This window comes from Mytilus californianus, unplaced genomic scaffold, assembly GCF_021869535.1.
Source record: "Mytilus californianus isolate M0D057914Y unplaced genomic scaffold, xbMytCali1.0.p SCAF_7, whole genome shotgun sequence".
Lineage (NCBI taxonomy): Eukaryota > Metazoa > Mollusca > Bivalvia > Mytilida > Mytilidae > Mytilus > Mytilus californianus.
The window spans coordinates 94,830,949-94,943,255 of NW_026262723.1; the positions used below are offsets into that span (position 1 = coordinate 94,830,949).

Sequence of the window (112,307 nt, forward strand, 5' to 3'; positions counted from 1 at the left end):
TATCAACGAAGTGGTCATGAGAAAAAATCCACTGCCGAGTACTATCTTGTCGAGTGTCGTACGTTTGCAATCACATTATCCATCAGCTGTTTTTCTACCTTCTTTATTTCAATTTTTATTCAATGAATATAATAAATCTACCTTTAGTTTCCACCCTTTACCTACCGAATAGTAAAATTGATCGACTCGTGTAGGTAATAAAAATAAAACAAATCAGCTGAGTGATTACGCAACATCCTCAGATTAAAATCATCGTAAAACGATAACTTAAACAGGCGGTCAGTATTCCGTTTGAACAGTTTTGAAAGTTATATCCGAGGATGTTCAAAGTCGCCGTTGTATTTATCTAATTTGATCGTTTATAGTATTAGTCCTGGGTCGTTTAGAAAATCTCGATTTTCCTTGTCAGCTGCCATTTTTTTACCTGTGAGACTTGTCAATCACAAGTTGTCTCCCTTTTACCGATTTTGATAGCGATTTGACTTCGCTATGAAGTCAGTCGGCCGGCGAGATTTAGCGATTTTCAAAATTCTTTGGCGACTTAAATCGTCATTTCGCCGGCAAGATTATGGCCTGTTGTTATGTGGTATTTTCTTTTTGTTGTGTGTTAATGTTTAATTTTTACTTGATCCTGTTTGGGGGTCCAGATTTGCAAATATTTTTTACTTGATCCTGTTTGGGGGTCCAGATTTGCAAATATCATTTTCATTAGATAATAATCTATTTTTATTCTTCCTATAAAACTACACACAATTTGTATAATAGATTTTTACAATTAACTAAATATACACATTTGTACATGTATTTGGATTAGGACAATGTATTTAATATTAATTTATTCATACAATAATTTCTACCTTTTATCAAGATAACAAACATGTGGTAATTATCAACTAACAAAATTATAATTGGAGTGACAGATTTTTTTTTGATTTTGGGCCCAGTTTTCAAGTTGGTCCAAATCGGGTTTCCAAAATTAAACTGAGTTTCATTTCAACATAAATTGAATATATACATGTATATAGGGTTCTTTCAAATGCTGAATCTAAATCTGTATTTAAATTTTGGATTTTTGGGCCCAGTTTTCAAGTTGGTCCAAATCAGAGTCCAAAATTAAACTTTGTTTGATTTCAAATAAAATTGAATTTATAGGGTTCTTTGAAATGCTGAATCTAACCATGTATTTAGAGATTTTGGATTTTGGGCTCCTTTATCAAACTGGTCCACATTGAGGTCCAAAGGGTCCTAAATTAAACTTTTGTTTGATTTCATCTAAAATTGAATTCTTGGTGTTCTTTGATATGCTGATTTTAACAATGTACTTAGATTTTGGATATTGGACCATAAAGGTAAATGTCAAATTTCAAATTTTTCAGTTCTTTGACCACATTCATTTTGTGTCACAAACCTATGCTGTGTCAAATATTCAATCACAATCCAAATTCAGAGCTGTTTTAAGCTTAAATGTTGTGTCCATACTTGCTCAACTGTTCAGGGTTCAATTTTCCCATTAGAGGGTCCAAATGAATAGACGATATCCAACTTTCCCATTAGAGGGTGCAAACGAATAGACGATATCACACTTTCCCATTTAAGAGTTCAAATGAATCGTCGATATTCAACTTTCCCATTAGAGGGTTCAAATGAATCAACGATATCCAACTTTCCCATTAAACTATTGGTCAACATTAAAACAATATTCAATATCCAAATTCAGTATTTATTTATTTATACTGTATTATCAACAGGATATTACAATGTAAATAACTAGATCCCATATTCAATCATTAGAAAACATGTACATACATTTTAAAATATACGGTTTTCTCAATCAAGCATGGATGGTACCATTATTTCACTACACCACACTTATTTTACTTGATGAAACATATGATGTTATGATGTCTTTAATGAGTTAAGTTTTTAATAAACAAACTAAAAAAGTTGTAAAAGTTGCCAAATAATACAAAAATTCTGTCACATTAACTTACTTTTAATAGGCAGCTAATTTATTCCACTAAATATATCTGCATGTATGCTTATATTTCCATGCACCATGTAATACAGATGCTCACTAGGGTTTTTGAGAATATATATTCTGATTGGTTATAGTCAAAACAAAGAAAGGTGACCCTTTGTTGCAATTTGCATCAGTAACAAGAAACATAAAACTATAACTACAACAACACAACACAACACAACATATATTTTATATTTCAAACAACAACATAGATGTTTAATGAAATTATCATGCATGTATGAACAAGCATCCAATATCTTTCTAAAAATTTCACTACAAATTCCACTGTTTTAATGTACATGTTGGCATTTTATTTTTCCTACTGTAAATCTTGATTTCTTTCTTTTTAATTCCAACTACTTTTGCAAAAGTGGTAAAATTTGTTAAGCATTTTGCCTTTTAAATCAATAAACATTTCACAAACAAGATATTTATGATACAAACTCTCTGAACAGGGTTGTGACTTTACTTTTTTCCTTGCATTTCAGCTTGCATGTAATGCAGATGATTGTATCAATAACATAGCAAAAATAGACCATTTGTCATTGACACAAATAAAATTATTGCCCAGAGGTTGTCTCTTTTCATTAGTTGTTCACTCACAGAGTTAAAATTCCTTTATTCAGAATAACTCATCTCTATTGAATTATTACAAACTTTGTCATTTGTAAGGGCTAACTAGAGATAATAATATAAAGTAAATGCCTGATTAAGGGCATACGATACAGTTTTGATCCCACGGTGAATTTTTGACTAAAGTTTGCATACAAGCTGTTTTTCACCTAGTCAATTCAAATATGTTATAAAAATTATACCTTCATGTGCTACTTTTAGAGATAAATGGGGTCGAAATTTTAGACATTTACTGGAAATTTCGGTTTCTTTGAAATGTCTATCCTTTGGAAAGACATACCTAACTTTTTTGTTTCAAAAGATAAACGCAAGCAGACTTTTGTAAATACATCTGTAATATCTTCTCTACAGGATTGTGCTTTGGATTTGTGTAACACTTCTTTGGAAATAATCTATTTATTCATATTTTCATGATTTTAGTCAAAAAATGGCATTTTTTGCTGTATAGCTATCTAATTTTAAAAAAAATTCATCTGTGATTTGTTTATAAAAATTGGCAAAAATATTCTTTATACATAATCAAGCCAAATGTCATTTTTAAAAAGAGGGGTCCATAAACTCGTTTTCAAGTTAAATCAGTCTGAATGATAAAAATCAGTCGAAAAATGCATCTTTTCCCGATATGTCACAGTTTGATGTCGCGAAAAATAACATTTTACGTTAGCAACGTCATTACCTCCCCTGTAACTGTATCGTATGCCCTTAAAAGATGCCATCTGTATATTAATTTTATATAAAAATAAGAATATGTGGTATGATTGCCAATGAGACAACTCTCCACCCAGGACCAAATGACGAAGATGTTTATAGCTGTGTATAATGTCTCAATGGCATCTATCCCATACCCCTTTTTTATTCACATTATCATTTTCTGAAAACATATAATTTTAACAAAACTCATATATTTACATCAATAATCTCAAAGATTTATGGCAGGGTAACTTCTATCATTCAAAAAAAAATTATTTTCCAGCACATTGTATTAATTCAGCACTTTTATATTATAACTACACCAAATGTGCCAACAACTTAAATGATTTATGTCAAGAAGACATCATTAAAGCATAAATAACCATACAAACATTTTCAACAAAAGCTTTTATTTTATAAGCTTGAGTTTTAATTCTCAAAAATACAAAATATTCCAGAAAAGAATAAAGCTAAGTCAGGTGATTTTTGATAGAACTACAGCTTCTGGTAGTAAAGCTCTAAAAGACTTTTCTGTAAAGCTTAAAATATTCTTACATGATTTTGCTAATAAAAAAAAATCAACAGACTAACTGTCTGATGAAAACATATTCTACACTGATATTTGTAAAGACAACATGTATAACCCTATTCACCTTTAATAAAAGGTGTGACTAGCATCTCAAAAATCAATGCTTTTATTTTTGTGACAAAATCTAACAAGAAATGGTTAACTTGAATAAAAGTTATAGCTGGGAATCAAATTGTCTATAGACAGACAAAAAACACAGCACCATACAATATAATGAATGGTACAATGGAGCAGTAATTTTAAAGGGGAAGATTTGAACATACAGTTTTTGACTAGTAACCATAACATATTCATTGGAATATTATAGTAAACAAGTTAATTCTGTTTGACTTTCTTTGGTGTTGTTCTAGGAAGGCTGTATGATTGTGTCATAATCTGGAAAAACCAAAAAAATCCAAATGTACATACACCACAAATAACTGCAATATATTCAGCATGGTTAGGAAATTTTGTTCCACAAATTGTATAATAGTCTGTGCCAGGCTTTGGTAAATTCTTCACACAGTGAAAGTCAAAAATGGCTTCATCGTAGTGGTCCAAACATAAATATTTATTCTTTGCTAACACCTGAAATATATAATAGAATTTTAAGCATGTTCACTTTGAATAAAAATTCAAACAAACAAATATAGACCCTGCATTTCTAGTATTGTGCTTATCAAAGAGGCTCTGCCCTTTCACAATACCAATAGACCAAAACATTTTTTCAAGATGTATTTTGAATTCATTTTCTCAATCTTATCTACCAGGAAACATTTCAGCCATTGCTAGAGAAAAGTTGATGAATAATGAAAACCTTTTAACCATCTTATTTGAGTGATTGGCTTATCAAATGTCATTATGGCAGAACTTTTTAGCATAAAATTTTCCAATCACTTGAAATGTACTTTTTGATGGTTCATATGTTAAATGACCACAGTAACTGAAGACAAAGCCATTATAAAGCAATTATAAAGAATGTTGTTCTATCACCTACATGTATTCTACTCCTTCTCATAGTGTCAGAATATCTATACACTGAATTTATTCACACAAATTCATGCTATGGGATTTCAATAACTCTGTCTCAGAACAACGAGTTTGCTTTTTAATTGCAGTACTTACTTTACGAAATACACATGTAGCCAATTTAAAAAAAATACTTTGACATAGTTTATAATACATACATGTTTATAAGAGACATAAAACTTACATGACCAAATGCTGTATAGACGGGTACAGTTTCCTGACAAGCTCCTACAGGTTCATGGAGACCTGTGACTACATTATTTTCTGGTTTAGATATGAATACAAGAACGATGTAGAATCCGTAATGGAGGATTAAATGAAGCAGGATCTCACTTCTGTATTTATCTAAAATAAAACTCTCTAGGTTAATCAATTAACATTTGATATATTTATAGCATAGTCTATGTTGTTCATGACTTAAATGTTACCCAATAAAGTAATCAGAAATAATACACAAATGTAATTATATTTTTTATGCCATCATTAATCACGCCATCATATTATCAATACCATATGCAGTATTGAATCTATGCAATATCAAAGAATTCCACTCAAACCCATATTAGTAATACATGAATTTTATTCAATGTTTTAAAGTATGTTTAACTGTTTTGATTAGAGTGCCACTGATGATTCTTATGTAGATGAAACACTTGTATGGCATTCCATTTATAACCTGGTATCTGTAATGAGTTTTTCTCAATTATTGTTTAGTTTAACCCCTCTGGAGTAAATCACTTATGACCATCTGTACTTGTTACTTCAGACCAGATTTTCATACATTTTTTTGCTATATATATATACTACTTATCACACAATATACTTACTTTTCCTATCTGTTGGTTTGCTTTCAGATTTAGATCTGTCTGCAGACCATATAATCATAACATAGACAGCAAACAGCAGAGCAACACAAACTTCTGAGTGTAACTTGTTGGTATCATGGAGAGGATGGTAAATTGGTAAAAATTGTAAAACTCCTAATGGCATACCAAGAAGTCCAGTTAATACACATGTGAGAAGCTCCTTAGAAAAACTGAAATAAAAAATACTGTTGCTATTAATGGTATTTAGACTACAAGAATGACAGATTTTGCCTACCAGCTTTAACAATTCCAAGATGTGGATAATAAATGTTTAGTCTTTTTTAACTTAACCACAGACCCTGTACATTAACTAGTACCTCAAATATCCAAATAACACTGGGTGTGATAGTTTATAGTCCCTTGCTACCCTCCAAAATCCATTTTAATGAAATAGCAATTACCAAAATTTGAAGGGTCAATAAAGAAAACTTACAACCTCCCTCACCTTGATGAGACCCATTTTTCTGTTTGATTATCCAGAAGTTTTCTTATTCCATGGAATACAAATGTGAATCCACAAGCAAATGTTGCATGAAAGTAATAGCTTGTCCATGGTACCCAATAATGACGATCGTAAATGTTAGGATCAGTGTCATGCCAGGTCCACCATAATGACTTTATACCCATGATGTCATAAGGCAAGTCTATGAATACAACTGATACACCAACTGCAATATAAAATAAAACAAAGTCAGTACACAGATAGCTTAATATTTGGGTATGAGAAATAAATCTGATCAATGTTGTGTCAAATCTCAACAGTAGGGAAACTTAGTGATTCATGATTATGAGATTTAACATAATGACTGCACAGAGTTAAGAAAAATCAAAACATCTTTTGTTCAATCTAACAGTTTATGATAAAATAAATGTGGATAGTGTCCACATGTGGACACAGATGATGCTCCCGCTTGCATATCATATAGTTATAAAGGGACAAAACTGAAGAACGGTAGAAGTGACGCTACCCAAATATGAACTTGATCTGAGTTTTGTGGTAATAAGCATTGTGTGTAAGTCTCATAACATTTGGTTGAGGCTAACTTAAGTAGAGAACAGAAACTAAAAATTCAGCAATTTTTCTATTTGTAAACACGCATAACTCTAGACGGTTGTGTATAAGTTTTATAACATTTGGTTGAGACAAACTAAAAAATTCAGCAATTTTTATGTTTATAAAGGGACATAACTCAAGAATGGTAAAAGTTTCACCACCAAATTTCGTATTTAATCTGTATTTTGTAGTAATAAGCATTGTGTATAAGTTTCATAACATTTGGTTGAGGCAAACTAAAGTTAGAAAACGGAAACAAAAAATTTGTACTTGATCTTAGTTTTGTGGTAATGAATATTGTGTATAGATTTCATAATGTTTGGTTAGGGCAAACTTAAGTTACAGAATGGAAACTAAAAATTTTGCAATCTTTCAATTTATAAAGGGGCATAACTCAATAATGGTTAAAGTGACACTACCCAAATTCAACTTCATCTGTGTTTTATCATTGGAAGTCAAAATTACACATTGCATTGTATAAAGCATTGATTGAAGTTGATTCAACTATAATCATGGAAAAAGGAAGATAACTCCAATTTTAAAAATTACTTAATATTTAAAAGAAATTAAAATTTTGCAATTTTTCCATTTATAAAGGGGCATAACTCTAGAACTGTTTGATCTGTGTTTTGTGGTAATAAGCATTGTGTATAAGTTTCATAACATTCGGTTGAAGCAAACTTAAGTAAGAGAACGGAAACAAAAAAATTTTGCAATTTTTCCATTTATAAAGGGCATAACTCTAGAACAGTTAAAGTGACGCCACCAAAATTCATACTTGATCTGTGTTTTGTGGTAATAAGCATTGTGTATAAGTTTCATAACATTTGGTTGAGGCAAACTCAAGTTAGAGAATGGAAACCAATTTTGGGAAGTACGGACGGACATACATATGGACGTACGTACGTACGTACGTACAGAAGGACAAGGGTAAAACTTAATGCCCCCACCCCTACGGCGGAGGCATAACAAAATTGAACTCTGGAGACTTATGAAAGTAATGAACTTTAGTTTAAAATGTAAACAAAAATTTCTATTTACCGTATTTAGCTGTGTATAGTACGCAGTAGTGTATTATATGCACCCCTATTCATCCCTCCAAAAACGTGATAAAAAGTGTTAAAAAAAGTTTAAAAAAAAAAAAAAATTGAAAATGTAAAAAAGTAAAAAAAAAGACATAGAAAGTTAAAATTTAAATATAAATATTTTTTTTTTAAAGACTAGTTCACTGTAAAAAGCCTTTAATAGGGACCAATTGACCCATGTATTTAATCTGCATTTAAGTCTATTAAAAGATAAAAATAGTAAGATTGATTGTTCAATCAAATAATTTTAAAGCCACAAACAATTAAATGGTTTACCCTTTTATCCTGTAATTAACATTTATTAGTTTCATAAAAGTTATGGTTTACCCTTTTATCATGTAATTAACATTTATTAGTTTCATAAAAGTTAAGAAATTAATTAAGATCCCTTTTGAAATCAATGTTTGTCTAAGCTTGTCCAAGCTGATGCACTGTACAAATATTATAAGGAAATAATTAAAATGATATGGAACAAAAGAAATTAGACCCCAAACATTTTCAAATTTGATTAGCAGTAATTAAAATTAATGACTCTTTAAACCGATATTTCCTTTTCATTGATCATGTTGATTTAGAGCACTGCCTGAGGTTATTATATTGAACACCTGTCAAAAGTTGACATGATTATTCAATTGCTACATACCCATACTTAATCCTTAATTATATTTTAAGCTCACTCCAGTACTTGTGTATTTATTATAGAAGGAAAAAAACTTTTTTTTTAATTTCATATAAAGAAATAAAAGAAATAACGTCTTGAACATATACTATAATGAAGAAAACAAGAGGCTCATGAGAGCCTGATATCACTCACCTGTAATTTCAGTTTCAGGCAATTGACTTATTTGTAGACCTTACTTTGCTGAACAATTTTGTCATTTACACTTTCTCTCTTTCTATAATAATATTAAAGATAATACATAACCCAAAACTGTAAAATTTCCTAAAAATTTACTATTTCTGGACAGTAACCCAACAATAAGTTGTCCTATTGGTCTGAAGATTACTTGACAGGTACAGGTTTAACACTTTCACCTATATCAGTTTTGCTCTTACTGCTTTAGTTTTTGAGATGAAAGCCAAAACCATATTTGACCCCTATGTTCTATTTTTAGAAACAGCTGCCATGTTTTTGAATGGATCAAATCCCCGAATACAATCTATAAACTAGATACCCTAAGGAACATTCAATTAAATTTTTAAGTATTTGGCCAAGAAGTTTCAGAGAAGATTTTTGAAAAAGTAATTAAGACTCACAAAAATTGGAAAAAAAAATAACGATTTAAGGGCAATAACTCCTTAAGGGGTCAATTGGCTATTTTGATCATGTTGACTTATTTGTAGATCTTACTTAGCTGAACATTTAATGCCATTTATACTTTCTCTCTATCTATTATAATATTAAAGAAAATAACCAAAAACAGTAAAATTTAATAAAAATAAACTATTTCCAACAGTAACCCAACAATGGGTTGTCGAACTTGTCTGGAAATTTCATAACAGATAGATCATGACCCATTTATCACTTTAACTCCCTTTCACTTTTGCTCTAACTGCTGTAGTTTTTGAGATATAAGCCAAAAACTGGTTTTGTCCCCTATGTTCCATTTTTAGCCATGGCGGCAATGTTTGTTGATGGATCAAAACTTGGAATACAATTTACAAACTAAATACATTCAGTTAAAGTTTGGAAGTATTTGGCCAAGTAGTTTCAGAGAAGATGATTTTTGAAAAAGTAATAGACTTGCACGAAAAAATGTAACAAATAAACGTTTCAAGGGCAATAACTCCTTAAGGAGTCAATTGACTATTTTGATCATTTGACTTATTTTTAGATCCTACTTAGCAGAACATATTTTCCTTTTACACTTTCTCTCTATCTCTTACAATATTAAAGAAAATAACCAAAAACAGTAAAATTTCATAAAAATAAACTATTTCGGACAGTAACCCTACAATGGGTGGTCCAATTGGTCTGAAAATTTCATAGTAGATAGATTTTGACTTATTCATCACTTGTCACTTTTGCTCTAACTGCTATAGTTTTTGAGATAAAAGCCAAAAACTGCATTTGACCCCTATGTTCTATTTTTAGCCATGGCAGCCATGTTTGTTAATGGATCAAAACTTCAGATACAATTTATAAGCCAGTTACCCTAAGGAACATTCAGTTAAAGTTAAGAAGTATTAGCCCCTGTAGTTTCAGAGGAGAAGATTTTTAAATGTTAGCAAACATGATGAACAAATTGTGTAAAATTTTGGACATATAAACTTTTTTGTAGATCTTACTTGGCTCAACAATGGGTTGTTTGGTTCATCTGAAAATTTCAGGGCTGATAGATCTTGACCTATTGAACATTTTTACCTCTGTCAGATTTGCTCTAAATGCTTTAGTTTTTTGAGATATAAGCCAAAAACTGCATTTGACCCCTATGTTCTATTTTTAGCCATGGTGGCCATGTTTGGTGGATCATAACTTTGGATACAATTTAAAAACTAGATACCCTAAGGAACGTTCAGTTAAAGTTTGAAGGTATTTGGCCCAGTAGTTTCAGGGGAGAAGATTCTTGAAATAGTTTACGACAACGACAGAAGACGACAATCACAGACGATGACGGATGCCAAGTGATGGCATAAGCTCACATGGCCCTGTGGACAGGTGAGCTAAAAACGCTATTAATATATATATATAAAAAAAAAAAATCAAAAACTGTCTATAGCTGTGTATAATACGCACCACTCTACCAACTACTTTTTGGGGGTAAAAAAATGCATACATTACACAACTAAAGACGGTAATTCAAAACGACCTTAATATCCTTGCATAAATTGTTTCACATTAAGGTTGTCTTCTTTATAGTATTGTTAATGAGGAAATCAGTCATTTTCTGCTTTGATCAATTTGCCAATTTAAAAAGTGTGTTACCTTTGGGTATTGCATTATATCTTTCAATATATATAGAGTTACAGTGCAGTTCGGTGTATCCACGCACCTAATACTTTTGGTTTCACTTTGGTAATCTCATAAAACCAATAAGCAGATAATATTGTGTGAAAAAATTCATGACATACTTTAATTTCATGAAATCTTCTTTATGTATGGTTTCACCCTCAAGATTTTATGTAACCACTATTTTAACAGTTCTTCTAATATCTAGTGATTTCGTGCATGCCTTCTAAAAATAGCTTATTTTGAATACAGGAAATATTTTATGCTACAAAATATAGTTCAGTTTTAACCAAATAGAGTTCCAAGGATGCAGAGCAAAATTTATTTCTTTTTAATAAAAATTGGACTTTAAATGAAAACAATTTTATCTTTAATGGAAAATGGCTAAATATGGTTAATCATGGGATTGCAATTATGAATTTATGCTTGAAGTTATCAATTTTATTCTTTTTCGTCCCTTCGGAAGACAAAAACAATTACAGGAACGATTCTGTTTTGTTACATTGCCGATATGATGAAATTAGGTAATGCGCGATATCACCAGCCGAGCGGACACATGGGATTCCACTGTAAGCCTTCTTACACCAATCTTTATAACATTGAAAATTTCTCATGTTAAGAAATCATTACACCGTCAAATTACAGTTCACATAAATATGCTTAGATTTCAAAGATATTTACATTTATATCATAAAGCCTTAAACAATAATTTTTCAACATATTTTCAATTAAAACAAATGTATGAGAAGGTTGAAAGACATCTTTATTCCCACAACCACTTTCCATTCAAATTACATGTAAGTACATTTTTTAAAAATAGCAGACCATATCCTTAAATAATGAAAGTACAGGTTATAGTATCAGTCAATGTTATTCTAGTTTTAACAAACCTGCAAATGGTTCTCCCCACCAGGGTAACCTCATGTGTGATACTGCTACAGAGGCTGTATATATAAAGTATGGATCTGTAATTAAGGAAAAGTACACTAATGTATTACAATGTTACAAACATTATGATATTCACCCTTATCTCCCTTTTCCAGTTTTCCTGCAAAGAAATTGTATTTGTGCAGAATAATGACTGATTTACTTGAATTACTGGTAGATGGTAAACTGCTTAAGTATCCATGCACTTCAGTTCTGATTCTGCACACAAAAAAGGCAAATCATAAGACTACACTCCACAAAGACATGACGTAATTTCAGAGTAATCCATTTAGAAGCTTTAGCAGTTGATGACTGCATACTTAATAATGAAAGAACTGATAAAAAAAAATATTTACACAAAAATCTGCAAAGGGTTCTATGGAACCCTGCATCTCACCTTCAACTGCTGCTGTCAGTTTTAAGGTGTAGAGGTGATTGCAGAAGCTCAGTCCATTTTATGGCATTTATCAGAAAAATGAAAAAGAAAAAAGAACAAAATTTTGCTCAGAGTGCTACATGTATGTCTTGATTATGAAGATTATGTTCATAATATGGTTTGACAAAATTATTCAAATTTGAAAATCTTTAACCACAGATCATACCCAAATGTTGACAGTTAGACAGACTAGGAAAAAAAATTGAAAACCAAACAAACACATGAACATTAAGATTTTGTTTTTTGTTGTTGAAAGTTATTAAAACACTTACATATTAAAGCAATGTATAGTGGAAGCCTGAGTCCGAGGAAGGTTACCACACCTTGGGCATGCCAGAAATTATCAATATCTGGTATAAAATAAGAAACACATTCCACTGTTATTCCATGTAAAAGGGTTGCCAACCATAACCATCGAAATCTACCACCATTTCTTATAGCTGAAATAATTAAAATAAAAAGTTATTCCTTATAAATCTGCATTATGATTTAAGAACAGATTAAATACATTTCGGACATGTAAAATAAAGAAAATGGTCTTCAATTATACACAGCATTAGATCAATAAAAGCAAACCAACAAATTTGGGTATATATGTATATATATAATAGCTTTCACTTATATGATTGAAGCACTTTAATGTAAAGACACCTAAGATGTCAATGAATAACAAATCTAAATATATATTTAATTCACAATTGCCTTTTTCTAAGACTTCAGCGATTTATAGCTAGCTTTAATGTGTGTCTTTCCTTGAAGAAAGTATGGTTACCGCCACATGTTTTTTTCTTGTTTTATTTAAATGTTTTGGGGTTGCTAATATTTATCCAACATCTCTTTTGAAGGTTTTCATTCATATGTAGTATTCTAGAACTTTTTAATTATGCCAGTAAAGATTTACTGTTAAATATAGATTCTACTTATGCATAGGGTGAAATAAGAAAAGTCTCTTAAATTTAAAGTGTGAGGCTTTCTCATTTAATTTTCATCTCTGCAGAGACAGAAGAAACAATCATATCAAACAAGATACGGTGGTGAAATTTGTTTCTCTAATGATTATTTAACTATATGTTGTTAAGCTTTATATATCTATTTCAATGACCTGCAAAAAAGATCATGTTGTTTCTATGTGATGTCATCTGGCAGGATTGCTTTTTTGTGACATAACTATATCGAAATCGGAAGACAGCTAGGGAATTTGAATTCAAAATTCAACAATGAACATGATGAAGAACAGCGATAAAAAAAAACCAATATTGATTAAAGAAGAATATCAACAATCCAGGGAAAGTATAAATCATAAAAGAGCTAGAGAGGTATATTTATATACAAACTCTTACAAGTTTTCATTTAGAAACATGTTCATTTGTACAAATGATGAAATGTAAGCAAAGCTTCTGTAAATCAATCATATTTACACTAACCATATATGATCATATATGTAAGGGTAAGCAAAGCTTCTGTAAAACCAATCATATTTACACTTACCATGTATAAGGGTAAGCAGAGTTCCTGTAAAACCAACTATTTCTACTCCAAGGAAAGAGGCATGTTTCTCTATGGTATCATATGGATCTCTGAACTGCACCCACCAATCAAATCCCTAAAAAAAATCTTCAACCTTAATTGGGTTTTAAAGGTACATCTACAGCGAACTTTTAAAAAATCAAGTAATTGAATTTCTAAAAATGAAATCTCACCAAATACATTGTAAACTAAATCTTTATACAGGTATCTGATGTACCAAGCCTACAAATGAAAATGACTTTAACCATGTTAACTAGTTAAAATTTACAAAATTCAGACCTGAATATACTATAAACATGATATAAGAATTGTATAAAATAATAACTGGACGTTAATTATAAGTAACCAACAATCAATCAATATATAATAACCCTCTTAGCCAAAAACAGGACATACAGGTAATATAAAAATAAAGAGATGTGGTATGATTGCCAATGAGACAACTATCCACCAAAGTTCAAATAAAGTGGATGTAAGCAATTATAGGCAACCGTACGGCCTTCAACAATGAGAAAAACCCATACCGTATAGTTGTCTATAAAAGGCCCTGATATGAAAAATATGAAACAAGTCCGTTTTAACATTTACCATTTACCAAGGTCCCAGTTGGTCTTTGAGGCCACTATTATCATAGGCTAGGTTCCTAAACTAAAAAGAATGAAGGCACACATCTTACAATCATTAGACCGGAACAAAATTTGAACTTGATCTGTAACTTGTCATGATAAAACTATATACCAATCATCAAATCAATATCTTCAAGCATGACAAAAAAAAGTGCGGAAAACTGATTATTTGAGTGAATTTTCTAAGTTCAAGGACCATAACTCTGCACAAAATCATCAGACCGGAACAAAATACAAACTTGATCTGTAACCTACCATGATTAAACAATACACCAAATATCAATTCAAATTCTTCAAACACGAAGAAAAAAGTGTGGAAAACTGATTTGCCAGACTGACAGACAGACAGACAGATGGAGTGCAAACCTAAAGTCCCCTACCGACTTTGTCGGTAGAGGACTTAAAAAGGGCAAGCATATCACCCCAAAACCTCCTCTAGGAATCACTACATTCATATACATGTACATGTATTTCTCAGTTAATAACAATTTACATAAACAATTTTTTATTTTTACTTTTATTAAAAATAATAAAGATGAAAACAGCATATAGAGGCCTATAAAAATACAATGTATGTAATCGTAAGATGAAAATTGCTGACCCATTGACATGTTACCTTGGTGAAATTCCAAATAATTGATATATTTTACATATTAACCCTTACCATGCGGGGACCGTAATATTACGGTCTTACGCAAAATACCGTTATTTGCATCCAATGGCTCTCCATACTTTTAGAGGTCAACTGTAGGACATTAATTTCAAGTTTATGCATGTTCCCTCAACCTTACGCTATTTAATGTCATGTTTCTCAGGTATAATGTTCATTTTGAGCTCAAATACCAACTTAGGGAATTGAAATTGGATAAAACTTGGTTTTTTGAGGGGTGGGCTTCCCTTTGATGTCTGACACGCGAAGTTCTGAGGCGTAAAACTAAAACTTCCAAAAATAGTGTAAACCAGTGGGCATATAACTACTGCTTGTGTTTATTATTGAAATACACCTGGGAAACGACTACTTCCGGTTGCAGGTCCTGTTGAAGTCAAAAATTGAAAAAAATCGTGAAAGGAGTAGGCCTGGTTAGACCCCTTTTTGGCCCCATAAGATAGCTTTTTTACAAAGTTGTTAAAATGTAAACTTTTAGCTATTTATTGGGAAGTAAAATACATTTGTTACATAAATATGGGTTGTTTTTGACAATACAATGGACATGCGTCAGGTACTAGCATCATTCATTGTCTTTTTTTCATGCAAAATTATTGAAATTTTCACAGTTTTAGCATTTGTGCTAATTTTAAGACGGTTTTTGTCTAAAATGGATGTGGCCGCACTTGTGTTCATTCTTAATATTTAAATATGTTATATTTAACGATAATACATAATATATATAAATGTTGAAACTGAACACGAATGCGGCCACTTGATTTTTCATATTTAAGCTTGAATTTGACCGTCTCTAGTGACCAAATCTGTTCAAATCTTTAACATAAACTAATATTGAATCGATTGAAGAAGACATTTAAATGTTCAAAAATGTCAAAAATCATTCATCAGATGTACTTCGAAATTTAGGCCGAAATTAGCCCTTAACGGACCTTCTCCTTTAGGATTTTTTGTGCAAAATACAATTTCATACAGTATACTATCCACGTCCGTATAGTCATGATAGTGAACAATTGTATATACTGATATGGATAGTATTCTGCACATTGCTAGTAAACAAAAATCTTGGTGCCAACATTATTCATTTAATTAAACAAAAAGATAGGCGATACAAAAAAGGTTATTCAAATTACACGACTTATAGTGAGTGTATCCACTAACTGAGTCCCTGATGATAATTTAATCATGTCTGAAAATAAAGAGTAATAAAAGGCCAAAATGACTTACTTGCACCATTATCGAGTTAAATTTTTTTGAAAAAATATGGAAAACACAGATCATTTTACTTGCAAAACATCATGTTAACCATGGGTGCGGAAATAACTTCCTTGGGTGCCGATTTAACCATGTCTCGATTTGACTAGGTGCCGAATTTCACCGTTTCAGAATTTAATGCATTCTCAATTAAGGGTAATATTTTCAAAAGCGTATACCAAAACATTGCGATTGGTTTGAAACCTACTAAACAATGGAAGTTCAACCAATGATGTAACATTATTTTCATTTTGGTGTACAAACAATCACTATTTGGAAATCTGCGCTGATTGACCCGAGAATCTGCACCACTTGAACTATTGACGTCATACAACAATCACTTTTTCATTGTGGCGTCAGTTATTTTTTATTGTGACATCAAAATTTTACGGGAACCTTTGTGATGTCCAGTAATGGCGGACAAATAGCGATAAGGTGTATAAATTACCCTTAGTCCTTTAGATTCTAAAAAGATGAATTGACTACATCTTCACTATCGTCTCGTATTGTGTTTTCGACCGTCTTACGTTTTCGACCTAATTCTACATTCACTTCCCGTATGCTGCGCATGTCCGCGTGACGTCATATTCGGCTGCTAAAATTAGTAACAATATCAAATAATACCATGTGGTGGTTAAGATGTTCCAAGTAAAGTTAATGTAATTAAGTATTTACGTTTTATTATTTGATATCACATTTTTGTACGCTTTTACTAATACTATTTTTACCTTCAAAAAGAATCTATAAAAAATAAACAAATATTCTAAAAATATGGCAGGGGGACTTTTTGCACGTGAAGTTTACATCCAGGTCATTGAGTCACATGACTGTCAGGTGGTTAGTTGTAATACTTAAAGTTATTTTTAATACGGAAATCTGCATGATCCTTACAGCTTTTTACTAAAAAAATAAAATATCGATTAATTTTAATTTACAGAAACAACAGTCTGTCAGTGGAAATTACAGACAATACTCACTCCACAATGCCTTCACTAAAGTATTGAACAAAAAAATGACCGTATACAAGATCAAACTTGCTTCCAAAGTGCCTCATGTGAAATGTGTACAACTAGTCAAATAAAGATATCAAAATAATATTTTTTATCTTAAAGTTGTATATGTAACCATTTAATTCATTAAGTCATAAGTTTGATCGCCTCCTAGCAATTTAAATAATTTGATATAGACATTGGCATCGAATTTTAACCAATTCCGGCTTTGTACGACATGTCATTTCCGACTTTGGACCAGTTTCTTAGATAGGTCGAAAACACAAGACGCTAGTTTTTGTCAACAAACGTGCCATCGATCTAATGAACTCAAATAAAAAAATAATTTAAGATTGAATATATTTCAGATACAATTATTTTATGCACAAGTATACTAGTGACTCTCAAAATATTAGGCATGTCTATGTTCAAACATATAAAAGGGAAATTCGGAGAAATATGTTAGTAGGTCGAAAATACAATACACGAGGATACTTCAGGTGATAAACTGATATGTTTCCGTACTATATGCATGATTTTTCAATGGGAATTGTGACGTCACAATGCTTTCTAAATACCACGAAAACCCATAATACAAGGATACATAGTCGCGATTTGACCAGTGTGCCGATTTAACCAGGTGCCGAAGTGACTAGAATTAATCTTGTCAATGCATTCAAAATTTCATTACTAAAAGTAAAAATAGCATTTATAAAAATACATTTCATACAGGTTACAACTAATTTTCTTTTGCTTCTTTTGTCTCTCACCTTCAATTCTGACACATTAATGTGTTTTGCCATGATAATGTTATTAAGCAGCGGCCATATCAGATCCACAATAATATCGAACGAGAAAATGCGCAAAGTTCAAAGTTCACTAAATAGTGCGACTTGCTACGAACATAGTTTTCGAATTAATTGTTTCTCTGTTTAACCGACAATTGTTTTGAAATATCTTTAAGATGTACGTATTAATTTGATTTTTAAAATCTCACACATATTTAGAGCATTTTGAATATTTATATATTTTAATTCGAAAATACAAGTGATCACGTTTTGAAAGAAAACAACAAAAATGGCGGACAGTGCGAGCGAGCTCGAAAGTGATACGAGCTCTATTGATGGGGGCCCTACGCTTAAACCACCATCTCCGGCGACATTAGAACAACTCCAGAAAAGAATAGAATCATTACAGCAAGAAAACAGAGTATTAAAAATGGAGTTAGAAACATATAAACTGAAATGCAAGACGTTACAGGAGGAGAAAAAAGAACTCCAGAAAGCCAGTGTCAACATTGTTAGCATATATTTAAATGTTAATTTATTGGAAGAAAATCATTTTTGTCTCGTATATCTTTTTAAATATTCGTAAAATGTCTATTTTTAATCAAGGGTTGAGTTGTCATTTTCGTATATTGTCACTAACAGGACTTTCATGTCTCTTTGTCATTTCTAAATTTAAGATATGATTCATAGACTTTGGTACATGTATACAATGTTTTAGTCCGTTTGATTGGAGAAGTGACAAAATGAGGCATGATGTTAAAGTACAGTATTAAAATTCTGATTGATTCAAAACAAAATGTTTTTTATGAGGTTGGGGAAAACCCAGAAAATAAGGGATTGTACCAAATTAGACTTATTATGGGTTTGTACAAAAATGAGCAACACGACAGATGCCAATTGTGGAGCAGGATCTGCTTACCCTTCCAGAGTACCTGAGATCACCCCCAGTTTATGGTGGGGTTCTTGTTGCTCAGTCTTTATAGTTTCTATTTTGTGTTTTGCGTACTATTGTTTGTTTGTTGGTCTTTTTCCTTTTTAGCCATGGTGTTGTCAGTTTATTTTCGACTTATGAGTTTGAATGTCCCTTTGGTATCTTTCGCCTCTCTTCCCTTTGCAATTCTGTGTGAGGAGCAATTTTCTGATTTCCCTTATCAAGCCCCATCAAGTCTTTTTTGGGAAAATTTTTGCCACCTACATGTACCTCACCTCGAACTGGTGTCTATAACATTCTGTACACCTGAACCAGGTAAGAATTAAAATTGAATGTTTCATAGACACTTTTGAAGACCAGTGATCTTCCCAGACTGTTTTAGTGTCATGGCATTGCGAAGCTATAATTATTTTGAAGTTTCTATTTTTATACGCCCGTCAAAGATGAGCGGGAAATTTGAAAAAAAATAAAATAAAATCGAAAAAAATATAGCAACGCGATTGATTTAGATAGCGCTACGCTCAGTTCAATAAAACAGCGGAAAATTGCGATAGCGCTAAAACGGCCTTGGGAGAACACTGATCAATATCTTATTGTTTGAACTTTCATCTAATTACCGCTTATGATCATAAAAATTATATCACCGTTAAATTGTAATCTATTCAAGTCAGACAATAGAGGCAATTAAGATTAAATAAGTGTTAATTGCCCTTTGGGTGATAACTGTTCAGATATGAATACCACAAGCTGACACTTATGACATGACTAATAACACATGGTCCGAGCGTGATCTAAGCCAATGTGTAAATAAATATGGACATCAAGAAAATGGAAATCATCAACAATTCAAAATCAGCGTTTGCATCATGGCAGAACCGTCTCCCAAGAGAAGAAAAACTACACAGGGTACCTTGATGTTGCCCAAAATGGCTGACCAAACCAAGTTGTACAATTAGACAATTTTTATCAAGTCCATGAAACAGCAAATTTTTATTTATGAGGAAAGAAATTCAAAGACATAATATATTTATTTCTTTAGAAAAGTGGTGAAAGCATTGACTACAGATTGGTCGTATGTTATTTCAAACTAAGATTTCTATTTGTATCCATCTGATGAGTTAATAGATATAAGAAGATGTGGTATGAGTGCCAATGAGACAACTCTCCATCCAAGTCACAATTTTTAAAAATAAACCATTATAGGTAAAAAAAAAAATTTATTGGGGGGGTAAATTTTTTTTCTTCAAGATTTAAGAAATTGTCAAAATTCCAAAGAAAATTTGAGGGTCACAATTACTAATTCTTTGTAACTAGTCTGAAAACAGATTTACTAAGTATTGCGCAACAGCACAGTGAATTGCACAAAAGCAAGAAATCTTCAATTGAAGTTCTTTGACTACATTTATTCTGTGTCAGAAACCTATAATGTGTCAAATATTTAATTACAATCCAAATTCAGACATGTATCAAGCTTGAATATTGTGTCGATTTTTGTCCCAACTGTTCAGGGTTGGACCTCTGTGGTAGTATCCAGCTGCGCTTGGCGAAGCAGTTTATTATAGTTTGTTCTTATGTTGTACTGTTACACCATTGTCCCAGGTTAGGGGGAGGGTTGGTGCCTTCAAACTATTGTAACCCCACCACATTCTGTATGTGCCTGTCCCAAGTCAGGAGCCTGTAATTCAATGGTTGTCATTTGTTGCTGTGTATTATATTTGTTTTTCGTTCATTATTTTGTACATAAATTAGGCAGTAAGTTTTCTCATTTGAATTGTTTTACATTTGTCATTTCGGGGCCTTCTATAGCTTACTATGGAGTATGGGTTTTGCTCATTGTTGAAGGCCGTATGGTGACCTAAAGTTATTAATTTCTGTGTCATTTGGTCTCTTATGGAGAGTTGTCTCATTGGCAATTATACCACATCTTCTTATTTTTATATTAACAACTTTTTATGAAGTATTTTCTTTCACTTCTGGTACTTGTTACTCAAGAATGTACATTACACCCCAGTTCTATTGTTATACTTCATAGTTTCTATTTCTGAAACAAGTGTACATTGAATAGATCTATTGTTACGAATAACAATGGATTTTTACCACAGGGTGTGACGAGCGGGGTTTCTGGAAACCCCTGCTTCTACATCCCGAAAACAAAGTCCATTGTTATTTATTACAATAGAAATTAATTTTTTTTTAAAAAGCATGAACATAAATAATTTCTTATAGTGTTCACTACAAGTTGTTGCGAGATATTAAAAACACATTTTAGGAAATTTCAATAGCGAAAAAAATATTAAGCATCTATTTTGAATAAAAAAAAAATCCTTCAAGGGAAAAATAATTTGATTGATAGCGTTGAAAAACTAAATAAAATTGTTTGCGATTTGCGAGAAAAAAAAATTCTGACTCCAACAAAAAACCATACCCCCCCATGGTTGCTCCCTAAATACTCCTTTGCTTGAAGGTAAAATTTTTGATCTTAGTCATATGTCTAAAGCATTGATCTTTAAAAAAAACAGGGATTCCAACTCCCGGACCCCCCCCCTTGGATCCCGGTTGTCGGGTTTCTAATCCAGACACACCTATCCCTCAGTGTGTCCGAATATGAATGTTTGTTTATTCTCGAGAAAGGGGGGGCTTTCTTTGAAAAAAACCTGTAACATAAAAAATACATTTATGATTACCTTCATTAAACTGATACAGGTAAGTACTTTGGGTTATAATAATGCCTTTATCTTTAGTCTCTTCTACCAAATCCAACGCTTGACTCAAAATGTCGTCCGTCTTATACCCCTCTATATTAACAACTGCATACAAGGAGCATGATGTATTTTTTTTTTGTGATAAGAATGCATGAAATGGTCAACCTTGAACTTCTGATCCATATTAGCACCAGGATTTAACGGGAATATGCAAAACAGCAACTTTGACATTTGTAAAATCTACTCACTTGTCAAAGTTTGAAAGAACATAGCCGAAAGGTTACTAGTGGGGTTTCATGTAAAAAAAATATTTTTCTTATAATTTATGGTTCTATTTTGTCAATAAATATGCTATCCATTCTTTTTCATTTAATAATCAATGTTAACAAATATAGAGTTTAGAACTGGGTGTAAGTTAGTTATACACCTCGGGTTACAGCGTGTCTGGATAAGAAACCCCTCCGGCCTCCAGTCGTCGGGGTTTCTTATCCAGACACACCTATCCCTCGGTGTATAACTATTACTTTAAAACATTCTAACTTTCCTCAATTTTACAGGCTATTTAAAAAAAGTTTAGCATTTATTTTTTTTAAGTTTTCTGTTAAAGGCTCCAGTTTAAATAGCAACAGTGTCTTATTTTTGAATTGACTAAAACACATGCTTGATAATTTCGATAGTCTAATATATATATATTTATATATATCTTGTTGACTGGATAGATCAGCTATTTTAATATACAACTACTGTAAAAATATTTTAGCAAGCCAGAGCTGAGCAAGAGGAAGAATTCATTAGTAATACCTTACTGAAGAAAATACAATGTCTGAAAAAGGAGAAGGAAGCATTGGCTATGAATTATGAACAAGAAGAAGAATTTTTAACCAATGATTTGTCCAGAAAATTAACACAGGTACAGTTTGATAGGAAATTCAGAAAAAAACATTCAACACAAATATTAATAAACATGATAAATGTTTTAAAAAATTTAATTTGATTAATTTTTGTTCTACAGTTCATATTTGTTTTAAACATCTGTTGCTTTTTTTTAACAGCTCAGAGTCTTAGTAATGAAGCTGAAAAGAACACTATGCAATCATAGGGTTCTGTTACAAATTTGATGGAATAATATTTTTTTGCAAGGTTATAGTAATTGCAAATCTAGCAATAGTAAATTGAATGTGAGGCAGATACAAGGGTACCTGTTTTGTGTAATCAACCATGAGACATCACACTAGAATGTTTGTATATACATTGAAGATGTGCAACTGACCTTTAATGTTCACATTTTGAATAAAGTTTGCAGATTTCTTTACATAGTGAAACTTTTCAGAAGCATTCTTAATGGAGAAACATATTTTGTGTTATCCCTCTCCAAAAACAATCCTCAATCCAGTGTTTTCTGAATTTTTAGAAGTTTGTTTATACATTGAAAATGTGCACCCAGTTTTGTGTTCCCATTTGGATAATTTTTGCAGTTTTGTGAAACTCATTCAATTTTTATCAGCATTCTTGATGGAGGTATTATTTTGTAAGTCAGAGATGGTTCTGATGTCTTGTGATCTTTTGGGGGATGTGGGAGGTCAAAGGGCTATCAATTAAGCAAACCTGGAAATTGTTGACCCAGAGCTGTCAGTTTCTGTTCCAAATTTTAGATTCATTGTCAAACAAATAAATTTTCCTGTATCACCCAGATTACAATTCTATGTTGCAATCTAGGTTGGTATATAAGCCTTGAAAATAGCTATTTAGCCTAGAGATTTATATGATTAGTTTATTCCAATCATACAATAGAATTTCTTCTATTTGGGTTCATGCCATTTCCCTTGTCAAAATAAAGAACACCTCATTGTTATTGTAATAAAAAAAAAATGTTTCTGTTATCAAATTCTTGCATAATTCTAATTTTATTTACAGCTTAGGAATGAAAAAGTAGAATTGGAGGAGACATTAGAAAAAGAACAAGAATACCAAGTTAACAAATTGATGAGGAAGATTGAAAAGTTAGAAAGAGAAACCTTGTCTAAACAAGTTACTCTTGAACAGGTACAGTTGTGACCAGATAATATTCTTATTAAACTATTCCTGGTTTGTAATATTGTGTTCTCAGTTCCCCCAATGTGTGCAGCTGGGAATCTTGATTTTCATTAAATACCTGTATTAACTTAGGTTAATTGGAAGACATTTAATTATCTCCTAAGCATACTCAGGACCATATTAATAGGACATGATTATTGGCCCTCTTTTTACTGAAATGATATTTTGAGTACTTGATGTAAACTTGACAGTACAATATACCACATCAACCACAACACTGAAAATAGTAACAGACATACATGACCTATAATTGCTAATATCATTGCTATTTGAAATCTGGTGGATAGCTGTCTCATTGGCAATCATGCCACATGTCCTCATTTTTATAAACAAACAAAGACAAAACAGCAACTAACAATACATGGTGTATTGTTAAACATCTTAATAATATGCAAATTATGAGGTGTGTGTGTGTTCGCGAAAAAAAGGGGGGAGTAAAAGAGAAACTAGCCTGAACCTACTTTTGTTACACACAACAAAATAAATTAATATAATGTTTGAGATTTATCAAATAAGCAGTCATTTTATTTATTTAGTTGAGACGAGAAAAAGTGGAATTAGAAAATGCATTAGAACAAGAACAAGAGTCCCTAGTCAACAGGTTGTGGAAAAGAATGGACAAATTAGAGGCAGAGAAAAGGTATGTTGTTAAATATCTTCTATCTTGGTGATTTTGTAGCAAAATATTAAAAGATAAAAAAAATTGGGGATCCAGGTTAACTTGATTTTTTTGTAGAAAGTTTTTACAATCTTGTTATTTGTAATTGGACCCTGTATCAAAGGTGAGAGAACCCTGTATTAGTTTGTTAGTCTTTTCAAAATAACATAACTGTAGCTGGCCAAAATTGCTGAAAATAAAACTTACTTTTGCACGATATATTCCAAAATAAGAGTGAGTTCAATAGATTAGTGTTTCATGCAGGATGCCACCACAAGCAGGTTCATTGTGTATAGTATGTTGCATTTAAGGTTGAAATCTTAAGCTGAAAGTTCAAGGTCACAAACTTAAATTTGCATACCCTTGTTTCATACCTTGATTATTGCTACAAGTTAAAGGGTTCATTATCATCGGAAAGTGTGTAAAAATAACTAACACAATTTGGGGCTGTCAATGGATGTCCTCAATCTCAAAAAGTATCTAGTCAATTTAATTTTTGGTTTTGAAAATGGATAGTTGGAATTTGATTTGTATGTTTATAATTTAGATTGCTTCAGGAAAAGTTAGACCAACCTGTGACTGGCCCTCCTTCTCCCCGTGATATGAACAATGGCGATACAGCACAGAACTTAACACAACATATAGAAAACCTAAGAGGAGAAGTCAATAATTTGAAAGAAATGCTGCGGAGAGCGCAACTAGAACGTAAATATACATTTCAGATAAAAAAAAGTGTAGGGAATGAAATAAGACTGTGACCCACATGCCAGGTGTGTTGCTTCATTTTCCATCATGAATTCCCGTTTTTCAAAATTTTCTTACTGTGCATTAGCTATGAATGAATATAATAAAACAGTTAGCAGGCTAATGTCTGTTTTTGTATAGCTTGCCCTGATAAAGTCTACTTGTTAAGGTTAGAAGAAAACATTTATTGAAGTATGGTACCTAGAATTGTTCTTCATTTATTGTAAATATTGATAATAGAGTACTAGTTGTTTAATTATCTTTTGAATTCAAAAGTATGAAATTTTTGCAATTAGAATAAAACATATTTCATTGTGTAAATTTGATCTCTTATGGAGATTAGAGTCAGTGATAAAAAGAAAGGCAAAAAAAAAACCAGGCCAACAGTATGGCCTTTGAAATTGTGAAATTTAATCTCTGCGAAAATGAAGCACTTTACTGTAAGCTTGACAGAGACTGATTTTAATTGGTTAAGCAGGAGTGAAAATTAAATACTCACCAAAATCAGGGTAGGAACTGGTTTTGAATATGAGTTAAAAATGACAAAACTGTAACTATTGGTGAATAATTTGATACATTGAATCTATGGCTAATTATTTCATCCTTAGCTCCCACTGACAGTTTAAATCAATAGGAAAATGTATAGCAATGATAAAATTCACCTGGAAAGTTCATATTGTTGATAATTAAAGGATATTTTCATAGATGAACAAAAAATGGCACAGTATGCTCAAGAAGAAAAACACATAAGAGAAGAAAATTTACGTCTACAAAGAAAATTACAGTTAGAGATGGAAAGAAGAGAAAACCTTTGTCGTCACCTGTCTGAAAGTGAATCTAGTCTTGAAATGGATGATGAAAGGTATGTTTGATTTTAAGTGTCATCTGCTTACTTGAAAACCAAGAAAACAATCATCCTTTTTTTTATGTATAAACCTGTCTCCCCTTCGACGAATGGAGAAATTATGTTTTAGTAATATTTTTTCTTCTGGACTCATACAGCCTGGACACTAAATCAGTTCCACCTAGTTTGTCCCAATGGTACTGTTAGCTCAGGAGTCAGGGCTTTGGTACTGACACAATTCATGATATACTTTTCTTAAATTCTAAAAAGCATATCTCTGTGTCAACATTTTATAACTTGAATGTCAAGTAACTTATCTTTCATATGGCAGTCATATAGACTACTTTCAAAATCCTTTACTTTCCCGTAAAATTCCTATGTCACAATTCTTATGTTATTACGTCACAGTAAGAACTTATTGTTCCATGATTTGTTTACGCTGATTGACATCAAGTCAACCGGTGTAGCTCGTTCATAAAAAACAACTTGAGATTGGTGTATTAATAAATGATAATAAATAAAATAACTTCACAGAATTACCGCTTTACTCGAGAAAAAGTTTTATTGTATAAATTCTTACATGTACATATAGAATTAAAAATTAATTATGTGAAGATGTACATAAATATGTGTTACTGCATGTTTGTTTACAGGCATTTTAATGAGATGACAAAGCAGCAAGATTTAAGTCATGGTGTTAGACCTAGAACAGTATCAAGTCCTATCCCATATGGTTCTCCTAATACATCCAGACCTATATCTCCAGGTAAGTAAAAATATATGATGCTAGCCATAGTAGTTGTTTGCATGCCCTTTAATATTCCAAGTTTTATTCAAACTTCAAAACACAATTCACAAACAATGGGAAACCAAGAACAAATCTGTATCTGGTTATAAACCACATATCTAGCAGACTTTGATAGACAGCTTCTGTAAATTCAGAAATTATTGCATGTATTTATTATTGCGATTTTTGAAGAATGGACAAAAATGCGAGTTTAATCGTTGCAATTTCAGAAAAATCTACATACAGATGTATGTATCAGTTATCAGAATGCAAGTTCTTATTATTGCGATACTCAGCCATTCTCATAAAAAAAAAAACTCGCAATAATTTCTGAATTTACAGTATTATATTCAAGGTGTTTTGAGGTTTGAATTTACACAAATTCTGACATTTGTTCCAGAACATTGCTGCAAGGATTTTCTATCATGCCACTATTAATAATGCTGATTTTTTCACATTCAATATCCAAATAAACAAAATTGAATGGATGCCATTGATATTAAGTATGTTTTTTACCTGCCACCAGAAAAAGTGCCACAAATTAGCTTGGAATATCTCTCCAAATTCAAGGTCCCATACCACATACCATATGAACATAAACAAAGATTATCTTGCTCAAAACATTTTAATTTCGTTGAAAAATATTCTTGCCGTAAGGAACCTTCACAAACAATATGTTTTATACTTTAATGTTTTCTATGTTAAGATTAATACAAAAGGAGGGGTATAATTTAGTGATCTTTTCCTGTATAACCTCTAGTTTATCAACCTGTCTACCATAATTGAAAATAGAGCAGCATATTTTTACAGTGAAACCCTTGGAATAAATTTTTTAAAGTCCTACAATCCTTTACATATGCAACAGAAAATTAAAAAAATCTTTATTTTCACTTATTTTTGCTGTATCAGAAAAAGCTGAATATAGTTCAGTTCATTTCAAAATAAGATTTAGGGTGGCATAATTGATTGTGCTTACCAGGGAAAAAATGGATAAACATCACTATACCTATCTAAATTTCCTGATTACCACAATTGAAATTTTAATTTGAATATCCTGGACCAAATAAAACATTTTTCAATTTCCACACTTTCTAAAATGCCTGTGTACTTTTTTGCCTTTTTGTATTAAGTACAAGTATGGATATAATTATAGGAATGAATTATCCAGCGTTTAGTCCTCCAAGTCCCATGAGGAGAAGTACTGGTAGTACCAGCAGTACTAGTAGTGGAACATTTCACCCTCCCCATCATTACCCGGGAACGTCACCACCTGTACATTCACCCATGCAGGTAATTATACCCCACACACACATTTTATTTTCCTATCAAGGATGTAAGTAGGCATATTGATTAATGCTGATACCTATGTACATGCATCCATTGTGATTTGATGAAGTTCTTTCTTTAAATCCACATTATATGTATTCTCAGTCTGTTTCTCAGAAACCAATATGAAACAATGATAATATTTATCCACTTTAAACTTCTCTTGTAGGACATAGTAGATCAAGAACATTTGAGTCACTTTGACCATCATTTTGGGCTTTTGTGACTGTTTTAATTCCCTACCTTACAAAATGGCAGTGCATAGTAATTGTTGTGTCTGTTGTTCATTTGTTCGTTGTCTCACTGTCTTCAGTTTGTATGTTTCTTTGTGTGTCTACCTGTTTGTACTTTGTATTCACAAATATTGCTAAACAACAGACTGGATTGCAATGAAACTTTCACAAAATACTGCCTAGTGCACATCATACCTTGTATTATCTGTATTGCAACATGATATGCACACCCTTTTTCACCACATGAATTCAGGAAAAAGTTTTTGTCACTTATTGAAAAAGTCTATTGAACCTCTGGTAATTTCATGTTGAGTGTGATCAATTGCGGTATTTTCATAGAAAAACTGCTTTCTATTATCAAGTAGAAGTTGAAAATATTTGTAAATGATTCTAGAACACTTTTGGAGTCTTGTAAGAGGACAAAATCACAAAAAAAAACCTGAAAAAGATGTGTTGGTCAATAACAAGAAATATGAAAAGAACAAATTAATTGCAAACAAATACAGTGAGAGAGTGCAGAAATTCTGTACTTAATCAATATTACAAAAGAATACGGTTTTAAAAGTAAAACTCTGCTGTCCTTGTTGAATTCTGTTAAATTTATAAGTCACATTAACATTTGAAGGACCTTTAGCCAAAACAAAACATATGCAGCAGTATGTAACACCAAATCTAAATGAATATTACGCAATTACTGACTTTTGATGAGGTTGATACAATGATTTATCAACCCTAGAGATATGATATTCACCAAGTTCAAAATAGCAACATGTCCAACATCACTGCACAGAATTTTTTTTTGTTTACATATTATATTAAAGTTCTTCACTTTGAGGCTCATTAGGGATATTGACCCATCTGTTTAGGAACTTTCCTCTTTATTGATGAATTTATATTTTCTTTACCATTCTCTTTGGACATTTCTTGTTTGAAATTGATGTTACAATCCTGTTTAATAATTATTAGATAACTTAAATTGGTATGGTTAAATTTTCATATCTATTTGGTTTAATTATTTAGCTTATAATATAATGTCAGTACAAACCTAGTGCTTAGTCAGAAACTTGAGGGCTTTCCTTATGGAATTTACTTTTGGCATTCTTTGAAGAATGTGTTGTGACCTTAAAATATCTTAAATTTGTATTGTTTTGTTCCTGCCTTATTAATATCTTTCCCACATCTGCTTTTATTCCCCCCTGCATGTTGGGCTACAGGGGGTATATTAATTGTCTCTGTCTGTCCTTCTGTCAGTCCTGCCATCCAAAACTCATCAATACTCCGAGACCTTCTGACATGTTGCTTTCAACTTGGTAGGATATTTTTCGGTCATATTCTCTTTACCATACTATATGGTTTTATCTAATTCTTTTTATTGAAAATGATAGTATTGATTCAGGTAAATATATACAATATGCTAACTAAACTCCTCTAACACATTTATAAAGCTAGAAAATTGGTGTCTTGTAAACTTACAGATGCATTGCTTTTGATTATATTTAATTTTAAGATGACCATGTAATGTATCTCTGATAAACATTCTAGCTTTGAAATGACAGGGGATTACTGCATTGCAGCAATTCTTGTCATTTAACATTTTAACTAAATTTTGCTACAAAATGGTAAATTGTAAAGCTTATCCCATGTCGGTTGATACTGAGGTAAAATGAAAATTATCAATTTGTTTATTTTTTTCAGAAACCAAGACCTAGCACTGAAAAATTTGCTAGACCAAGCAGTTTTCCAGAAAGAAATGATAAAACCTGAAAGAAGAATTCCATTTCTTGTTTGGTGCTAAAAGTGATTTGTGTTTCACGCTTATCCAAGGCCAAGATTTCCAGAGCCGACAGGGGAAAAGACTGTGGGTTTTGATTGTGCTTTGCATTATTTTTGTTATTTGCAGTCAGTTACTGTTAGAAAAGGATATTCCATCTGTTTGTTTTTACTTTATCGTTTATAATGGAGGCACTTCTTTTTAAAGAATTTGATTTTCGATATTATGTTTTTTTGTCAAGTTTAAGAGAGGGAAACACTGGTGTGTATCAGATAATTAGATTTAGCATGCTTGACCGAAGTAAAGATATTGTAATTACAGATATTATATGCTTTTGTTTGTTGTTAGTTTTGAGCACTTTATGATGAATTCCTTAAGCACACGAGGAATAAGCAGTTTAATGTATCAAATGTATATTGGCAAGTTGAATACTTTTTGTGACCTCTTTTTTTAAGTGAATATCAGTATTTGCATGTTTTGAAATATAAAAAAAGTTGTAAGGATGAAACTCATCTAATCCTGTAATTACACATAATTTTATACAGATGTTTTAATTTTCTTGCAACTGATCAGTTCAATTTAAATTTTACTTTGAGCTATTTAAATATTTGTAAGGTATTTGTATCAATTTTTCTGAAGTAAAAAAGCTAACTTGACTATAGTTGACTCTTCCTTAGATTTTATCTGGGAATTTTTTGTTTCAGCACATGATATTTTTTATAACATATCATCATAAAATTGAAGTAGAATTGACCAGTTTCATAAAAATTGTTTATAACGTTTTTATTATTGGGTGTATATTTCACTAATTAACAGTTCTGTATCTTTTAACTGTGTCATTTGAATCAAAGATTTTATACAAAATAGTCCCAAGAAATTTAGTCAGATATAGTTGCAACCAATTGTTAGTAGACTGTCTATTTAGAATTTTGTTTAAAGTTTTTGGAATGTTTCAAATTAGAATTGTTTGCAGATACATGTAAGTTTCAAGTGTGATACTTTTTTGCATCCAAGTTCACTTTGTTTTGAAGAAGGTTGTGTTCACTTTATTTAAAGAGATGGTTGATAACACACTATATGTATAAAAGTTTTGCTCATATATTTTAATTCTATGATATCATTCCATACTTACAAAGAAGTATCTTGGTTTTTTGTATTTCCTATTTGTACTTTAATTGAAGCTGACATTATTTTAAAAATTCAGTTGTATCTGAGACTGATGGATGATGTGAATGCATCTCAATAGTTTTATTTTAATTTTATTTTCGATCCTCTTGACCAATGAAAATCTTTTAAATGTGCTGGTATGTCATAAATTATTGATATTCAGATTGCATTAAAAGCCTCTTCATAATAAGTGTTCAAAGCTTCATTTTAAAAGCATTTTCAAGTTTGAAAGGATGTTTTGTTGTTGTATTCATACAGAATCAGTAATAGACTTTAAGGAAGTAGATATCTAAGTATGCTTTTTTTAGTGCGTTCCATCCTTCCCAGTTCAGTACTCTGATGCAATAATGTTTAATATACTAAAGCCATGAAAAAACAAAAAAGTTTTCTGTTCTGTGTTAGGTCTTAATGTAACTGGTGTTGTTTTTTAAAGAATGGAATTCTTTGTTTGTAAGACATATATGGATCATATATGGATGATAATAAAGTATTTCCAATATACATTATCCCAAAAAGGGTTGTCAAAACTACGAAGCAATTCCAAAAAAAAAATGAAAACAGATTTTTTTTCCTGTTCGTGAAATTATGATTATAGTAAATACCTGAAATGATTCATTTGCAGATTAATCTATAATCAAACACAGGAAAACACAAACTACAGTCATAAAATTGTTTATAAAGTATACAAAAATAACTCCCTAACAAAATAATTTGCATTCAAATAACTTCATCATTTTAATACAATTCTTTTTTTATGATTTTGCACTAATTTTTTTATTAGTACTACATTTTCTGCTATTCTTCTGACTATAACACAAACTACCATAACTACAGTTGGGTGCAGACAAAGCATAACACAAAATAAATGCTGCTTCCACATATTTCATATTTCTAGTACAAAACACAGGTTTACTATTAACATGGTCAAAATGAAATCCTTGAAGGTCTACTCAAGTAATTATATCATTACTCATTATTCATTCTTTAAGGGAGATATAAATGGGTCATGCTTCAAGAAAAAATCGAACAAAATTTAAGACATCTGAAAGTTGTTTAGTTCAAAGAGTAAATGTGCGTTAACTTTTTTTTAACAAAATAGAAAATGCTAATTTTTCTAATAAACACAGAGGTAAACATGATAGAAAACACACAATTACTTTTTTATGTCTTCTGAAATTTTGATGTTAACTCTGAGGCAATGTGGCTTTTACATAAAATGCATCTAAAGTTAACACTGTGTTAACTTTAGTATCTGTTAACTTGTTATGCTTGGTTTGCACCAAACTGTATAGTTTGATAAGATGCCAAAAATGTGTTTTTCCTATATGAAGTGTTAAAACAATTCCTTTATCTAAAACTGCTATTTGTGATTAATAACCAAGTTTGCTTATATTTAGTCCTTGAAGCTTATTTATTGTTTGAATTGTCAGATATAATGGCAGCTATATAGATAAAAGCATTTATGTTGTATTGTGTAATGCATAAAATTATAGTAAATTGAAATTGAACATTTACTCTTGAATACTGATATTTATTACAACGAAATTGATAGTAAATGTTATGGCTATTCCATTCAGATTTACAAGTTAATTATTTGAGTATGTAGTTAATACATATGATTTAAAATTTACTTACTTGATAGGTGAACCATTAAAAAACAAACTGGTTATTCATGCAAAAATTCATTGGTTCCAAAGGCATCCTTTAAGTGCATGTTCCATATAATTTAACTGTCTTATGATGACAATTGCTATCCCTTCAACAGATAGTCTAAAAGCTTATAATTAATGTATGGTCCTTATAAAAACATTTTAACTTGATTAATTGTAATTGTTATACAAATTAAAATAGTTAAGCTGTAACTGGAAGGGGGAAACTACCTAGATTGTTTTAAAGATATTATGGACACCATCAACATACTTATCAAAATTAAAAGGTGTGTCTTTCCCACCCCCAGTTATCAAGCAACTTTAAATTGAATAGCCAACAGCCAATGTAACTATGTGTTAATTATTATCATGTAGCTCCAAAGGAGAGGTGGTTTTCCTCTGTCCAGAACACATTTTTGTTGCATAATCTACACAACTATAAGTCAGAGCTTCTTGACATGTGGCACTAAGCTTGTCTTTTCGGTTCTTTTGATGTTTTACTTCCTCTAGGCTGAAAACTTCGATCTTTAAAATGTCATGCCCATATAAGAATTTGTTGTCACATTTTATAGTTGTCCTGTATATGCATGAAATATTTGCCACTGGCACTGGACAGTAAGCGAACAACAATCAATCTCAGCAAATTCAAGTCTTATCTTCTTGATATATGGTGGGGTATAATTAGGGGAAAATACCATAAAGTTTATCTTGTTATTCATGATTTTATCCAAGGTTAGTTATATTTTAGTAATTGAAGTAGAAAAAGATTAATACAGAAAATTAAAATTTTACTGTTTCCTATGTTTTGGAGATCAAACATCAATTTTTGTATACATTAAGTTAAATGTAATTATTAGAAGTTTATTGTGTCATGATATTTCTTGTTATGACAACACACTGAAAACTTTACAATTATTAAATTTTTGGACTATTAAATTGACACAAAGTTCATTTGTTTATCTGTTTGATAAATAACTGTGGGAATTCTGTGGAATATTTCTGTTTTGTTTCTGTATCTTATTTATCCGGTAGTGAATGAACAAAATGGTTTTTGGAGCTATATATAGATATTTCAATTAACCCATTTCGTGACGCATAATGTGGGACTTAAATTTCCTCGACAGAGCAGTTGATTAAACTGTTCTAGCTAGCATTCATTTTATTTTGAAAAGATATCAAATTTCTTTAGAAAAATATCTTACAGCTAGTGATATATTAACCAAAAAAACAGAGCTTTGTTTTGGACTTATAAAACTTAAGTTCAGGTACGTCACTATGAAGGAGTAATCAGTTGCCATGAATTTCAACTGTTTAAAAGTTTGGACTTTGTTTTGCTTTATATATGAAAAATGGTTAAATTTGCAAATATGGATAGCCTTATGCTTGATGTCATTGTTTTTGTAATAATTAATTTTATTCTTTTGAATGTGTGTTGTAATTAAAAGCAGTTTCTTGTGAATGATTGTGAAATGTTGGTTAGTCTGAATACAGATATTTTCAATATAGCTTTTATAGTCTTATAGATTGGCTTACGTTTATCCCTATTATACTTTTTGTCTCTGGAAAATCCTACTGGAATTTGTGATCCAGATTATTTAAAGTTGTAATTTGTAGAAGTACATTTTTATCCATTTCTGGTAAGTTATTGAAGCTATCAGTATTTAATTCATGTCTCTTTTAGTTACAGAGAGTGCAAAACATGGTTTTTGTTTTTTTTCATTTTTAAAAATCAGATTTATTTTATATAAAGCTTGTAAAATATTTGCTTATTCTATCCTTTTTCTTTTTACATAAGGCAAACAATCATATTTCTTTGCTTATTTAGCTAAGTTTGGATACAGTATTGGTTTGATAAAGGACAGCTAACGACATAGAACAATTGGTTTTTAATCATTATCTTAGGTAACCTTATATCATATTATCACCACACTGGGCTAGACCATACCCAAGTTCAATTTACTGAAATACACCAAAGAATAGATTTTGACATTTGTTTTTAATTCCGAATGCAGAATTTTATTAAAGAGTTTGAAAAGTCAAAGTTGAAATCCCCTCTTATATTGATGTAATGTAAGTATTCCTTGTTTAATACCCTCCCCAGAAAGATAGAATCTATGTATATTCCATATATATCATTTCTTTCGTTACATTTGTTGTTTTTGAATGTTAATATGAGGCGGAAGTCCAGAATTTTTTTTATTTGGTTGGGAGATAAGGATATCTGTGATCCAAAGATTAACCCATGGTTTATATCTGTTTTTTTTAAACGAGTACTTACAGCTTAAAGATATGAAATTGTAATTTTAATTCTGTTCCACCTCTTAGTATTATGGACCAATAAAGATTACTATAAGTTGTCATCACATTTTGTCATGGCCCCTGATTTGTATTATCTCTGCCCAAACCTGAAGGAGTTAAGTGTTTGTTTGAGTGTATCTAAACAAATTGTCTACAAGTTCATAAGGAAATTCTTAAGAAAAGTCTTTTGAGCCAGACATCATAATATAACTACTGAGCTGGCACATGTTCATTGCCACTGGAATCTTTTCTTTTGCATGCTTTTAGTTATAAAAGATACAAACCTAATATTATATACACTAGCATTCTCCAACTGTATGAATTAACTACAGTTTTATGCTCAGCATGCTTTCTATAGCGTATCAATTATTGTGATTGACCAAGTATTTTATTAAGCTATATAAGTCTGTTGTACTGTCAGACTGACAATTGTGATAATTTTTTGTTATGTATGTGCTGCTCTGTTGTATATAAACCTTGTTATGTATCTGAGTAAAATTGACACATGATATTTCTGTTTTGTTTTTACTCCCAAAACCAAGATAACTGGAAGTATATGTTCAAGTTATTATAACCCTGCTCCACCTCTGTATGTTCCTACATCTCATGACATTTCTGTCATATTTTTTCTCAGGAACTACAAACCAGAGCTTCATGAAATTCAGTACCATGATTTATATGAGCATGCTATACTATTTGATGAATTTTCAGATTCATTCCTCCTCAATATCCTGTTTACTGAATACTTGCCGTTTTATTAATTATTTGTAAAAATTTTTTAGGAAACTTCATATAAGAGCTTCCTAAAAGTTGTTTTCAGGTCATGTGAACAAGCTATACTGTGTGTATTGTTTGTTGTTTGTATGTCTATTTTTTCAGAAGAGTGAATTGCTGGTTGTTGGTCTGGTCTGTTGTACTGCTGTATATTTTTTATACAACCGCAAAATTTTTGCTGTCATATACCACCGTAATGGTGTGACATTGTCGTCTAGAGACATTTGGTTTCCAGACAATTGCTTGAGTATAAGTGTATGGATCTCTATGAAATTGTACAAGGTTCCATACCACAAACGGAAGGTTGGGAACTGATTTTGGGGGTTATGGCCCAAACCATTTAGGAAAATAGGGGTTGACCATTTTCAATGGGGTTTAATTGAAAGTCTTGGGGTTCTTTAATATGCTGAATCTAACGGTCTATTTAGATTTAGGATTTAAATTCCCATTTTTAAATTGGTCTACATTAAGGTCCAAAGGGTCCAAAATTGAACTTTGTTTGATTCCAACAAAAAATGAATTCTTGGGATTCTTTGAATTGCTGAATCTAAATGTGTAAGATTTTTGATTTTGGGCCTGGTTTTATAATTTGTCCACATTAAGGTTCAAAGGGTCCAAAATGAAACTTTGTTTGATTTCAACAAAAATTTATTTATTACGGTTCTTTGATATGCTGAATCTAGCCATGTATTTAGTTTTTATATGCCCGTTTACGGGAAGTATTATGGTATACCGTTGTCTGTCTGTCCGTCCATCGTCAACATGTCGGACATTAACTCAAAAACGCGTTAACCAATTTGCATAAAACTTTGGTGAATTGTTTATATCTATTGACGTGAGCTCCCTTTCGTTTTTTTTATAAATTTCAGATTTTTCGTTTCCGAGTTATGGGGTTTTATTCATTAAAAAAAGGGGGATTTTCCAGTTTTCGGACAATTTCTCAAGAATGCTTTCACCAACTTGCAAGAAACTTTGTTGAATTGTTTATATCTATTGATGTAAGCTCCCTTTAGAATTTTATAAATTTTACATTTTACATTTCTGAGTTATGGGGTTTTATGCATTAAAAAAAAGGGGGGATTTTCCATTTTTCGGACAATAACTCAAAAATGCTGTCAGCAATTCTCATGAAACTTTGGTGAATTGTTAACATCTATTGATGTAAGCTCCCTTTTGATTTTCATAAATTTCTAATATGACATTGAGAATTAATTGAACTTTATTTGTTTATAGTCTGACAACAGATTTACTAAGTATTGCGCAACAGCACAGTGTATTGCACAACAGCAAGAAATCTTTAATGAATTCAATTCATATAACCAATTTCAAGTTCTTTGACTACATTTATTCAGAAACCTATAATATGTCAAATATTTAATTACAATCCGAATTCAGACCTGTATCAAGCTTGAATATTGTGTCCATTTTTGCCCCAACTGTTCAGGGTTGGACCTCTGCGGGCGTATCCAGCTGCGCTCAGCGAAGCAGTTTATTTATTTTGGGCCCCATTATCAGATTGGTTTACACTGAGGTCCAAAGGGTCCAAAATTTAAAATTTGTTTGAATTCATCAAAAATTGAATTCTTGGGGTTTTTATACAGCCGTTTACGGGATGTATTATGGTATACCGTTGTCCATCTGTCATCAACATGTTGAACAATAACTCAAAAATGCTTTAACCAATTTGCAAGAAACTTTGGTGAATTGTTTATATCTATTGATGTGAGCTCCCTTTCGATTTTTATAAATTTTTGACTTTATGTTTCCGAGTTATGGGGTTTTATTCATAGACCACATTCATTCTGTGTCCGAAACCTATGCTGTGTCAAATACTTAATCCCAATCCAAATTCAGAGTTGTATCAAGCTTGAATGTTGTGTCCATCCAACTTCAACTGTTCAGGGTTCTACCTCTGTGGTCGTATCAAGATGCTCCCTTGGAGCATTTTATCAAAATTTTTGTTTTCATTTTTTGTCGCAACTGCGAAGAATGTCACAGATGGTGAGACATAGGGATGTTAAATGGGCAGGCAGATGTGTCGTACACTATTTGTATAAAGATTTATATTTTAAAAGATAGAAGATTCCGTATATTCTGAAGTTTCTATCTGGCATATGTCCATTATCCTTGACATCATTTTCAGGGTTCAGTTTCACATGATTTTATTACTTATTACGAGTAATGGGATAACTTTATCTGGTATACTGAATCATTGCAAGATCTACATGTCTGTCAGACCTTATTTCATGGACCAGTGATCAACATTAAGTATTTAAACTAGAAGCAATTGGTCAACAATATTTGATATATGGAATGAAAGTAAAGATCTTGATAATGTTATATTTATGTGATACCTGTAGTTAAAACTTGACCTTGAAGACTTTTAACATAATCAAACTTTACATCTTATAGCTAAACATTGCAAATATGACTGACATAAGAGGAGTGCATTAACAATGTATCCCAGTCAAAGGACAATATTTCCTACACAAATTGTCAGATTAAAATGCCACAATAATTTAATCAACAACAGATCATGACAAATATTCGACCAAATATGATAATTCTAGCACAAAAGGATCTGCAGGGAGCAGACTGATGCTTATTATTACTTTTCCTCTGTGTCACAAGCCACCAGGAACACAAGAAAGATATGGTTAATCTACTGGTCTATGATAGCAATTGTCACATTACTAGTCAAAGATCTGTTATGAAGTTGAAGTAGTCAAGTGTTTTACATCTATTATAGATAAACCACTTGATGATAAACAAACAACAATCAGTCCACCAATAAAAATTTGTAAGGGTTCCGCGGAACCCAGTGTCTTGTCTACTTTTGCTGTTAATCGCAGGCTCAACAAAAATGAGGAAAAAAATTAATAAAAATATTCCTCTCTATACTATCTTTTGATTGTAAGTAGCTTCTGTCCAAGTTTGGTAAAAATCTAGGATAGTTTATGAATCTAATAAATGTTTTAAAAAACTGCAGACTGTATGTAATGTTAACTGGAAGAAAAACTAAGTCCATTTATAAGTAAAATACGGAAAAAATGGAATTTTTTTTTTACAAAATTTACTTTTGAATATTATCTTATGATCATAAACAAGCTTCTTTCCAAGTTTGGTAGAAATCCAGGATAGTTTATTAAAGAAATTTATTAAAATTTCAAAAACTTTAACCATAGAGTGAATATTTGTGGACGCCGCCGACGAAGACAACAACGACGACGCCGACGACGGAATGTAGGATCGCTATGTCTCGCTTTTTCGACAAAAGTTGAAGGCTTGACAAAAATGAAGCAATACAACTATGTGGATTTCTAGAGAGTGCCTTTATAGCCAGGCAATAAATTAATCCAAACTGATCAACAATGATATAAGAAATACATGAAGAACAATAAGCTATTCAGTATGCAATAACTGTAAACTGAAGGGTTTCCATGTCAGCTTTGGTTCATATTCTGAATCCGAATCATGTTTCAATGTGTGTCTGTAGATTTCTATTGTTGTTTGGTTAGTTATGCATTCATTATACTACTTCAATACACAGAGTGATGTGCGACAATGAGTGCATTGTAATAATTAGGGGCCTCGGTGGCCGAGTGGTCTAAGTAGTCGAACTACTGTATCACTAGCCAGTCAACACTGAGGTTGTGAGTACTAATCCTGCACAGGGCAGGTGCACTCGACTCCAATCTTAATTGACTAGGATTGTCAGTTTTCTTACCGAAGGTCTGTGGTTCTCTCTGGGCACTTTGGCTTCCTCCACCAATAAAAACTGACCGCCACGAAATAGCACAATAGTGTTGAAAGTGGTGTTAAACACCAATCAATCAATCAATCAATCAATCATTGTAATAATTCCGTTCTTAAAGGTTTAATGGTAAATTCTGAGCTATCATTACCAACATTTGTACAGATGGGTATGTCATTGGTATCAATCTGAAGACACTGGACGTTAAGCAACCAATAATCAATCAATCATCTGAAGAATAATTCACAAAATAAGACAGTTATTTAAATATGACCCAGATGCTAGGGTCATCAAAAGTGCACCATCTAAATATGATCTCTTCAAAATTGCAACAAATGGTTCAAGGTGCCTTGTGGACAATTTGCCTTTATAAAAAGAAAAAAAAAAAAATGCTTCAAAAACAAGATCGGTTTAATTACAAAATTATAAAACAATTTAAATAAATTAGTAACAATCAAATATAATTATAGAGATAAATGTTGAAATCACTTCAAACAAATATGACTAGCATACATTTACCCATGATTAAGTAGCCTGGAATGAACTCTACACAGATATGTTCACAAATTCAATCAACCTATATTTTGTGCAATTTTAAATTTTGATGCAAGAATATCATTTGTCAATGCCATGTTCTGCCTAATTTTTTCTTTTAATGTTGACTTTTGAAGCTTTCTTTTGTAAAAGTCTTTGAGCGAAGTTACTTTGAATTGATTTGTTTTTCCATGAAATGTTGTAATGGATCCACTTATTTCTTTCCAATTTCCAAAGTACTGAATACGATAAGTTCCTATCTGTTGGTCAGCAGGAATATCCCATGTAATGGTAACTTCACTTTCACCTAGCAACATGCTGGTTGAATGCCATTCAAATCTAAAAAATCAATATGTAAAAGTTAACTCAAGAAGAAATTAAAGTTTGTTTTTGATACATACACATGTCCCTCTTGTTCATAGACAAATTCCTCCAGTCTCAGCTACCTCTAGAAACAATCAGCCATGATTAAACTTTGAAATGTAAAACCATACCTATTATCAAGCAATTCTGTCAAGATACATTCTATCAAAATGTAAGCTGTAGATGGGTAGCTAAGATAAAACTTGCCTGAATCTACTGTTGACATTTTCTCAAAAGGACAATGGTGTAAGTTTTAAAAAGGCAGGTGTTGTACCTGAGATTTACATGTAGCGGGAAAGCTACTTTTTAAAAATTTTCCTCAACCATATCCGAGACTCGGGGGGGGGCCACTTACTATGTAATGAGTGGTAGGGATGAGCCGCTGGAATAGGTCACTATTTAATGCTCCATGATATATGAAAAGGGTGAGAAATTCAGATTAAATATATAAATAGGTTGATATTATCACTTGCTTGATTATATCATAAGTATATGAAACTAATCAGATATCAGTACTTATTTTTGATGCGGTTAAACCACAGTCGTAAATGCATCAGCTATTTGTCAAACCATTTAATCTCTATTTATTCCAATGTGTTATTTCCACTGATGCTAGTTATAGATGCTATAAATCCGATTATTTTGACATTTGCACCTAATTAACATTCAAAGGTTTGTATACATAAAACATAACAGTTATGAAAAGAAATTCCATAGTGTCTTAGGGAACGGCAATGTTACTTTTTATATATTTTATAGAAAGATATAAAAGGGGCAAATAAAGGAAAGTATTTAAGATGTGACGAATTTATGGGAAAAGCAAGGTGTGATTATTGTAACTGCTTTGCTTCTAAACATGAACGTGATGGTGAGCGGGACCAAACAAATTCTCTATACTAATGGACCAGAAAATGAAAAATATCCAAATATATCTATAGGTCTGTTTTTTGTTAATTGATATATGACAAGGAATATATTTTTGATATACAAAATATATGAAAAGGGTGGGGTACTCGATGTCTCAGCTGCTCACCCCTACCAATAAAAATATTGAAGTGCCGCCACCGCCCCCCCCCCCCCCCCCCCCCCTCAAAAGAGGTCAGTTATTTCTTTGTTATTTAACCTCTTAGCAGTGCCTATTCCTATTACTGATATATGGCCATTCTACATATCCTGAAGGAATGGAATGAAGAGAAGTAGACTACTGTATACAAGGATTAATAAACATAATCTCAAGCAATTAAAATGTAATTACTTTGTCGGCCATTGTCCATCTGTGTAAACAGTTGTCCAGTTTTGACCAGGACCTAACATGTCAACGGTCAGGAATGTGTTCTCCCACTGAAAATATAAAAAGGCAGTTTTATAAAAAAACAAATGATTGTATTAAATGAAACGTCCATGTTTTTTTGTGATAGTTCTACTGATTATATTTTGGGAATACAATATATACATATGATAAACCAAAAACTATTTTATTAGTGAAAAAATGTCAAAAGGTAAATATTTTTATAGTTGCATCATACCAAATCATGTCTCAATTACAGAGTGACAAGTAACAAAAATATAAGTACACATAGCTACAATGTTCATTAAAAGTAATACACAAAACAACCTGTGCACACATGTAAATGAATGGAAAGTGTACATCCCTTTATGCACAGAGACATTAATATATTATTGAAACCTAAAATTGTCATAACTATTTAGGGTTTTTGAAATACAAATAAAATGACTCTACCTTTCTGTCATTCCTTGGATTGGCTCCAATAAACTTAACCACAACTGAATCTCCCTGAAATAAAAATGGTGAAAAATCTGTTGTAACAACATTCTTATCAACTGTTGCATTTCTTCCATCAGAATTGTCATGAATTATGAGGGATAATGATGTAAATCAATCAAAAGCAAAATATATGGATATTTTTCAGTTTGTGAATGAAACTACAGTAATTACTCCTCAGGTCACTTTCATGATAAAAAATGTCTGTCTGGGTTAGGTACTCCTGACGGATGCTTGAATGGCTACGCCCAGTGTCATATGGTAGTTTTTATGCTCAATGAGTTAAAATTAAGAATTTTTGTGATATTTATAGAAGAATCAAATTCACATCTTATTCAAACCTTAAAATCTTGGTGAATATTTATACATGTATTTTAATGATATCAAAGTTGATAGTGTTAGATTTTGTCAGTTTTTATGGACTTTCCCTTAATGAATTTGCCATGAAGTTCGGTATTTTTGTTATACTGTTTTAAGACATTACACATATGTATCTTTTATTTGAACACAAAATTCACTATTTTGCACCACGTCATGTAAATACTGCATATGGTTCCTAATGGTATCCTTCTTTTGTGTTGAAATACAATGTGACAAATAAAGGTAGAATCTTCAGAATGAAGAAGTAATTAGATCTAGATAACTGCTTGCCTACAGGTTAACTTTAATATCTTTTCAACTTACTTGTTTGTATGAAGGTTTGGCATCAACCACAACATCACCATAATGTGAACCAAATGGTGCATGATCAAATACAACTGGCAAAAGAAATGACAGCTGTTTGTCTAACAGATTTGGAGGAACAGGTCCAGGTGACACAGGTGTTCCCTAAATGAAAGAGAGATGTCAGTTTTATTGCAGTAAGAGTCTTCTCTATTTAAGTGTTTCAGTTGTGGCTTTCAACAAGGAGTTGCACAAAATGTTGTGCATAGTATATATCCATTCTTTAATATGCAATGACAATAAATTCAAAGTATGTTCCAAAAGGAAGTGACTGCCTGGAAGATTTGAAAATTGCCTACACAGCACACCTCATCATAACAGAGTTCTACACCAAATATATAAAAGAACAGAGATCCCATGTCCCCCTCCTTGCACATATTTTATCTATCCAAGGTACAAGGGCAATAACTAAAAAAAAACACTTTTTTTTTGTTCTTTAAAACTTTTCATAAATATCTTAAGAGAAATGAAGGCTTCAGAGCAAATGAAATGCGATTTCTGTTATAATTAATATTTCCAAGGCACATAACTCTTTTAAAAATAATTGATCAGCACTGATTTTTCGAACTCGTCAAAGATATTTCTGATATAAACCTATGATATAAGTTTCATAAAATTCTGGCAAAATTTGTACACATGAGAGCGCTAACAATGCAATTTCCGTATAATCAAAATTTCCAAGGGCATCTCTCTTTTAAAAATAATTGATCGGCACTGATTTTCAAATTTATCAAAGACATTGATGATATAGACCTATAATATAAATTTCATAAAAATCTGGCAAGAATTGTACACATTAGAGTGCTCACAAGGCAATTTTCCATATTATTAATATTTCCAAGCATAACTCTTTTAAAAATAATTGATCGGCACTGATTTTCGAACTCATCAAAGACATTGCTGATATAAACCTAAGAATGACATTTAAGTTTCATAAAATTCTGGCAAGAATTTTTCACAAGAGAGCGCTAACAATGAAATTTTCCATATAATTAATGTTTCCAAGGGGCATTACTCTTTTAAAAATAATTGATCGGCACTGATTTTCAAATTTGTCAGACATTGCTGATATAAACCTATGATATAAGTTACATAAAAATCTGGCAAGAATTGTACACATGAGAGCGCTAACAATGCAATTTTCCATATAATTAATGTTTCCAAGGGGCATAACTCTTTTGAAAATAATTGATCAGCACTGATTTTCGAACTCATCCAAAATATTGCTGATATAAACCTATGATATAAGTTTCCTAAAAATCTGGCAAGAATTGTACACATGAAAGTGCTAAAAATGCGCGGGGGACAAAAATCCCATAATACAGAAGCTGGGTATCATGAAACAATAGTCCATGCTCAATGAGTATATATAATAAAAATTCAAAGTATCTTCAAAGAGGAATTGACTGCTCAGCAGATCTGAAAACTGCTTACACAATACAGCTCATCATTATAAAGTTCCATACTAAATATCAAATCATTCCATAATACTGCAGTCAGGATTCTACTTCATAAAAATTATCTCCCCATTACGCCACCTACTTATTTTTTCAATCGCGAAAAATGAAAGCCATTATAGAGATGACACACTGTCAATTTAGCTCTTGAAAACGAATAATTTATCCACATAGCATCATTACAATCCTTACACGACAGTTGTATTTTAAAAGACAAATGTATCTTCTAGGTCAGATGAACCCTACCAGACAGTCGTGTACACCTTTCAATCATTCCATGTACCAAATATACTTGACTATTGCTTATGGTATCTGAGAAGAGGATCATTCTATGGAAACTAAATATTGACCAGTGAACTATGAAAATGAGGTTAAGGATATGATACCTGCCAGATAGATATGTACGAGGGTCTGGATGGGGTCCTTTATTTTTGTCTTCTTAAAATTTTTGACCATTTTTCTTTATTCTCATATATCTCTATTTTTATTTCAGTATCCCATTATTCTCTATTCTTCATTATTTTGGTCTAATTTTCTCTATTCTTTATATTTTCTGCCCTTTATTCTGCACTTTTTGCCCATTATTCTCTATTCTGTTAACCCCATCAAGACCCTCATGTACACCTTACAATCATTCAATAAACCAAATATAGTTGACATATTGCTTATAGTATTTGAAAAACAGACCAAAACATAAAATCTTAACATTGACATTTGAACCATGAAAATGAGGTCAAGGTCAGATGAAACCTGGCCAACTGACATGTACACCTTACAATCATTCAATACACCACATATTTTTGACCTACTGCTTATAATATGAGAAATGGACTTAATCATGTAACCTTAACCTTGATCACTGATCTATTAAATGTGTTTGAGGTCAGGTGAACCCTGTCTGACAGAAATGTAGACCTTGCAATGAACCCATATACCAAATATAGTTATCCTATTCCTCACAATAAGTCAGAAATTCACATGACAAAAAAAACTAAAGAGACGTTGAAGCATGAAAATGAGGTCAATTCAATTTTGAACAAGTGACTGAGCTTAACTATTTGTGCTGATATTGAGAGCAGAGGGCCATAGAATAAAGGTGTAAAAACTATGGAGTTATCAAATGTATGCAAAGAACTAATTTTCAAAGAACTTATTGTGTGAAAAAAAGGGATTTTTTACCTCGAGAAGCCGCATCACAAAAGACTTTACAGGGTTTGCTAAATTACAGAAAAACCAATCTCACTTTATGCATCAAAAATTTAACCATATATGTAAAAATGTCTCAGCTTCAAAACTAGCCATCATACATATCCAAGTTTACGATATGAGCAGAGGAATTGAGGAAAAGGCTACCATTACTGCCTACCTGAAATAAATTGCGCATCTGTACCCATATATCAGATATTAACTTCGTTACATAAGGCATATGTATTCAAGGTATAAAGCATCCAGGCCTTTTACCCTCTGAAATATAAAGCTTTATAAACATAGTTTACACCATCCATCCCGTATTCTGTCACTATCATCACAGGCGAGACAAAAACTAACAGCCTGGTTTTCACTAACACAACCAACAAAAAACAATTATTACAGATGGCAACCAACAACAACCACCACTGGTATACTTGTAACTGGCTTTGAGACAGGCACATAGTTAAACATGTTTGAGAGTTTTTAACTATTTCCCTAACCTAGGGGGGGAGGGGGGGGGGTATGATAATTTATGAAGGACTAAGGTAAACATGATATAGGCTAGATCTCTTTTATATCTCATCTCCCTTGCAATAAAAACATAGGTATTCAAATGTGCAAGGATATTTCTAAAACTTGAAGGTAAATATTTAATTCTATAATTGAGTGAAATTACAAACCTTAGCCATGGCTTCAGCTAATATCTCAAATTGTTGTATATATGCCTCTAATGTGTGTGGACCAAAAATAGTAGATCCTGCTTCATATCTCTGTGCCTTGAAAATAAAGAAAAATACATATGATAGAGAGAACTTTATATAACTGTAACATCTTATTTTTCACTTGAATTGTGTGCGTTTTTATTTTATGGTTAGCAAGGTTATCAAATATTCTGTCTTAGAAAACCTGCAGCAAAATAACAAATTCATTTTTTAAGTAAAATTCTGTCAAGTTTCATTCAGACAATCCCAGAAGTTACATAATAGAAGACAAAAATAAGATAACTTTATCAAGATATAAACAGATGAAAAATAATGGCTAGTCCAGACATTTTGGAAAGGGTCAGCAACTAACATGTAAATAAAAGTATGACATACCTGATATTCTTCAAATGTTGCAACATAATCAGCATAGTCATTAGATAGTCCTGCAATAACTGGAATGGTATCTGCAGGGAACCCGTTCATAACTAGAGTCTAAAAAGACAAGTAGAACAAGGAATGTCGATATGAATAAATCAACACTATACCAAAAGACTAATAAATAACTATTCCATAATACACTTACTGTCATTGAATTTGGAGGATCTTTTTAGCGCACAACAGTTTAAGTTGTTTATTATACTGTTTTAAATAGTATATATATTTATGTACGTGGCGGATGAATTTTATCGTATGATAATTCTATTAATATACCAATAGAATTGTAACCGGTTTTAGGAATCTGAGTGTATTTAAATTTGAAGTTATCGATAAGGGCGTTGACCATTCGCATGTACACAAGTAGTTTTGTTAGATAAACTTAAGCACATATATATTCGAAAACAGTATTAAATACCTTTTGTAACATTTTTTGTTTGTCTTTTGTAGATTGTTGAGTGCAACATTTTTTAGTTTATTTAAACAGAGGACTAATTCTGTGGTGTGGACTTTATTTACACAATTATAAATCTATGTTATCATTTGATATACATGTATTGCAAATTGAATGTTTGATATATAAAAAGGAATGGTCATCGTGCCTGACAAGTTCTAAAACTAGTGTTTTAGTTATTTCTATTATGAATGAGATAAGATACAGATTGGTTCGAGTATACAGAAATTGTATAGTCTAGTACATAAATAATTTATGTTCGTTTGAACGAAGAGAATTTAGAAAATAATGAAGCATACAAAATATTTGAACTCTCCAGTTTATTGTTGACACATTGTAATAATACCAAAAAATTTGGCAATGTTTTTAAATATGTAACACAAAACTATTAACATACAATTAAAGAATCTTTGTGAGCAAACTTTACTGTCTTGATATTATTTTTTAATAGTAATCCTTTCAATTCTGAAGGTTATCAATCAAGAAATAATATACCTTTTTCACTGCATCTCTAGTTCTTCTGCCTGACATAGTACTGTAAACAAAAATGACAAACTCATAGGAATTCAACTTTCAACTGCAACAGTTTTATTATTATTATTTGTTGATTTCACTCACAGAACTCATTGTTTTTCACTTTTTGGCTTATTAACCTTTCATTTTTACCATTTATCTTTTTATAAAATTTTCCCACATATACATGAATATTGATTAATATCTTAAAGCTAGGATCTCACCAACTTATATTAAACTTAAAATTGATATTTCAAAAGGAATGAAAAAAATACATAACGAAAATTGGAACTTTTTTTGTAGATAAATATTTTCCAAACCTAGACTAAAACAATATATTTTAGACATTTTTAAGAAGAGTTCAAGCACTGTTACTATTAAACTCAGAAATATCTATCAGTCCTTAGACAATACTAATGCTTACACTGACGATGACAAGCTAAAATAAATTAAATATCGACAGCCAAAACAAAATAGTTTCATATGAACACAAGGAATACATTTTGTTTAACTACATTAAAAAATTCATAAGGGTTCCGCGGAACCCAGTGTCTCGCCTACTTTTGCTGTTGTCTATGTTTTCAGTGTGATAGGGGAATGCACATAATAGATTTACAGTTAATGAAATAAAACATTTGAAATGTATGAAAAAAGCTATGCTTGTAAAAAAGGAATACAGTATGCAATCAAATCTATAGATTTATAAAAGAGTTGAAACATAAATTTATTGAATGAACAAATGATAAAGAAAATAATTTTTACATTGCTTGATGATTTATCCTTAATTCAAAAGTCGCAGGCTCAACAAAAATGGGGAAACAATTATTAAAAATTTTCCTCTAGATACTATCTTTAGATTGTAAGAAGCTTCTGTCCAATTTGGTAAAAATCCAGGATGGTTTATGAATCCAATAAACATTTTAAAAACTTTAACTGCAGACTGTATGTAATGTTAACTGGAAGAAAAACTAAGTCCATTTATAAGTAATATATGGAAAAACAGGAAATAAATTTTTACAAAATTTCCTTCTATATAAAAGCTTTTGATCATAAACAAGCTTCTGTCCAAGTTTGGGAAAAATCCAGGATAGTTTAAGAAAGTTATTAAAATTTCAAAAACTTTAGGAACCACAGAGTGAATGTAATGTTAACTGGCAGAAAAACTAAGTCCATTTATAAGTAAAATACTGATAAACAGGATTTTTTTTTACAAAATTTACTTCTGGATACTATCTTATGATCATAAACAAGCTTCTGTCCAAGTTTGGTAGAAATCCAGGATATTTTAAGAAAGTTATTAAAATTTTTAAAACTTTAACCACAAAGTGAATGTAATGTTAACTGGCAGAAAAACTAAGTCCATTTATAAGTAAAATACAGATAAACAGGATTTTTTTTTACAAAATTTACTTCTGGATACTATCTTATGATCATAAACAAGCTTCTGTCCAAGTTTGGTAGAAATCCAGGATAGTTTAAGAAAGTTACTAAAATTTCAAAAACTTTAACCACAGAGTGAATATTTGCTCGACAATAACACATTTAACACAAGTTAGACAATCATCTTTAAGATGTAGATTGGAATTATAATACTGACTTGCTTGAAAGGAGATTATTATTATTGTACTTGTATTTATATGTTTTGACAATATCATAGCTAGTTAAGAAGGAAAAGGATGATAAAATGCCATTATGATGAATAAAGTATCTTTTGGATTTTCAAATATTTTGGCATCCAGCATCACTGAAGAGACATCTATTGTCAAAATGTGCATTTGGTGTATACAAATTGGTACAGATAATATTATTGACCGTCCCTTTTCTTCTGATTCACCTTTAAGTAATGGACTTCTTGAAGTGCTTTGGCTATAATGCAAAGAAGTTTTAAGTGTATGCTCTACTTCTTACGTAAATTCTGCTGGAACAGCAATTAAAGCTAATTGCCCTATCCTCAACAACTGAACATCTACAATTTCTGGTTCCCACATATATGGAGATGACATCTATTAATGATAAAGCAATACAAACATATTGATAGGGTAGAAGATTTGAATGTCTTAACATTGTACAGATCATCTATATCATTGTACACATTTTGATTTGGTCATTGTATCAAGTAATATAGACTGAAGACAAACTACTGTAAATTCAGAAATTATTGCGTGCATTTATTATTGCAATTTTGTTATTTTAGACTAAAATGCAATTTTAATTTTTGCGATATTGAGATTATTACCCTGTCGCAATTTGGTAATAATAAAAACATCGCAATAATTTCTGAATTTACAGTACATGTTTTTACGTCTCCAGTATCCAGTTATACTTCAGGTTTCATTTTCTTTCTGTTCTTACCATTCAGTATCTGATAATGTAAGAAATATTCCACAAAAGTAGCCAGTGTATATGGAAAAGGATTTTTAGAATGTTTGTTATTCCCTAATCTTAGTATGACCTTCGACCTAAGATGAATTTAGCTATTTTTTAGGTCTCTTATTGGTAATATAACTCTTCACATGTTTAGGTCTATACATCCTTGGCAAGGATCCAGAATATTTTTTTACACAATTTCGGTCATTTTGAGATAACTTAAAAGTTGGACCCTTTTTTCAAACTGTCGAAATTATTCACACTAGATTCATAGCATCAACGAACTTGTGTTGACTGTTTCATTGCATTTTCTTCATGAATTTTCTTACTGTTTTTCTAAAAACATACAGTTAAACAGTTAATGGAATGCAACAGTTTAAAATTGAAATGATTTTAATGACTCAAAATGGTAAATTTCTCAGACATTGTTAACGTTTCTTTCGATTCTGAAGATGAAATTAAAACAGGAAGTTTCACGATAATACTAAAGTACGAGTAATTCCGAATTCATTTCCGGGATTCATTCTGTTTATCAAATTGACTGGAAATTACAGGATTTTTAATTTTATTACCTTTAAATGTGTTTGAATATAACAGATAATAGTTGCATTCATTTAATTGAGCATGAAATCATTTTGCATTTTACAATTTAGTGTCTAATCTATTGAAGACAATTCCAGGTATGCATAGTAAATAAAGCACACATTAAAATCACTTTTTTCTACGTAAATTAAATCAAGTTTTAATTTCAAATCAGAATTGCCAATTGTCTTTGCTGAAAAGTAATTAAATAATGAAGAAAGTTGTCATAGAATTTTAATTACTTTATAATATCAGTTCTGAGCTTGTGATCACTGTTAGGTGTGAATTAAAAACACAGGTAAAAAGTGATTAGCAATCATTGGCCAAAATTTCCCAGAGGCATTAATATAGTTATTCGGAGGGCCCTCAGGATTATCATAATATACTGGAGTAGCATTTTTCTTACAGGAAAGGGATTACAAAACAAAAACAAGTGCAAAATGGTGATAAAGAAACCAGATCTCAATGAAATGGCCAAACTTATTTATGTGAAAAAAATTAATTTGTCCTAAATCACAATCTGACATTAAGGACAAATAGCTTTCAGTTTAGAACATGACTGGTAAATATGACCGTTTCGGGACCCTTGATCCTTGGTCATTAAAAAGTTTGGTTTGAGCATTCCTGATGAAGGTAAAACAGAAAAGTGTTTCAGATACAAAAAATTCATAAAAATGTTATTATTATTATTTTCCTTCACTTAGACTTTGACATTGGACACATTACTTGTTCTCATCTGAGACTAATAGAAGTATTAATCCTAGTTCTCACCTTTTCATACAAAACTGTAAGAACTATGGGCATAGCTCACAAATTAATACCTCTCTTTTGCAATGAAACGGCAAAGTCCATATATTCAAACTGAGATGTCTGGTATGCTACTTTTTCTCAATTTTTTAGTATCTAATATTATTGACTTAAGAATCTGACACTCTACCTGCCTTTCCTCTCCAATATAAAAAAGTTAAACTTTTAGTATCAGACATATTACTAGTTCTCACCTCTCCAGTATCCAGCAATATAGGTTTTGGTTTGTGACATGCTATTTGTTCAGTTGTTGGTGCTTTCAGGAAACTACTTATCAGGTTCCAGAATGGGTTGGTTGAGTTAGATCCTATGTGAGATACAAAGACATACATTTTTCAATATTAAATTACATTATTCTAAAATCTAAAAACCCATATTGCAATCATTTAACCATGAAACTATTGTTATAACATCTTGATGTAGTTTACATTGATATTGCATCTTATTCAAATCAAACTTCCTTAAACCTAAAACATGATAACCAAACTATGAACATTATATCCTACCATAACATTTATTGTGTGGTTCACATCTTTCAGTCTAGTCTTTGATGAAATTTACTAAAATAATGTATATCTTCTTTCGAGAGAACAAATCTACTAACAGACCAAATCACATATCAACTGCTTACACAGACCAAATAACATATCAACTGCTTACACACGGGACAGAAAAAATACACACAATACAAAGCAATTTATTGAAATTATGTATAAAAACAACTTGCTGCTGTGTGATCAATTTTAATAAGAATACTTTTGACCTTGAGAGCTTCTTATTGCAATTAAGTAAATGGTAGTCATCTTAACATTTTTTAATAAACAAGTCTTCACTTTAACGATTTTCTTGAAATCTGCTGCATGTTTTTACCTTGTTCAAAATTAAATGCCCCAGGTCCATCAGTAGTTCCTGCAGCAAAGCTGTATCCCATGGCAGGTTTACAGGTTTTTACCTGTTATAAAAACAACAGACAAATATTATAGTTTAGTTACTTGGGCATGTTTAATGTTCTAAAATTATCACAAAACATTTCATAATATATATTCTATTTATATATATTTACTTCTATTATGTGATTCCCTACTCATGCAGAGTTATGTTTTATTTTACAGTATTAAAATAGGCACATAAATAAGATGAATTAGAAGAAAAGTACCATGACTGTTACTGTCACCATTATAAATGGTGGTAAATGGGTGTTTTCTTGAAATCCATTTTCAAATAGTAGTACATGCTTTATGCTGAAAAAATTCACTGTTCAAGCCCTCAAATCATGACATTACAAGCACTTACCACCATCTTAATAATACTGTGTTATTCATGGGATACCAATTTGTTGTGGATTTTGTGTGTATAGATTAACTATGAATTTAAATAGTCAAGGAAATACACATTTACTATACCTTTGTATGCAAACTTTAGCAAAAACCATGAAAACAACATTCACAAAAATACATTTTTTTCCCTCAATCCATGAAAGTTGGTATCCAAGAAAATAAATGAAGCCACAGTAATAGTTATATATATATCTTTTGTAATATTTGACCACAAGGCGCCGCAGTAATAGTTATATATATCTTTTGTAATATTTGACCACAAGGCAAAAAGTCTGATACTCTCTTAATTATTTTTTTCAGATTTTTTGTATATTGTCCTCTATATTGATTCTGTCTTCAACATATTAATTCCTTTTCTTTTGCAGTATTTCACTTAAAGTAAATCATTACATTTTTTATTTGTTGATGCTAAGCTTACTATTATGTACCAGTTAGGTAACTGTAAATACATTTGTATTGAGAAATAGTATTGACTAAATCATAAATAAATTTCATACATGTGTATAACCTTTTTAAGACATGTTTTCAAGAAACAGGAAGTAAATTATTGAGAAACCGAAAACATGTCATACAGTATTGCATAACCAGATGAAGCTTTGTGTCATATATCAAGAAGCTACGACTTGTAGTTGCTGCAATAAAATTGAGACAAAAATTTGTTAGACGGACACCCAGTATACCCCTTTTTTGAGCAGAGGTATAATAAGCATATCAGTTTTTGTAGTATTAAAATATTGTCATCAAATTCTTAGTATATGAACCTACAATTAATTGACAAGCTAATAGTTTACAATTTTTTTTTTTCAACTTTGAATATTTACATACCTAAGTTGTAGCATTAAGCTGCACCTCAACTTTTGACATATCTACATAAGAATGGTGGAAATCTACTAAAACTTTGAATATTTACATACCTTAGTTGTAGCATTAAGCTGCACCTCAACTTTTGTCATATCTACATAAGAATGGCGGAAATCTACTGGACCTGTCAACATTGTTTTGGCGGAATTATATAGTTCCTGTAAAAATGAGTCATAATAAAAACTATTTGTATATTTATTCAAGCAAAAAATGTAACCAGACATATTTTGATTGTTCCTAGAATTTAATTTCACACATTTAAAGATTACCTCATATTGCAATATAGAAAAAGTGAATTGGATTATCTCCCCTGTTACATGTAGGACAAAGTTTATATTTCCTTTAGGCACATTCTCCAGTAGTGTTCTACAACTGTGTAAAGTGTCATCAATATCTGTCCAGCCATTTAGGAGAAGTTCTGCTTATGAGAGATAATTATCACATATTGCAATAATGAAGTAGGTAAATTTGATTATGTCCAATTTAGCAAGTACGATCTTGATTATATTCTTTTGTGTACATCCTCAGTTAGTGTTCTATAACTGTGTAAAATTTCATTGATATCTGTCTAGATGTATTTCGAACTTGATCTGTGTTTTGTGGTAATAAGCATTGTGTATAAGTTTTATAACATTTGGTTGAGGCAAACTAAAGTTATAGAAAGGAAACCAATTTTGGGGACTTTTACAGACTGACAGGACGGACAAGGGTAACACTTCATGCCCCTGACGCCTAGCAGCGGGGGCATAATTATTACTAGTAATTGAGTCTTTTTATAATATGCTCTGCACCTAAAGCTAAAGCTAATAGACAGATATCTTTAACATTACTCTGTGACTGGTGAATTTTTATAGTCCAATTAAACAGACAGTATTACAATAATTGACAAAAATGGGGTCATCGGACTCGTTTTCTTGCTACATAATAAAATAGTTAGATTCACAACACATTCTATTATAAAAATTATTTTATCTGAGTTATCTCACCTTATATCTGAGTTATCTCCCCTAATGTGGCAAAGTTAAAAAAATGAATCAAACAAAAATATTCTCTTTTTTGTAAAAAACAGCCATAAATATGATAAAACGCATAATTTTCTATATTAACATGAACAGTCTTACACATGAATTACATACTACTCTCAAAATTTGCAAATTTCGTCAAAGATCTAGACTGATTGTTATCTGCTATTTCAAAATCAAAGATGGAGGAAGACACCCCAGCTACCTTAATCAATAAACAAGTGAAAACTTAGTCAACAATCTTACCAATGCCTTTTTATATTGGTTTTCTGCAATGATTTTTGTACTGTCAAACATATCTTTTCCTGGTCCAAAAGCTACACACATTTCATTCTGAAATGTTTTATATAATGTTATCATAGAGAAATAGTTAAAATATTATTTAAAATGTTGCTATTTTAAGATTCTTTGAAGACATGTTTTAAAAGAATCTTAATAAGAAAATGTACAATAAACACCAATTAAAACATGTTAAAATGAGAAAATGAAATGAAAAATGAGACACTTACCCTGCCATTACATGTACTGTGTGGTGAATCACATGGTTTCCCTGTATCTAAACACCTGGGACCAGCTGTATTTGGAGAAACATCACCTTCATTAGCTTGAGCAAAAGCAGCAACAAATTTACCCTTTTCCTGTATTAAAATAAGAAGAATTATGAATTGAGGAAATGAAACATTTAAAACTTACAGCACTGAGCATTTAATTTTTAACTCAACCTAAATTTCAATAAAACTGGGCAAGACATTAAAATATTGTATATGGGATAATAATAGTAGGGGAGGTTTGTCATGGGCTTAATTCAGGCTAAAATAAAATATAACAAAATCAGAAGATAATAGCTGCACTATCAGAAGCAACATACAGTGTTATGCCATATTAAGTCGATCAAAAGACATTTTACAATAATACTTTTCTATCCAAATGCATCACTACAAGTAATTTATTTTTTAAAATACTATATGTGTGATTCAAAATTTTTATATGGAACAGTACATCAGATTTTTGTTTTTGTTTAGTATTTTAAGCAGTGTTTTGTGGACTTCTTTGTGCTTTTTTTTGTCAGTTTATCTTCAACTGAGTTTTGAATGTCTCCTTGGTATCTTTTGACTCTTTCTCACTTCTTGTGTGATTTCTCGGTAGCATGCTCATTTCAAGTGCAGCAGGCAGTGGGGTCAATATTCATAAAAAATTGCTTGGAATCAAAATAATGTGTAATGGATGAGGAGACCTGTGCTCCTGCAGGTTCTTACTATGTGAGCATTTTAAAAATTAAAAACAAATTCACCATGTCGGCTAAGTGCAAAGAAGGTTTCTAATTCATCCCTACATAAATTTTATGGATGCCATCATGAGTGGGTGGACCGTTATGGAATATCTGTTTAACAGATGACGACGGATATTTTCTAATTGTCGTAACTAAAATCCTGTCCCCTTTTCCCTGACCGAATTAAACTTATCACCAGGTTTGTACTCACATGAGCAACAAATCGGGTGCCATATGTAGAGCAGGATCTGCTCACCCTTTCGGTGCACCCGAGATCTGCTCCCAGTTTCTAGTGGGGTTAGTGTTGCTCAGTCTATAGTTTTTCTATGTTGTGTTTTGTGTACTGTTGTTTGTCTGTTGGTCTTTTTCTTTTTAGCCATGGCGCTGTCAGTTTATTTTTTGACTTATGAGTTTGAATTTCCCTTTGGTATCTTTAGCCTCTTTTTTAGAAGCATATATTTGAGTTTAAAGCTTACATGTCTGTCTTTAAACTTCCATCCATATAATATATTTCTTGAGTAAATATCGGAAAAAGTAATTAATTGTAATGGAGCTTATAATTCTATTTCTAACCAATGATGGGAAGGCTCCTCCATTCTTGTTCATCTCAAACAGTTGTTCTGCATATCCTTTGTTATCACTGCTGATTAAATGGTTTGTGTTATTCATACTCGTACAATGAACTGCAAACCAACTAAAAAATAAACAAGAATGTGTCCATAGTACATAGATGCCCCACTCGCACTATCATTTTAAATGTTCAGTGGACCGTGAAATTGGGGTCAAAACTCTAATTGTAATTAAAATTAGAAAGAAAATATCATAGGGAACATGTGTACTAAGTTTCAAGTTGATTGGACTTCAACTTCATCAAAAACTACCTTGACCAAAAACTTTAACCTGAAGCAGGACGGACGAACGAACCGATGGACAGACCAGAAAACATAATGCCTCTACTACTATAGTAGGTGGGGCATAAAAAATAAATAATTAAATATTTGCTATAACAACAAATATCTGTTCAGTGTAAATGAATAATATTCATAAGACCAGCACATGATATCATTAAGAATGTTGAGTATAAAATTGTGGTTTACCCTTATTACCTTTGATGTCAAAACTTACCAGAGTAAACTATTCAGATAAATATCTGATATAAATGCAATACTCATTTAAAATCTTACTATTTTGTATAAAATGATTATCAGTAACAGTAACTCCTTTTTTGCAAATATAAATGCAAATAAACAGTGTGTGATATGAACAATACTGCCATGACGTAGTGAAATGTCCCCTGCCGCTATGTAAATGATGAATAAAATTTATCTGTATTACCTTATCATTCCGATGTCCTTCTCTTCAGCATCAACCAGCTTTAGTACAGTCATGTTCTTATCTACATCATACTTGTATCTGAAAGAAATGTTTTCCAATCAGCAATAAAATGCTTCGCTGGGCGCAGCTTGATACGACCGCAGAGGTCGAACCCTGAACAGTTGGGGCAAGTATGGACACAACATTCAAGCTTGATACAGCTCTGAATTTGGATTGTGATTAAATATTTGACACAGCATAGGTTTCTGACACAGAAAGAATGTGGTCTAAGAACTTCAATTTTTTTAATTTACCTATTATGGTCCAATGTCCAAAATCAAAATACATGGTTAGATTCAGCATATCAAAGAACCCCATATATTCAATTTTTGTTGAAATCAAACAAAGTTTAATTTTGGACCCCAACTTGGACAAACTTGAAAACTGGTCCCATAATCAAAAATCTAAACACATGTTTAGATTCAGCATATCAAAGTACCCGAAGAATTCAATTTTTGTTAAAATCAAACTAAGTTTAATTTTGGACCCTTTGGACCTTAATGTAGACAAATTTAAAAAACGGGTACCTAAATTAAAAATCTAAAAACACAGTTAGATTTGGCATATCAAAGAACCCCAATAATTCAATTTTTGATGAAATCAAACAAAGTTTAATTTTGGACCCTTTTGACCTCAATATGAACCAATTTGATAGCGGGCCCACAAATAAAAAATCTAAATACATGGTAAGATTCAGCATATCAAAGAACCCCATATATTCAATTTTTGTTGAAATCAAGCAAAGTTTAATTTTGGACCCCAATTTGGACCAACTTGAAAACTGGGCCAAAAATCTAAAATCTAAATACATGTTTAGATTCAGCATATCAAAGAACCCCATATATTCAATTTTTGTTGAAATCAAACAAAGTTTAATTTTGGACCCCAACTTGGACCAACTTGAAAACTGGGCCCATAATCAAAAATCTAAACACATGTTTAGATTCAGCATATCAAAGAACCCTAAGAATTCAATTTTTGTTAAAATCAAACTAAGTTTAATTTTGGACCCTTTGGACCTTAATGTAGACAAATTTAAAAAACGGGACCCAAAATTAAAAATCTAAATACACGGTTAGATTCGGCATATCAAAGAACCCCAATAATTCAATTTTTGATGAAATCAAACAAAGTTTAATTTTGGACCCTTTGGACCTCAATGTGGACCAATTTAAAAACGGGGCCCAAAATCCAAAAACTTAATACACGGTTAGATTCAGCATATTAAAGAACCCCAAGAATTCAAGAATAAAACCCCATTGAAATTGATCAAGAAATAAGCAATTTATACGAAGTATCTTCTTTTGCACAATACTGTGCAATTGAATATTTCTTGCTATTGCGCAATACTGTACAATTGACAATTTCTTGCTATTGCGCAATATTGTGCTATTGGATATTTCTTGCTATTGCGCAATACTGTTAAATTAAAGATTTCTTGCTATTGCGCAATACTGTGCAATTGAAGATTTCTTGCTATTGTGCAATACTGTGCAATTGAAAATTTCTTGCTATTGCACAATACTTATTATATAATAATTTACACATCCTGTTTGGTGTGTATCTCCTACCATATCATTATTATTTGCTTTTAAATATAAATCAGAAATAACCAACTTAAAATGGAAAATTTTAAAAGAAAAAAAAAAGGAAAAAAAGAAAAAAAAAAAAAAAAACCCCCCCCCCCCCCCAATTTTTTGAACCCCCTTATGATTCATCACCCCCAAACTCAATCCCAGCCTTCCCTTTGTGGTATGGTACCTTGCAGTACAATTTCAGAGAGATCCATACACTTGAACACAAGTTATTGTCTGGAAACTAGAAAAATGCTTATTTTTGGCCCCTTTTTGGCCCCCAATTCCTAAAATTTTGAGGCAATTACCCCCAAACTCAATTCCAGCTTTCCCTTTGTGATATGGAACCTTGTAGTACAATTTCAGAAATATCCAAACACTTACACACAAGTTATTGTCATGAAACTAGAAAAATGCTTGTTTTTTGCCCCTTTTTTGGCCCCTAATTCCTAAAATTTTGAGGCAATTACCCCCAAAATCAATTACAGCCTTCCCTTTGTGATATGGAACCTTGTGGTACAATGTCAGAGAGATCCATACACTTACACACAAGTTATTGTCTGAAAGTTACAAAAATGCTTATTTTTGGCCCCTTTTTGGCCCCTAATTCCTTAACTGTTGGTACCATAACCCCCAAAATCAATCCCAACCTTCCTTTTGTGGTATTGAACCTTATGGTGAAATTTCATGGAGATCCATTCACTTAAACTAAAGTTAGAGTGCGAAAACCAATGTGTCTTCGGACGACGCCGGACGACGACGACGACGACGACGACGACAACGACGACGACGACGACGACGCCAACGTCATACCAATATACGACCAAAAAATTTTTAATTTTTGCGGTCGTATAAAAATTTATACAGAACTCCAACATACCTAGACCCACTAATATTTTCATATAATAAAACAGACATGTTTACAGCAACCTAATATAATTTTTAAAACCAAACCTGTGGATTATGTTTCAGAAATCACAAATTTGTTATCAACTGTATCTTTAGAAATATGATTGCTACATATATGTTATTCTATATTCAGATGCAGTTTAATGAATTCTAAATTCAAACAAAATTTCCTAAAAATCAAAAATATCAGTTAATTAAAGAATATTCAGTTAGCAAGCTCAAAGTTATATGATTCAGGACAGTAAAATTGTCAAGAACAAATCTACTCTTTTTTTGTATGACCTTGACCTTAGACAAAATGAATTGAAAATCAATAGGGATCTTCCTCTTCAATCTCTTACTATATGTGATCATCTATCCAAGGTTGTATTCCCATATAATATATCCTAAAACCAATTTTCCAATTAAACGGAGAATGTGTCCATGGGACACAGATGATGCCCCACTTGCATATAACGTTATAAAGAGGCATAACTCGAGAACGGTAATTGTGACGACACCCAAATTCGACCTTAATCTGTGGTAATAAGCATTGTGTATAAGTTTAATAACATTTGGTTCAGGAAAACTAAAAGTTAGAGAACAGAAACCATTTTTGGGATGTATGTACAGACGGACAAGGGTAACACTTAATGCCCCCTCCGATGAAAGCGGGGGCATAAAAAAACAATTTGAGTTGTAAAATCCAGTAACCAAAATGACTGACTAACTGATGGGTGAAAAATTATATACCCCCCTTCTGAATACTTCGCAGGGAGGGGTATACTTATGTATATGTTGCTTTAATGTTCATTTGAACTCAGTGAAACACCAACTAGACCTGTTTTGATGGTGTTAGCTAGCAACTAATCAAAATTTAAAAAGAGTTTGATAAGACTCAATGAAAGGGCAAAAACTTTTGTGTACCAGTAAAAATCTGTTACGATGTAGACCTCTTCATTACCTGGCTCTTTCTTCTGGTGGGTTGTACAAATAAGATGTAGGACTCCTGTTTATATTACTCTCCAACAATTCTCCACTGTTTACATAGATATTGCCTGGCTTCTGGTTATTGTGAGCCCTTTCTATACTCTAATAAATGTAAAATCAACTCTTTGAAAAATTAAGCATATAAATATCTTAAATAATTCCTACTAAACCTTAGCAAAACAGTCCTGGATAAACAATAAATGGCAAATGTAAAATGTAACGGCCATTGTTAAAATGCTACAGTTGACCTTGAACACTTCAACTTATTGATTTTTCACCAAAGAACCAAGGCTTCCAAAACGGTCATATTTGCCGGATAAATATAAATTTATCTGACATTGTCCGACTGGGCCAAGCATGAAACGGACATGCTATGTGGGTTTGCCATTTCAACGTTCATGTTATTTAAAAAAAATCAACCATTTTAACTTGACCTTGTGTCTTAATCAGCCACACTTTTCCCGTCAGAAATGTGACAGTACTCTATAAACAAGCCCTACTTTAATCCCCTCTCATTGTAATCAAGGTTTATTAAGTGTCTAACAGGTGAGATTAACCTGTGATCACCTGTGTCGGGGAAACTATTTGTACCGGACATCAATCAATCTTTTTGGAAGTTATTTTTTTATTTAAATTAAAAACATTCCTGGTTCAAATTAAACTACTTTTCAGCAAAATAGATTTAGACTATCAGAAAAACTTATTTAAAACAATAAGATCATAATTTACAAGCAACATGTAAACTATTTTGTACCAGACATTGATCGCTCTATTTATTCCAAAGTCATTTTTTTTAAATTTCAGCGGTTTGCATCTTATCAATTTACTGTAGTCAAAAAGATTTAATTATCAGAAATACGTATATGAACATAATTTGAGGAAAAATTTTAAAAGGTAGTAATAAAGGTTGTACCGGTAAGTGAAAAATTGTCAGAACCACGTTGTTTCAACTAGTACACGATATGTGGTTTAATTAAGCATGTGAATTTTTCAAAAATGCTAAAATTATCATTGATACCTTTATCTAACATTCATTTCAAGTATTTTCCTGAAGAAATTATGTGGAAAGAGGTACTTAATCTCAATGGTGCTTTGAAAACGTACACGGATTTTACGTATCCGCCTCTGGTCCATGTTTTATCATTGTCAAGTCAACATCCTGTATTAGAAAAAGGTGCTTTTTAAAATCAAAAGCGAAGTTGTTGACAGCATAATTTTCCTCAAATAAAGAGTCTAAGGCAGATATTAGTATGCTGATGTTGCACACTTCGAATGATGCACTGTCAATTGATCAGTTTAGGTCAGAACATCGAATTTATAACAAAAGTCAAGTTTAAAATCGTTTTTGTGTCAATCACTGTTTATATGATGCCCAACTGATTAAAATCTTGCCTTTTGTTACAAAATCTTAAGGGATTGAAATCGGGATAAGACAAAAAATGTCCGGCTGTCTCAAAGACAAAGAACTAATAAAAATGTCTTTATTCCAACATCATTACAGGAAAATGTTTTGTGTACAATAAAACGTTTTTTTGATGATGTGTATGCTTCATCACAGAAATGGACAGAATCATTTTTACAATTATATGTATTAGTTTTATCACATTACTACAAAATTGGTTTAAAAATTAATCTTGACATATCATATATATAAAGGTAATAATTTCATGATTATCTTATTGATGTCCACTGTCTTGAGCAAATAATTTACAGTAATGAACATCTGTTTTTAATCAACCTACCATAACAATTCCTTCTACCAAAGCATCAAAAGTCTCTTTGACAAAACCAAGAGATGTAATATCATAAAGAAGATATTGATGGAATCCACCCGGTCCAGAATGCGTGTGCGTTCCACTGATACATACATTCCTTTCAGTATATAAGTTACCATACTTAGATTTTAATCGTTTTATTATCTGAAATAAACAAAATTACAATAAATATAAAATATGTACTAGCAAAAAAAAATGAAAATAACTTAATGTAAATGCACTATAATTTCTATGTAATCTTTAAATATGAAATGAATGTTTGTCCAAAAAAATTAATGTTATGGATGTTAAAAATATGAGCTATACATGATTAAATCATACACTGACGCAAACTTTTCTAAAGCATACAAACAAAAAGATACTTTTTCTATCTTAAAGTCAATGGAAGGCTACAGTTATAACAGGAAGAATCGCTTTAGTTTCCAAACTGAAGCATGATACTTGTTCTAGCCAACAGATTGATAGACAGAACAAGAGACATCAAAGAAGTTCTGAGGGAGAAATTGATGCATAAACTTAAACTTGAAGTATCTGGAGTCTCTCAGAACATGCAGAATGAAACCAAACTCACAGCAGATTCACCTTTTATTTTCAATAGTTATGATCAAATATATTGAAACACTTTCTCCAAATCTGGTCTAGAAGCCTGTCTTGCCTGATACACCAATTAGCAACATTTTGTCCTTAAACAAATGTCAACACTAGAGATAAATAAATGTGGATAGTGTCCACATTTGGACACAGATGATGCCCCCGCTTGCATATCATATAGTTATAAAGGCACATAACTGAAGAACGGTAAAAGTGAAGCTACCCAAATTTGAACTTGATCTGAGTTTTGTGGTAATAAGCATTGTGTGTAAGTCACATAACATTTGGTTGAGGCTAACTTAAGTAGAGAACAGACAGAAACTAAAAATTCAGCAATTTTTCTATAATTTGTAAACACGCATAACTCTAGAACAGTTGTGTAGAAGTTTTATAACATTTGCTTGAGACAAACTAAAGTTAAGAGAACGGAAACGAAAAATTCAGCAATTTTTATGTTTATAAAGGGACATAACTCAAGAATGGTAAAAGGGTCGCCACCAAATTTCGTACTTAATCTGTATTATGTAGTAATAAGCATTGTGTATAAGTTTCATAACATTTGGTTGAGGCAAACTAAAGTAAGAAAACGGAAACAAAAAATTTGTACTTGACCTTAGTTTTGTGGTAATGAATATTGTGTATAGGTTTCATGATGTTTGGTTGGGGTAAACTTAAGTTACAGAATGGAAACTAAAAATTTTGCAATCTTTCGATTTAGAAAGGGGCATAACTCAATAATGGTTAAAGTGACACCACCCAAATTCAACTTGATCTGTGTTTTATCAGTGGAAGTCAAAATTAAACATTGCATTGTATAAAGCATTGATTGTGGTTGATTCAACTATAATCATGGACAAAGGAAGATAACTCCAATTTTAAAAATTACTTGATATTTAGAGGAAAATAAAAATTTAGCAATTTTTCCATTTATAAAGGGGCATAACTCTAGAACGGTTAAAGTGACGCCACCAAAATTCAAACTTGATCTGTGTTTTGTGGGAATAAGCAGTGTGTACAAGTTGCATAACATTTGGTTGAAGCAAATAAACTTAAGTTAGAGAACAGAAACTAAAAATTTTGCAATTTTTCCATTTATAAAAAGGGCATAACTCTAGAACGGTTAAAGTGACACCACCAAAATTCAAACTTGATCTGTGTTTTGTGGTAATAAGCATTGTGTATAAGTTTCATAACATTTGGTTGAGGCAAGCTTAAGTTAGAGAACAGAAACTAAAAATTTTGGAATTTTTCCATTTATAAAGGGGCATAACTCTAGAACGGTTAAAGTGACGCCACCAAAATTCAAACTTGAACTGTGTTACGTGGTAATAAGCATTGTGTATAAGTTTCATAACATTTGGTTGAGGCAAACTCAAGTTAGAGAATGGAAACCAATTTTGGGACGTACGTACGTACGTACAGACGGACAAGGGTAAAACTTAATGCCCCCTCCGCTACCGCAGGGGCATAAAAATAATACTTCAAATAGACTGAGCATAAGATTAATGTTACCAATCTGTAGTTCTATAAAGGCACAACAAATAGACTGAGCATAAGATTAATGTTACCAATCTGTAGTTCTATAAAGGCACAACAAATAGACTGAGCATAAGATTAATGTTACCAATCTGTAGTTCTATAAAGGCACAACAAATAGACTGAGCATAAGATTAATGTTACCAATCTGTAGTTCTATAAAGGCTCAACAAATAGACTAAGCATAAGATTAATGTTACCAATCTGTAGTTCTATAAAGGCTCAACAAATAGACGGAGCATAAGATTAATGTTACCAATCTTTAGTTCTATAAAGGCACAATTGACAATCATGCTCTTTTTTTTTAATCAAATATCTGTGACAAGAAGCTATAAAACAGGTGTAAATACATTTAAAATATTTTAAATTATTTTCTTTTACTTCAATTACCTTTCAACAAATATACATGTATATAAAAATATAAGGAGATAATGGTGTATAGTTGCAAATGAAAAGATATTCATTAAAGACATAGATAAGACAAGAACAATTAAATGTACATGTCACCATCCCCTTTAACAATGAGCAAAACCAATACTGTATAGTGAGCTATAAAAGACCTTAGATGACAAAAATTCAATATGAAATAATTCAAAAAAGAAAACCGAAAGCCAGATGAAAACTAGTACAATATATGTAGCATATCAGATACCAATGACAACCACTGGATTAAAGGTTAAAACAATTTACTTAAGGCAAATAACATTTAATTCTTACCTCTAACTTTAAGCCTTGAGATTGCATGCATGAATCTGTATTGACAAATACTATGCGACTGCTGTTCTTTATATCAGAGATAATAAATGCTCTGCTGTACTGTCTCAAATGTATTCCATGTGTGGTTTGTGCTGGGTTGGCATATCCCATCTAATTTTTTAAAAGTAAATCTTTATTAAGAAATGATAGAACACAGGTAAATCTGATAAATATTGTGGGGAGGGTTACATGCAAAAAGATAAAAACAGTTTAACCCTGTAGTAGTGATGTCAGCCTATTCATTTACTGTGGATTATTTTTCTAGAATCAACGCTTCCTAAATCTGTCGCTGAAATAGATTCATCAAATTATATTCAATTGTTTCCTTTGTGTGCCTAATTTCATTAAGTTTGAATTGGCTAATTTACTGATTTCTGTTCACTAATGGAATTAATTTAAAAACTATCCTTTAATTTTTGTAATTTGTATATGCCTTCACTGGGAATCGAACCCGTCCTTGAAATCTGTTATGTTTGACTGACATCAACATATCGATGAAACCTCTCGGCTACCAATGGGTTACAATTTAAATGTCTTTTTTATATATATATAAATAAACATATGATATACATTGGTACGATGGACACACAGGGCTTGTACCTTTATATATACATAATAGGCAATCGTATAGTATAAGATGGTAGCCACGATTAGCATAGTTAATATCAATGAGTTAAAGAGTCAAGTTAAAGGTTGGGACTTGTCAGTTTAAGTTTGAATCCCTGTATTTTCTTTAATGTTCCTATTCTTTAGTTTATTCTGTTTTTTTCTTATTTTGTATGTAATTTTGGATATTTTTGTAATAATAGCGAGTTTTACCGTTTATTGTTGGATTATTATTGGCTATTTCACATATTTGAAACGAAAATGATTACATTCAATTTGTCATTTTTTGTTTTATAAATATTGTATGATTTCATCTGTTTACTACATAATTTTACAAATGTTTATTCGCAAATTCCTATGCGAGTAAATCGTGATGTGCCTAGAATTAGGCTTCTTGATAGAAATTTCGGGAACATACTTATTATATATACTTTAAATATGCTCTTTGTCAGGTTGTTGTCTCTTTGACACATTCTCCATTTCCATTCTCAATTTTATTAGAAATAAGTTCGAATATGTCTTATTTTGTAAACACAGATAATATTCAGATGCCTGATAATTTAAAGGCAGACGTGTTGTGTTATATTTGTATTTTTCTAACCAATTAGTTGTGATCTTAGATTTACTAATAAACCGTTGAACATGATAACATGGTTATTTAAACTCACTTACAATACCTTCTAATTAAGAAAAGGCTTTAATTTTGAAAAGACATTAACACAATAGTTTAAGTTATAGATACAATGGATAAGTGTTGATTCATGAAAAACAAACCATTCGCCCTCCGGACTCATGGTTTCTTTTTCAAGAATCAACGCTTATCTATTGTATCTATATTACAGAAACTTACATGTATGCATACAGTGGTTGATTTTTATCATATATCTTAATCTTGTTTATGCTTTTGTTCTTCACAGAAATTGTCATTAGTGGCAAAATTCAAATTTATTCACATTTTTTTATTTTCTAGGCTTGGAATGCTTTAGATATCTCATCGCTACAATTTGAGCTGCAGTGCTATATTAAGATATTAAACAGTATCTTATCTGGACATTACAATTATTTGACTGATACTTGTTATTCTTTTTATCAAATTATCAAAATTATTGTCCTTAATCATCGTCACGGCATCAGATCAATGCTAATCTGTGTCAACATTTATATATGACAAAGGTCTTAATTCTATATCAAAAATGTTGTCGCACTACAACCTCTAGAGATTTTCAAAAGTTGGCAAATATGTATTGATAAAGGAAAGGGTACCATGCAAATAACACAAATAACCATACATGAACATGATGAATTCAAACTTAAAGGAGTTTTACCAAGTGTCAAAAAAGATTTTTCAAAAATGTTCATGATGAAAAAGGATGTGTGTATTACCCAATATATGATTTTTCACCACTTTTTACAGTAGACAGTTTTTTTTAAGTGTTGAGGTCTGTATTTAATTATTTTTTTTAAGTGTTGAGGTCTGTATTTAATCATTTTTTTTAAGTGTTGAGGTCTGTATTTAATCATTTTTTTAAGTGTTGAGGTCTGTATTTAATTATTTTTTTTAAGTGTTGAGGTCTGTATTTAATCATTTTTATTAAGTGTTGAGGTCTGTATTAAATCATTTTTTTAAGTGTTGAGGTCTGTATTTAACCCTTTTTTTTTAGTGTTGAGGTCTGTAGTCTGTATTTAATCATTTATTAAGTGTTGAGGTCTTTAGAACGGGAAACCACAAGTTACCCATCGAAACTGGTAGATGGAATAAAATTGAACGTAACTATAGATATTGTAATTTATGTCATTGTAACGAGATTGGGGATGAATTTCATTACATTTTGCAGTGTAGTTCTTTGACAAACTTTCGAGCACAATATTTGGATACTTTTTTCTTGCACAGAAGTAATATACTAAAGTTTGGAAAACTATTTCAGTTAAAATCAAAAAATAAGTTAAAAAAGCTGTGCAAATTTATCAGGGTTATTACTTTTCAAGCAAGTCTTCCTGGTTAATCACCACTCTTCGCCACTTCTGTGTTATTTTGTTTTATTTTATTTTTTCTTCTCATCTTGTCATGTGTGTTTATGTTATGTTATAACTTTTGATGAACTTCTTTGTACCATTGTAACTATATGGTGTTTGAGAAATAAAGAATCTTGAACCTTGAGGTCTGTATTTAATCATTTTTTTTAAGTGTTGAGGTATGTATTTAATCATTTTTTTTAAGTGTTGAGGTCTGTATTTAATCTTTTTTTGAAGTGTTGAGGTCTGTATTTAATTATTTTTTTTAAGTGTTGAGGTCTGTAGTTAATCATTTTTTTTAAGTGTTGAGGTCTGTATTCAATCATTTTTTTAAGTGTTGAGGTCTGTATTTAATCATTTTTTGGTCTCTGGGATGCTGTCTCATTGATGTCTACCCCATATCTCCTTTTATTTAATCTTTCTTGTCCAGCTTTTTTTATCTGTGCTGATTTGAGGATGTGCCCTTTGTTCATTGTCACATTTTCCTGCAATAACAGCTGAACAGGGACACAAATAGGATACATATTTAAGTAAGTAAAGCTTATTAGACTGAGACTACTATAACACAGAGATTGGTCACTTCCCGTACTGACCAGTCAAATAGTAATTAATTGTAAGTCTTCGATCACGTGACTCGGCACGTGACTCGCAATGATTGACAAGAAGGATTCGACCGGCATTTTTGACAGCGAAAGAGAAAATAATAATTAACAAATGTGGATTTATAAAGAGTGTTATGTTCCGGTAAGTGTGAATATAAGATTTGACATGTTCATAAATGTTGGTTTATAAGCACTTTAAATAAAATAAGTGCAGTTATAGACTTGAATTTACCGACCAAACCGGAAAGTAACCTTGAGTTATTACCAGTCCGTGGGACAGGGTCAATGAGCAACTCACCCATAACTTACATTCAGATGAACAATCTGTTTTCTGGATAATGTATGTGCAAGCCTTAGTAATTAACCGATGTAATGATGTAAAATTTGTAATTATATGAAATTCCAATTTTTCTGTATCAGTAAGTTCCCGCTGCAGAACTGAGAAACACACGAGACAAGTTGCACACACACAACATGAGGTATGATAGGTGAATTGGTATTGTTAGTGAAAGAAATTTAGATTTATATTTGGTTCCCTTGATAATATATATGCAGTCTATACATACTAGTATAATAATGTGTCACCATGTGAAATACCAGTACATCATGAGTTCCTAAATAGACGTATTTTTTTTAAATAATTGACCCAAACATGATGTAAAAAGTACATGCACCTTTGGTCTGCATCCTTTATCAGTTTAACTATTTTGATCCATATTGACATGATTGGTCAATTACTGCTGAGTCTCAAGTCTCAGATTACTGTCTTAAAAATTAATGAATTGCCTATGCTATAAACTTGAAGTTGACAAACATTATTTCTTTTTATTTATAATATATTCTTTATTGTAGGAATACCCCCAGAAAGAAATCACGCATTAGAAGAAGGGAGAAGTACTACAGGAGAAAATGACTTTTTTTAGTATTTTTTTTAATTTCATTGAATTTGTCATGCTTGTCTTACATGGAGAAACAAATATTTAAGTCTTTGAATATACATTTTTATTATTATATACATTAAAACTAAGACAGGAATGCAGAAATTCACTACATTGTGTAACACGCTCAGTTTGGATAACAGTTCAATGAAAGAAAAAAAACAAGTAACCACACATCTTTATATATTAAAGGAATAGCCACTTGAAGCAAACTTTAAGGAGATTTTTATATATTTTTGCTAATGATCATCAGACAACTCCTTTAGTCCAAATGAAGTTCAATGAAGTGGATGTAAGTTATTGTAATGCACCGTAATTACCTTCAACAATGAGAAAACCTATAACGTGCAGTCAGCTTCAAAAGTCCCCGACATGGAAAATATATAACAATTCACTAGAGAAAACGAAGTGTCTACAATAACAAAGCAATTTACGAAAATTCAAATATGACGGACATGAACCAACAGCAACCACTGAATTACAGGCTCCTGACTTGAGACGGGCAAATAAAGAATGACAATGTTAAATATTTTTAGGCGCTCATCACCACCACTAGCATGGGACATTGGTGTAACGACATAACATAAAAACAAACTTTAAACATAATTTGAAAATAGTTCATTTCGAATTAATCAGGCTGACTGTACATGAAATATTTGCCACTGACAAGCAGTTGTGAATTGAAGTTGAATTTACAGAAAGGTGATATCAATATATGCTATCATATTTAACATTCTTGTTTAGATCTGACATTGCTACTTATTTATACATTTCGCATTATTTTTGGCTTCTCAGAATTTTCACATGGTAAACTGTCAGCAGTTACCCAACAAAAAAATGTTATAGGAAACCTTTTTACAAAGCATAATGCAGACAACAATTAACATGGTATGTCACCAAACATTGAACAAGCACATTTATATTTGCTGTGGCTAAAAAAACTAAAGCAAATCACAACTCTTTTCATCTGAGTTGCTCAATTATTAGGGTTACAAAAAGCATAGCGATATAACTAAAACATACGACACTTTAACAATAGACAATATTCAAATTTTCAAAAACTTTACGGCTCTGTATTGAAGCACAAAATTTCTTGTCTGGGATTTTGAAAGAGGGCACATATTTCTGGTGTTGAAAAAATGTCATCGTAAATTACCCTAATGTGGTTCTATTTATGTTAACATAGAGATAATTTGATTATTCAGATACATAATTTTGAAGCTTCTTCGTTCTGATTTACATGTACTTGCGGTTGATGCTTCTTTTGGAGTTTTTGCAGTCTTTGCAGCAGGGACGTATAGTCATCCTCAGATTCAAAATCTGATGCAGTATATTCACCACGTAAAAGATCAAGATTGAGATCACTATCATCCCAAGATAAAAAATTCGTAAGGGTTCCGCGGAACCCAGTGTCTCGCCTACTTTTTCTGTTAATCGCAGGCTCAACAAAAATGAGGAAGTAAATCAACAAAAATATTCCTCTTGATAATATCTTTTGATTGTAAGAAGCTTCTGTCCAAGTTTGGTAAAAATCCAGGATAGTTTATGAATCTAATAAATGTTTAAAAACTTTAACTGCAGACTGAATGTAATGTTAACTGGAAGAAAACAAAATTTCCTTCTAGATACTAGCATTTGATCATAAACAAGCTTCTGTCCAAGTTTGGTACAAATCCAAAATAGTATAAGAAAGTTATTAAAATTTTTAAAACTTTAAGGACAGAGTGAATGTTTTGTTTCCTGGCAGAAAATCTAAGTCCATTTAAAAGTAAAATACGGAAAAAATGGATTTATTTTTTTACAAAATTTCCTTCTAGATACTAGCTTTTGTTCATAAACAAGCTTCTGTCCAAGTTTGGTACAAATCCAAAATAGTATAAGAAAGTTATTAAAATTTTAAAAACTTAAACCACAGATTGAATGTGTTGTTTCATGGCAGTAAATCTAAGTCCATTTAAAAGTAAAATACAGAAAAAATGGATTTTTTTTTTTAACAAAATTTACTTCTGGATACTATCTTATGATCATAAACAAGCTTCTGTCCAAGTTTGGTAGAAACCCAGGATAGTTTAAAAAAGTTATTAAAATTTTAAAAACTTTAACCACAGAGTGAATGTAATATTTCCCGGCAGAAAAACTAAGTCCATTTATAAGTAAAAAACGGAAAAAATGGAATTTTATTTTTACAAAATTTACTTCTGGATACTATCTTATGATCATAAACAAGCTTATGTCCAAGTTTGGTAGAAATCCAGGATAGTTTAAGAAAGTTATTAAAATTTCAAAAACTTTAACCACAGAGTGAATATTTGTGGACGCCGCCGCCGACGACGGAATGTAGGATCGCTATGTCTCGCTTTTTCGACTAAAGTCGAAGGCTCGACAAAAATCAATGTTACTGGACATTGTGAATTGAAAAATGAAAATGCCAGCGATATTTTGGGAACATATATATAATTTGTAGGGCTTATGTTTGCTTTATGTATCCATTGCAGTTATAACCTCTTTGCTGATCTGTTACGTAAGGAAATTACTCATTTACCTTTAATGAAATTTTTTCTCTCTTCTGTGATCGCCGCTTATTACATTGTTTGCAAAAACTTGACCTAATTATCAGACGAAAATTTTAAAAAAGTGGGTGTGGGGGGGGGGGGTGGGGGTTGAAACTTGTTTGAAAAAAAAAATTTATGTTGGATAATCTGAATGAGGGTCTGGATGGGGGTTCTTTATTTCCTATAATTTCTATGCCATTTTTCTCTATTCTTTAAATCTTAATAACTTATTATTTTCTCTTCTCTGTTCTTTATTTGTCGGTCCATTTTTCTCCATTCTATACCTTTTTTGCCCCTATTTCTCCATTCTATAAAACCCCATCCACACCCTCCTGAATCCTACCACAAGTGCACCGACGATATTTGACAAGGTTTACTACAATAAACATGTATATTGGGCACTCAGCAGTGAAATACCTTACAAGTATAGAATAAAAGTTTACTGCAATAAACGGAGCCTCATGTACCTTGGGCATCCAGCTGTGAAACAAAATTCATCTCCCATGCTTTTGAGACTACCTGTCTTTACAGGTAAAATATTTGTATATTAGATACAATTAACGGACGTGTAGCAATACAATGTAACTGTAAGATTGATAAGATTAATCACATTCACATTTTCAAGAGTGGCCGCATAATAACAAACTATTAACAAATTATTAATGATTAAAAACAAAAATTTAAATATGAATAGAGATAACTGCATTTGAAAGATAAAAACTATATTCTTTTTTTTTTTTATTAATTCAATTTTGTTTTTAAATTATTTTTAAAAGAAAAATAATAATATCCGATACTGTTATAGTATTCTCAGTGATAGGTGATATATGTCGTCTGCTACGGTCGAATACGAAACTACGTTAAAATAACGTAGCTAACTACCGGAGACTCAGATAATCCGATAAATCTATAGTGACCAATCTCTGTGTTATAGCAGTCTCAGTTATTAGACAAGTTTGTAAAAAGAATTCCATTAAATATTCATGTTTTCAAGAAAAAATTGGATCTTTCTAGACAAAATTAGAAAAATTCAATTTGTAACACCCACAAAATAAACTGCAAGATGTCATTGGTTTTTTTTTCAGTAGAGAGTGGAAGTCATAGAACTCTTATTAAAAAAATTCCATGTGACAATGATTAACTTTCAAGAAAATTGTGTTTATATTAAACTAAAATTTGAATCATAAACAAATAAATGTCATTCTGATAATTTACACAAGTTTAATTCAAGAACTCTGATAGTAGTCAAAATACTATCAAAATTCTTGGTTAAATTCAATTAAATTTATCTTGATGACAAGAGGCATAACAAATTCGTCATACATTGACCCCTTGGTAAAGGGTATGACCGTTTCAAAAGCAATTTAAGGTTCATCATAACAAATGGACAAATATGGCCGTATTTTCACCTCAAAAACTACTCTGTGTACAGACTTACCTGTACAGTTTGGAAAGTTTTAAGACCTGGCATCCACTAGTTATATAAAAGTTAAAATTATTTTGCATATCAGAAAGATGAAATCTTGTTTGGATTATGATGGGCATTTTTTTTCGTTCCTGCAGAAGGTGTTAAAATTAACTAAGTTGGGAAACAATTTTGAGATGCTCCCTCTCAGGTAACAACTGGTTTGTATTGTATTGATTGTCCTTGATTGGCATGGACAATAGATATCTACACATATATAGGTGAGTTAAAGGTAGGAATTGAGTGGACCATATCAAATGCACCTCAGGTGTTTGTTTATTTTTACATCTTCTGCAGAAAGGAAAAAAAATGCCCATCAAAATCCAAAAACGATTTTATCTTTCTGATATGCAAAATAAATTTAACTTTTATATATCTAGTGGATGCCAGGCCTTAAAACTTTCCAAACTGCACAGGTAAGTCTGTACACAGAGTAGTTTTTGAGGTGAAAATACGGCCATATTTGTCCATTTGTTATGATGAACCTTAAGTGTCTGTTGTTCATACCATGTCAACTTCTGCAGCTGGTCCTGTAATGTCTGAAATTCCTGTGCCTATAATATAATTGGCATCTGCATTACAGCATACTGTTACTGCGAGCAGTAAAACCACATATGGATACATCATTTTTCATACAAACAAATGTAGTCTTCGCCAAAATACTGGCCGTCACGTGAAACCGATTGATGACTGGTTCAATATATATTAGTTGTTCTTACCGGAGATCTAATGCCAAATGATTGCCGTGACAGTTACCAGTGTTGATTATAAATTGTGACTGGGGCTGGATATGAAGCGACTGGATTCCGAAAAAAATGGTCTTCTTTGACGTCCGCGTTGAAGCCTGTGCTTTCTGAAACGTCCATTTTCCTTCTACATGCGGCTTTAATAACCATCGAATGATAAAAACAGAGACATATTATACATGTATATTGTAATAGATGTCTCTATTGTAACCACAGGCGCGAAGTGCATGTACCCCTTATTCTTTTCCTTTTATTATTTTGGGGGGGGGGGGGTATGTAAAAGTATGACAAAACTACCATTTTATTGTATTGTCTTATGGATAAGAGCAGAGAACACACCAAATAAGCGAAAATATCTATCATATTTTTCGAAATAATAGGCAAAAAACCCCATTAATGGTGAAAATAATTTTTGGTATTTAAACGGTTTCTGTCTATCTATCATAGTTTTCAAGCTAATAGGCAAAAATGAAAAAAACCAGTATCATTCGTCAATTAAAGGGGGATAACTCCTATAAATAGTAGTCTGACAGTTTTGATGTCAATAGACAATAGGGAGACAGAGGCGGATTTAGGGGGGGGGGGGGCAGGGGGCCCGGGCCCCCCCCCCTTTTTGTGGGAAAAATTTGGTTGATTATATAGGAAATCACTGAAGCATGACTGGAGCGGGCCCTCTCTTAGGCAGTCAGTGGGCCCCCACTTATGAAAATTTCTGGATCCGCCACTGGGAGATCTCAACATTCTGAACATTTTAGCTACAGTCAGATGTTCTCTATCTATCGCCGGATAATAGACAAAACTTGTATTTTACCCATATATTTTATTTTTCGCCATATAATTGGTTGGCAGGCGGGATCAACGCACATATATTTTAAACAAGATATCCCGATGAAAATTGTGGCCAAGTTTGGTTAAATTTGGCCCAGTAGTTTCAGACGAGAAGATTTTTGTAAAAAAATCAAAAATCATGTACACATGGTGGTCAATGGTTTCTAATCCACTATTGATACCCAGCGGTCGTGATGTTCATTATAAAATACGTTGATGAGGTAAAGCAGCTAGGATATTTCTTATCGTAAAAAGCGGAATTGGTGAATGTCTGTTGTCAAGCACCAATATATCACCGATTCATAAACCATGGCATCAGTACAGGTATATCATTCAGCACTAAAATTTCAACAAACATGAAATTTTGAAATGGAAACTCTGTTTTTCAAACAGAGGATAAAGAAGACTGCGGAAACAATACAGATATTGAAAATAAAACAGCAAAAAAATACAACACTGAAAACTAAAACAAAAGAAAATATAAAAATAAAAAATAAAATAAAACTAGGACTGAACGTATGTGCTCTGAAAAGGGTAGAAGTTCCTGCTCCAAATGTCAACGGTCTTATCGCTTATGGTAGGTTTTAATAGTATCTGGTGATAAGTCATATTCGGCAACGGTTATGTCACAGTCGAGAAAGGTAAGACGGTGGTAACGACAAGTGGAAGATATCCGTTGTCATCTGTGGCTTAGATTCCCATAACGGTCAAACTTTCGAAGGGATGACTTCAACGGTACCATTAATAACGCTCCGTTCTAGAGCTTCCTTGTAAGTTATAGACAGATATCAAGTAAACGCAAACTGGGAGCTATATCCTCCGATAGAGAGTGCTGCTGGAATGTTGCTACATAGAAACAAAAGGTTCACAATTGAAAAAAAATAAGTATCTCTTTGTCATAAGGTTGTGTTCTCAAATCGACCCCATTGTCGATTCCTTTGTTTGCAACAGACAGTTTAGAACCGAGAAACTCCGTCTCATGGTTTTCATATAAAGTTTGTGATTGGCAATATCCAAGATAAAAGTTGCAAGTTAGCATTTATTATATATAGAACGTGGATTATGTAACAGCGGATGAGATGCATTACGAACGGTTTCTCTATATCTGGTAGAAGGTCATTTATAGAAACACTAGTAACAGTAGGTGATGTATGATGACGATGATCATGGTTCCGCTACGTCAAGGAGCAAATTTTTGAAGCCGTACGGTGACCGATAGGTGCTTACTTCTATGTCATTTGGTCTCTGGCGGAAAGGTTGTATCATTGGCAATCATACCACATCTTCTTATTCCTATTAAGAATTGTTTCTTTAATTTCAAAAATGTTGACCTTAAATATCCCAAAGTTTCAGAGGCAACTTTACCTGCATGAAAATGTCTGACAAACTGGGTATTTGTTATTTTACTGTTAGGATTCTATTTTCTGATTTTCTGAATGAGTTAATGTCACTTATTTGTCTGGTAAGAAAACTCTACCCGACAATTAGAAATCAATGAAATGCAATTACGTCGTGCTATTGCATTTTGCTAAATTATATAATACATGTATATAAATACATGGAATCACAATGAACATCACAATATGTGGATTACAAAAAAATCTCTTCACTCAGAAAATACCACCAACTTTAATAGAGAAGAGTAGACGATGTCAGGCATATGTGTATATATATTTAATCAGAAAAGAGAAATTGCTGAAAATAAAGACACGACATTAGTTGCTTAATCCTCCTCAAATAATTTTTTGCTATTTGTCATTCAGTCCTCCTCCCATTCTTGATCTTCAAATTCTTAATAAAATTTTGAAAAATCTGTCAGTTTTTTTAAATAATTGCTCGTAATTTTTATATAAAATCTGAAGTTATTAAGAACAAAGGTAATTGCCCACTTCCAAACAAACCCAGACCCGCTTCGTATTATTTAGACTGAGTATTCATCAAATGTATAAATTTAAAAAAAAATCAAATAAAGACATATTCCCCGCTTAAATTTCCCCCTTTTCTGTAGAAATAATCGAACAACACTTAGTCTCTTGTTAATTTGGTTTTATTCGGTTAGCTAGTAAAGTTGCATTTCAGTCTAAAAAAACGAATTGGGCAGATGCATATGAGATATTCATTTATGATATGAGTAAAAATGGATTAATTTGTGACGTAAACAAACGTTTTCATGTTTATTGGATTGGTTGTTGAAATCCTTCTATGAATACTAATGTTATAATATCGTATATTTGTATTTATGAACCGATAGCATGTTGAAACTTAGAAACACTATGCCGATTTATAAATTCGAATGGTGATACTAAATTGTTTTTTGTTTGTTTTTTTCTTCTTGTGTAAACCACGATCTTTTGATTAAATCTTAATTGATATAAAACCTTCATGTTGGACTTTGATCAATAAGTTTTCCTAATTGATCTAGAGAAATAAAACAGACATGCCAAATTTCCTTTAATTAAATGGTTTAGTTAAAAATACACCTTCTAGAAGGACGAACGTAAAACGAAACGGAGGAGAATCTAGTAAGATCCGTTTCATTTTTTTCTGGTGATACATTAAAAACTACACTCTGAAAATGTAAACCTAGAAATTACTGCAAATCACATTTTAAAACTTAACCTAAATATTAAATGAACCTGCAGCTCGATTGAAAATCTTTCATTTTATTTTAAACTCACCAGTCCAGAAATTTTCTATTAGATAAAGTAATTAGCATGCCAATAAAAACCTTATCTTTCTACATTATTACTTAATTAATTTTGATACATCTGGACAAATCAGTCATTTTTGGGGTGACAAAATGCATTATGCGATATGTTATTAATAGATTCTTCAATTATGTTAATTAATTGTGCTATTTGTTGTATTTAACAATATTTATGATATGTTTATGATGGACAGCCGGTTATTTGTGATACTATCTGCCGAGATGACAAGGTCTGACGTTGTTTTGTTCTATACTTAGTTGCAATCATAGTTTACGTTGTATATCTGACGGAGCATAACACTGCACTTCTCTTAGTTCTGATTTTCGGAATATCAGTCAAACATTACAGACTGCGTTTGATATCTGATTAATTACGGAGTTCAAATTATGAAAATGTTTACAAATACTGAGAAATCACAAAATTGTCTGGAATTTAAAAGAAAATCGCTGTTTGACGAACAAAATTGTGAATAGTTATAAATTTTCCATGTAAATGGCTAATGTGCGAGATTTTGGACGCATTCGTGCATTAAATTCAACAGACAGTGGTATACATTCTGGAAGTAATAATTCTTTAAGATTATCAGTGACAAGACAAATTGAAATTGTTGACCCGGTCTCGGGATTAAATAATGTAACGATGACAGACATGGCCTTGTCACCCGAGGCGGCCGGAATATTTATTGTGTTATACTCAATAACAACATTGCTTGCAATTGTAGGGAATATTCTAGCGATCGTTGTATTTACAAAAGGAAGAAAATGTCGCACCGACTTACGTCCATTTTTACTCAATCTTGCGGTTGCTGATCTGATTATGGCAATATTCTGTATTCCATTTACTTTTGTTACAAAGTTGTTACAAAGATGGATATTTTCTCCGCCAATGTGTCCAATTGTATTGTTTTTACAACTTACTGCAGTTACTGCGAGTGTTTTTACGAACACTGCCATTGGAATAGATAGGTTTTATGCAGTGGCGTTTCCCTTGAAATCCAGGATAATTTCTCAAAGGCACACTATTATGATTGCTGTCATTTGGATAGTATCTATAACGTTTAATGTTGTCCAGTTTAAAGTCGTTCAAGCCAGACACAATAATTTGACTCAAATACTGGATTGTGTAGAAGACTGGAATGACAATACTTTATACACACGTAGAGCTTATACTTTATTCATTTTATTTATAACTTATATAATTCCATTGGCCACTCTAAGTGTGACTTACAGTATAGTCGGGTGCATTCTTTGGAGGAGGAAAATGCCAGGCCAGGTCAACGAGGCCAGAGACCAGCAACATAACAAGGCAACAAGACAGGTATTTATTACGATCAATTTGTTTCATTCTTCATCTACTAGATACAAAACAGAGGCGGAAATATTAATTAAGGGGACAATCAAAACTCACAAGTCGAGAGAGGATGACAACACCTTGACAAAAACGAATGACGACAAAACAAGCTAACAAAACACTACATAGAAAACAAAAGACGGAGCAACCTGAACCCATTTAAAACTTGGGGTGAAAGTTCAATGGACAACAGAATATTAAGGTAAAAGAGTTGTATTTTCGTAGTTTCTTCGCATTTGGTCCTAAACACGCAATTATTAAAATAGGAAGATATGGTATGATTGCCAATGAGACAACTCTCCACTTGAGACCAAATTACATAGCTATAAAACTGAGGACACGAAATGACTTTAAAACATTTCAAACGAGAAAACTAACGGTTGACATAAATGTATGCTATCAAAGGGAAAACTATCTAATACTCCTTAGAATGATTGTTGGTCTTTAAATTTCACAATTTGCATATATTTTGGCCCAGTGATATACTTTCGGTTTTTTAACATTCGTATAACAAACTTAAAAATATAGCAGATGTGGTCAGTGCAGGTCGTCCGACATATTTCTGAACAAGACCATCAGAAGACTTTTTCACATCACAGAACCATAACATAAACTTTGAACTCCTATACCAAATATCACAAATGAACAGTAAAATACTATTATACGTAAATAAGAGTTATGAGTAGTTTGTATTACTACATTGGCTGGTTCCCCAGGGTTTAGTTTTAGGGCCCTTTTTATTTTTGATTTACACAAATGATATTAGCGAAAATTTAACGTCGCTCTGTAGATTGTTTGCAGATGATACCTCCTTTGGTTATTCTAGTAGAAATACAGCCTTAATACAAGAACATATTTCAAAAGACTTAACTCAACTTAATAACTGGTCAAAAACCTGGTTAATGTCTTTTAATCCAAAAAAGACAGAAATTTTATATTTCACAAACAGGCAAAGACCAGATGACCTTTTATTTCGATTAGACAATCAAGAAATTCCGATAGTACCTAATCACAAACATTTGGGTATAACTTTAAGTGAAGATTGTAAATGGAACGATCATGTTTTAAAAATTTCTACAAACATATCAAAACATCTAGGCGTACTAAGAAAATTAGAATATAAGCTCACTCGTTCAAATCTAGAAAAACTTTATTTAACTTATATAAGACCATTATTTGAGTATAGTTGCGAAGTATGGGATAATTGTGGTGTTGCTAATACTGAACTGTTGGAAAAACTTCAGCGTGAATCTGCAAGAATTGTTATAGGCCTGCCTTATTATTGTAACAGTGAAATTTTATATTCTGAAACGGGTTGGGAACCTTTGTCTGATAGAAGAAACTGAAGAAAACTTCAGTTATTTTACAATATTTAAAATGGAAAAGCTCCTAATCATTTATGAACACTAATACCACCTCCTGTATCAGCTATTTCTGGATACAATCTTCGAAACAACCCTGACCTAATAGTACCATTTTGTAGACTAGAACTAACAAATATTTTCCCAATACTATAAGGCAATGGAATAAAATCGATAGTGTAATTAGAAATGTAGATTTCATCTCCAAATTTAAATATTCTCTACGAAAGAAATCATGTCAATCTAAAGCCCCAAAATACTATTATGTTGGAGAATGTAAGGCAAACATTATATTAACAAGACTGAGACATGCATGTTCAACTCTAAATTATGACCTTTTTAGATTCAATATAATAAATTACCAAAGCTGTCGGTGCGGCAGTCTGACTGAAGACAGATTTCATTTTTTCTTTGAGTGTCCGCTTTATGCACAAATCAGAATTCATCTTTTAGACAAAATACTTTTTGTCCCGTCTTTAGATCTTGGTACCGTTTACTAAATTGAAACGAAAATTTAACTCTAAGCCAAAATACATCATTAATTAAAAAAGTCTTGCATTTTATTCGGAAAAGTGAACGTTTTGACCTTTAGAAATATATTTTTCTTTCTCTTTTTTTTTCTTTTTTTCTTATTTTTTTTTTTAACTGATGAATAAGTTTTCGACGTAGGACTGTTGTTTATATATTTGGGAAATTGTGAACTTTCTTTTTTTTTATAGCTATTGTACAAACTATAATTATCTAATGTTGTTGTTGCCTGTCTTTAATATTTATATATTATAAATTATTATATGTAGGAGAGGACTATCTAAGTTGTGTTAACTTGTGTCTGATCCTTTTTGTTATAGGTAATAACAAATAAAATATATTTATATAAATACTACATTGGCGTAAGAATTTGATTGTTTTTCTTTATACAAACATAAATCGTTTCCACTGACCGACTTATTCGACAGTTTTTACAACAAAAGCTTCCATCTGTTTTTCATTCGGGGCAATTCTCTTCAATAAAAGAAAAATGGAATAACACCAAAATCTGATTCCAAAATCAATAACATTAGCGGTATCAAATTTAAGGCACTAGATGCAAATTTCGACAGTCAATGTCTTTTCAGTGATGATAAAGGCCAAAATATTTGAAAATACAAAACCGAAAAATCAGTTCTGATTATATATACAAAAACAGGACTAACGATAAAGACATACCCAGGCTAGGAATCAGAGCTATGGATAAGGGAGATACATTCCTTAGATCTAATTTAAACAAGATTTCCAAAAATATATAACATGAAATTTCAATCAAACAACATCCATATTTTCAAGTGGTACAGCAGGGATGGTGATACCATCGGGGACTAACAGTCCACAATCACAGACATCTACCAAGTGGTAGTAATAACATTACCGGTACCAATTTTACCAAACCACATGCGCATTTTGACAATAAAAGTCTCTTCGTTGATGCCGTATGTCAAATATTTGAAAATCCAAACCTTATAAAAACGTTATTAGAGGGCTGATAAATTAATACAAAAAAACACCAAAAGTGAAGCCAAAAGTGAAGCCAAACCCAGTAATCACATTTAAGCATTATGGAGATACATTCCTAAATCTATTTAACAGCAAATTTCAATAAAGCCACATCCGTATTTTCCTGCTCGTACCGAAGTACTGACTCTTAGACTGAACTCTAGTTATATTTTCAGTAAAATAAAGGGTTATTGCATGCATATTGGTGACTATTGTCCGAGTAGTTTTTATATTGCACGAGCCTACTAGGGATACTATTCAACAGTATTCATGCCATAAACCTTTATAAAAAATAAACGTTTTATCAAACCTACCAGAAACTGAAACCAGTCTAGAGGCAACAAATACACTCTAAGACTGCTGCTAGATAAAGATAAACAAGAATTAAGGATATTGACATAATTATTGCCTTCGAAAGAGTAGCTACAAGGGTCCAATTCGCAGAGATCGTGACATTCTCTATACAAGAGGATTATATCGGATTTCATGCCACCATTTTGACCAGACGTTGCTTCTTATGTATACATCCAAAACAGTCAAATAGACGCCCCTCTGTTGCATTGATTTTACTAGTTCTGCTGACCTTGAGGTTTGCTTATTGTTGAAGGTCGTACGGTGACCATATAATTTCTAACTTCTACGCTATTTGGTCTCTGGTGGAAAGTTGTCTCTTTGGCAAGCATACCACATCTTATTGTTATATTAAGGCTTAACTTTCAATATCGTATTCATACAAAAACCAGCACAACTCGATCATATGAGGGAAATTGACGTGATTTATTCAACTGTGTTTTTGGTTTGTTTTTTTTTCAAAATTTCTTCTGCCGTTTTTGATAACAAAAAAAATATGAAGGAACGGGTAATTTTGAAAAATGGGCACACTTTGTTGGGTGAGATATCCAGTCTTAAAATGATCTCTAGAAAGATCCAATTTCGCGGCGTTACTGACCTAGAAAAAAGAGATTTTTTTTATTTTCCTATCACATTTGACCAATATTTTCTCCACCCTTGTTGATAATGTGCTCTACATATTTGAATTTTGCGGGAAGATTATGAATGGTTACACAAGTCTACACATGCAAGACATGCTTTGGATTAAAATTTACCATACTGACCGGACGGTTAACGTTATAACCCATTATGAACAGCCTACCTTGGGCTGGTACCTGAGCCTTCAGTTCCGAAAAATTGTTATACCTCCTAAGGACTGGTAAACCCTTCACTATTGTATGTATTTGAGAATGGAACAAGTCAGAAAGAACATTACTTACTCAGCATTTCAACTCATCTTCAAATCATTATCTTTTATTATTGTACCACTTGAAGAATTAAATAGAAATGCAATACGAGTGCTGTTTTACCATAGACCTATATAAATAAGAATTATATTAGTAGCTAGTGTTCAGAAGTTCTATTTCATTTTATTACATACATAATATCGACAACAGAAACTATTTCGCCAAACTTGACTAAACTGAGTACCCTTGAAACGCAACACATTATATTCCAAGTATAACAATATATAAATGCTCTTTCAAAGCACACCTCATAGATTTGGCTCCATGCCACTTCAACAGTTTTGACTCGCAACAGAAATTTTTGTGACCTACGGGTATCTCAAAGAGTTTTTGTGCAGTTTCAAAGAAAATGAGTCGTTTTAAATTTTATTACACGGAAAAATATATTTAGGGGTTGTGTTTTATTGGTATTCAGTATATATGCAAAATATGCTAATTTCTAATTTACGACTATAAGTGAAGCTGAATTCTTACATTTGAAGATTCTTGTCATACAAAAAAAAAAGATTTTTTAGCAACATGTACACATTCATAATAACTCTTTCTGGAAGTAATATTAATTGCACCTGCTCTGCCTCTTGGAGTCATAAGTGAAACTCAAAGATGATAAAGATGGCGAATGCCAAAGACACCTGCACATAAAATATACTAGTGAATAGATATCTGACAAACTATTTTTCAATTTCAGATCGTGAAAATGTTGATCACTATAGTAACTCTGTTCGGACTATGTTGGATACCATTGCATGCGTTCATATTGACTCTTGATTTCAACTCCGAATTATTTCAACGTACAGATTTAATGCCAGTGATACAAACAATGTACTTCGTAGTACACTGGATAGCTATGTCCAACAGCTTCGTAAATCCCATCATCTATACATTCATGAACACCAGTTTCAGGGTAAGATTATAAAAATATGTGTTAGCTAACAAATAAAGGGGTATATTACAAGTTATTCTGAAAATCACAACAAAATACAGTCTCTCGTTCATCCTTCTGTGGTCTATACATCGCAGCTATCACGTTATCATTTCAGTATTTTGACTTGCGAGAATAATCAGTACTTTCTTGTACAGATTCACTAAAATTATATTCTCCTTTTATAAAGGATTCAGGAAGAGAAAAAAACAAAGCAAATTGCTTTTTTGATGAATCGCATTTCTATTGAACGATTGTCTTACAAACACAACTGAACCGGTGGTCGGTGCAGTTTGTTATAGTATACAATATTAGTTGAATAATTTATTATCTTTTTTCAATTTTTATGCCTAATAAGCTAGTCGACATACACCAATTACCGTATGTTTTTTTTTTTTTAGCATGACCTGTGTTCGTTGTTTCTTCTGTTTAAAAATCGTTCGGACTCTCTTGTATCTAATACTACGCTAATGACACAGTATTGGAAGGATAACAATGGGGTATATACAGACAGAAAAGCGCGCAAGAAGATGTCACTTCCAGTAGATTTAGAACCTGGCAACGAACCATGCGAGAACTTTAAACACAAATCAGATGTGACAAGAGGAACCTCGTGTAAAGCATTCTGATGTAATAAAGTAGTTTATCAATACTGTATTTCTGTAAACAGAGGGCAGGGTTATCTGCAACTAGTTTGAACAGATCGTTTGTTCAGGTAAAAATGGGGCCATGTATTATTTCTATCTACGGTAATTTCAGTTAATGGAATTGCATACGTTTAAGACCTTAAGATTCTGCTCTGATGCATATCTCATTTCATTTAAAAAAAAATTAGACTTTTTTTTTATTCACAAAGAAAAAAATTAGCTCAGAAAAACAAAGAACCCCAAAAGTTTAACTGATCTCTTTAAAACGGGTGAATGACACTTAGGGCTTTGTACACATTTATTGGATACACATCTTAATTATAAGTATACTTTTGATGTAAAATAGAAAAGTGATCCAGAACCGCACTAATTACTTCTTATATTACCTGAAATATTACAATACACCTCACAGAGATATACACAAAGCTGCATCTGCATATTTTATACCAGGTTAGCACTGCGGTAAAGAGCCTATTAACGATGTTATAACAAGTTTGTAATTAAGTATAATGTTAATATGTGTCAACCTATTAAAACCATACGCCAAGTGAATACACGTATAAGTTACTTAAAGTTGGGACATAGCAGTGCATTTGTCTAAGCTTTACAGACAGCACAGAAATAGCTTTTAAGCATATTTGCAAAATAGATAGTGCTAATGTGAAATCAAAATGTGTATGAGGCACCGTTTTACTATTTTTCCCTTATTTTCTGATATAAAAAAATATTTCTTGATATCAAAAAATTGAATTCCTGATATCAAAAAATATTTCTTGATATCAGGAATTCAATTTTTTCTTTCCTTAAACACGACCGAAACATCAGACCTAATGTTAGGGCTCATGGGTGAGCTCGGATGCTTTTATTGACACACAGGGAGCAATCATTGATATTTTTCTTATTTTCTGATATCAAAAAATCATTTCTTGATATCAGAAATTCGATTTTTTTATATAAAAAATCATTTTATGATATCAAAAAATAGATTTTCTGATATCAAATAAAACTGACGATTATTTGATATCAAGAAATACATTTTCTGATATCAAAAAATGACTTTTTGATATTAAAAATTCGAATTCCTGATATCAAGAAATGATTTTTTGATATCAGAAAATAAGAAAAATATCAATGATTGCTCCCTGTGTGTCAATAAAAGCATCCGAGCTCAACCATGAGCCCTAACATTAGGTCTGGTGTTTCGGTCGTGTTTAAGGAAAGAATATCTCAGAGTTCGGCTTCATCAGTCATAAGAAGTTTTGTGTGTTTGTGTTTCTCACATATTAATTATTTTAAGGTTTATAGTCAACAATTATAAGTTCCCGCTTCTTTTGTAAGCAATTATTGGTTTCCTCTAGAACAGATTTGTGCAGCCAGGTTTTTGTGAAATTAAGCCCCAGTGTTTTGGTAATCTTGTTTTTAGTTTTTTTTTCCCCGTTGTTTATGTTGCGAATTTAGTAAGTCAGTTAGTTTTGTTTAGTATAAAAATAAGGAGATGTGGTATGATTGCCAATGAGACGGCTATCCACCAAAGTTCAAATGAAGTGGATGTAAGAATTTATATAGGCAACCGTTCAGCCTTTAACAATGAGAAAACCCAATGCCGTATAGTCGGCTATAAAAGGCTCCGACATGAAAAATATGAAGGAATTCAATTTAGAAAGCTAACGACCTAATTTATAACAAAACATATTACGAAAACAAATATGACAGACATGAACCAACGACAATTACTGAACTTCAGGTTTCTGACTTGGGACAGACACATAAAGAATGTGGCGGTATTAAACCCTAACCTGGGACACTGGTGTTACATCACAACATAGTGTACGAACAAACTATAAAAATCAGTTGAAAAGGGCTTTACTCATCAGATCGATACAAAGAAGAAAAACAGCTAACAAAAACACAGACCGGACGTGGCAGGGTAACAACAACAAAAAGACACAAAGTACAGATGTGAGAGTGTTCTCAGTTACTCACAGCTAGTTCAAAACCAATAACAACAAATAAAAAAATTGCATGTCTTGTATTTTCAAATACTTCAGTCGTCTATTTCGTCTTTTTACGAGACGTTTTTTGAAAGACTGCTAGTATTTCTTATGTACCGCGCCTTGCAGATATGAGCTTTTTCTGTGAAGTATTGAAAAGTTTCAGTAGGCTTGATGTACGTTTTCATTTATAAAATACCTTCATTTTGGACGCGTTTGTCTTTGTATTAAACGACTGTCAAGAAAGTTACACTTCATTTTGAGAAAATTGGTATGTACAATTTAGGTGGGTATATGCATTGTATTAGATATATAAGGCGAAAAGATCGTGTATTACGTCAGTTGAACCTGAATATATCATACAGCCATCGTATCTAAATCATGAACACATCAGTATTTTGTTTCGATGTGTCAAGCTTTGTAAAACATTTTCCAGTATATAGTAAATTCTTTGGTCGACTAATTCCGCAGATTGGGATTGTTTGACGCAAAAGTAAATATATTATATTTTAGAATAATTTCAAAATTCTTCAATATATTGTCTTGTAGTGCATGGGAATCGAATTTCGTAATAAGTTGGATCAAGGTAATTCAGTACTCGTTCAGTTTCGTCAAACTGAAGATTAGTGTACATGTTTTTTGCTTCAAATATTGTTATTAAATAGCAGTTTTCTGGAGACTTTGAAGTCTAAATCATGTTTATAAAACTTGAAGTGTATAAGAATTTTGTTTTTGTAACAATGGACCCTTTGCCATCAATATAATGACCAATGTCGTGTAGCGGTACTCCACATTATTAAACAATTGGTCTACCGGAAACATTATTTCAGATATTTCCTGATGTTTGGGCTCATGGGTGAGCTTGGATGCTTTTATTGACACACAGGAAGACTTCATTCATTTATTTCTTATTTTCTGATATAAAAAAATTATTTTTTGATATCACAAAATCATTTTTTTGATATCAGGAAATCTATTTCTTGATATCAAAAAATAAATAATATTTTCTGATATCAATAATTCGAGTTTCTGATATAAAAAAATCGACTTCCTGATATCAAAAAATGACTTTTTGATATTAAAAAAATGAATTTTTCATATCAGAAAATATTCTTTATTTTTTTATATCAAGAAATCGATTTCCTGATATCAAAAAATTGAATTTTTGATATTAGAAAATCATTTTTTGATATCAGAAAATAAGGAATAAATAGTAAAACTGCGCCTCATAAATGTGTTTGTATTCTTCATTCAAATCGCCAATGTAGTTCAAGTCTGAGATACGAGCAAAGTACACTACCGTAGCCTTAACATTACAAAATAGACGAAATATATAGTTAAGAGTCCTATACTCTTTCGAACTTAAAACGTTCTCTTGCTATACATTAAATTCATTCTAGTCACTTTACCACTAAACTGAAAGTTTTAACATTAACTTATGACTGTGTAGACGTTTTTCTTCTTCTTTATATAAGATCATACAAGCTAATAAGTATAATTTGTAGTGTAGCTAAGTTCCGCCTTTTCAAACCAGTCAAAACAGAATTAAGATGAAAACAGAAACTTCTTCCATATTCCGTTCTCCAACGAAGGAATTGATGCTATCAACATCGCCAACATTTTACACCACAAAACCTATATAAAGGGCTACCTCACTTCAAGAACTAAAGATAATTTTAAACAATAGCAGCTGACAAGGAGTCGAACAATATTATTTTTTAATGCAGCGATACTCTACAAATGACTCATAAAAGAACCAAATATTGTCATCGCGTGTAGTTGTGACCAAACTTTAATAGTAATAAGTCTACCGTCGTTTTAAACGACATACTTTTTGAAGGAGTTAATAAATATTGACAACTTTTTTGCCCATTGTACACTTGGTAATCGCTACTTTGTCCGGAAGCATTCATTCTTGAATTGTATTTTTACAGTGTGCATGCAGGCGACCATGTTGTACCGCACTTTGAAAATTTGTTCGAAAGTTGTTTGAATATTTTGACCTAGTTAGAAATAATACACTTATGAGACCTTTCGTCCAACAGCTTTCGTAAAATAATATATCTTGCAAATCCATACTTGTATCGTCTAAAAAAACGAGCCACACCCACTCGAATTGTTATATATGCACACATTTTCTTCACGTTAAAAACCTATTGCCAATACAAAAGTAGTTTCAATTGGTATAAGTGTTCGTATTTCGTAAATCACAGATATATTGTATCTACTGTATCTTGAACTTAATTGTTATGCTTATAAAAAATGAGCCCAGTGATTAGGAATATGAAGTATAAGTATAAGTATGAGTATATAGCACTCATAGCACTACGCGAAGAGTTTTTTTTGTAAGGTTTGTCGCTAAGCTGATTTGTATAAAATTTAAGTTTTTTCTTTAGAAACTTGATTACTTGTCCCATAGACTCCTCTTCTAATTTCGAGGAGTTCCATGAGTAACTGGATATAGAAATCCTTACATCAATCATCGAAGTCTTAGATAGAAATAGGTGTTCGATTGGTTGTCCGGGATGTATAAATACGAATCCACGTCCAGTATGAGGGGGAACGTTGCCCAACGTCATGTAGAGAGAGTGCAACACTCGATGCTATTAAAGACCATCTTGACAACTCTTTGAGGGTCTGTCGGTTGCATGTTTTAAAGCAAAACTCATGGTTCTATCTGACAACCCCTCATTATCCAGTGGCAGTCATTCATCCCGGTCTGCCTAATTTGTGGATGTTAAGCAAACAACACGCAATTCTTTCTATTATTTTGTAGAGGTGATCTAAATACGCTACTAAACAAAAAATATTACTAATGATTTATGTTTATAACCGTTTTCGTTTAGATTTTATCTAGAGGCATACAAAATTGAAAGTATGAATAACTGGCATTCATACAAGTGACTCTAGCTTGGCACACGGTTATTCTTTTTTAATCTGTCGCTCATTTACAGAGTGCTTCTGGTCAGTGAAAACTCTTGAAACTCAATCATGTTAATCGCGAATTATTCAAGTGGTGACTGCTTTAAGAGATTTTCCCAAATCCCAAAGATAAAATTAGTATTGCAACTGTTTTTACAGATTGTTCGTATGTTGTGCGGTTACACCACTGTCCTAGGTTAGGGGAGGTTGGTTGTCGTTGGTTCATGTCTGTCATGTTCGTTTTTCGTAAATTGATTTGTTATAAATTAGGTCGCTTGTTTTCTCGTTCTAATGGTTTAATATTTTTTATGTCGGGGCCTTTTATAGCCGACTATAGGGTATGAGTTTTTCTTATTGTTGATAGCTATACGGTGGCCTATAATTGCTTACTTCGTTTGAACTCTGTTGGATAGTTGTCTCATTGGCAATCATACAACATCTCCTTATATTTTATATATGTCTACAAAACGAATCATTAGTGAAATTATAGGAGTAAATTAATATTTGAACTTGATTACTTTTAAAGTTTTAACAGCAGGTATACCATGTGTGACTAAGTAAACATATGCTTTATGTGTTAATTATTACTTCATCTTCGAATGATCTTATATACAACATCTCCCCACATTAAGATGACAGCATGGTAACCTTGTTAATGCATGTTTGGTTCAAAGATTGTGTACGGAAACACGAACCTGTGTTCACTCAATAACCTAATATTTGATCGTATCAGGAAATATGCATGTGTTGCGTCAAAACTTATTTGCAAAATTTTCAGAGCACTTGTATCATGACAATAACATTTCAGTTAAAGATTTTCAAGATAATTCATGTCACTCCAACTCGCAGTGTGAGTCTTATTACCATAGACTGCATGGCAGATTTTAGTAACAGCAAATGGGGAAGAGACTTGATCGGTAAATCAAGATTGCATCAGTCGGTCTGTTTAAGAGAAATGAAATATATGGCAAATTTTGCCAAAAGTCTTTCAACCTTTTCTTGAATTCAAAGTATCAGCTTTAAATATGTTCTCGAAGGTTTTTCAAACTTTAAGGCGTATTTCCTAATTTGTGACAAAATTATGAATGTCTAAAGATGACACAAAACTGCAATATTGATAAATTTTGGTAAACGTTGAATAATGTAATGTACTTATGACATTCAGATATTTTTAATAAAATACTTTATTCGATATTTCCACATATTACAAGATAATATTTTGTCGCTAAACGTTAACCTTCTTTAAAACTTTCAGTGTCATTTTGCAGTCAGACTTCGCGGAAGTTGAATTTACTTGAATCACGAAATGTATGATGATGCCTCGTCGGTAAAGTTGTACAACTGGAAGTACAGCGCATTCATTGTCCATTGCTTAATTAAGCTTCATCAGAAGCTATAAAAGTTGATGTACAATGAGTTGTATATACAACTTTTAATTGTCTTTATAATATATTCACGTCCGATATATTTTGCAGTTTCTCCCCGATTTTTTTTTAGTTCAGTTCAGTTTCTTGTATATTCCTCCATTAATTGTGGAGCACTACCCATAGGGTATAATTGTAGCAACTATGTACACCTTAAGACATAAGGAAACATTTAATTATGTACAGATAATTTTAGTCTAATTCTAACGTGAAAAGTTATCGAAAACAGACGTGACATAAGACACAATAACAAAGATAAAATGAATTGTATACAACAGTCAAGCCTCTACAAAAAAACACACACAATCCCGAGCCAAAATTCGTAACAAACACACAACCACTCCGCTCGTCATGTCTGATTACCGGTTTTAGACCGGCTAAATAAGAGCCGTCAGGTTAATCTATGGCAAATTATATGAAATATCTTATAAACTATATAAGATATCTTATAAAATATATGAGATATCTAATATATCTTATATAAAAAAATATTTATAAGATATCGTCTAAACTTTATAAGATATCTTATATACTTAAGAAGATATCTTATATACTTTAGTAGATATCTTATAAACTTTAGACGATATCTTATAAACTTTATAAGATATCTTATATACTTTAGAAGATATCTTATATACTTTAGTAGATATCTTATAAACTTTAGAAGATATCTTATAAACTTTATAAGATATCTTATAAACTTTATAAGATATCTTATAAAGTTTAAAAGATATCTAATAAAAACTAGATAATAATAGATATCTGATATATATATATATATGAGATATCTTATATGATATATGAGATACCTTATATATTATATGAGATATCTTGAAGTTAGAATAAATAGTAAAACGGCTTGCCATATTAATCGGATGAAGAATAATGCAGACACTGGCATAATGTAATTGTGAGGAAGTGCAACTCTATAAGTGATGAGAAAATTCTTTGATTGAAATTAATACCTACATAAAGAATACAGGATGTGGTTTTTTTTTTTATAGATCATAGGTAAACTTTTTCCTTTTGGAAAAACTCTTGTAAATAGTTGCTTTCAGAAAAACTATTTCAAGGTAAATGGCACAAAAGTAAATGGTATTTTTATGTTTGCATCTTGCAATAACAAGCTGATAAAGTTCAATATATATTGCTTTTATAAAGTGTAAATAATTTAAATCTTAACAGAAATAATAGAATATACGCAACTAATTACCTCGTAAAGTGGTTTTTGAAGAAAAATATTGCAGAAAGAAAATATGCTTATCATTTAACTTACAGAACAATAACATACATGAAAACTGAGTCTGTCAGGCCTTGAACGTGTCCGCCGGCTGCCAAATTGTTTCACGTACCAAATTTCTGGCAATGAATGTAAAGGGACAGGCATATAAACGAAAAATAAAGTATGTGTAAAATTAAACGTAGCTCGCGATCTGTAAAAAAATGAAAACAACTCTTTGTAAATTTCACGCTTCCGATGCGCTTTTCTGGATTTACCTTCATCAGGAACCAAAGCCGAATATTTCAAAACAATGATGTAATGATGTATAAGAACCGAAACAGTTCAAGAACTATATGACCAAAATGGGCTAAATCCATCTAAGGTCAACTTTGCCTCCTGAGAGATATGAAACCTTAGTTACTTAATAATTTCTACATTTATAAACGGACAATTTAGAAATGAGGTTTGTTATAAATCATGCCAGTACCAAAGTAGGTAATGCTGAGTTTATAATGCCGTCGGGGAATGCTTAAAATATTTTTCTCTTGACCTTACGCAATCAACAGCCCATCTACCAATCAGTATCGTTTTCATGGTGTTGGGAAAGGCAGAATACCTTCACAATAAGTTATAAATTAAAAAAAAAAACGTTTCCTTCTTTTATCTCTTCTATTTAAAACTACACGTCCTATTGGTTTTGAAAGCAGGCAGCATAGTATACATCAAACAAAATTTTGCATCTATAACCTCAAGAATTTTCACCCGGTGCGGTGGTGGTGGGGGAAAAAGGGGGGGGGGGGTGATGGCACTTCAATAACACATACATCGCTCTCTGGTCTTCAAACCTTGATGATTCTTGATGAAAGCATGGAAGTAATATTTAAATATTACTTCCATGATGAAAGCAATTCATTTACCTGTACATCTATCATTATATCAAATCCTAAGAGACGTTTTGTCATAGAAGTGCCACTATTTGATTGACATATTTAATTCAAGAAAAGTATGTCATCGCCCATTAATGTTACAAATCATACATAGCCACGCCTTACTTATTTTAAAACATATTTAATCCCCTCAAAGCTACGCTTTTCGTGAATTAAATACGTTAATTCGTAAAAGGCATGCTACATATATAACTTGTATTGTTTTTCGTTCATTGTTTTGCACTTAAATTAGGACATTAGTTTTCTCGTTTGAATTGTTTTAGCATGATTTGTCATTTCGGGGCCTTGTATAGCTGACAATGTGGCATGGGTTTTGCTCAATGTTGAAGGCCTTTCGGTGACCTATATTTGTAAACTCCTATGTCATTTGGTATCTGGTAGAGAGTTATCTAATTGGCAATATCGTACCACATCTTCTTATTTTTATATTATATAAAACTGGATGTAAATCAATATATATATATAATGACACTGAATATTGTTTAATCATATGATAATGATACAATAAAAAAAAAGTGTTTTGTCATGAGTTACATAATCCCGTTATCTGGACGATTTGATCGAGAAGGCGAGCAACTATAGGCTTAATGGTAAGAATGTAAGTGATGTATTTACGTTTGTTTGGCGTTTAGTTATCTTATCACATTTTTTTATTTTGACACGAGGTATTATTTGACTTCAATTAATAAAATAATTGTCACTAGAATCAAGGATGCCACTCCGTTTTACAAGGAATCAGTCCGTCGACCTGCATTGCATTGTCACATAGAACAGTTCGTTTGATCGAGTACGTTACACTGAACTGCGGTCAAGCTTAGCGAAAGGTCGTGCAACATAATCAGTCAAACAAACTTTTTTAGATTAACTCGTTAAGGAACGATCATTTTCATTGGTCAATTCAAACCTTCGACCTCACACCTGCGAAAATAGAACACGCGTACTATAAAGCTGAATGGACTGATCAGTATTCACGTAGCCGGTCAAGGTCGTTAAAAACTTCCATCGTCGTATTCCCGAACATGATTGTGTTCTTGATTATCGCATGGCAATTCTAGCTTTTATACATGTGCATGTAAAATTTTAAACTTTAATCTTAACAGTCACGTCGAAATATTTAATTCAACTGTCTCCTCTCAATTGGTCCTGGATTAAGGGAGCTACCATTTTATTTTGATTGGGGGTGAAGGACTTGGATGAAACATTTTGTCCTGCATTTTTTTTAGTTGTTATCTCTGTCCTGTCTTTCTATTTTTCAGTCTGTTAGGTCCTGACTATATTTATTCGTTTATCCTGATTTTTTACATAAATCGTCATCCTGCTTTTTTTTGTCAAGTTGCTCACCCTGCCTTATCTTTTATTCAATGGACTTGATGAATTAACGTTGTACTTGAAATGAAACCGTACTTAACTACAAAAATAACCAAATTAATACTAAAGTTATTGCTCGATTTTTAAAGTAAATGGGTTTGTGTTATAAACTGTCATGTTCATTATTCATATTCTTTCATAAGTTTTAGGATAGTGTGATTTTTTTCTGATTAAGTTTACTTGATTTTGAAAAAAAAAATCCCGAAATTCTAAGTAAATTCAGCACATGTAACCAGCCATGCTTTGTTTAGAGAAAAAATGGAGATGGCAAACCATGGCACAGTGGAAGGAAATGTACTTTATAAACTCTAGCGATATACTTTCTTAATTTATAATTAACTGTTTTGCTATCCTCGGTTGAAAATTATATATTGTAAATATTTAAATAGTTGCATAGAAAACAATCAGTTTTAAAAAGTGTGGTTATTCACTAAATGTATTGATAAAAGGTGACTCCATTTTTGTACATACTTTTACAGTAGTCATCCTTAATTTCTTAATATTTCGTTTATAAGTTTATCATACATGTATGATTTTGTATTTCATTTTAATACGCACGCACGCCACACGTTACTTTGTCGGATTGTTCAACAATGTTATGCAAAGCTCTATTCTTACGGTATGAAATTAAAGGATAAATTTTCAACCAATCAAAATCGAAAACAGTACATTTATATAGTTCCTTATAAACTGAAACATTTCAAACCTTTTTACACCAACATGCCTTCACTGAATTCATTTGAATTTCGTGGTGACCATGATAGTACATTGCATAGTACATCTATATTCACGTGCACACATGGTACGATCTTTCGGGGACAATTTGCTCGTTTATGACACGTCATTTCTGAATGACCAAACGCTTAGCTTCTTTATTTTCGTTTTATAGCATGAAAACAATAAAAGAGGAATGTGCAACCCATCATAAATTTGAAATGGATCAGTATTATGAGATCCTTATTATAAGTAACTACGACATTGTCAGGATAATAACCTAAGAAATTAAAGTGGTTCATACATTCATCCGTATAAAAGCGGCACATGTATTTTATTTTATCCTTATATTTTTCATAGTGCGGTACAAGTGCTGCATGCATAAAGAATATTACTTAACACAAATTATTAGTATAATATTTCGACCCCACTATTTGAAATTCACAAAATACTTATTTAATTATTTCGACCAAAAATCATTGTTTTTTACGTTCGTAGTCAGTGGCGGATTTACCGGGGGGGCACAGGGGGCACGTGCCCCCCCCAGTCGGGGTCACCAAAAATATTTCTAACATAGTTTTATTGCTACTGTATCTGCTTATCTAGATATCTAGATCGAAAATCAAGACACAGCTTGATTTGACTTCCTAAATTGGTCGTTAATTAACCCCAGCTTCAACATGCGTGATTTATGACAACTTATCGATGGGTGGGTAAATATTGACACCTTTGTGTAATGTCTATATCCAAAAGCATTTATGTAAACTACATGTACATGCTGATTGAAATGTATACGAATATATTTATTGGTTTTTAATACAATATTACAGGATCAAGATCGATTAACAAGTGAAAATTTCTGATCAGGAAAGAAATTACCAACTGAAATCGTTCTTAAAAGAATATGTAAAAAAAGATGTTTAGTGTCAAGAATGTTAGTATCAATATGAATACGTCTTTATTACCAAACACTCACATTGTATACGGTTTCTGGGGAATGTGTCTTTCTCAGAACAGTCTTTTTCAAACTTTATTAAACAAAAAACGATTTTTTTCAATGCATACAGCATTTTTTTTTAAACTGAATGTCGTGTTTCTTTTCCCCTTATTTTTTTTTATGAAAACCAACGATTTGTCTTTAAAAAAAACTTTCCCCCTCCACAAAACATGAATGGTCTGTGCCTTATACATAATCATTAATAACATGATATTGTATTTTTAGAAAACCTACGTATAGTACAGTAATATGTGTATATTTTTTCTTGTTTCAATTACCATGTATGAGGGTATGAATGGGTTACCGTGAATGAGGGTATGAATGGTTTACCGTGAATGAGGGTATGAATGGGATTTACATATTAGAGAATAATGGTCAAAAAGTAGACTAGAAAAAAAATGGGTCCAAAAAATATAGAAAACAGATTAAAGGGTGTGATGAACTATCTGATGAGTTTAGCCTTTTTCAACTGATTTTTATAGTTTGTTTTTATGTTATACTGTTACACCACTGTCCCAGGTTAGGGGAGGGTTGTACGCTCACAAACATGTTTAACCCCGCCACATTCTTTATGTGCCTGTCCCAAGTCAGGAGCCTGTTTAGTTCAGTGGTTGTCGTTGGTTCATGCCTGTCATATTTGTTTTTCGTAAATTGTTTTGTGATGAATAAGGCCTTTGGTTTTCTCAATTGAATTGTTTCATATTTTCATGTAGGGGCCTTTTATAGCCGACCTTTCGGTATTGGTTTTTCTCATTGTTGAAGGCCATTAAAAGATTAGAAATGAAGACCCGACCCCCCCACCACCACCACCACACAAACGACCACCATCATCCCCAATACGTGACACCACCATCACCTACACTCACATATATACATATCTAAACAAATCTTTAATTTTGGTTTCATAGTGCCCCCCCCAGACATCGAGGTTCTGGATCCGCCCCTGGTAGTAACGTAGTACATTCCATTGTCGGTCACCTGTGTCAATTCACGTGCACACAACAATTGTTGTTGTATTTAAATCTTTCGGCCAATGAAGTGAGACGTTACAAGTTGTTTGTTTGTGATACGCTAGAATGTTGTCAATGAATTATCAATCGCTAAACTTGACTGCATTTCAGTGTAATGGTCCGTTGAATGTCAATTTTCAAAATTATATCACATATAATTAAGCTGTTCATCATTTTCAAGTATTCGTTTTTTAATTCGTACATAGTCTTGGTTATCTAGCAACATTAATAACCATACTGAAAAGCTGCCCATTCTATAAAGATACTTATATAATGATGGTAAATTGAGGTAAAATATTGAAGGAAATAAATTTTGGTATTTCATATAAAATTAAGTGAATCTTCTATGTAATTGTATAAAATAACTAATTGTTAATTAAAGGTTTTTGTATAAAAAAAAATATAATTAGAAAGTCTATAATGTTATGTAACTTTTAATATATAAGTATGTGATTGAAATTCTTCCTATTTGACACTTAGAATATAAATAAGATTTGACAGCTTAAACTCTTAGAAGTATTTCCTTTAGCTAAATATATATAATTCTTTTCTATTGTTCACCTAAAATTCTATCTAACCAAATAATCGGATTTCCCTAATGGTCGTAAAAACAAGGTATTTAGTAATTAAAAATAGTAACTCCAAATTATGTAAAAATGTGAATTTGCTAAAAGAGATTTAACCAATAGAAACTGTTCTTATAAATTATTTATTATAAAAAGCATTTTGATTGGTGAATAAAAACAAGTCCAACCAGCACGTGTTCCGAGTTAGGGTTTAAAATAGTAAACCCTAAGGTACCAAACATTACTCAAATGGTTGGACTCGAAATAAACATAAAACGTAACCTTATTAATCTTTCAATGTAACAATTTTAGAACAGAAAACTTTCTTTATTAAAGTTACCATAAATATCATGATAAACTATTTCAATTAATTGATAAAGTATTTTGATAATTGTTAATTTAAGTTCATTTTAAGAATCAAACTCTTTTATTTCATATTAATGTATTTTTATATGATTACTCAAATGGTTGGACTCGAAATAAACATATATAGACATCTTTGTTTTATTCACCAGGAGGCCTCGAAAGAACGCGAACGACAGTCCCCCAAATTGTCGTAGTTAAAATAGTGAACACAGATATGTAAACCGCAGAGCGACAACTTTAACTTTCAGCGAGAGAGGGGAAGCAACTGCCTTAGTCTGTCCTGCCCCCTCTTTCCCGCATAACACTTATTTCATTCATTATAAAGTTTTTTTTTAGAAATATATATGCTGTGAATAGATTGTATTTAAAGGTAACCGAGTGGGCACACTGCTAAAATAACATCATTCGATTTTCGATCACAAAACTTTTCATGAAAATAAATCCTCTATCAGTTTCTATGATTTTCAATGTTTTGACAGTTTTCTAGCAGGAGTCTATACATTAATACAGCTGACATGTTGTTATAATAGAATAAAATTATGATTGATTGTTGCTTGCTGAACGTCTACTGCGGATGCAAATATATCTTTCATATTTAGGACGAGAACACACAGATCATTAGGTACAAATGCATGTTGAGCAAACACCAATCTATGCATGGATTTGACCATTCAGTAGATCATCAATTTGTGCATTGTAATGATACATTCGTTCATTTTATGTTTAATGGAGAAAGAACGAACACATTGAATATATATATATACATAAGTCTCAAGATGTGTGCAACGGTACTGATGTAAGATAGTAATATGAAGTGAATTTAGGTTTCCATCTTTTACAACATACACGTATATCACTATTCTACATCAGTATCGTTGCACAAATCTTTTATAAAAAAAAATCCTGTTTGTGTAGTATCGCCTATTCTAGACGATCCGATACCTATTAAATTTGGTGGTTGGTCGTTTTAATAGACTTATATTCAAAGCAACAAACCTGTTAATTTCGTTTATTTTCAATTTTTTCAACTCCCAAGATAATAACAATACATATGATACTTCCTTATGGCCGAATTTTCAGTATAATTTTGCGTTGTCATATTGGCATGCACGAACCACTTTCAATATTTTGTTAGACGTATATGTTTGATAGAAAAAAAATCAAATTCCGAATGTTTATTCGATAAAACCGAAATCAATGGACCCACACTTCTGGTTCAATGGTCTTTGTTTCTGTGTAACTTATTATAATACACATGTAGATCAACGGACTAAATCTTACTTCTCTTTATAACTGTCAAAATCAAAATAGCTGTCATACAACTTATCTAAACTGTCAGAATCTGTTCTATAGTAGAAGTATCATGCGGTTCAATTGGTAAGACGGCCTAAAATTGTTCTATGGTAGAACTGTTTAAAACTGTAAGAAGAACTTACGGAATGTAAACCAGTTCTATTTGACAAAAAATAGAGCAGCTCTCTGGTCATGATTTAGAACGGTTCTAGTTATCGAGGACGTCAGACGCAAACAAAATGCCTCCAGTCAAAGTCAATAGAAATTCTATTCATTTACGCCAGACTTGTCTAATTTTCGTCTCTTACAGTGAGAAAACGTATGTAAAAAGTTGCCAGTATTTTAGCTGATCCAGAGTGAGCTTTGATTTCAAGAGAGGCCATAAGAAAATTTTATAAACTCTGCCGTGCAATTCGAACTTTCGAGTTAGAAATTGTTTTGGAGTACATCTGTCTAAAATTGTTAAAAATACAACAGTTCTAAATCAGACGTAAATCAGAACAGCTGCCTGATCATAATATAGAACAGTTCTAGTTGTAGAGGAAGTCAGACGCAACAGAATGCTTTCTGTCAAAATCAATAGAATATCTGTGTATTTACGGCAACGAATTATTAATTTTCGTCAAAGGGGGAGGGGGGGAACATATGCGAAAATTGCTGATCCATAAGGTGCTCTGATTTTACCAGAGTCCCATCAGAAAATTTTATAGACGCTTCCACACAAATGGAACTTTGAATTAGAAACTGTTTTGGAGTAGGGTTTTTCAAAACTGTTTTAGAGATAAAACTTTTAGAATATGTTCAGAAGAAAACTATCCAAAATGCCGTTTAAGAGTATAGTACTGTCAATAACTGGTCCAGGGTAAAACTTGAAATAAATGTATACGGGTAGAACAGCTTGTCAGAAGCATTTAAGAGAGGATAGAACTGACCCCAACTATAAGTCCTCGATAACAATAGACCGCTTTGACTATGATTGAATTTGGATGATAACCAAAAGACGTTTTTGACTATATTTATTGAATTTGGCTGATGAACAAAATGTATCTAAGCTTTTCTAGACTCAGACAATTTAGAGTTTGGCATATTGCAGAGACACTTATCTAATTACGAAGATCTCTAGATGTCTTGAATTTTGTGTCGTTGTGTTGCTGTCTCATTGTCATAAACCAAACATTCCCATTTTATTATTACTTACTAAAAAATCACAGTTATCGTTCATCGATCATCGATGGACGCAACGGATAATGCAATCAGAATGCTATAATTGCATGTTATGTTTGATGATTCAACACTCAAAACTCCGACATAAACTGAATAGCAAAGGCATTAAATATATAACCAGAATGACATACATGTATTGAGGGTCTGGATGGGATTTACTGAATAGAGAATAATGGACCAAATAAATAAAGAATAGAGAACAATGAGTGCAAAGAAAAGAAAATTTTGTGCAAAAAAAAGAAAGAAATATGGCCCCAATAATACAGAAATGAATTGATGACCCCCCTCCCCCCCAAGCATATTTTCAATGATAAAGACATAAACTTTGGTTGTAAATAATTAGGTACTTTAACATGTTTTCATGAAGATACTAACCCAACTGTTTAGGTTTAGATTGTTAACAAGAGGCTCCCAAGAGCCTAAATCGATCAACTGGTAAAAATATGCCATTTTGAAATTATTTAACTTTTAAAGCCATTATCATGTCTGCTTAATTGTAGATCTTATTTAGTGGCAGTTTTGTACATCTTGTATTGATTGTCATTTTTATTGTTTACAGTTTATACCTATCTATTAAAGTTTTTGAAATAATTGGCAAAACTGTATGAATAAGTAAAAAAATTCGCAAATTAAAGGGCAATAAATATTTGTAGATCTTATTTTGCTGATCCTTTTTTTATTTCTAAAGTTTCTCTATATCAACTATAGTTTTGGACAAAAGTGCAAAAAATGGGCAATAACTCATATAAGGAGTCAATTGACCAATTTGGTCATGTGACTTATTTGAAGATCTTATTTTACTGAACATTTTACTACTTCGGTAGTTATGGCCCTGACTGATGATTCTCTCTATTGAATAGATTCTGCATTTTGCTGAACATTTTACATATTACTACTGATGATTCTCTCTATTTACTCTAGTTTTTTGCGAACAATGCAAAAAAAGGTGAAAAAATTTAGGGCAATAACTCCTATAAGGGGTCAATTGAGGATTTCTGCTATTTTGACTTATTAGTTGATCTGATTTTTTCGGTCATTTGTACTGTTCAAATTTTCTGTCTATCTGTTATATTTTTCAAGATAGTAACCAAAAACTGAAATTTGCAAAAATTGACATTTCAGGGGCAATAACTCCAATTGGGTTGTCCATATTTTCTGAAAATTCTTAAAGAGATAGACGCTGAACTGCTGATCATTTATACCCTTTGCAAGTTTTTGCTCTAAATGTTTTAGATTTTTTGTAATCGAGGCCAAAAACTGTGAACATTTCTAAACAAGAGGCTCACGAGAGCCTGATATTGCTGACCTGTATTTTCAGTTTCAAGCATTTGACTTATTTGTAGATCTTACTTTGCTGAACAATTTTGTCATTTACACTTTCTCTCTATAATAATATTAAAGATAATACATAACCCAAAACTGTAAAATTTCCTAAAAATTAACTATTTCTGGACAGTAACCAAACAATTAGTTGTCCTATTGGTCTGAAGATTAATTGACAGGTAGATCTAAACCTGTTTAACACTTTCACTTATGTCAGTTTTGCTCTTACTGCTTTAGTTTTTGAGATGAAAGCCAAAAACTTCATTTGACCCTATGTTCTATTTTAATTAAGAGACTGCCGCCATGTGTTTGAAGGGATCAAATCTCCAAATACAATCTATAAACTAGATACCCTAAGGAACATTCAATTAAAGTTGTTAAGTATTTGGCCAAGTAGTTTCAGAGAAGAAGATTTTTGAAAAAGTAATTAGACTTTCACAAAATAAGTAAAAAAAAAACGTTTTAAGGGCAACAACTCCTTAAGTGGTCATTTGACTATTTTAATCATGTTGACTTATTTGTAGATCTTACTTAGCTGAACATTTATTGCCATTTATACTTTTTCTCTATCTATTATAATATTAAGAAAATAAACCAAAAACAGTAAAATTTGATAAAAATAAACTATTTCCAACAGTAACCCAACAATGGGTTGTCGAACTTGTCTGAAAATTTCATAACAGATAGATCATGACCCATTTATCACTTTAACTCCCTTTCACTTTTGCCCTTACTGCTGTAGTTTTTGAGATATAAGCCAAAAACTGCTTTTGTCCCCTATGTTCTATTTTTAGCCATGGCAGCCATGTTTGTTGATGGATCAAAACTGTGGATACAATTTACAAACTAGATACCCTAAGGAACATTCAGTTAAAGTTTGGAAGTATTTAGCCCAGTAGTTTCAGAGGAGAAGATTCTTGAAATAGTTGACGACAGACGACAACGGACGCCAAGTGATGGCATAAGCTCACATGAGGCCCTTTGGGCCCTGTGAGCTAAAAATAACATTTCATGGGCAAGAACTACTAAATGTGTGTTGAATTTTTCTGAAAATTCCATAGGAGATAGACCTTGGCCTGCTGATCTTTTTTACTTGTTAACTCATGAAACAAAGGATGCCAAGATACGGCAAAAGATCAGATTGAGATAAAAATGATATGTTATTCATAAAACATGACACTTAAGGAAGCACCTTTTAAACTTTAAGAGTCTGATGTAAGCAATGTCAGAAGAAGAAGGATTTGTTTTGGATGGTTTTTTTTTAAATTTTTGTTGACTATAAGGACAGATTATTTATTTTCTGCCCTGTTGGAGCATGATTTTTCATTTTCAGTAAAACAAGGGACTGATTATTTATTTTCATAATTACATATTAAAATCAGTCGGGTCAATTCTATATAACTCTAGATACATGTACATAGAAAATGGAATTTATTACAAAGGATTACAATAAGATATACTGGATTGGTCCTGGAACCGACTGATTTTAATATAATTTGATGAGATGAAATACATTACAAATGCATTATGTACCGTTTAATCCAAATTGATCATCATCCTCTGGAAGTGAATCTTCTGAATTCAAAACTGCATATATTGCATACGTACAAAAAACAATATAGGTTAAAATGGGAAAAGGTATTAAAGTGAGGTAAATGTTCATGAGACAATATACCTCAAGTGAAATGAAACCCATTTTCAGACATTTCAAAAACATTAATATTTATATATGGTGTAGTATATATATTATCAAAAGATTTTGGAAAATGGTTTAAAAGACCTGCCGAGTTATCTATTTTCAATACATTGTAGGTCAGGTTAATTATTTTCAAACTACCACAGAACAAACCATTAATTTTTGTTATTATCAAGGCTGAGTTATTTATTTTCAAAATCCTCCTGGCCCCCTCCAGAATATCAAATGGTCGTCCCCTTAGTGCCTCAATGTTAAAATTAGAATGGTCATTTTGAGATCACAAATTTGCTGAATTTTTCTTACTAGTGCATCTATATTATGCCAACATTTGCATATCCTGTTTGCACTCTCTTGAGTTCCAAAATGCAACAAAACACTTTTAAGAATTTGACTATAACAAAATGTAGAGGTTCTCCATACTTAGTCAAAGTAAAAAGATACAATTCCAAGATCGACAAAAACAAAACTGTATGTCCAAAAGTAAAAAAGACAAATAGACAAATAATAATACATAAAAGAATATGAAATTTCAAAAAGTACCGGTCAATACACAGACAACACCAACATCAACACCAGGAAATACAAAAGTGCTTGGTGCTAAGGACCCCCCTCCTTTTTTTTAATTTTTTTCGTGTTTTCACATTTTTTTTAGTACATATTCCTTAATATTTTAACTTATCTTCACTTATTTAATGTGTTCTTTGTTCTTGCTCTTTTTCCAATAACAGTAGTTTATTTATGATGCCCCTCTATTCTTATTTTCCACATGGAAATTATATTTATTAGAAGACTATGTTTGAAGAAAAAGGGATTTCTATGTTCTCTTTGCAGATCTTTGGATCTTTTTATTTCAAGACAGTTACTCTTCAGCCTAATTAGATTGCTGATAAAATAGATGTTAGTAATTTGGAAAGATTTTTAATGGCACATTGGCAGACCATGCAATAAACTGCTGTTTGAAAAGAACTATGCAATGTGGGTATCCAGTCGAAACAATGAACTACATGTATTTGAATCTGGAATAATTTTGAATTCTGGAAAATTGATAAGACATGTATGATGACAAGAGTGCACATGCTGAAAAGTCTCGCCTGCTTTACTGACCATTGATTTTATGCTGAAAGTCTTAAAGATAAAGGTTTTACTAAAAGTATCACATAAACTTAACATTTTTAAAGATCTATGTGATTGAGGCCTATGTCAGATAAATCCTGTCAGACAGACATATACACCTTACATTTTTTTTAAACACCAAATATAGTTGACCTATTGCTTTTGGCAAGAACATATATATTGAACATTAGATATACTGTTCCCAGCTTATGGTAATTGAAAAACAGACCAAAACACAAAAATTTAACATTGACCAATGAACCATGTAAATGTGGTCAAGGTCAGATTATTCTTGTCAGACAGACATGTACACCTTACAGTTATTCCATACACCAAATATGGCTGACCGATTACTATTAGTATTTGAAAAACAGACCAAAACACAAAAACTTAACATTGACCAATGAACCATGAAAATGAGGTCAAGGTCAGATGATGTACCTGCCAGACAGACATGTACACCTTACAATCATTCCATACACCACATATAATTGACCGATTACTATTAGTATTTGAAAAACAGACCAAAACACAAAAACTTAACATTGACCAATGAACCATGAAAATGAGGTCAAGGTCAGATGATGTACCTGCCAGACAGACATGTACACCTTACAATCATTCCATACACCACATATAATTGACCTACTGCTTATAGTATTTGAGAAATGGACCTAATCACGTAACTTTAACCTTGATCACTGATCCATGAAATGAGGTCAAGGTCAGGTGAACCCTGTCTGGTGGACATGTAGACATTGAACGGAACCCATATACCAAATATAGATATCCTATTATTCATATAAATAAGTGAGAAATTCACATGACAAAAAAACTATAACTTTTTTTCAAGCAGTCGCTGCACCATGAAAATGAGGTCAAGGACAATGAACATATGACAGACGGAAACTTCATAACATAAGGTATCTGCATACAAGATATGAAGTATCCAGGTCTTCTACCTTCTGAAATATAAAGTTTTATACAGAAAGTTTACGCCGCCGCATAGTAATACCCAAGTCCCGCCTACTACGACTTTCGTCGCAGGCGAGAAAAAAACTAACCCAATTTAGGAGGGTTAGCCATGCATGTATGGCTAAGGGGGCTTAGTTAGTTTAAACTGAAATATCAATGCAAGTAAAATTAACCTTAGCCATGCTCGCATGGCTAACCCTCTTTAGTATGGTTAGTTTTCATCATACATTTAATTCTTTTCAATTTTCCAGAATTTAAATTATTCCAGGTTTAAATAATTCCTTGTTTAGAGTGAATATTGATAAAATACAAAAAATAAGGAGATGTGGTACAATTGCAAACAAGAAAACTAACCACCAGTGTTCAAATGACATGGACGTAATCAATTATAGGTCAATAGCCACCTTCAACAATGAGAAAAACTCAAACCATGTAGTCTGCTATAAAAGCCCTGACATGAAACAATGTTGAACAATTCTAACAAACAAAATAATGGCCTAATCTTAAACAATTCAATTTATGAAAAACATATATGACGGACATGAACCAACAACAACCACTGAATTACAGGTTCCTGACTTTGGAGAGACACAGATAGGATGTGGAAGGGTTAAGCATCTTTGTGAGTGCTTAAATCTTCCCCTAACCTGGGACATTGATGTAAAAGCACAACATAAAACAAACTGTAAAAATAAGCTGCAAATGGCCTAACTCAATAGATTGGTGCGAAGCACAAAAAAAAACTAATATAAAAACAATCAACACAAAGCACTCATATATCAAAGCCAATTACAACTAATAAATGAACCATGTTCTCGCAGACTAAAGTATTAATCAGTACACATCCAAGGGATTTAGCATAAAGACCTCATAAACAGAAACGCATTACCTTGTGGAATAACATAATATAAGTAAACAACTTATCTACAGGATGTAGGATCATGAGTACTCATAACTGTACTTATATAGCAATACAGGTACATGTATACATTTAGTTATGTTTTATTTTTTCAAAAACAAAATCAATGTTAGCAGCGATAAAACATTATTTAAAGATTTTACTACGGTATAAAATTGATGACCTTTAAGAATAAGTTTATTCAAAGGGTCAATGAGTTTACATGGATCACTCTAACATTTCATGTATGAATATGAAAGTGTAATAATCAGTCAAGCTTCAGAGAAATAGAAAATAATTTCCCTTTATGTCTACATCAAATACTACTATCTTTTTATAGCATACAGAAGCCTCTGTCCAATTGACATTTAATTCAATGGCCATGTTGATTAATCAGCTGGACCTGTAGATATAAATTTGAAACAACACCCCTAAAGAAGACTGTGATCAATTTGGTTTCAATTGTGCAAAAAGTATCTAAGGAGAGTAAAATGTTACAGGGGCGAATCCAGCCATTTTTAAAAGGGAGGGTTCCAACCCAGGATAAAGGGGGGGGGGGGGGGGGGTTCCAACCATATGTCCCCATTCAAAAACATTAATCATCAAAATAAAAGGTTTTTTTTGTGATATGCTACTTACCTGTAAATTAAATCACTTATATGTGATTAGTAAAATAAAGAAATATTAATGCTGTTACTTTGTTATCTGAAAAGTTTATTTTTCAAGGTCAATTTTAAGACCTCCAGAGGAACATATCTGTCATACTTGATTTGGATTAGTTCATTGGTTCTTAGGAAGATCTTTAAAATAAGAATTCTCAAAAAAGTAAAAATTAGAAAATACTATTAAAAAAGTCACTCCTGTCATTTTCTTTTTCTTTTCTTTTTATTCATAAATTTAATAGTAATCATTGTAATCATTTGTACCAAATTTAACTTGATTATTCTGCCTGTAATGGGCGTCTTTAATTGACAATAAAATATTTGAACTTGAACTTTTATGGTTGACTTCATTAAAATCTGAATCTAATTTACATTTGGGTTTCAATGTAAACTTTGACCTCAGCTAATGACCAGTTTCAGTTTGGTTCCAACTGATTCAACAGTTCCTTAGAATAAGTCTTTAAAAATCCAGCCTATCAGAAACTAGAACAAGCTTAGGTGGTGATGGCTGTAAATGAATTGGCATCAAAGTTACATCATTTAGAAAGGAACTTGTAAGGAACATTTTTGTCAAGTTTCACTGTTTGGTAACATTCTGTTCAAAGGTTATCAAGTCTCTTAAAATGCCAGATCTTAGTGTGTTAAACTAATGAATATTTACTTAAGGTAACTTTTTCTGATAGTAGGTACAACAAATGTAAAAGGAGAAGGTATGATAATTATAGGTTTCATAACGAGTGAGGATTGGATATCACTCGATATCAACTCCAGTTATTTAATTTCAATATAATAATAAATGAGCCTTTGGCGAGTTTATTATTACTATTCAAATTGAATAACAAGAGTTGATATCAAGCGATATCCAATTCTCACAAGTCGTTAAACCTATTTCTCTTATGGTCAATACTTTCATTGTGTAAAATTAAAAATTCCCCGAATTTTTTATCTACACTTTTGCACATACCAGTAGGACGTCATATGTCCTGTTCCGATGTCAAACTTTAACATCAGACATTTTAAAACTTTTTGTAAGCTTCAGAATGTAATAAAATTTGACAAAAAAATTATTTTCAGGTGAAAAGTGTGAATGTTTTGTATATATGAATGAATGAATATTTTAATATTAAAGTGCAACCTGAATTATAATAAACAATTATATTCAAATATACAAGTGATTTTCAGCCAGCCAAATAGGCTTATGATGCACTGTCATGATATGATACACATTATGTTTCCATTATTGAAAATAAAAATAAATAAATAAATAGATATAGTTCAAATTTAGACGAAAATATAGTAAGGCACGATATCAATTGACCACAGATTGTCTGATTGTAAAACAGTTCAAAATAAAGTTAGAAACAAGCTTGCTGTAATTACAAAATAAATGTTTTAACTTATTTGATGTGCGCTGGTAGCGTATTTAAATCTATGTTATAATTGTCTTGGATGTCACTGAATAGTGTTGTTCTCAATTGTTCGGAGCGTTTACAATACAATATATTTGAAGAAATCACATTGGTCCGTTGCCATGGACGAAATGTACATCGTCTTAACCTTTGAAAGTTATCAATGACCTAACGATTAGCCAATAGAAATATCGTAATATAGTCTCATGATGCTGAATAAGCTAATCAAATTAACGCATATTTTTGTATCACTTTTTCGTATCACACTCCGTGCAGTGTGATACGAGAAATATCTCTTCATGCAAGAAATAGGTAACAGGCCACAACCATAAGAGAAGACCAATTCTATAACCTACCAATAAGGAAATATAATAAATCTACTTAGTACTTCCTGTAGGCAAGGATTTGTATAAATCCTTGCTGTAGGTGATAAAAAACAATACACTGTCAGATATCACAAAAAATAAATTTAAATTTGGACTACCAGTAAAACATTTTCTTAATGCCTACAAACTTTTTTCATTTTCATTACTTCAAAAATTCTATAATTCTTAGATCTTTTCCTTTTACATTCAGGTATGAGAAGCAAACCATCTTTTTGGGTAGGACTTTAAGTCATTTTTGATTGATTTTCCCCAAAAAACTTACAGCTGCCACAATATAAAAATTTAACATCATTGAAGCATGGCTGAGATATGGATCGTCAAATTCTGCTCAGAATATCAGACATCATTTGAGAATTGTGATTTCTTCTTTAATATATAAATATAGATTCTACCACTACATCGAGCGTGATTTATACACCCAAGACAGTTAGATTTTAAATTTAATACGCATTGCTCTCAGAGTGTTTTAAATAATTAAATTTTAACTATGGAGAGTGGATAAATATCACATTGCACGAGATTTGGTGGTGGAATCTGTTTCTCTAATGATTTAAAATTTTTTTAAAGGATATGCAGACAAACTCAATCCTTCTATTCGAATGATCTGCAAAAAGATGGGTTCTTTCTATGTGATATCAATCAGGCATGGTCACCTTTTTTCATGACGTCACAATAAGAAATTCAAAGGAAAGCAAGAAAATTTGATGTCATAATCGAATTTTGGCCAATGAAGAACTGAGATAAAACGAACCACACATGATTAAATTAAAAATAATCAACAGGTCAGGAAAAGGATAAATTGTGTAAGAATTAAGAGAAATATATATATCTTCAAGTTATCGGAATTCCAATGGGGACTAACTGTGCACCACTTATTGCGGACCTGTTTTTGTATTGTTATGAGTTACAATTTATGACTAAAATCAGCAAAGACCCATCGAAACAACATCTGATACAAAAATTTAACAATACTTTTAGATATTTGGATGATATATTGGCTCTCAATAATAACGACTTCAGTATGTATACTTAAGAAATTTATCCTGTTGAACTTAAAATGTTTAAATAAAGCTAATACTAACAATGACCACTGTCCTTTCCTCGATCTTGATATCTATATCATTAACAGGAAGCTTAATACAAAAATTTATTATAAAAAAGATGATTTTTCATTTCCTATCGTTAATTATCCATTTTTAGATGGTGACGTTCCCTTGTCACCATCTTATGGTGTTTATATATCTCAACTTGTACGCTTCGCTCGTGTATGTAACAACGTATTAGATTTTAGCGAGAGAAATTTATGGATTACTGAAAAATTATTACACCAGGGTTTTCGATATCATAAACTAGTCAAAACATTTACTAAATTTTATCATCGGTATAAGGACATCATTCGTAAATATAACTCAACATGCAGACATCTTATACGTTCGGGTATTTCACATCCAATCTTTTATGGTAATATTCTTTACAAAACACAAAAATGTCAGTATTCACCTCAAAAGCTAACAAAACCTTTAAACAGACTTATTAAGAAGGGATATAGTTACGATACTGTTGTCAGGTCATAAAAGATTGCATATTTTGGCTTTAATATTGATTCACTTATAGGGTCTTTGCATCGGAATTAAACATATTTATTCTAAAACCAGTTGTTGGCATGACACGGGTTATGTTCTTCTCATATATTTTATGATGGTATAATACTAAACCCCTAACAGGAGGGATTGTGCCTGATATTCATATGATGAAGACATAATCTTTCAATCAGTTTAATTGAGGTCTGGAACTGGCATGTCAGTAACTGCTAGTAGTCTGTTGTTATTTATGTATTATTGTCAATTTGTTTATTTTCTTTTATTTCCTATTCTGACATCGGACTCAGACTTCTCTTAAACTGAGTTTTACTGTGCGTACTGTTGTACGTTTGTTTTTTCTACATTGGCTAAAGGTATAGGGGGAGGGTTGAGATCTCAATAAACATGTTTAACCCTGCCGCATTTTTGCGCCTGTCCCAAGTCAGGAGCCTCTGGCCTTTGTTAGTCTTGTATCATTTTTAATTTTAGTTTCTTGTGTATAATTTGGAGTTTAGTATGACGTCCATTATCACTGAACTAGTATACATATTTGTTTAGGGGCCAGCTGAAGGACGCCTCCGGGTGCGGGAGTTTCTCGCTGCATTGAAGACCCATTGGTGGCCTTCGGCTGTTGTCTGCTCTATGGTCGGGTTGTTGTCTCTTTGACACATTCCCCATTTCCATTCTCAACTTTATATAACATCTACCAGTAATCAGAAAACCTACATTTCAATTATATACTTACAGTCTGCATTCCATATATCTATCAATACCGGTAGCCTTTAAAATGTACTTCTTAATAAATACACCTCATCAGAAAACTTCACAATTGAGAAAAGTAAGGCTTTCAAATTCCAGGATTATAAATGACAGGGTAGGGTCTCACCTATTAAGAGTTAACAAGATGGAATGATAGACAAGCAACTATAT

The 112,307-nt window shown here is 31.8% G+C and overlaps 4 protein-coding genes and 1 long non-coding RNA gene across 7 annotated transcripts; 3 read left to right on the forward strand and 2 right to left on the reverse strand.

Annotated features, from left to right (window-relative positions):
• Positions 1-1,706: 1,706 nt before the first annotated feature.
• On the reverse strand, positions 1,707-18,193 carry LOC127709267 (uncharacterized). Its single transcript, XM_052214696.1, has 8 exons — positions 18,089-18,193; positions 13,747-13,861; positions 12,531-12,698; positions 11,786-11,860; positions 6,252-6,474; positions 5,768-5,976; positions 5,125-5,285; positions 1,707-4,499 (listed from the first exon to the last, which is right to left on the reverse strand). Exons 1-8 carry the CDS (start codon positions 18,119-18,121, stop codon positions 4,248-4,250), a joined length of 1,236 nt encoding a protein of 411 aa, XP_052070656.1. The 5' UTR covers positions 18,122-18,193; the 3' UTR covers positions 1,707-4,247.
• A 186-nt stretch (positions 18,194-18,379) lies between these two features.
• LOC127709266 (coiled-coil domain-containing protein 6-like) lies at positions 18,380-35,819 on the forward strand. Of its 2 annotated transcripts, XM_052214694.1 has the most exons (9): positions 18,380-18,617; positions 22,500-22,649; positions 23,654-23,782; positions 24,370-24,473; positions 25,039-25,196; positions 25,941-26,097; positions 26,733-26,845; positions 28,020-28,156; positions 30,121-35,819. In XM_052214694.1, the coding sequence occupies exons 1-9, from the start codon at positions 18,396-18,398 to the stop codon at positions 30,187-30,189; spliced, it is 1,239 nt and encodes a 412-aa protein (XP_052070654.1). In that variant the 5' UTR covers positions 18,380-18,395; the 3' UTR covers positions 30,190-35,819. The 2 variants fall into 2 exon arrangements, with proteins under 2 accessions (XP_052070654.1, XP_052070655.1); XM_052214695.1 differs by lacking the exon at positions 28,020-28,156.
• Positions 35,820-40,231: 4,412 nt separating this feature from the next.
• LOC127709264 (uncharacterized) lies at positions 40,232-74,602 on the reverse strand. Its single transcript, XM_052214692.1, has 19 exons — positions 74,409-74,602; positions 65,687-65,836; positions 62,810-62,986; positions 61,042-61,169; positions 57,577-57,654; positions 56,815-56,935; positions 55,481-55,609; positions 55,218-55,304; positions 54,003-54,107; positions 52,622-52,703; positions 51,946-52,058; positions 49,904-49,998; positions 47,978-48,017; positions 46,987-47,085; positions 46,570-46,665; positions 43,203-43,346; positions 42,477-42,530; positions 41,991-42,076; positions 40,232-40,711 (listed from the first exon to the last, which is right to left on the reverse strand). Exons 1-19 carry the CDS (start codon positions 74,526-74,528, stop codon positions 40,411-40,413), a joined length of 2,205 nt encoding a protein of 734 aa, XP_052070652.1. The 5' UTR covers positions 74,529-74,602; the 3' UTR covers positions 40,232-40,410.
• LOC127709268 (uncharacterized) lies at positions 67,603-69,939 on the forward strand. 2 transcript variants are annotated; one of them, XR_007985567.1, is made up of 3 exons: positions 67,758-67,836; positions 68,038-69,088; positions 69,799-69,939. It is a non-coding gene; the product is annotated as an uncharacterized LOC127709268 (long non-coding RNA). The 2 variants fall into 2 exon arrangements; XR_007985566.1 differs by having other exon boundaries at positions 67,603-69,088.
• A 3,905-nt stretch (positions 74,603-78,507) lies between the features above and the next one.
• LOC127709265 (QRFP-like peptide receptor) lies at positions 78,508-85,296 on the forward strand. Its single transcript, XM_052214693.1, has 3 exons — positions 78,508-79,500; positions 84,411-84,626; positions 85,046-85,296. The coding sequence occupies exons 1-3, from the start codon at positions 78,676-78,678 to the stop codon at positions 85,271-85,273; spliced, it is 1,269 nt and encodes a 422-aa protein (XP_052070653.1). The 5' UTR covers positions 78,508-78,675; the 3' UTR covers positions 85,274-85,296.
• Positions 85,297-112,307: the final 27,011 nt, after the last annotated feature.

Excerpts from the sequence above, each read along its gene's own strand:
- LOC127709267 (XM_052214696.1), bottom strand. The coding sequence starts at position 18,121 with ATGGCAAAACACATTAATGTGTCAGAATTGAAG. Across the intron at positions 6,475-11,785 it reads GTGGGGAGAACCATTTGCAG|TTGGTGTATCAGTTGTATTC; the intron begins GTTTGTTAAAAC and ends TTTATATTGCAG. Across the intron at positions 4,500-5,124 it reads TCTATACAGCATTTGGTCAT|GTGTTAGCAAAGAATAAATA; the intron begins GTAAGTTTTATG and ends TATATATTTCAG.
- LOC127709266 (XM_052214694.1), top strand. The coding sequence starts at position 18,396 with ATGGCGGACAGTGCGAGCGAGCTCGAAAGTGATACGAGCTCTATTGAT. Across the intron at positions 22,650-23,653 it reads TGTCCAGAAAATTAACACAG|CTTAGGAATGAAAAAGTAGA; the intron begins GTACAGTTTGAT and ends TTTTATTTACAG. Across the intron at positions 24,474-25,038 it reads AAATTAGAGGCAGAGAAAAG|ATTGCTTCAGGAAAAGTTAG; the intron begins GTATGTTGTTAA and ends TTTATAATTTAG.
- LOC127709264 (XM_052214692.1), bottom strand. The coding sequence starts at position 74,528 with ATGATGTATCCATATGTGGTTTTACTGCTCGCAGTAACAGTATGCTGT. Across the intron at positions 52,704-54,002 it reads AGCTTAATGCTACAACTAAG|GTAAAAACCTGTAAACCTGC; the intron begins GTATGTAAATAT and ends TTTTTATAACAG. Across the intron at positions 43,347-46,569 it reads TAGCTGAAGCCATGGCTAAG|GGAACACCTGTGTCACCTGG; the intron begins GTTTGTAATTTC and ends TCTTTCATTTAG.
- LOC127709265 (XM_052214693.1), top strand. The coding sequence starts at position 78,676 with ATGGCTAATGTGCGAGATTTTGGACGCATTCGTGCATTAAATTCAACA. Across the intron at positions 79,501-84,410 it reads ATAACAAGGCAACAAGACAG|ATCGTGAAAATGTTGATCAC; the intron begins GTATTTATTACG and ends TTTCAATTTCAG. Across the intron at positions 84,627-85,045 it reads TCATGAACACCAGTTTCAGG|CATGACCTGTGTTCGTTGTT; the intron begins GTAAGATTATAA and ends TTTTTTTTTTAG.